The sequence below is a fragment of the Phaenicophaeus curvirostris genome, chromosome 3, assembly GCF_032191515.1.
Source record: "Phaenicophaeus curvirostris isolate KB17595 chromosome 3, BPBGC_Pcur_1.0, whole genome shotgun sequence".
NCBI lineage: Eukaryota > Metazoa > Chordata > Aves > Cuculiformes > Cuculidae > Phaenicophaeus > Phaenicophaeus curvirostris.
This window is the reverse complement of record NC_091394.1, coordinates 57,020,544-57,164,722: the sequence shown is the minus strand read 5'-3', so window position 1 is coordinate 57,164,722 and position 144,179 is coordinate 57,020,544. Positions and strand designations below refer to the sequence as shown.

The 144,179-nt window shown below is 39.1% G+C and overlaps 1 protein-coding gene and 1 long non-coding RNA gene across 2 annotated transcripts; both read left to right on the top strand.

The window, feature by feature from the left end:
* Positions 1-31,815: 31,815 nt before the first annotated feature.
* On the top strand, positions 31,816-32,721 carry LOC138719118 (uncharacterized). The gene is made up of 2 exons (XR_011337179.1): positions 31,816-31,872; positions 32,396-32,721. It is a non-coding gene; the product is annotated as an uncharacterized lncRNA (long non-coding RNA).
* A 971-nt stretch (positions 32,722-33,692) lies between these two features.
* On the top strand, positions 33,693-78,344 carry PCMTD1 (protein-L-isoaspartate (D-aspartate) O-methyltransferase domain containing 1). Its single transcript, XM_069854085.1, has 6 exons — positions 33,693-33,789; positions 49,349-49,775; positions 53,654-53,756; positions 68,512-68,683; positions 70,238-70,361; positions 75,668-78,344. Exons 2-6 carry the CDS (start codon positions 49,469-49,471, stop codon positions 76,036-76,038), a joined length of 1,077 nt encoding a protein of 358 aa, XP_069710186.1. The 5' UTR covers positions 33,693-33,789; positions 49,349-49,468; the 3' UTR covers positions 76,039-78,344.
* The last annotated feature ends 65,835 nt before the right edge of the window (positions 78,345-144,179 follow it).

The following is a 144,179-nucleotide window of genomic DNA, read 5'->3' as shown; positions in this document are numbered from 1 at the left end:
GTGCCTTTCAGAAAACTTAGCTCTGCCGTTGATGGCGCTGGGATTTCTCGCGGGTCACTGTTTAAGAGAAGTAATCAGACACAAAACCAGCAGCTGTGGATCAGTCACAGCATGAGAAGCCACCACGCAGCTCTTCTTGCTTTCAGGGTCTCCAGCTGTTCAAAAGAAAGCACGATTTGGGAAGCTTAAGATCTTGTTCGGTATCAGATCTATTCAAACTCTTACCGCAATAAACCCTGCTTTTTTCTTGTTGATTCCTTCACATTCATTCATAAAAAGGAGTGCAGTTCCAAAGCTACGGATGAAAGAATAAGTAAGTTTTCCTTTCTCTTAGCTGGTTTGGAAACAGCTACCTTTCCATCCTCCACCTCCCCTGACATCAGCTACTCTCTCTAATGCTAACCTATTCTTACCTTAAGTGAGAATCCCCTTCTCGGCTCCTTTAAAGATGAAAGGCACAATTGAAAGGGAACCCAGAAAAAATAAATGCTGAGGTGGTAACAACATCTCTATTATTCATATAGTTTTTTATTGACAAATTTGGTTCCTCTTACTGTGTTACCTAGCAGGATCCTTTGCTCTGTTTTTTTTCTGAATTGAGCACTCTTCGCCCTTCATTACTTTTCATTCATTTCATTTCTACTGCCCCTCCTCCCCGCACTCTGCAACTGTAGGCTGTGCTCACTTGCAATATTTTCTGCTATTATCAGACTGGTTGACTTTTTTTTTTTGCATCAAATAACAGCTCCATAATTGGAGACCTAAGAGTCACTTAATATAAAGATCACTGAGAATAATAAACCACTTTATTCCTGACCTTTTCTACCAAAACAGTCACTTCTGAGTCAGCCTGCTTTGAAGCTACGGAAGCACTACATATTGTCTTGTTGATTTCTGACTTCAAGCAATTCTTTTCTTCCATTTCCTCCTATTTTTAGCATCTGAAGGCTGAAATTTTACAATATGCTATTGCTCTTCTATTTTTTTTTTTTTTACAGGAACAAATGTCAGACATCAAAAGCTCACTACTTTTAGTGCATGTGTGACTTGAGATCACTGGAAAAAAATACTTTGTAAGCCTCCTTATTGAATCATAAACCGTGGGCGCTACTAAGAATAATTTTCACAGAAGTTCTGGGATCAGTCATTTGAGCATCGTTTTGGTGAAAATCCATAAAAACACTTAACACTGAAGAGGAGGAGTAAAAATGAACATTAACCCAGAGGGTAATGCAATCCCAAAGGGTATGCAATAAAAACATTGAACTTGCATGTAGATTATAAGTGATTGGTTATGTTGATTATGCTTTTTTCCATACGAGTTATACAGTATTTGAAATGAAAATAACTGTACACACTCATATATACTTGAGTTGCTTACCTCCTCGCTCTAGGTTTAGTCTTAAATCTTCCAGATCTGAAATGCTTTCTGCAGCAATCCAGTCCTCTCAGACAACCATACAATAGTTGTTTGTAAGGAAAACAACTTTTAATTTCTAGAAAATGGTTCATACCACCTTTCTGATCTTTGGTCTGAAGGGAGAGGGGAATGTGGAGTCACTGCGGACACGTTTGGCAGATACAAAGGGCACAGCAGCTCCTCTGCTGCCTTCACTGTGCTGCCACATACATTTACCTTCAGTATATGCAGACAGCTACCTCATGGTCATGTAGCTGTGGATAGGCTCAGTCTCCTCAAAGGATATACAGTTAATACACATATACAGGCTGCAACACTAAGTGTACATTAAAGAGTTAGAAGGATGGACTCTGTACTGCCATCTGGCCAGGTGCGTTCACTGAGGTGTTCTGAGGCACTGACTGAATTTAATGAACACCTAGGAGGGGTGCAGTAAGCAGTAAGACTGCTTACTGCCAACACATTTAGCAGGAACAGCCGGTATAGATTTTCCAGAACTTCCTTCAGCTTGCCATTCGTCAAGTTTGTGTCTAATGCAACAAAGAAATTGAATATAATAAGCATTTAGAGCAGGACTGCTAAATTGCCACCTAGTGGTCTTGTAATGAAATTAATGTCTCCAGCATGCTGATCTGGGTCAAAATATACCAGTGTGCTTTTTGTGTTCTTGTTAGGGCCTAGGTATCAGTGCTCACGGGCCCCTTGCCCAGTAACATGGTCAGAATGGAGGGGCAGAAGAGCACAGTCTCCAAACCAACAAAAGGCAAGGCTGTTGGGACTTCTGCAATGCCAGGTGCAGGTTGCACAGGACTTAGACACCAAAAGGGAATTTCAAGGCCAGTCAGGCAGCTTGTGGACAGGGTGAAAAATGCTGCCAGGTAGGAACCTTATTGTCTCTCCTCCTTGTGCATTTTTGCTTTTCAGTAACAACAACAAAAAAGTAAGCATTTTTATTTAAAAGGAGGTTTTCTGACTGTTAGTAAATGTGTAAAAAGTTAGGATTTTTGTTCTTCCAAGGCTCAGCCAGGTCCAGTGTACTTTGCTGGCTGGGTTATTCTCCCATCTTCCAGTCTCACCCCTCCTAAGCCATGTGTTTGTCACTTGTGCTGTTTACAAAGAGACAAACAGATGGGAAGCAACAAAGGCGTACAAGTGGAACACTAAGTTTTGTGGGTTTGCTTTTGTGAGTAGTCACACAGGTCTGCCTAGAAGCTACTACAAGAGACTAAAAAACATTTTCTATATGATGCTCACAGGAGGTGGTGACTGTAGAGTCTCTGTTTTGGGAAGCAGTCCTGGAATGAGGGCTGCAGGCTACATCTCTGGGAGGATGTATCACTTGTTTCAGACATAAATCACAGATAAGTCTGTCCATGGCAGCAGAATCCAAATGATTCATCTGCTTCCTCCATCCTGTCACCTCCTGGGACCTAGTGCAGTTAATGGCTGAAGAAGAAACAAGAGCCCTGGGAGACAGACTGAGAACCTGTATTGCACCTTTGTTGAGGTTCTGGGTTTTGAGCTATCACAAGAGTATGGCATTGTTTTAAGGATGCTGCATAATGCAAAAGCTTAACCTTGGCCAAAACACATCTGCTTGCATATCACCGGGTCCTTGATTAAAGTATTGGCATTTCTTGTGTCTTATCTCTGGTGAATTCAAAGCCATGTAAGCAAAGGCCTTCACTTCCCACAGAATATGAAGTGAGACAGGACAGAAAAACTAGATGAGAAAGGGAAAACAGGGCTGTTGCAAGAGATAGGACTTCAATAGCAATAAAAATATTAGATTGGTGACAGGAACATTGTCATCTTCCACTCCAGGTTTTGTGACATAAGTATAGCTCACTATATATAACACCATACATGGCTCTGGGTTCTCCTATCACTTTAGGTCTGGTTGGCCTTAATCTGGTTTAAGACAGAGTCTGATTTTTATTTGTGAATGTTTTTCCCCACCTTTTTTTCGTCTTACATGTCACCTGTAATTCCCGTAATTTGTTTCACAGCACATTTTTTTCTTGTTCAGGATTGATTCAGTTAAATTTGCACCTTGTTTCTTTTTGTTTTACATGCATGATTAGCACACTGTTTTGTTTTAAACAAATATTTATTGTTTCACAAGTGTCTGACCTCATTCCTCAATTATATTTTATTTCAATGAAGTTGTTTGTGGAGTGAATAGCTGTCTGTAAACCGATTTTTTTTTAATTTATTTTTTAAGACCACAGTTTCCCTTTACTTTGATACTATGGAAGTACAGGAATAGAGGAAGCTGTAAACATACTCTGCAAACTGGCATACCATTAATCCAAAGACCTAGTATAATAAAAAGGCATGCAATTTAAAGCCAGTTTACTCTTTAATGTACTCCAGGTGATTTGATTTTTAAGGAGTATACAATAAAAGGTGAAAGGTAATCAATATAATACTGTCCGAGAAACTGCAGGTTTAACTGCATATCTGTTGTCAATAAAATTATGCAGGGACAGAATGCCCTATAAATGCAAACAGCTTTTTCAGAAAAAATAAATTACCTGTTCCAAACCTCAGAAGATGGTAAGCCACAAAATAGAATCTTAAAGGCAATTACTCATTTGAACTGTAGTGTGTAGCATGAGTTTCCGTTTCCCCCTAGACTTTCCTAAGCTGCCTTCTATTAGGATCAGCTTCGACCAAGGGTTTTACCAGAGTCACCCTGTCACTGTTCTGCTATCCCAGTACTTCCTGATTTTTCAGATCCTGTTCAGATTGCCACGCAAATGGCACCCATGTAACTCTGGAAAGCATGCCTTCAATTTCTGGGGCCTCATACCTGCTGCAGATAATACTGAATGCCGTCAAATATATTTCTTGACAACTTCTGCTGCTGTTTCTCCATAGGAAGTTCTAGATCTTCCTATCTTCATTCCCACACATAGCCTGAGTTAATGGCTTGAGAACATGTCAGACAAATAATTCATTAATTTTTTTACTTCTATTTATACATATATTTCAAAAAAGACCAAATGCTTCCAGTAGGAAAAAAGCATAGTCCAATTTTACTTGGCTAGCTTTAAATAAGAGTAATAACTATTCAATTACCACATGTAGAGAATATGTGGCAGCTTGAAGGTGGTGAGAACTTACTTGAATTGGCTCTGAAATGGTATACTGTCTCGGTCTTGTCTTCATCTTATGTGGCTATGCAGTTTTTATTTAGTTCAGAGCAGTCAGAATGAACCTGGGCTCCCCTCAAAAAAAAACCTGCTTGTCCTACCTGAAGATGTGTTGTGTGGGGCAAGCTATCTACACTAACTGTTCTGTCAGAGAGATACCTTAAGTCTTCTAAAAACTGAAGTACAATCAGACACTTTGAAATGGACCATAGCTTTCTCAGCCAATTTGCACATCTCAGATTAACTGCCAAAACAGGGCTTTCACAGGAATTTCTTTGAGAAATCTTAATGACAGGAGCAGGATACTCATAGTAACAGGACAGTCCTGATCCAAAATAAGATTGTTTTTTGAATGCATAGAATGTTTATCAGTCAAAGGGATATAAATTTTAAGTAATTGGCAAGTGTGTGTGGGTAATAATTTTCAAAAAAAATTGGGGGGGAGGAGTGTGAAACAAGTTTTACCATTTATAAGCAAGTGTTTCTTTTATTTATTCATTTTTTTAATATCACTTTGTGTGTGTGTGTCTCTGACCTGCAGGAATAAAAACAGCTGGGAATACTGAAGCAAATTCCCTTCTGCCTGCCTTTATACGGAGTTGGTATTTATAACAAGCCTCCAGTCAGCTCTGTCATGTTAAAATGAACTTTTTGAATTATTGTTGTTCACCTGATTTCACAGTCAGCCCTTTGCAACCCACAATACTGTCACTAATAATCTAACCAAAGGCAAAAATTTCTTTAATGTCTAGATTGGTTTATGTTGCATAATCTCAACACCTTTCAGTAGCAGTAGTATTTAAATAGAGCTGGAGTGAAACAGAATCACAGAATCACAGAACAACCAGAAACAAAACAGAACATCTGAATTTTCAAAAATCCTCATGTATCCAGTCTTCTTTCTTTCCTGATGGAATTCTGTAAGTTACAAATGTTGTGACCTGTTTTCCTTTTCTTTCTATGTCTTTTTTTGTGTCTTGTTTTGGGTATAAAGATTAGCAATTTTTAAGATTGGTGGCTTTTGACATAGGGAAATGACTTTGCTGTTAGAAAGCCAGTAGATTTATAAAGCTGTATGTAAAGATTATGTTTAAAAATTTGGGTCAAGAAAAGTTATCAATTTATCAGTCAGGTATATCACTGTTGTCCTTTTCGTGGATAGAGCATACAAACTTTTTTTGGAACATCACAGGAATAAAATAATAACAGACAGTACATTTACATGCAGCTTGAAGACTAGTTCCACTTACCACTTTATATGTATTTTGCTTTATTTTCCATGACCACCTCTACTTTTTCAAAGAAAGACAGTGTCAGGTAAATGGGATTGCAGGGAGGAGTAGAGGTTTCCTATGCCCACTTTCCATTCATCTTCTTTTCAATCATCTTTTCATCTCCTCTCCTACAAAAATTAAAAACTTCACAAACCACTAGCTAGGTAACTCTTCTTCCCATGTGAATATCTATTGGATTAACATAAAATAATTCCACTGTCTGGTTCTGATAATTATTCTAAAAAAAGAATCACAGCAGTTCTTTTTAAGAAAAATGTATTAGGTATACAAATCATTGATAATGTTTAAAAAATAATTTACAAAAAAAATCTTATGTCTGGCTGCAACAGCACTGTTCAGCTGCTAGGGTCCAAGTTGAGATGAGCTTTGAAAAAATGCTAGAGAGCAGCTACTGATACACATTACCAGGATAAAGACTTCCTCACTACTAACTCAACCACTTCCCAAAAGAGTTAACAAAACTGTACATAGCTAGAATAGTTCTGTCAGAGGGGAAGAAAGGATGCACTCCCAACTGTGCATTTCCATTTTTTCCAGTATTTTAACTTGACATAAAATATGTGCACCAGCAGAGGGCATTCCATGCCTCAATAACATGCAAACTGATAACCTGAAAGGAAAGAGAAATTCTCTTAGTCTTCTTAAGACATTGAACACTTTATATAATTAATCAAAACCTTAATACAAACTGAAATATCCCAAGCATAGGGTCTACCAGACATTTCTCAAGTGCTCATTCATTCCAGTAGCTCCTTCACTTGGAAAAATAGTAAATTTATTAGTTCTCACTTGTAAACAAAGGGTGAAACTAAACAATTATAATGAAAAACATGATTTTCCTTCCAAACAGATGAACCTAAGGAAAAATTAACAAGTTTATGTTTATTTTTAACCTATTCATTGCATAGCGGGGATTTCATGTCTCCTACTGCTGAGCTAACACACTCCATGCAGCCTTTTTCTACTTTGTAAGCCATGTGTTTGTGTGGATTTTGCTTTATTACCATCAAGTAATACTCAATTCCATCAGCTGAGAAGTCAGCCTTTTGGATATCATTAGTTATAGAAGTGTGGCACAGATGGGAGTATATTAGTTACTTAAAAAAATTTAGAAAAATAAACCTTTTTTGCTTTCATTTTACAAGTCTACAAGCCATCTAGGAGGTTCCTGGAGTGTGTGGAAGACAACTTCCTCACACAACTGGTGAAAGAGCCAATAAGGGAAGGCACCCTCCTGGACCAGCTGTTTGTGAACCAAGAAGGCCTTGTGGGGGATGTGATGGTTGGAGGATGACAGGGGCAAAGCAATCATGAGATGGTAGAATTCTCAGTTCTAGGTGAGGTGATGAGAGAGGTTAGCAGAATGGCCACCTTAAACTTCCAGAGGGCAGACTTTGCACTATTCAGAAGGCTGGTTAATGAAGTCCCATGGGAGAGAGTCCTTAAGGGCAAGGGAGCCCAAGAGGGCTGGGTACCCTTCAAGAAGGAAACCCTGGCAGCGCAGGAGCAAGCTGTCCCCATGTGCCAGAAAATGAGCCGATGGGGAAAAAAACCCAGCTTGGTTGAGCAGGGTATGGGTGGACATCTAAAAGAAGATAAATGTCTATGAACTTTGGAAGATGGCACAGGTGTCTTGGGTGGACTACAGGGAGGAAATGAGATCATGCAGAGGAAAAATCAGGAGGTCTAAAGCCCAACTAGAGCTGGCCAATTTGGTGAAAGATGATAAAAAAAATCTTTCTATAAATACATTAACAAGAAAAGGAGGAACAGGGAGAATATTCAGTCCTTATTGGATACAAAGGGAACAATTCTGACAAAGGATGAGGACAAGGCTGAGGTACTTAATGCCTTCGTTTCTTCTGTCTTTAATAATAAAGAAAGTTGTTCCCTGTGTGTACATACCCAGGAGCTAGAGGAGCAGAATAAACCCCCATAATTCAAGAGGAAGTGGTTAGAGATTTACTTGGCCAATTAGACACCCACAAGTCTATGGGGCCAGATGGGATCCACTCGAGGGTATTGAGGGAGCTGGAAGACGTGCTTGCCAAACCCCTTTCCCTCATCTTCCAGCAGTCCTGGCTGACTGGGGAAGTTCCACTTGACTGGAGACTGGCTGATGTTGTGCCCATCTACAAGAAGGGTCAGAAGGAGGATCCAGGGAACTACAGGCCTGTCAGTCTGACCTCAGCACCAGGAAAAGTCATGGAACAGGTGATCTTGAGGGCTATCATACAGCACATGCAAGTAAACCAGGTGATCAGGCCCAGTCAACACAGATTCATGAAAGGCAGGTCTTGCCTTTGACACAGTTTCTCACAGCATTCTGCTTAGGAAACTGTCAGCCTCTGGCCTGGACAGGCAAACACTCTCCTGGGTGGAAAACCTGTTGGGTGGCCAGGCCCAGAGAATGGTGGTAAATGGAGTTAACTCCAGCTGGAGGCCAGTTACAAGTGGTGTCCCCCAGGGCTCAGTGCTGGGTCCAGTCCTGTTCAATGTCTTTATCAATGACCTGGATGAAGGCATTGAGTGCACCCTTAGAAATTTGCAGACAACACTAAGCTGGGTGGAAGTGTCAATCTTCTGGAGGGTAGGAAGGCTCTGCAAAGGGATCTAAGCAGGCTAGACAGATGGGCTGAGACCAATGGCATGAGATTTAACAAGGCCAAATGCCAGGTCCTGCACTTGGGGCACAACAACCCTATGCAGTGCTACAGACTGGGGGAAGACTGGCTAGAAAGATGCCTAGAGGAAAAGGACCTAGGGGTGTTGGTTGACAGCCGACTGAACATGAGCTAGCAGTGTGCCCAGGTGGCCAAGAAGGCCAATGGCATCTTGGCTTGTATCAGAAATGGTGTGACCAGCAGGCCCAGGGTGGTTATTCTGCCCCTGTACTCAGCACTGGTGAGACCATACCTCAAATCCTGTGTTCAGTTCTGGGCCCCTGGCTAAAAGAAGGATGTTGAGGCTCTGGAGTGTGTCCAGAGAAGAGCAATGAAGCTGGTGAAGGGGATGGAGAACAAGTTTTATGAAGATCAGTTGAGGGAACTGGGGTTGTTTAGCCTTGAGAAGAGGAGGCTGATGGGAGACCTTATTGCTCTCTACAACTACCTGAAAGGAAGTTGTAGAGAAGAGGGAGCTGGCCTCTTCTCCCAAGTGACAGGGGACAAGGGGGAATGGCCTCAAGCTCCACCAGCGGAGGTTTAGGCTGGACATTAGAAGAAAATTTTTCATCGAAAGGGTCATCGGACACTGGAACAGGCTGCCCAGTGAGGTGGTTGTGTCATCATCCCTGGAGGTGTTTAAAAGACGGGTAGATGAGGTGCTCAGGGACATGGTTTAGTGGCAGATGGAAATGGTTGGACTCGATGATTCAAGAGGTCTTTTCCAGCCTGGTGATTCTATGATTCTATGAAAGGCTATTTGGTCTTTAAAGCAGCTGTTCTGATAAGTAGAATATATATTCAGAGGAAACGATGGGGCAATGTTAATCCAAACTCTGAGGTTAATAAGAACAGTATTGGAGATGTAAAAGTCTCTAACAGAAAGATAGAAGTGATTTGAGTTTAAGCAGATTCATGCTTTGTGACTTCTATCCACAAAATTTGAAAGTCAGTGACTGAGAACTCAGCTCAAAGTCAATTTCTGGATATGGATGCCATGGTCCTATTCTATGCCCTTTTAAAAGTTTATGCAGGTGTTCTGAAATTTGAGCTGTCAAAGTCAAGAAGACTGCTCTCAGGTTTTAAAAAACATAACTATCTTGTGCTTCATATTGGAAGGGAGAGGTAGTAGAAAGCCTTAAAAATGCCTTTCATTTTCTACTGGGTTTTTGAGACTTTTTAACATGTCAACTTCATATCACAAACACTGTGTAACTCATTTGGCACGCAAAATGGTCATTTTGCCTCATGACAGGCAATGCTTCTTAAGTAAAAACCTCTGCAGAAATTATAAAGAAGAACTGTATGTGGTATATTTTCATACATATCTTAACCAGTTATAAACCTGCTGAAAAGTTATGTTCTCTAGGCAAAATCTTGGCTTTCAACGAATGTGTTGGATACTTAGTCTTGATACATCATTATCAGATATATGATTTATGAATGTCTTTAGTTGTTTTTTTTTAACTTTTTTTTTAAAGACAATAGATAAAAGGGAGTGGCAAAGAGTCATCCCTGATTATAGCAAGGCTTGGGCAAGAGAGAAATCTAGCCTAACATACATCGGAAAAAATATGCTGCCACTACTACTGTTGCCAAGAATAGGAACTGTAGGTCAATGGCAGCTGCTGGAGGGAGTCTAAAAAAGAGGTGAGAGGATAGGAGTCACAAGCATGATCAAGGAAGAGATGCCTCTGCACCAACTTGTAAACAAGCACTTTAATCATGTTTGCTACTTCATTAGCATCTGAACAATTCAGATTTAGATATGAAAGATGGTTTTAGCTCCCTTCAATTTTATGCAGGTCCTGGATGGCTTTAAGCAAAACACTTCTCATTTGAATAATGAGGATAAGAATAATAACATTTCTCTATTTCAAAGGGCTGATTATGAGAATAAATTAGATGCTCAGATATTATAGTAATGCATCACAGTATATGAAAAAGAATTTTCAAATAATCACATTTGCATTATTATTTTTTAGAGACTTACAACTCAAAAATCTGGTTTTGGGAATCATAAGCTGTTTGCATGTAAGTAAAGAATTTATGGATGGTTAACCGCAGGGATGTGAAGAACACTTACTGGGAAATACTTAGCTAGTTGACAGTAGAATAGGTAAAGAGGAGACTATTAAATTATTAAATTACCTGCACTACAACTTCTCATATGCAGTACTGCAGCTGGAGGAGAAGTGACTCCTAGGATGCTTAGTTTGGTGTCTTCAAAATGTCTACAGTAAGGCTTTGGTTTGAAAAGTGATTATGTAAAAATAGCGCTTCCTACTCAGCAGATCTGTTCTTGCGTGCTTTAGTGGGGAGAGAGAAAAAAGAAAAAACTCACTGCATGCCTTCACTGCTGAGCCACAATGTCGCTGGGGGAAGAAACTGCATTATATTCCAGTTTATGCAACTTCGTCGAAACCACCAATTTAAAGCTATAGGGTACCTAAGAAAACCCCATCATTTCAAAATTGTGCCCTTTGAAATCAGACCTGCGTAACCTCATTACCTTCAGCTGAATGGAAATGTATGAAATGAAAGGAAATAAACCCTGCAGACTGAAAAATCATGATTGGATTCCCTCCAGCTTCTTATCACCACCCAAACTAATCAAGCTATTTCTCCCTCTGGTGGAAAATGAAGAGAGAGGTGATGGTGACTTTAAATATTTGGCAGGTAGTCTCAGAGCATGGAGTTTCATTTAAGTTTCATGAGGCTACATGTGGACTACAGAAGGCTAATGGTACAATAACAGCTGTTAGCACAGGGATGTAAGCAATGTAAAAACCAGATTCATGCAGTTTGGCCAGCCTGTTGCCAGGGTTGTCAGACACCTGAGTGATGGAGTGGGATTTGCCACTATCAGCTGCTTCCAAAGGATCAATATATCACAACAAACGTTCCCCTTTCAGCCTTTCAAAAGAAGTCATCTTTGTCAGTGTGATTTTTTTTCCACAAGAAGAGCAGATGAGGAGGCTGTTGTAAAAAGGGGGGTGGGGAGGGGAATACAATTCTTAACACTGGAAAATGCATACTTAGTATCTTTCTAGAGATTTCAAAGGATACTTTGATCATTCTTGCCAATTACATACCTGTTAGTGGCGAGTATATTTACATACTTAATATTCAGCTAATCTCCAAAAACTTCTTTGATCAAATAGATGTGCCATTTATTCTCAAATGCTGTGCCAAAATCTCATCTCTAGATAGCCTAATGTGTGAAGTGATGAATTTGTTTATGAGTCTTCTACAGAATGCCTTCTATTTTTCACTTCAGATTAAAACACCTACCCTTTTAACAAGTGTATTGCCTCTCCTGAACACTGCCTTGAAACCTAAAAGAAATGATACCAGAATGGCTCCCTTAGGGTTTTGCCTTTTGACATTTCTCTACTTAGAAAACTTCTGAGAAGGAAAACTAATGGCATTATGCTTGCAGACATAATCCTTTTCTAAATGAACAAAAATGCCTACATATTTCTCCTTCCCATCTGTGACGTATTTTAGTGTGCCTCATAGACACAGATCCTGACTGACCTTCACCAAGCCCCTGGAGCAGTGGACTTAGAAGCTTGACTAGCCCAGGAACTGCAAGTTCTGAGTTAGGGCTTCTGCACTCATTGAAAAAGGAATGATTACTCCGTAAGTTTGCAGAAAAAAACCCACACGGGTTATGATAGAAGCCAGTCCAGAAACAGAGGTTTTGCAATAGAATCTGGACTCAAGTCTGTTACATTAGTTAGACACGACAAATCTCAATAGAAAGTCTCATATTTTTGTGATTAAATTGTTTTCTTACAGAATATATGCTTTCCAAACAATGCCTATGCTTGGAATTCTTTTTTCTTCTTCTGTACCAAGCTTGATCTTAAATCTTTTCAAAAAACTCTTTCTCAAAATGACAATCTACTCAAGTGTTCAACGAGGAAAGACACGTAATACGGCATCACAAATCCTTTATGTATTTAGAATACAGTATTTGCTTTGAACATCAGATTGGGTCCTGGAGACCTTTCAAGCACGGTCCACACATTTACTGAGGAAGTACTGAGCATATATACATACATATCAGGCATTCTAACACTAGAGGGTTAAGGCCACTAGAGGGTTAAGGCCTTTGGCAAGTAAAGCATACAGTGTGATAACTAAAGCATAATGTATCTGGAGTCACTGTCAGCAAAGCACTCCTTGTTTAGTGTCCTAAAACTGAAGTACCATGAAAGAGTCTCTTCGGGAAAACAAACACTATTAGAGGTGCAGTAAAATTTTATCTTCTAGTCCTATCAGAATTACTCTAGCATTTTTTCACAATACTTCTTAGCACTGCCACTTTGGGGAGCAATCATATGAGGTTTTGTATGCTGGGACCCCCGATCTATTACACCACAGTAGGCTGGGGTCCAACGATCAGTATGCCTCATTAGTGGCATTCAGGACTTGAAGGAATAACTGATTTCATACAATTGTTTTCATGATGTGAGATGTGACTGTATTGACTTACTTAAGTACAGATCACAGGGTTTCCTAACCTATAAGATGCAAAATAGACAATGAAAATATTGGAGAGAAACATTTAATTCACAAAAAATCCTCTTTTGTAGAGTGTACCAAACTTTTCATCCTCATCTACCACAAAACTATTTTGGAGGTTGCAAAACATTTTTTCATACCAATTATTAGATCAGTAATCAGTAGAACTTATTACAAGAATACAAATAATACTTAAAAATTTACAAAGATAAAATTAAACAGACTTCTCTGAGAATGGTTTTTAAGGTTTTCTTTCCAAATATCTATATATATTTTCCCCCCTTTAGTACTAAGTCTCATTTTCTTTGCAAAAATTTTTTTTTTACCTGGAAAAAATTGTAGAAACAGATTTACCAAGAAGAGTCCTGACACTTTCCTGGCAACTTGCAATGATGCCTGGTGAAAGTAGCTAAATTTTGCTGTAGAAAAAAATTGCAAAAACTCATGAAAACAGCTTTTGAACTCATCTAAATGTCATCCCCTTAAAGACAAATCTAAATAGAAATGTCAGGATTGTAAATTTTTACTCATTTCAGGAACCCCATTTGGTATACTGCCCATACAGTTTAATATTAAAGTATGTTTTTTACATAAAGAAAACATTGGTTTTAAGTATTGATTCTGATTTTTCTATTAAAGCTCCCTAAAATGTATGCCTATAGTATCATTTTCCAGGAGACTGTTTTGCTTCTAGTCATTTCATCTTGAAGTCTCTAAAATCTGGTAAGATCTATCAAAGAATGAAAAAAAAATGATGGGTATCCCTGTTTTGCCCAAGTCCCCATAATCAGACACAAGCAAGTAAAAAAGAAAAGCTTAGCAAAGAAAAGCTTAGCAAAGAAAAGCTAAGAAGTCTGTTCCTGCATGTCATGCATTACAGATCACACTCCTTTACCTGTAAAAAATGTAAGGCTTGTCATACAAAAGCTATCAAGGACATAGGCAGTATTTCAGGCTCACCATAGTAGCAGGAAACTTGCTCTGCTAAAAGAAATCCAGCAGTACCACAGGCTGGCAATTTCTCCTATATAATGATATTTTTGGTTTTGTTTTGCTGAGTGCTGTAGTCATGAAAAGAAAAGTCCACAAGAAATTTGCATCCAACAAAGCAGCATAATAGGGACTTTAAATTGTGTATACCTGGCAATGATCATCTTCAATGCAATGCTTTTTATACCTCCTGTCTTGATAGTTCATCTCTTAAATGAACTTTAGAAGCCTCTCATTTAAATTCTTCATGGGTATAACCTGTTAAAAGGTGCTTCAGATGACAACTTAATAAAAGCTGATCTTGTGAAAACAGAACAGAACAAGATGACAGGAACTTGGAATGCTATTCTTGTCTTTCCTTTAGTGTTTTAATTCTGAGAAATTTGTTTAACCTTTCTGTGCTTCATTATACTCTCTATAAAATAAGCATAATGATACATGCCTATTCTACAGAAATCTTGGAAAGTAATTATCTTTACACAGAAAGGCTATGGGAATGAAAAGTATCATTACTCCAGTGTTCTTTAATTGTATTAAAAATTGTCCTTCAACTTCCCTTAAAGTCTTTGGTATTAAATATAACAAGAGTGGGAAGAAGTTATGAATGCCATGGTCCTTATTTTCTCTATGGTGTTTACTTACACGAAGTGATTGGCAGATCCAAGTCCTTTTACAGAAACAGAGCCTGTCCTCTGTTTGAAGAAGGAAGAATCCCTAACAAATTCATATCACAAATTTAGTTTAGGTTCTTCCCAACTATTTTGTAGTGTTTTAGGTCTGGGAGCTTATGGGTTTTGCTAGCATTACAATGCTGCTACAGTAATCACATTTTGAAGAAAAATAATCTAAAAATAAGCTAAAGAAATTAAGCACTGTGGAGTTAGTGTCCTAGATGAGAGAAGAACAACAGTGTGATGCTGACTAAACACAAATTTCCCTTCAGCTCTTTAACAAACTTTCCTCAATACAGTGCTGACATAAATAGGGTGTTTCAAATAATTTTTTGTTAAATGTGAATCTTACTTTATGACAGATCCAAGATTCCACTGAAAACTAGTAACAATTAGTTGTGCAACATAACTCCCTCCTTCCTTTAGGTTAACCAAGGACTGTTTCTGAAAGCAATTCCTGCAAAATCGGAAGAGTTGTCAGCAGCAGGATTACTACATCAATATCATAAATTCAGAAACTATGCAGGTGAGATGCAGCAATAAAACCATATAAGGACATTCCAGGTTCCAAAATAATTTACATGCCATTATTAGGCAGAGGAAACCCAGAAGAGTTGTCAGCAGAAGGATTACTACGTCAATATCATAAATTCAGAAGCTATGCAGGTTAGATAAAGTAATAAAACCATATAAGGACATTCCAGGTTCCAAAATAATTTACACTCTATTATTAGGCAGAGGAAATAACAAAGATATTTTGGGTGTTTGTGATACCACTACCCCCGGGTGTTACTGATCCTTTCTGACCCTTGCAATAATGAAAGAAATGTGTAAGAATAACTCAAAGAATATCTAGGTGGTGCTTAAATAATAACCATCAAGAAGAAAGTTTATCAGAGTTTTTTTAAGTATATGTATATTTATATATATTTGTACTTATATTTATATTTAGTAATTTTTTATGGCTTTAGACAAAATGTAAGTATTGAGTAAGTTGGTTTGAAATTTTGGAAACTGGTTATAGCAGGTCAGATTACATTTTAGCATGCTGGAAGGTTTACAACACGTCTCATAAAAAAAGCAACTGGAATTATTCGAACACTGTCTCTTTACCTTTCTGTGTCTCCATGTCTTTTTCCTTCCAAGAAATGAAGAGTATAGTTTATACTCTAAATATAAATGCCTTCAGACATTACAGTTTCTTACAGCTCTGAATCACAAATCAAGTACTTATTATAGTCTGGAATCTCAGTATTGGATTGTGTTATGATTCCCAAGTTCTGATTATGATGGATTGTGTCACTGTTCTACAACAGTTAAACTAAATTTTAAAAAGCCACACAAACACTACAACCGTATACTTGATTTATTTCTGCTGCAGAAAACTGATTAGCCTGTGATAAAAGAAATTAATTCTACTCTTTGATGGAGGTCAGTGAATTAATTAAATGACAGTTCTTCAAGATTTCTCCTACATTTAATCACCAGAATAAAAAAGAGCTACTGTTGTCTTCAGAAGTGATCCTTCCTAGATGCATGGTAGAAAGTCAGAATAAAGAAAAACAATACATGGACTTCCTTAATGTCAGTGACAGTAAAGATAGTACCAAATAAAAGACCATGAAAAAAGCCTCAGGGTCACTTGAAGATGAACTTGCAACAGCAGCATGCTCACATTACAGAAGGAATTGAAACTACCCTGACAGTCAAGGTCTAAAGGGCCCAAAAGTTCTAGGCAAGAAATTTCACAGAATTTTTTAAGGATCTGGGATGAAGTTTGATTGTACAACATCTAAAGTTGCTTCTGTGTCATAACAAGAAGAATAAACTCTAACCTAGAATCCAATAAAGTGTGTCATTTGTAAAATTATTCAGAACAACTCTTAGATGTCTATGATGCATCATTCACTGTGGCTTTCTAAAATCTGTTTCTGGTGAATTATCCAGCAAATATGACGCTTCTACTTTCTTGTCTTCCCTTTTCACAGCTGAGGTTCAGGAAATTGCCTAGGTTTTCTTCAATGGATTTTTTTCTTTTCATGTAGTTGTATGAAAATTAGGGATTGGTTAAAACAATTAAAAGCACATAATCCCTGTGAAGATTTATAGTTGTTTTACTGCCTAATATTTTAAGGAGATTTTTTTGCAATTTATTTGAGTTAGTAGAAAATTCAGAACTGCCAGGAGTCAAGATGAAACAATCCTCCACATGATTGAAGTGGTGGAGACTTAGGCCCTTCCTCAGATCTCCTGGAGTACAAAATGCTCAGTTCTGTAGTTGCACACAAAACCAAGCAAGCTTTAACAAGACCTTCCTCGACTGTCAGTATGTTGTAAGGGGAAAACATTGGCCTTGGCATTTACTCAAGGCTTAACGCAAGCACTGGGCCATTTACTTGTCCTTGTCTTTAAGATATGTGCATTAGGCCAAATAAAACAAATGAGAAAGATCACAAATCTACTTCTTAACAGTTAGCCACACAATTTCTACGAGACCTAATGACTACTCAAGGTCACCTGAAACAATCAGAACATTTTTAAGTTGGTGTACCTTAAACATCTAAATCAACAATCTAATAAACAAACCAATCACTACAATCTCAATCTGGTTATTATACCCAGCACTCCTGTATTCAGTGCAAAGTTTGGCCTACCAAGTTATGTCATCAAAGAGCTCCATTTGGACTCGATCAGCTGAAAAGCTAAATGTCAGGGCTGCATGCACTGGGAGGCTGTAACAGCCCTGATAAGCCCCATCTGGGACCCCTGCTCACAACCTCTGCCCATGTACTCAGAAGATAAAATTTGCCTCAGGTTGCTCTATGCTATAGGTGAGGTGTAACTACCACCCCCAACCCTGCATTGCTGTTCAGATTTCCTGGATTCCACTTAGTTCTCGCTTGTTGCCTTGCTTTTGTCTTATGATTCCTGGACTGTTCACAAGGTCTGTTGCTGTTACCACCGTGCTCAGCTTATCCAGCTCAGGTGCTATTGTACTGTGCCCTGTCAATGAGAGCACGACTCATCCTGTGCTGTGGCTGCTTTCAGCTCCTGGTTCACCTATAACCTTAAGAGTCCTGCTTTTCCTGCTCCCTGGTACTCATGGCCACCATTCCTGTCAAAGGTGAATCTCTCTTAGAAGTGAGGCACCCAAAAGCACTCAGTATATCGTGCAATCAGATATGTATGGAGGAGCCCAAGTCTACTACTCTCATGACCTGCAGACATCACTTACAAGATTTGCCTTCAGTATGTTTTTTGCTTTCTTTTCCTTCTTCAGCTGGCTTTGCTTTTCAGAAACTTTCCAAATTGTGCTTGTGACACTTCCTCGACATCGCAGAAACTATGGGGTCTAGTTGTGCTTTACTCTATATGGCTTTTTATGAGAATCACAGAATCACAGAATAACTAGGTTGAAAAAGACCCCCGGAATCATCGAGTGCAACCATTCCTATCTGCCAGTAAACCATGTCCCTGAGCACCTCATCCACCTGCCTTTTAGACACCTTCAGGGATGGTTACTCAACCACCTCCCTTGGCAGCTTGTTCCAGTGCACAATGATTACTTCAGTGAAAAATGTTCTTCTGATGTCCAGCTTGAACCTTCTCTGGCAGAGCTTGAAGCCATTCCCCCTTGACTTGTCCACTGTCACTTGGGAGAAGAGGCCAGCTCCCTCTTCCCTCCAAACTCCTTTCAGGTAGTTGTAGAAAGAAATAAGGCCTCCCCTCAGCCTCCTCTTCTCAAAGCTAAAAAACCCCAGTTCCCTCAGCCACTCCTCATGAAACTTGTTCTCCATCCCCTTCACCAGCTTCATTGCTCTTCTCTGGACACACTCCAGATCCTCAACATCCTTCTTTTAGCCAGGGGCCCAGAACTGAACACAGGATTTGAGGAGCGGTCTCACCAGTGCTGAGTACAGAGGGAGAATAACCTCCCTGGACCTGCTGGTCACGCTGTTTCTGATACAAGCCAAGATGCCACTGGACTTCTTGGCCACCTGGGCACACTGCTGGCTCATGTTCAGTCGGCTGTCAACCAACACCCCCCAGGTCCCTCTCCTCCAGGCAGCTTTCTAGACAGACTTCTCCTAGTCTGTAGTACTGAATAGCTGAAGCACTGCATAGGGTTGTTGTGCCCCAAGTGCAGGACCCGGCATTTGGCCTTGTTAAACCTCATGCCATTTGACTCTGCCCAGCGGTCCAGCCTGTTCAGATCCCTCTGCAGAGCCTCCCTACCCTTCAGCAGATCAACACTTCCACACAGCTTAGTGTCGTCTGCAAACTTGCTAAGGGTGCACTCAATGCCTTCATCCAGGTCATTGATAAAGACATTGAACAGGGCTGGACCCAGCACTGAGCCCTGGGGAACCCCACTTGTCACTGGCCTCCAGCTGGATTTCACACCATTTCCCACCACTCTCTGGGCCCGGCCATCCAACCAGGTTTCCACCCAGGAGAGTGTGCGCCTGTCCAGCCCAGAGGCTGACAGTTTCTCAAGCAGAATGCTGTGAGAAACTGTGTCAAAAGCTTTACTGAAGTCCAGGAAGACCACATCCACAGCCTTTCCCTCATCCAGCAGCCGAGTCACTTTGTCATAGAAGGCGATCAGGTTTGTTTGGCAAGACCTGCTTTTTGTGAACCCCTGTTGACTGGGCCTGATCACCCAGTTCTCTTGCATGTGCTCCATGATAGCACTCAAGATCACCTGCTCCATGACTTTCCCTGGCACTGAGGTCAGACTGACAGGCCTGTAGTTCCCTGGGTCCTCCCTGCGACCCTTCTTGTAGATGGGCACAACATCAGCCAGCCTCCAGTCCAGTGGGACTTCCCCAGTCCTCCAGGACTGTTGGAAGATGATGGAAAGGGGTTTGGCCAGCACATCCGCCAGCTCCTTCAATACCCTAGGGTGAATCCCGTCCGGCCCCATAGACTTGTGGGTGTCTAGTCGGGCTAGCAAGGCTCTGACCACCTCCTTTTGGATCATGGGAGCCTCATTTTGCTCCTCTATCTCCTGGGTTTGTACACAGATGGAACAACTTTCTTTACAATTAAAGACTGAGGCAAAGAAGGCATTAAGTACCTCAGCCTTTTCCTCATCCCCTGTCACTGTTGTTCCTTCTGCGTCCAACAGGAACTGTATGGTCTCCCTAGTCCTCCTTTTATTATTTATATATTTATAGAAGGATTTTTTGTTATCTTTCACAGACTTTGCCAATCTGATTTCTAGTTGAGCCTTAGTCCTTCTGATTTTTTCCCTACACAATCTCACTTCCCTCCTGTAGTCCACCCAAGAGGCCTGTCCCCTCTTCCAGAGCCCATAAACATTTCTCTTCTTCTTGATATCACTCAAGATCTCTCTGTTCAACCAAGCTGGTTTTCTCCCCTTCCGGCTTTTTTTTCTGGAACATGGGGATGGCTTTCTCCTGAGCTGCTAGGATTTCCTTTTTGAAGAGCTCCCAGCCCTCCTGGGCTCCCTTGCCCTTGAGTACTGTCTCCCATAAGACTTTGCCAACCAGCCTTCTGAAGAATTCAAAGTCTGCCCTCTGGAAATTTAATGCTACTGTCCTACTAACCACCCTCTTCACTTCACCTAGAACAGAAAACCCTATCATCTCATGATCACTTTGTCCTAGGCGTTCTCCTACTGCCACATCCCCCACAAGGCCTTTTCTGTTCACAAACAGCAGGTCCAGGAGGGCACCCTCCTTTGTTGGTTCATTCACCAGCTGTGCAAGGAAGTTGTCTTTCATGCACTCCAGGAACCTCCTAGACTGCTTCCTTTCTGCTCTATTGTACTTCCAGCAGATATCAGGAAGATTGAAGTCGAGAGGAAGAACGAGAGGCATCGATCTAGAGATTAACCCCATCTGAAGAGCTCATCAGCTGCTTCTCCTTGGCTGGGTAGTCTGTAACAGACTCCCATCACAAAATCTACCTTCCGGTGGGCTCCTCTGACTTTAACCCACAGGCACTCAATCTCCTTATCACCACAATCCATCTCAACGCAGTCCAAGTCCTGGACTGGACTACCCCGCCTCCTCTCCTACCCTTCCTATCCCGCCTGAAGAGTTTGTACCCCACCATAGCTGTACTCCAGTTATACGAGTCGTCCCACCACTTTTCCATGATGGCAACAACATCGTAGGCTCCTTGCCCTACTACAGCTTCCATCTCTTCCTTCTTATTCCCCATGCTGCATGCATTGGTGTAAATGCACTTCAGCTGAGCTGCAGAGCCATCAGCCCTCTTAGAGGGAACAGAGTTCATTCCCAATTGCCTGGTAACTGGAGTAGCTAGCTTCAGAGTGCCCGTATCTCCCTTAGCACCCTCAGGTGTGTTCTCCCCCACTTTTTGTGTGGTGAGGTACTGGTGGTCCTCACCAGCACACCCTCTCCGAATCACCATTGCCCCACGTCCAGGCTCGTTCCTGTCTAGCCTGGGCTCAACCCCCTCCTGCTTCACATCTAGTTTAAAGCTCAATTTATGAGCTTAGCTAGGTTTTTAGCAAGGGCTTTAGCCGCCCTAGGAGACACACGTGTCCCATCCTTAGCAAGAAAGCCTGGGGGTGCGTGAGCCACCCCACTTTGAGATCAAAGAAGCCAAAGCCCCTCTCCTCACACCAGGCTCGGAGCCAGGCATTAATTGAATTCTTCTTCCTGACTTCCTGCTCCTCTCTATTTAGCCTTGGGATGGAGCAGAATACCATTTGTGCCCCAGAGCCCTCCATCATTTTCCCAATGGCTCTGAAGTCATTCTTGACGGTTTTGGTCTTTTTGTTTACTAGATCATTGTTACCAGTTTGGACTGCTATCAGAGGATAGTAGTCTGTCTCGTGGACCAGGGAAGGAAGTTTTCTAGCTACCTCCTTCACTGATACCCCCGGTAAGCAGCAGACCTCTCTGTGGAGCGGGTCTGGTCTGCAAATGGGTCCCTCCGTTCCTTTTAGGAGAGAGTCCCCTACTACAATCACCCTCCTCCTCTTCTTAATGGAGGGTGTTTTTATCTTTTTCTGAGGATGTACGGCCTAGGGAAGGATTCTAGGCTGTGGGAGCCATCATCCTCATCCTCAGGGTTGGATTCCACCTGCAGCACCTGGTACTTGTTCACCAGGGGGATCTGGGGTTTTGGTGTCTGGGTGAGGGGAGCAGGTTTCTTACGTCTGGCAGGAACTTGCTGCCATTCCCCATCTCTTGTAACCCCAACCTTGCAGTTTGCAGGTGGGTGGTGTTTGGACACACCAGCTCCAGCAGGCTGCTGAGTTAGTGAGAGGGCACTACTCCACTGGTCTATCTCCCTCTCACACTCCCTGATGGTCCTCAGCCTCTTTACTTCCTCCCTTAACTCCTCCACCATATGAAGGATTTCCCCCACTCGAGCGCAGCTTTCACAAGTGGAGCCAGTACCAGAGGCACGAGCTGGTGTGGGAGGGGGCACTGCCTGCAGCCCAGGGTCTGGGTAGCTGCATACACCCACTGTGGCTCTGTCTGAGTGGCAGCATCCACCCTGCCTGCTGCAGCACACGGGGCAGCTTTAATCTTCTGCCGGGTGGCCACTATGGTCCTCGGTGTCTTCTGTCTAGTCCCTAGGTCCTCCCTGCACCCTGCCCGCTCAAACTGCCACAGTCCTCCTCGCGGTGCTCCCGGGGGACTGTTTAAATCTCCCGCGGTAGCCGCCGGGACCGCCCCCTCCCGTCAGGCCCCGCGCGGGACCAGCGTGTGGGGCTGTCAGGCTCCCCGCCTGGGATTTTCTGGGATTTTCTGGGATTTTCCCGGCTCCGGGAAGCTCCCACCGCCTCAAAAAGTCCACCCCACCACAGAACTCACCGTCCTGCTGCCGGGTGCTGCTGAAGAAGCTGCCAAAGAATTGTGTAGTCATAAAAAAAAATTTACATTAAATAGTTAAAATCTTGAGCTTTGTTTTGCACTATTCTCATTGGCTGCTTTCTGCAGCCTTCTGTAGCTTCTCAGATCCTGGTTTCTTCTCTCTCATCCTTTGTTTCCTGCCTTGTCCTTTTACTGATCTTCTCCTCCCTACCTTGATGTGCCATAAAGTTGTGAAAGTAACCCAATGCTTGGTCCTGCCATATAGTTCACTCATAGGCATATTGTTCCTTATAGCTGTATTCAATTAATTCATTTCAATGGTGGTATTTTACCTAGCAAGCATTTTATAATTTTTACCTCTCTCAACATTGCCCCAAGAGCTGCGGGAATAAAACAGGGGAGAATATTCAGGCCATTTTATTTTATGTACTATATACCTAAAGATGTGGTGTGCAACCACAGATGACAGATTCTAGGAAAGCAATCTAATTAATTGGTTGAGAACATATCTGTTCCAGAGACCCTTTACATCTCTTCTAGCAATCTAGTTTCATGTAACTTACTTAATAATGTGCACCTGAGGGACAGTTAGAAAGTTTCACTTTTACTGTCCCAGCCATCTGCACAGATATCAAAGACTGACTAATAGTCAACTTCATCATCCAAAAAGTAAAAAACAAGCGAAAAAAAAAAAAGGTGTAAAACCTGTGACAAATTTGGAGAAAAATATCAATTGGTTTCTGGGTAATGCTTTAAGAGTTTGGAAGAGGCTAAAAGAAAAGATTATGTTCTGTTAGAACATCTTTAAAAAGCATTCTGCATCCTGGACATTAAACACAAATATGTTGGTAAGTCTGCTGGATCTACTGTATTCTTTCTCTGTTTCTCATAAAAAATACTTAAAATGCAGAATTTCTATCCTATGAACTTAAAAAATATACCATGTTATTTTTAATGATCTCTATACAAGAAATGACTGTTCCCTTGTCTGTTTGGTAGCCTTTTGGTAGAGTATGGTTTTATACAGCCCAAAGGAAAACTAAATTAATGTCTACAACAAATGAATCCTATTGAGGTATTTAAATTCTCTTAGGAAAAAAACTGCCAGAAAGTTAACCTTCTCACTTTGCCAAAATATTAAATGTGTTAGAAATGAAACTAGAGACATTTGGATTTTTGACATATTTACAACATACAGATAGCTTTCCTTGTCTTTCCTATTTAGAAGTAAAAGCAGCACAGAAGAAATAGTTACCTAATAGACTATCGATCTAAGTTAATGGTTGGACTTAAAAGCCTCTGAAATTATTACACATAGGCCAACTGACTATCAATAGGAGGATTAATGATAGTGTATTATCAGCCCATACATAGAAGAAAGGCTCTATAAATTAAATGTTAATACATATAAATTAAATTACACAATTGTCCACATTTGATTAAGAAGATCAAAATCATGGGCAAATTCATACAATCACAGAATCATTACAGTTGGAAAAGGCCTCTAAGATCACCAAGTCCAACCATCAGGCCAACACCACCATGCCAACTAAATCATGTCCTGAAGTGCCAAGCCTACATATTTTTTGAACACCTGAAGGATGATGAATCCATTCCCCAAATGTATTAATTTCAGAATAAAATTTTTGCAATTATTTAAGATACAAAATACAGTAACTTCCTTTCAATATGACTCATTCAAGGGAAGCTCATAGACTGTTTGGCTCCAAATGATTAATCATGGTAGCATACATTTTTTTCTCAGTTTGAAGGACTGTGCTGCTTCTAAAAAATAGCATTATAAATTTAGCAAAACACCCTATTGATTTAAAATAAAGATGATATAAAGAGCCTGGTTTTGACTCACTATCAGCTACAGCCAGAGACAAATCAACATATTTCCATGGAGAATGTCTCGTGCTTGCAGTTTACAATCAGTGAGTAGGATAGAGGTGATAATAGATGACATTTCTGCCGACACATTCATTTCGTGTCTTAATAGACTTCTGAGACAAGTTACAAATGGTTGAAAGCAGAAACACTGAAGGAAGACATTTCTTTTCCCATCATGGGTCATGGAAAAGAAAAAAATTAATGAAAGTAGGTATCCATAACCTTTGGGGTGTTGATTGACAGCCAGCTGAACATGAGCCAGCAGTGTGCCCAGGTGGCCAAGAAGGCCAATGGCATCTTGGCTTGTATCAGAAACTGCGTGACCAGCAGGTCCAGGAAGGTTATTCTCCCCCTGTGTGTACTCGGCACTGATGAGACCTCTCTTTGAATACTGTGTTCAGCTCTGGGCCCCTCACCACAAGAAGGATGTTGAGGCTCTGGAGAGAGTCCAGAGAAGAGCAACGAAGCTGGTGAAGGAGCTGAAGAACAAGTCTTACAAGGAGCTGCTGAGGGAGCTGGGGTTGTTAAGCCTGGAGGAGGCTGAGAGGAGACCTTATTGTTCTGTACAACTACCTAAAAAGAGCTTGTAAAGACAAGGGAGCTGGCCTCTTCTCCCAAGTGACAGGGGACAGAACAAGTGAGAGTGGCCTCAAGATCTGCCAGAGGAGGTTCAGACTAGATACCAGGAAGAAATTTTTCACAGAGTCATTGGGCACTGGAACAAGCTGCCCAGGGAGGTGATCGTGTCACCATCCCTGAAGGTGTTTAAAAGACAGGTGAATGAGGTGCTCAGGGACATGGTTTAGTGGCAGATAGGAATGGCTGGACTCGATGATTCTGGGGGTCTTTTCCAACCTGGTGATCCTATGATTCTATGAAGGAGAATGGCTTAATATACCCTATTATCTGTAAAGTATCATTACAGATGAATAGAGTACTTCTAGACATGAAAGCTAAAAGACAAGCACTTGTCTTGGTATCAAATTCTAGAAGATTTTTTTAACTTTTGATTGTGTGACTAGATTTTATATTATGTGAAGATGTGATCAGTTTATGATTATGAACAACATTTGGTTAAACGCTTATCAGTGACTACATGCCACTGGAACACTTCCATTGTATCAATGTCAGATTTGTTCTTAACAGACAAAAACATGACGGCACATGCAGTAAATTGGAAAAATAATCTGACAAAGGCCAGACAGCAGATCATGAGAGACACATCCTTAAGATCAATGTCTATGGCCACAATTCTTTTTAATTTCATTTTTCATGTCAGCCATTTTCATCTTTGAGTTTAAATAAATATATTTTTTCCTATCACATACTTTCAATGCTTTAAAATATGAACTGAGCATAACTTATGTTCTGACAGCTAAAATAATACTTCTGGCTCTGCATCATCCTTTGCCTGCAGCCAGCAGCACTCCCAACATGACTGCTCCTAGGGCCCTGAAAGTGCTAACACTGCACTAGCAGAGGATTTCATGGCAAGAGGGAAAAAAAGCCTCCTGCACTTTCCTAACTAGATATATGCAGGCATATAGTTTTTTGTAATTATCACTGCTATTCCTGCTTGGCCAGGGCAACAAAAGATGACATTTCTGCTACGGTTGTATCACATTTCCTCCAATAAAGCAGGTAAGAGTTGTGATCACTTAAAAGGGGCATGAAAGGTGGGATGCACAGATTGATTAAAGGTAACCAAAAAAAAAAAAATGTGACTCAAACCCCAACATGGTTTAGTTGGAACTGTTTCTGTGTGTTTCAGGGCACCATGATCATGATCCACAGCATGCGTAATGCTGTTTAATTGCTTGATGCAATTTATGTCTGAGAAGGGTATATTTCAAAATGTACAACAATGAAAATCTCTATTCCTAAATATTACAAATGCCTTAGCAAGGTTATAGTACTAACTGCCTCTCTGAAGTGGGTGGGAAAGGGACATAGCGTGCAGTTCCAAAAGAAAATTGAAGTGGCAAGTAAGTATTAGAGACCAGCAGAAATACTCTATGAAATAACCTGGCACATAAATATGGCCTGGTGTAAAGAATGATTTCCTCCTTTTAAAGATGCTTTTTGCTCTGGAGCTTTTGAGAGGGGTTATTCTGTTCTAAAGCTGCATCAGCATACGACTACTTTTACCCAAGACAGTTCTGCTGGGTTTGTTTAACTAAACTGCAGATTAACAGGGCCAAAGATGCCAAAGAGACACTAGAGCTTGCATATGTAGATCTTACTGAACTTACAGGAGAAGTTTTTCAAGTCTCACTTGTCAAAGCAACACCATACAACTGTGACTAAGCTGCTTTCAGAGACAGGCCACATCTGAAGCAGCGTAGCTGCTTTCTGGTTTCAGAAGTCCACATCAACAGCCTACAGAGCCTGCTTGTTGTTTTGCCACCCATCAGAATTGGGGTTTACAATGCGATATGTGCCTGTGCAGTCAAACTAGTCCATTACAACCTAACTATGGGTGAGTTGGTGCCATACATGCAACTGAATCGAATCAGCTTGGGTTTGGCTGTGGGGGCTGATCCAATTCCTGCCATGGGAACATGAACACTACTGTACTAAAATACCATTTTTAGGAAGGCCAAAATGCTGGTTTAGTCCAAACAACAATTTCCTTTTAGTAAAAAAGAACCCAAATACACCTAACTATTCAATATGTATAACATCACCATTTATTGAATAGTTCTCATTAAAAATAGCTTCGTACATCTAATTTTCTGCTCAGTACTAAAACACTTAAGTCTCAGTACATAACCTTAATAATACCTAGTACCAAATCTCCAATTTACCAGTACAATGGTAGTCTAAAGTACACACTTTTGTATCAGGCATCTCACTATTATAACCTTTGTCAATAGCACCGAATGAAGACAAACTGGAATGTTCTGCCTAGTTCAGTGTCTTTATTTGCATGATCATGAAAAAAATAACTGGACAAAGTATCAAAAGAATACATAATGCATAAATGCACCCAGAGAGTAGTGGTCAATGACTTGATAGAGATCCACGACAAGTGGTGTCCCTCAGGGCTCCCTACTGAGACCACTGCTGTTTAATACCTTCATCGATGATACAGACAGTGAGATCGAGTGCAGTCTCAGCAAGTTTGCAGATGAAACCAAGCTGAGTGGTTCACTTGTGACGCCAGAAGGACAGGATGTCATCCAGAGGGACCTGGACATGCTGGAAAAGTGGGCCTGTGTGAACGTCCTACACATGAGTCAGGGCAATCTGCAGTTTCCATACAGGATGGAGGATGACAAGATTGAGAGTATCACTGTGGAGAAGAACTTAGAGAAGCATATTGATAAGAAACTTGACATGAGCAAGCAACATGCGTTTGCAGCCCAGAAGGCCAACCATATCCTGGGCTGCATCAAAAGAAACCTGGCTAGCAGGTCAAGGGAGGTGATTCAGCCCCTCTACTCTGCTCTCGTGAGATCCCACCTGGAGTATTATGTCCAGTTCTGGAATCCTCAGCATAAGAAGGATATGGAGCTATTGGAATGGGTCCAGAGCAGGGCTACAAAGATGATCAGAGGGCTGGAGCACCTCTACTATGAGGACAGGCTGAGAGAGTTGGGCCTGTTCAGCCTAGAGAAGAGAAGGCTCTGAGGAGACTTTATAGTGGCCTTCCAGTACCTGAAGGTGGCCTACAAAGTTTCTGGGGAGAAACTTCTTACAAGGGCATGCAGTGATAGCATGAAAGGAAATGGCTTTAAATTGGAAGGGCGAAGATTTAGATTAGACATTAGGAAGAAATTCTTCACTATGAGGCTCTTGAGACATTGGAACAAGTTGCCCAGGGAAATTGTGGATGTCGCCTCCCTGCAACCCCAACCAGGTTGTTTGGGACCTTGAGTAGCCTGATCTAATGCAAGGTGTCCCTGCTTATGGCAGGGGTGTTGGAACTAGATGATCTTTAAGGTCCCTTACAACCTAATCCATTCTATGATTCTATAATCTGCAGAGACATTTAAAACAAACAAACAAACAAACTTTTACATAATAATGAAATTTTGGGGGCATCTTAGCCTACACAATATATTGTTTTATGAGAGTGAAAGGATGTTCACTGTGCTTCAATTAAGAAGTGCTCTACATGGGTTTTTAACTTAGTCAATTTATACCCAGCTTTGATGGGACTGCCATGTTAAGACATGTTTTTTGAGACTATTAACTAATACTCAAAAGATTGCTCAAATTATGCAGATCTAAAATTCAAAATAATGCAATAATAAATATCTTTGTCACCAAGATGCAGAAGTTACATACTGCCACAGAAAACATATACCTTACTTCTGGTTTGACAATGGGTTAGATAACAGATAACAGGTTAGACCAGATTTGGAGAATCGTACATGCTTGAGTCAAATTTTCTGCTAGACCTGAATGCTGAAGCCTCTTCTCAGCTCTGAGAGGAGATGGCAGAATGACCTTCCTAACTGCATGTCCCCTCTATATGGAAAAAAATTGTATCAGTTCAGGCATAAAATGGTAATTTACAGGGGAAAAGCAATCTGAAAAGTTCTCTTGAAATATAAGTAAAATACGGCCATAACTTTTGTCCTGAGTGAATACACATTAAGCATACCATGCCTGACAGACAATGAGTGTGTGTTAGTCATAAACGAGAAGGTCTAGGAAGTGATGGAAGTGATGGAAGTAATGGAAATGTGAATATCATCCATTTTCTGATACTGATCTTGGGTGTTTCCCATTCCTTTCCTTAATGGAGAACTGATTAGCCAAGCTGCTGCAAGTCCTGACACCTATGTACTTTTAATTCTTCAAAACACCAGGAGCAGTATACTTTCCTCACTCTGACTGCCCAAATCCCACATCATTCCTCCAGCCCCCTTTGAAACCAAACACCAGATGATGCCTTACAAACCACACTTGAAAACAAGGCTCAGAATGTCCCCATACTTACTGATCACCTTGGGCTTCACCAGCTGCTACTGGTGCCCCAGGCTGTTTCAGTCTCTCCTTACTCCTGTCCATTTCCTTCCACAGTACTTCCTCTTTTCTCAAATTCCCTGGGAATCCCACTTCCTCTCTGTAGTTTGTCAAACTATCTCATCTTTCAGAGTATCAGCTGCACCAAAGCCTGGAACCCCCTCTTTCAGAAGGGCCAGTGCCACTTTCTGGCTCTCCTTGATACTGAAAATGCCAGTAAATAAAACTCTCTTAGACTTGTTTTAGAGTTTCAGAAAGCAAGCAGCCTTTAATCAGGCCTGGGCAACATGAGGGAGCGATCTCCATCATTCATGTGCAATGGGAAAAAAGCTATTACAGAATATATTTCCCACTTACATGCATATGTATAAATTTTCCCACAAATCTTATGCATATTCTGTTACTTTCTAAGGTCTAATTTTAATGTTGTCATCAACCTCACAAGACTCAAAACTCTTGTTAATAACTTAGGCTCCAGTTCTCTGACAGACCTTGCATTCAAGACAGGGAGGCAGTGCAAACAGAGGTGATTACAGAGGAAGACACATCTGTTCATCACAGATCATAGCTCACACAAGATATTACCATCTTCAAAGAATGAACAGTGTCTGGAAAAAACATTCTGAAAGAAAGCATGCTCTCAGAGGGACATTCTGTCTGACTTTAAAAATTACAATTACTTAGATGAAACTTAACTCTACTTTAGCCTAAAAAAATAACCCACGTTTTTGTAAGAGTAACTGCTTCTTGTATGACCCTTGTGAGAGGCCATAGCACACAGGATGTGAGGAGACCCTGGCCTCCCCACTGCCTCTGCTTGTCCAAAGTGAAAACACCATAAAAGCAGGAGGCATGGTGAAAGCAGAACAATTTTGGGTGGATACCAGGCATTCTTTTAAAAAACAGGATTAAGAAGCCACGTGTCTTCCTTTGTCCTCCTGCAATTCTGCTGCTCCCTCTCACTCCCCCTTTCTTTGAGAACCCTGTCCTGTTTTCCTTCCCCAGTGGTTCACGGGGAGAGACAATTGTCCACCTGCCACGAGAGGCAGGGACATTGCAGATAACACCAAGCTGAGTGGTGTAGTTGCCACACTGGAAGGATGGGATGTCATCCAGAGGGACCTAGACAAGCTGAAGAAGTGGGACTGTGAGAACCTCCTAAGGTTCAACAAGGCTGAGTGCAAGGTCCTACAGCTGGGTTGGGGCAATCCCCGATTTCAATACAGAATGGGGGATGATGTGATTGAGAGCTGCCCTATAGAGAAGGACTTGGGGATGCTGATTGATGAGAAGCTCGACATGAGCCAGCAATATGCGCTCACAGCCCAGAAGGCCAAACGTATCCTGGGCTGCATCAAAAGTGTAGCCAGCAGATCGAGGGAGGTGATTGTGCCCCTCTATTCCTCTCTTGTGAGACCTCATCTGGAGTATTGTGTCCAGTTCTGGAATCCTCAGCATAAGAAGGATATGGAGCTGTTGGAACGGGTCCAGAGGAGAGCTACAAAGATGATCAGAGGGCTGGAGAACCTCTGCTATGAGGACAAGCTGAGAGAGTTGGGCTTGTTCAGCCTGGAGAAGGCTCCCAGGAGATCTTATAGTGACCTTCCAGTACCTGATGGGGCTACCAGAAAGCTGGGGAGGGAGTGTTCACATAGGCTTGCAGTGATAAGACTAGGGGCAATGAGTATGAACTGAAGAGGGGCAGATTTAGGCTAGACATAAGCAGGAATTTCTTCACAATGAGGGTGGTGAAGCACTGGCACAGGTTGCCCAAGGAAGCTGTGGCTGCGCCATCCCTGGAGGTGTTCCAAGGCCAGGCCGGATGAGGACTTGGCCAGCCTGGTCTGGCGGGAAGTGTCCCTGCCCATGGCAGGGGGGTTGGAACTAGATGATCTTTAAGGTCCCTTCCAACCCAAACTATTCTATGAGTCTACATAGCGAGAGAGGCATCGCGGCCCGGTGGGGTCCGGTCCCCGGAGGCAGCTTCCACCCCGCTGCAGGTAGGCAGAGCCCGGGGCCGGGCGGTACCGCGAGGAGGCGGATCCCCCTGCCCAAGCGACTGCTGACGAGCCCGCGAACGCCGGCCTCCCATTGGCTCTCGCGTTGGCAACGAGCGACCAATCAGGGCTCGCCCCGCCCACTCTCGAGCCGCTCCTGTCCCGCCCTCCCCATCCCCCGCGGAGCGGAGGGGGTGGACCCGGCCGCCTGCAGGGCAGGATCACGTGACCTTCTGTTTACATCCTCTCAGCTGTTGGGGGCCCCGCCTCCCCCTCGCACCAACACAAACGGCGGCGGGCGGCGCGCGGGGCTCTCGCGGTGCGGGAGGGGCGCCGGACCCGCTCCCCCGGCCACTGCCCGCGGCACAAGGGGTGAGAGGAGGAGGAGGAGGAGGGACAAGTCGCGCGGGGTGTCGCACCGAGCTGCGCTGCGGGACACGGAGGCCGGGTGGGTGAGTTGCGGGGGGCCGGGGGTGGGGAGCCAGCTCCCTGCCCCACTTCCCGTGCCCGGTCGCTCCCATCCCCATTGTCCGTAGGCCCCGCACGCAGGCGCGGGGCCGGGGGGGGGAGGTTGTTTTCGTGCAGCTGACGGGGGTGGGAAGGGATGGGACGGGGAGAGTGTGCGTACGCCCTCCGCAGTTCTTTCCTCCTCCTCGCCCTTCTCTGCCTGATCGTTCCACCCCCCCCTTCCCCCCCGCGTCCTTTCGCCGCCTGCGTAATAAATAATCTCTGGCCCGAAAAGGGTTGGGAGGAGGGGAGGGGAGTGGTGGAGCCGCCGGGGTCCTGGGGCAGGTGTGAGGGTGTGGGGGCCACAGAGAAGGCTCCAGCCTTGAGGTGTGGGCAGGGGAGGAGGTAGAAGCAAGGTGAGGGCAGCGTTCCCCCTGCCTCCTCTCGTGACGTCTGTTTTACGGCCTGTGAGTAAACAACGAGGATGGGACCTTACGACTTATTCTTTTTTTTTTTTTTTTCCCCGAGTGCTTATAACTTAAAGGTCTTCTGGGGACTGCGTATTCCAGGCCGCGGCACTTCAGAGAAAGCGAAACGTTTTGTTTTGTTCCGAGGAAAACCTATGGGCTGAGGAAGGGCATTCCTTCTGTCAGGAGGAGAGGTGTTGTGGTAGGATCGAGGGGAAAATAACTTCGTTTACATCAATAAAGTGCGCAAAATGCACGGTAATCTTAGAGCACGGTGGGTCGGCAGCCGCAGGAATTGGTGGGGGTTCCTGGGAACGGGCAGGAGGGAAAGTGAAGGCTGCCCCTGCCCCCCAGCTCCGCAATAAACGCACATTTTGTCTCTGTTTACATTGTGGTCTCTGTTTTGGCTGGGAGCAGCATAAGGGGAGGAGCAGGAACTCGCTCCGGGGCAGTCACCTCCTCCTCTCTGTTTTCTTTGTTATCTGCTCGGGGGAGGTGTCCCAGGGTCACGTTTGCCTGTAGCTGAGCTGAAGTCTGGGGTTAATGGGTTTCTTGGCCTAAAACCTCGGGCCGCCCTCTTGTTGTGCATGTGCAGGTCTTGTCTTTCCACTGTTGCCTTCCCACACCCGCCCGCCTTGGCAGCTGTCAGCGGTTCGCAGTGAAGTTGGAGGAAGGGGAAGGGAGGGTGGAGGGGGGAGGAATCTTGGCATTTATTTGATGTGCAGTCAGCAGCCTGGGTCTCCTTTGTACAGCTCTGTCGTCTGTCTTTGACGGCAAAAGGGAAAAAAGAAAAACCTCCTGTTGTGGAAGGAGGGTGCTGTTCATTTTTCTTGGTGGAAGGCTGAGGAAAACATCTTCAGGGTTTGCATGAGAGGAGAGATGGGATTACTAGAACTGCTGCAGTGAGTGGAGAGTGCTGGTGTCTTTGCATTACTTACCAGTGCCTGTTGTAGCTACTGTTCTCCTAGTGGGTATTTTTTTACTCCTGTCAAGTAGAAGTTAAGAAGCATAGTTGAAAAGGAACTAAGGTTTGTTCTGATGATGAGCAGTAAACTTTGAGATGAGTGCAAAAAAGACATAGGTAGTGATAGTCAGCACTTAGTGACTTAATGAAGATACCTAGTTCCTCTTGACTATATGCCTTCTGTATTAGAAAGAATGTTTTAAGATGCTATGCAAAAAAATGCTATGCTTAAAGTTAGTGAAAAATGAGAGTATGTTGTGAGAATGTCTTTCTAACCGTAATTCATTATTCCTGCAAATTAATTGTAATGTGTGAAACATTTCCTTCCCTCCCCCCAGGATCCTGGGCAGACCCTCTCTGAAAGAATCAGGCTTGGATAAATGGAGTTGTCTTCTGAAGAACTCCTTCCTGATTTTTTGGGAAAAGTTTGAAAAATATTTGGGATGTGTAGATGGACAAATGTATGAAAGGTCTATTAGTACTTTGACTTTGTGTAAATAAGTATAATATAATGATAGGAATGTAAGAAGTATGTGAGTGAGGTCAGAGAGCCTCAGTGAGGGCTTTGGAGATGGACACTTAGCCAGATGTTCTTTACAACAGTCAGCATCCTACAGAAATGCAAGGAAAAAACAATTTTATGCTGTTGGGAGGTCTGAAGTAAGGAAAACAACCTGAAATCTTAGAAGCATAAAAAGGGTATGTAATTCTGGGTGGCCAAATGTTATCATGGGGTCTGTGCAGAATTAGGGTCCTTCCCTAATCTTCACTCCACTCTTCTTGTAAAAATCTTTCTGCCCCTCATTGGCTTTCTGTCTGGGTTTTCTTCATCCAGTTGCAGACTTCGTTATGACTTGCTTTAGGTATGTGACCAGCCAGCTCCAATTTTTCAGTACTTTGTTTATAAGTTTATTAAATCTTGACATTTTTATTGTCTTAATCTTGGCAGTTTGGTGATTTTTTTTTTTTATTGCTCAGTCTTCTGTTTTGATGTCAGTGACTGCCCTAAGCTGCAGCAGCTCCTTTTGAAGAGGTTTTTGCCTAAGAATAGAACCAGACTGCCAGACCTTTGCCTATGCTGGACCAGAGCAGAGCAGTCACTTGGTTGTGTTTCTCAAGCTGAAGGTTTCTTAGGCATGATACCAGTGCAGGTGGAAGTCTCTAAAAAACATGTTTCTTATGCCTTTCTTTAGGCCAACTTGAAAGAAGAAACAGTAACACAAAGACCAAATTTGAAGTTCCTGCTGCATGATGTGGTTAGTAATTGAGGTCTTTTTTTTTCCCAAAGATCCTCCCAAAAATCAGTATAGGCAAGAAAATTTTTACGTGCATTGTTCCAGAAAGGTTTATGCCAGGGGGTTTAAGAGTTCCATAATACAAATACATTAAAAGCAATTCTGCAATAGTTATGTAGCATGGGAATGTTCATCTGAGTCTTTAGTGCATGGTGACAAACACCTGAGAACAGTCACTGATGCTGGTTGAGAAATGTCTTCGTGTGTACCTGTTATTTTCATTTCCTGCTTTGTTCCCATTTTCAGCAGGAATGCTGCAGAGATCTACTGTTTTACCCTGATGAACTGAAAATTATTCTCTGTAGCTGATCATGAATTAGCTCTCTGTAAGAAAAATGCCTTGAATTGTGTAGCACTTGGCACTCTTGAATGCAAACATCATTGAATGTTATTTATTTTACTTACTTAATATGTAAATTCCTCAAAGCAAAAGTGGGAAGAAACTATGTGCCGTCTTGCTTTGAAAATTAATAGTCAGGTATGAGACTGGCGTAAGGCACTATAGGAATCTTCCAATAGGGTCATAAGTTGATCTTCGTCTTCTTCAGCTGAGTGTGGATTTTTTAGATATAGAATTCTTTTAACATATCTGCTTTGCAGAAGTGTGATCACACTGTTTGATTTTCTTTTATGGAGTTCTAGGGAGTAAAGTGATGTAGTTTATACTAAGTATTATGCGTATAATTACATTAAGACATCAGGAAAGAACTACTGTGCTCCAATTCCTTTGGGACTAATTCTTGTACACTGGATGTTAATGAGAGCCTTCAGGCCTGCTTAATGCAGCCTCTTAAAGCAGTTGCCACTGCTGTGTTGTTTGAGAAGATTAGGGTGGACTTCTGGGCTTTGGAGAAGGCGTAGAATTTTACTTGTATGTTGTGGTTGTTATTGGTATGTGACTTATTTCTCAATTAATTTTATCAGTCCTTTAAATTTGAGCACAAAAATATAACTTGTCCATTATTGTGAGGAGAAAGCACTGGCTGAGCAGTCGTTGTATAGCAGGTAAAACAAAAAACCAAACAAGCTCTGAACTCCACAGCTCTGAAATAGTCAAGGTGACATCAGGAGTCACCGTGGTAACTCAGGCTACAGATTCTGGTGTGTTCCCACGTTGGAGTTCTAGAGTGGGAAGGTGACACTGGAGCAGGAGTAAACTTCTCTGGTTAAAGGGCAATCTTTTGGCAGAAAGACTTGGGAGTCCTCTGCTTAGAAGAGGCATTTAACGAAGGCTGACTTTGGACTTCTGGCTTAGTTTTGCATAGTGTTTAGTAAAGAAAGGATCATAGAATCATAGAATAGTTTGGGTTTGAAGGGGTACTGAAGATCATCTAGTTTCAACCCCCCTGGCAGGGTCAAGTTACACTAGATTAGGATATAAAGATCTGGTTTGTTTCAGGTGCATAACATTTATTTCTAGGAGTTGCGCAGTGTTGGAAATTAAAGATATTGTGTGTTTTGTTAAGGTGACATAAAATATTAAGGCTTAGAATTTCTATCAAGTATTGCATTTCACTTCAGAGTTTCTTCAAGTAGTATTTGCTCAGCATACAGTTGCAAAACAAATGCTGAATTTGGAGTTGCAGTGTTTCTAGGATGTGCAAGATGACCAGTGGAATTATTGTTTTTAAACATTGTTTGAGGAAACAATCCAGAGCTTGCCAGTAAAACCTTTGAATTAGGTTTAAAAAGTAATTCTAGAACCCAGTAGGCTTAGAGCAAGTGGTTTGATAGTGACGTGGGATGTTTGGAATCCTGCATGAAGGATACAAATGAAAGTGTCATAGCACATCTGAGTTGTAAGCATAGAGCTATTAGATGTGAGATAAGGTTTACTGAAAGCCTGCATTTTTTTGAAGTAAAGAAAAAAAATGCCAGGCAGGTTAAATCTCAAGTAGAAGAAGTAGCTGGAGAAGGGACAGCTTTTGTCTTGGTTGCTAACATCTGTGCTTTACTGGAGGTATGTGTCTGTTTTATCTGGTTGCTTTTTCAGTCCCAAGTAATTGTGTTCCTTTCAAAGGACAGGTCCCTTGGCTTTATATGGTTTATGTTCTGTCTAGGAGTCTTTAATTGCACAACAACAGCTCTTCTCGCTGATTTCTAGGGAAACAAAGGCAGGATGTGGGCAGAAGAGTGTTTTGTTGTGTTACTTAACAGTTGTTGTCATATCATAGGCCAAGTAGCATATAGTTAGCATGAGCATCTAAAATAGCACTCCAATTCTGTAGCACCTGAATCACATAGCGTAGAAGGTTTGTTGTTACTATTACAAGAGCTTTTACTTTCATGATTTCTAAATAGATATTGCTTGTTATAGCTGTCAGTAATCGTGATTATTTCTTCCTTTTTTTTTAAACAATTAGCTTGTTGAAGTCCTAAATGTTAGGTGTGTATTTTTAATGACAATTTAAGCAGTCTTAAAAACTGTTTTCAGGATGTACAGCAGCTTTGTGATACTGGATAATGTTCCACCAGGAGGCATCTGACTGTCATTGGGAAGTTTGGTTTTTTTTTCCAGCTAATGTCTAGAAATGTTTTTATAGGTTGAGTAGTAGAAGTTAAGAGTCAAATCGGAGTTCTTGTACAATAGTAACTTAAGGTGTTATGAAGGGCAGTATGTGGTAATATAGGAAACACAAAATATACACAATCCTGAATGTAACTATTCAGAGTAGGTGTTTTATGTATTCTTTAAGCATAACAAATGTAATTTGCTTTCAGTCCCTGTCATCTTTAGGAGTGGGAGGGAATTAAATTTCAAAGGTAGTATTTCAGAGATGACTTCTTAATTCTTTGTTCATATTTTTTAAAAAAAATGTCAATAAAGCTACTTCTCCAGCATCAATGTATGGCTGCCACAAATGAAGTGACAGTTATTGGAATTGTTTATGGTGATGGTCAGCTATTGAATTGTATCTAGCAATTTGTGTACCTGTGGTATTCCTGTCCTGAATCCAAGGCTTGATTGCTATGAATTGCTTTAACATTGAAAGAGGAATTAGGACCGTGTGTTTGGGAGAAAATGAGAAGTAGTTACTATTCTGAGAATGTTATCTCTGTATAAAATGTTTTCAGTGGATATTCAGGAATTACTGTGTAGTTTTCTTGACAGATATTTGAAAGAAAAAGCCAAGTAGTACTTTTCAACCCAGTCAGGACCACTGTGCTGTAAAATGGTCTGTATATCAAAGTTAAAGAAAAGAGAATTTGAACCGCTATCCTGGTAATCATATTTTCAACACAGTTTGGTTTTGCTTGATAGGTATGGTTAAAACATATGCAAATTCACATTGCTGAAAGAATGAACTCTGAAGTTCACTAAAGGAGTTGTTTAATTTCAGCAAAGCAAAAGGTCTAATGTTCCTGCTGTACTAAGAATTTCAAGTAGTCAGGAATGCTGTATTTTTACCAGGACATCAGTTCGCCATTATAGGATTTGACTTCCATCTGAAAATCTTTGCCTGAGACCCATAAAGTTCTTGTTTACTCTTGCTGTTTGTGTTGGATTCTGGCAGGTGGAGTTTTGCTGGCTGTTGTGGTGCTAGGGCATGTAACCTTGCTGTTTGTAAAACTTTGCCTTCTACCCTTTTGAAAATGAACTGTGTGGGTTTGTTTCCATTTAGCGTAGTCACCTGCTGTCCAGTTTTTAGGCATTGCTGCATTCTTCTTTCAAGAAACTCCAAATCTGACGTCATTGCAGTCAGGAGATCCATGAATCTGAAAGGACACAGAAGAGTTGAGTTGCTGAGTTTCTTTATAAATACTGATGAGCTGACAGTTGCAACATTATAAATCCTATAGGCTTTCTTTAGTCTCTGCGTATTTACTTCAGTTAATTATGCATTCTTTATGACTAAGACTCATTACTGCTGACTTTCTTGAGGTTCTGTGATATTTTCTGGAGTAACTCAGTTGTCAGAAAATAGTCAGTGTAGGATCTGACTTCCCCTTTCTGGGGTGCTGTGGGTAAACTGGAATTGTTTCTGATATACCTAAGGCAGATTATGTGACTGGAGCAGCCTCTTGTGTTATATCTTTAAACTACAGTTCTCTCAGGTGAAAATAATTTGCTTTATATGACTTAAAAACCCTGATAGAATTGGATTGTGGAGACAGAAGGTACTCTGATGCTGTGCAAGTGTATGGCTGCTACATCTAGCAATGATAAAAGATTCTCACTTTCCATTTTTTGGTGAAATATTTGTATTGCTACCTTGTCACAGTCACTGAAGCTTTCCCAATGCTCCAAATCCCCTCCAGACCACATCTGCTGTTGTTTGTACTGTAAGTAAATAATAACTTTGAATCCATGTTTGTGGTAGTACTTGATTTGTACCTGGAGACAAAGAAAAACAGTAGTGCAGATGCATTTTCAAGTTAAATGTGCTGTGTGTTTTGTCTTTGGCTTTTAAAGGCCTGTAAGGGGTTTTGTTCCAGTGTTTCTAGTGCTTAGTTCAGGCATGCGTGGTCCCAGGCGCAGCCAGCAGTGAGGCTGAACACATATTCTCAATAGCATACACATATTCAGCATGTATGTATATAGATACATAGTTGACCAGCACATACACACAGAGAACACAGCACTAATGCAAGCACAAACAGCACCAATGGCCTTAACCAGTTATGCTTTCTGGATGGTCAAATTGAACATCTGCTAGTGGCAAATGCATACACATATGGATCCTTATAATTTCTGGGTTTAGACACCCGTTCTAGCCTACTGGTCCTTAGGTCCATTTACACCCTGTTGCTCATTGTGCACACACTCTTATATCCAGCCTCCCCCCCTGGCCCCCCAAGCACCACAGGCTTTCCAGCAGCTGACTTGGGTCCCTCTTTTCCTCCGCAGCCAGCTTGTTCAGTTGTCTCACTTGGGCAGTCTGCCTGTCCCTGGTTCCCAGGCTACTCTGCCAGTTTGCTGGCTAGTCCATCTTGGTACTCCCTGTGATTGCATCCTGACCTGAAAAATCTCCCCCCTTCCTTTGGTGGCACCACAGATCCAAGGGCCCCTGTGACCTGCGGTCTGACTCCACTTGTCACGTAGACATATGTCACTGAACAGAGCCCCAGGAAAGAGTTACAGAAGAAGATTAATGGGCAAACAGGGCAGACAGTGGTAATTTTGGGGGACAGCACAGCTAGATACACATACTGACCTGCAAGCTGTTCACATGTGACCTGCTGCGCTTGTCACCATAACCCTCTGTTTTCCCGTGCTTGTTTCTCTCCAGGCCGCTTTGATCCCTTCATTTTTCCACCTTCAATCTCTTTCCTAAACATCCTGTAACAGGACTTGTGCAATCCCCAAGTGCTTTTCCCCTGCACCCCATGATAAATCTGGTATTTCTGTAAGAAATCAAACCTCTCAATCTGAAAAGAGGCCTGGAGATGACTGGTGGTAGTAAGTATATGGGGAGAGCTAATGGTTCTCCTTTGGTAGCTGGGAACAGGTGGATTCTCCCACCTGCAAGCATGGCTTTCACTTGTGTGTAGAATAGTTTTTTGTCACATAACCTAGCACTGGTAACCTTATGTGCTGGCAAATTATCTGCTTAATTATTTATAAAGATGGTGGAAAGTTTATTCTAGAAGTTATTGGCTGGCCACAGAAATGGCAATTGCAGTGACACTGTTAAAACAGCAGTACTTTGAAATGTTGCCTCAGTACAGCATGTTTTAATAGCAGCAGGAATAGGGAGAGTGCTAGAATGATGGCATGAAACTTTGCGGAACAGGCTTTGTTAACAATGCTAATGCTGTAGCCTTCTTAATTGTAAAATAAAGAAGTTTTTTTTTTGTGTATGACTTGCATTTATGTAGAAACTTATTTGGTGGATTTTTAAAATATGCTTAATTCGTACTTGATCTGTACGTTGTGACAGTTTTGATCAATCATCACTTTCCTTTGGTAAGAACCATGAAGGGATAGTTAATCTCTGCTTTATATAAAGTAGCTGTAGGATATGTTATGAAATAAGAGATTTATGGACAAGGTCATGTGATAGTAGGGTATGTTATTTATGGATTTACGGTGTGTCTAGAAAATAAGGCACATTGTTAGATGGACCTTAAAGTGTGAGGCACTTAGATGTTTGGGGATTAAAAAGAAGAAAGTTATGTGCAAGTAAATGTCAGTCACTTTCTTTGACAAGATACATTAAAAGTAACTGTCAGTGTGCTTGTGCTTTAGTAAACAAGTTACATTTCAAAAAAACAGTGAATCCAGTATGGTGCTTCTGCAAGACTGTATTGGTGAAAGAATTTTGAGTTCTGATTCCAAGGAAGAGAAATGGGAAACAGAGTAGGCCTTTCTTGTTCCTCTATCTTGAAGATTACAGGCCTAAGTAGTAAAGTAACTTCTCAAACATACTATTATATTGCACTTGACTATTTTAAGAATACTAAACAGGATCAGGACTTGATTTATTTTTTTTAGTGTCTCATAAGAGGGGTACACATAGTAAAAACAAGTTGAGATTCTCAGGCTGCAAAAATCAACATTTCAATCGTACAGTATTAAAGATTGTTTATACTGTGATTATTGCATGCTATTTTTATGCTTTTAGATAGATTTCTAAAGGAGAAAAAACCCAAAGAGTATAAGTGCACTTGGAGCTTGATAAAGTTGATATTTTTGTTTCTTATTTGGGACTTTTCTTTTTTTTGAGACTGCAGTAAATGCATAGCTCTAAGATGAGGTTTCAAGTGTCAGGAATGTAACCATCTTCTATTTTTACACTTGACCTCATTTCTATTTTCTTTTGCTAAAGGCAACAGGCGTATGTTGTTCTGTTGCTGCTGGAAGTGAGTTATTTAAATAACTTGAAATGCTTGTGTGCCATAAGCTTTTGAACTTTAGCACTGGCTGAAATAGTGAATATTCTTTTATGGGCCACAATTAGCCTACTCAAAATTGTATGAACTGTGACTTGATCTACCTAGGACTGTAGCTGCTGAAACTGCATTTGTGGTAAAATATTAGGGAAGTACATTTCAATTCTTGTACTAAACCTGCTTTGTATTCTCCTCTCCCCACTCTCCTACCCCTGACCTAGCTATTGTTTGTTGCTTTCTGAAGGTGATACTGAAAGGAACATCATGTTGTGCTGTGGTTTGTTACCATCTAGTCACCACAAACTAAATTAAGCATATCCTTTCACAATGAATGATTGATTTCTCATCACAATGAGAAATGATTTGTTTTAAAAACATTGAGTACTTGGTTTGTCTGTTATACCAAGGAGTCTTAGTTGGCTTATGATCAGGATAGCAAAATTTGCAGAAATGTTTGTCACTTCTATGCCTTATGCTATTTCAGGCTAAAAAGGATGAGATATTTCAAAAGTGGGGCTTTTTATGTATCTCTCTATAGCTCTTCTTAATATTTGACTGTTATGGCTTACATAAACCTGCTTGAAATGAGTATTCTTCGTTAAATACCCTTGCACAAAGCTGTTTATTGTGACAGTGAATTTTGCAGCCTGGTCACTCTGTAGCTCACTAGTTCCTGAGAAATATGTGTGCAGGCAGCAGTTTCTCTTCTGAAAAACAGGTGCATGATACAGACTCAGTGAATATCAGACATCTGTATGTATTGACCATCACTGATTCATGTCTGTCTTACAAAGTCCTGATATTTTAGTCTTGTCACTGAGCAAGCCACTATTACCTGGTAAATCCTGTTTCTGCCTTGGTTCAAAATGATTGTATGTATGCTAATCTCAAGGATCCCATGTATTTGAGGTGGGAAGTAGGAGGGATATCATTTTGTGTAGATGACCCACAGCTAGTCTTTACTAGCAACTGAATCACTAAGCTAGGGCAGTGAAACGGCTTTTCTGTCTTTCAGCAGGAAACTTTTGTAGGGTACAATTAAAGGTTAGTTAGTGACCCAGAGGACATTCTAAGATAGGAAAACTGAAGCTGGGTCTGTGGTGACCATAGTGAAAACTGTTGGAGAGTCATAAGCATAGCCCTAAACAGTAGAGCACAGCTGAGGACTTGCTCTTTGAGGTTATAGGGCTGCTTTAGTACTTAACAGGTATAGAACTCCACCTTTAAATTTTGTAAACTATCCTGTACTTAAGGTTTCACCCCAGCATGTCAAACTACACTGCTATCTATGAAATAGTAAACTCTTTATCTTTTTGTTTTGAAACAGTAATTCAGAACACTTTTGTGGTGTCACAGGTGGGAGACTTGGAAGAAGAAACTGCTTCTGAAGCCTAGGAGGCTCAACTTTGCAGATGTTTTCTTGGTTGCTTAGATATTAGGCAGTAAGGAAAACTGAGTCAGGATGTGGTGTTAAGCTGCGCATTAAAATTTGCATCCAGGAAATGCATAGGATTCATTGTTTTGTAATAAAAGGTAATGAATTTTTATGTCTTTATCAGCATACCTGAAAAACAGGTCTGGCATATAGAACTGGTATATGGGACACGTTTGTTTCACTGTTCAGTCCTTGCCATTTTGTGAAGAGGGTGGGTAGATTTTTTTTTTTTCTCCCTGGGTGGACAATCAATGAAGTCACATTTTATTTTATTAATTTTTCATTAAGGTCTTGTCAACTATCTCCATTAAAAAAAAAACAAAACCAAACCAAAACAACAGCTAAAGTTCAGTAGACATTAACAAGTTTGGTCCAAAAATTATACCCTTGTGTAACTACCAAGCTTAAGGTCATCTGTTCATGAAATCTGCAGTGATGTGCTTGTCACTGCCTGTATATTTGTCAAATGCTGTAAGATTCAGTGCACCTTCCAAGAGAAATTCAGTACCACGTGTGCATTTTGGTGTGATCAAGTGACTGGAGGCAGAGGAAGAGCAAGCACACACCTGGAATCTTGTATAAACAGCTGTTGAAGGTCCTAAGCACAGGAGATCAGGCCTTAAGCTTACATCAGACTTGACAAACATTTTCTGCCCAAGTAGGTCAATGCAATTCAGGTTAAGTCAGTAGTTGTAGCTGTTTACATTCATTTGGCTTAACTTTAATCCTGTGGGCTGTTCCTTCTTCCATTGCTGTATTACAAAGAACTTTGAAGTATGCTTTGTGGAGTGAATTACGTTTGAGGGCTGACTGTACTTGTTTTTGAAAGCTGCTTGCAATGATCCACTGAACAGTAGGTTAGGAGTGAATGTTTTTGAGATGAGTGTAGACTTAAACATGCAGTGTTTCCAATAGTTTTCCTTAATGCAGCAAGTAGAATGTTAGTATATCCTGAAAGCAAGTTTTCTTTTTTCTAAACTGGACAAAACAGATAGCTGTGGAAGATAAGGCAGTACAAGTAACACCTGCTTTTCCCAAGTGTTTAGACTTTTTATTGCTTTCTGTAGCCATTCAGCAGTGATATGTATAAAATTTAAAAAAAAGTTTGTAAAGACTTTATTCTGAAATACCTCTGCCCCACAGTTCATTCTGATTTTTGTAGTCACTTACTACAATTACCTCTAATGCAGAGTTCATGTTTTGGTTTTCTCCAGCCTTTGGCTGCTGAAGCTAATGTTACGATTTCTCTTTTCCTTTCAGCTAGCAATCTGTCATTCTGTTTATTCAAAAGGTCCTGCTGAAATCTTAGACTCAGCTCTGCAGTTTGGAGTTGAATTTCCTCTTATGTGGCACCATTGCAATACTTGAGATGAAAGGGGAAGCTATGGTGTTCTGTTGTAGGAGTTACTGGATGAGAAGAGGACAGGCAAAACCAGGTCTTTAGTTTATTACAGCTGCAGAATCATAGAATCATCAGGTTGGAAGAGACCCACTGGATCATCGAGTCCAGCCATTCCTATCAAACACTAAACCATGCCCCTCAGTGCCTCGTCCACCTGTGCCTTTAACACCTCCAGGGAAGGTGACTCAACCATCTCCCTGGGCAGCCTGCTCCAGTGCCCAGTGACCCTTTCTGTGAAAGGCACAAATTCAGTCTGAACAGAAGTAGATTTAACACTTGGATGGTGGCCTGGGAAACTGTAAACTACTTCTGATGAGAGTGGTGTTGCTAACTTCTGCTGTGAGTAAACTGAAACCATTAAATGGACTGAAGTGTTTCAGGCCTGTGTGTGCTTTTGTGGGTAATTCCCTCCTATTGCTGGTTTCAGAATATTCCTTCTTGGAGAAATGTAACAGCTGACACCTATGTCTATATTAGTGCTTTAGTGGCTTATTGTTGACTCTCCTCTCTCTCCTCCTTTCATGAGTAAGAGAGAAGGTTCACCAAGTCATTTTGTATGCCATATGTGGTTTAAAGTAACATATCACAGTCTTGATTCAGTGTGTTGTGTGCTCCAAGCTAGCATTTTAGTAGTAGTTTAGAGGAGGGACTGTTGAAATATGGGTGATCTCATTTATTTTTTCTCCTATTTTTCCATCCTTTGAGATAAGATAGTAAGTTTGTAAGATATTTGACATTATATGGATTTAGCAAAGGCAAAGTTTTGTCTCTCAGATTAAGTAGATACCTTGCTACCATCTTACATGCATCTCTTCTGCACGTAAGAGATTGTGCAGTCCTTAGTGACCTAAGAAATTAACTGAAGTGCAGATGTATTTGTAAAAATTCTGAAGTGTGCTATGCTTCTTTGAGAGCTGGCAAAAAAATCTTGGCAAACATTGGTTACTAACGTCTCACAAATTCTGTGTAGCTTATAAAATGGTGGAAGATTAAAATGCTCTGGAATTGTCAGCACTTCTTATATTCATATAGTCAAAGAATTCAATATTAAGAAAGATAAATTATTAGGAATTCCAGTAAAATTTATTACAAGTTAGGTCAGAAACAGGTCACAGTTGTTGGATAGACTTTTACAGAAGTGGATGGACTTTACAGAAGTTGGAAAATGTGTTGACATTTCATTTTTATTGTTTATATGATAAACTTCAAGATGAAGTGTTCCAACTTGTAAAAAGAAATTCATGAATAATATGGAATGGCAGGTTTGTTTTTTTTTATTGTAGTTGGTTTTAATCAGCAAATGAACTCTTTTATTCAAGACTATATCGAATTTTTGACTCCCAAACTACAATTTCCTTTGGCTTCTTTATTCCAAAGATGCCTGAGGCTAAATTGCTGCATGTTGTCAATGTTACACACCCTTCCCCTTTCTCCTGTGATTTCTGTACCTCTTGGTGTAATAGGTTTCAGAATGCTGCCTGTGTTCTCTGTAGGCTGTGTTTCGGTTTAGGTATCAGTGAACTGTACAGGATGCTTTCTGTGAGCTTTTCAGCTATGTAGAAAGTTTTATCATAATATGTTCTGCTGTCTTCATCTTGGTCTGGGTCTGCTGTTGCAAGGGGCCTTGGCTAACTTGCCATTTATTTTCAGTTGTGCTGAAGTAGCTTGTGGGCTGGTTTCTTTTGTGTGTTTAAAATTGTAGAAAATATTTCAGACTTCACACACTTGTTGCCTCTGTTAGAAGCAAGTAATTTTACTTTCATAAAGTAAAAGCTTACAAAGATTAAAAAAAAGTGAGGGAAGGAAAATATGACAAAATATTTTTCTGCAGCACGAGGTCACTTTCATGAAAAAGATCTATTTCTTAGGATTTTTTGATTTTTTTTTTACATAAATGCTTTACACTTGAGTAACATTTTTGCTTATTTATAGCTATAGAGGCAAGTGTAGAGTACCGTAGTTGATTAACAGAAGCAAATCGAAAGGAAGGTATTTATAAAGCAAACACTGTCTCTACCCAATGCCAACTTTTTCAGCTGGGGCAGCGTATCTAGAATAAGTCTTAGCCTTCAGCCACACTTCCAGCTGGCCACTCTGTTCTGCTGCGTAAGCGTATCATTCTTGAGAGACGATCTGTTTTCTCCCCTGCTTTCCACAGTGTCATGCTGCGTACCAGACCTTTTCTGTTCTTGCCTTTGAGATTGTGTGATAGCCATTAATGAAGGTGAAACACGTGGTGAGTGTCAGCAGTTGCAAATCTTGTGATATTACAGTAACTTTAGCTATCTGATAATACCAAGAATATAAAATTTACATATCTCAAGAAATCAAGTGCTTCAGCTTAGTGACTATATAGAAATTAGTAAATGTTACTTGTGGTAAAGAATTTTTATATGAAAATAGTGAAGACATTTTTGATAGAAACTGTAAAGTTTTAGATTTTTAAGAACAGCTTTTTTCCACTTGATCATTTTATGTGTTTGCTCAATAGTCAAATGTAGATAGTTGGTGAAGTTCTCCATCTGCTGGTGCAAGGTAGTGAATGCACTCTGAAGGTAGGGCTGGAGGTGGTATTTCTGTTTCTGAAATGTAGCAGCTGCATTAGTTTTCAAGAAACTTGGTTCGTGTTTATTTTTCAATTAAGATTATTTCCAAACACATCTCAAGACAATCCTGAACCTTTTAGGATGAAGGGATGGCAAAAACTTGTTTTAGTCACTGTTGATTAACTTGTTAACTGTCATTTGATTCAGTAGTTCACGGAACTCTTAGGTGTGGTGCAAGTGCAGAAGAGTGAGCAGAGCTAGAATATTTTAATGAATTTTTTACTTTTAAAAAAATTCTTCCTGAAGTTCCACATTTCCTGTCTAAATTGTCCCTTAGATTTTTGGTAATAGAAAGGGATGTTCCTGTGTGTTACATCAGACAGGAGCATATTTTTTTCTGCCATGGAACACTATGATATTCAAAAGTGCATTTTTTTTCTACTTTCAGCAAAGGTTTTCATTCTGGTTGATTATTGTATCGTAAGTTTATATCTCTTTCCATGCTGGAATGTCAGTGAGAATTGATTTTGCTTCAGACACGAACAGGGGTGAACAGTTAGCATTTCACCCAGGATTTTATCAGGGCTCTAGCAGCCCTCAGCATTCTGTGCCCCCTCTCCTCCTTCCCTTCTTCCCCTGTTTATGTATGTTTGTAGTTAGGGAGAAGCGTTGTGACAGGGTCTGGTAATTTGAGCTTGTGTGCTCAATTGTGAAATTTTAAACCTGGCTGTATATATTATCAGTGATACTACATGGTTATTCATCGTTATTAGTGGGTTGGTTGTCTGTGAAAATTAATGCAAGGCAAGGATAAGAAAACACTTCTTTCAGTCAGAATTGCGAATAGAAGAGATTTTCTTTGCTGGAGGACTGTTTTGTGATGGCCACCTAAGCAGGGGAGGGATGAGCATTGTATGAGGTCTGACGCAGAAAAAGAGACTGTGCCTGTAACTCTTTATTTAACAAATTAGGAAAATCAACTACAATCACCTTCAAAATAGTTCCCTTCTGAGTTGGCAAACAGCTGTGCACAGTGCTGTCAATATGTAAAGCAATTCAGCAGATCGTTTTCTGAAAGGCCAATGAGTTTTTGCTTTCACGTCTTCTACTGGCAAAAAAGTGGGTTCCTTTGAGCACCAACTTGATGTTTGGGAAGAGAGAGCCAGGCTTGGTAAGCAGAGGTGGGTGCTCAAGCACAGTGATGATATTACCTAAAAATGGCTTCACAAAGTGTTGTGTACTGGCACACACTGACAGTTTCTGACTGAGGGTAAGAAAATACGTGTATTTGAACATATATCTGCTTGTACCGAGTGAAGCGATCAAGTTGAGCCTTGTCTCACTGTGACAGGTTAGAACATGTTCCATAACTCTATCACCCCCATCCCACTCCTGGTTCCCAAGCTATAGGATTAGTTTCTGTTCTTGTTTTTTTGTTTTTCTGGTTTGGTTTGGTTTTTTTTTTTTTGTCAGACGCTTTGCAGCTTTGGTGTTGGATGCTATTCTTAGTTTGAAGTATTCAACCATAAAATTTGTGTTGAAGTGATCCTCACTATGTAAATTTAGGAACAGGCCTCATTTTGTTAATTTAAATGACCTTGGGCATCTGGATTGTGTGTTTGAATTCCTGACTCACAAATTTGCACAAAACCAAGAGAGGAATATACAAAACAAGAATTTGCTGCATTGAATTGTCTCAGGCCATGGCATGGGGTTGTAACTAGGTGATCTTTAAGGTCCCTTCTGATGCAAGCATACTGTGATCCTCAGACAAAGGATTGCATTCATAATTTTAAAAAGAATGTTCAGTGAAATATGCTTTTCGAAGATACAGGTGGAATTTTTTGAAACATGCTACTCAGTAATACAATTAAAGAATGAGGGTTAAGTAGTCTTGTTGGGGTTTTTTTTTTCCTGTTAACTAGGTTATCTACAACAGGCACCAAGATGCATGGTCTTCCATCTTTTGGCAATCTGAGCTGACTTTGTGATCAATGTTAAACTCACTGTAAGGTACTCTGTTCATCTAGAAGTGGTGGATTAAACGTCTTTGTTTTCCTTTCTTCCACTGTTCTGTTGCCCTTTTACTAGTAGTTCATGCATCACCACTAACCCACTATGGGGTGATTTCGGAGCATGTAAACCAGATTCCTTTCAAATATAACTGAGTTGATGTGTGCTCCAGCTGATGTTGGAAATTTTGTTCACAGGATGGGACTAGAGCTAGTCCAAAGGTAATTGTGATCTCCCTCAAATATGTATAATATGGGTGATAGATTCCTAGCATGGCTTTTGTTTGTGTAAACTCTTTAATGCTTTCTGATGTAGACAGCCCATGTTGACATATTAAAGCTAAGCTGAAAAACGTTAGATTGAGTTAAAATCTGAAGGGTAGAATTTTGATTAAATACTAGCTGTCTTGGTTCTTAGTAGTTCTCCTTCATAAAGTTATCCAACACTAAGAATATTTCATCACCCTCTAATAGTTGATTTGTTTCTCTTCTGAAACTCAAAGTTATGTAAATATCTGTTTTCCAGGAGACCATTGTGATGTGCTTCTGAAAGAAGAACTGAGAAGTGATTACATACTTACACTTTTGGGAAAACTCTCTTCCTAATGTATTTTGCAAACTAATTGAATTATCATAGAAATTCAGCATGGGAGGAGCTGTGAGTGCTGGAGAAGACAACGATGACTTAATTGATAATTTAAAAGAAGCTCAGTATATTCGCACTGAGAGTGTGGAGCAAGCCTTCAGAGCAATTGATCGTGGTGATTATTATCTGGAAGGTTACAGGGACAATGCTTATAAAGACTTGGCTTGGAAGCATGGAAATATACACTTGTCAGCACCTTGCATTTATTCTGAAGTAATGGAGGCACTGAAGCTTCAGCCTGGATTATCTTTTCTAAATCTGGGTAGTGGAACCGGATACTTGAGTACAATGGTGGGATTAATATTAGGTAACTTGAATGTTTTTATTTTAATATAGTGTTTCTGCATATTTCCAGAAGATTATACCAGCCCTGTAAAACTTTATTTCACTTCAAAAATGACAGTACTAAAGACTGGGTGTTTGAGATGTGTTGTTTAAATACAGTACTTTATCCATAAGCTGTTAACTGACACTGCTGTTCAGTGCTGTTTGATGAATTTTTTTTGAGAGGCAATTGTTCCTGCTTGCCTTACTACAGTCTAGATTTCTTATTTTAAATGAAACAGTCCTTTTACTGCTTAAAAGGAAAATGCACAGAGAAACCATTTTTGAGGACAAAAATTTTAGTTTGCATTTACATCATGATTATGCCCTTATTCTAGGTTACTGGTTTGGTCTTTAGTTTATAGAAAGAAAAGTCTAAATTGTAAAGGCTAATGACTCTGTAAGGAACTTAACTGAAAAATAAATCTATCGGTGGAAAAACAATTTTTTAAAAAATACATTTATTTAAACACTTTACTAGAAGGGCTTGGGATGCAGAATGATGAGGCAGTTTATGCACTTTCAGGTCTGTAGGTTTTAAAGTCTGTTAACAGATTAGCACTGTGTTTTTTCTTCCATTTTCAAATACATTTCCTGTATTGAAAAAGTGAAATATTGCTGTCTACAGTTAAAAACCTACCTCAGAGAAAATGCTTTAATTTTCTCCTCCTTCCCATATAGATAATGTGTACCAAAAATTATTTTTTCTTAAATGCATTTCATTACATTGAATAACCTCGTTTTAGCGTGTAAGTTTCATAATTTTATTGTCTGTTACATGGAATTTTCGTGTTTTCTTGATTGCAGAAGACTTGCTGACAGGTAGTATACAGATTTTGCATCTATTTACTTACACAGCTGAACTGTGAAGAGTCGGTTTGTTAATTTTCAGTTACTTTAGTTACTTTTTGTCATCCATTCACATATATTAAAGAGTAGAATTATCCCTAAAAGTACATAACAAACTTCATTTGTTGGCATCTCTGGCAGTGTCTTTTGTTCTAGCTACTATTCATTGAGTTTATTTGTATTATACTGTGTTGTGGGAACAAATTATGTTCATTCACACATTATAAAAAAAAAGTGTATCTACTGTAATAGTGTTGCTCTGCCTTTTTCAAGAGTGTTTGTTTAGAGAGTAGATTTTTTTTATTAGATTGTAGTATTTTAAATTCAGAGTTTTATTTCACTATTAAATCAATTATTGCTGCAATTTGCTTTCTCTAAAATATGTGCTTAGGTTATATGTGCTTAGTGAATGATGGTATTCATTTATTTCTCTGCCTTCTGGAAAGCTTTATTTCATTATTCTTCCTTAATTGTGATATTTCATAAAGAAATTGTGGGTTGTGGATATTGTAAAGTATCTGTGTATTTATCCAATCTGTTCAGCGTGTCTGTTAATTGGCTGTTGAATGTTTCTGGATTTGACCTCTCCTTATAAGCAGGAACTCCTGTCCTTCAGAATGCTGTATGTGGAATTAAAAAAAAAAACACAAACCAAACAAAAACCCCAAAACAAATGGGAAGAGGCTTGTCTTCCACAGAGGCTGAGGCTGGCTGGCAACCCCCAAGGAGCATGGTTACACTACAGATGTTCCCACAGAGCCTGCTCAGTTGTTGATACTTCCCCACCAGGGCTGAGGAGTGTGGAGCAGCAACAGCTCAGCTACTTACAGAAGCAGTCTTTCCATGTTTCTGTGGTGCTGTACCGTATCTCCAGAGTCTGCTTAGTATTGTAATATGGTTTGAGTGCTAGGCTGAGCAATGGAAAGTAGAAATACAATTTGTGTGCCTTTATTTTCTTACTCTGGTCCCTTTGATAAAATTACTAGTTACATATAATTATTTTTCTTTATTTTAGTGTTTGTTTTAAACCAGGAAATAGTGGCTTTAGAAAAAGTCAACAGATGTAGTTTTCTGACAAATAAACAATATATATTATTTTAAAAGCTCATGTTTAAAAATCATATTTCAAGTTGCACTGCAATTAGCAAGAGAGCCGTATGTTTTTTGACAGTAGTTGGATATCTTTCCATTTGGCGGTATAGTGAGTAGTATTTCTGTCATGTTGGCAGTGTCAAAATTACTAAATTTGAAACTAGCAAATACGTGTAAGTATAGAAACATACTAAAAAACCCCACCACTTCATAGAGATTAAATGTACTCTTTTTGATACTGTTAAAATACAGACGTAGTTCAGATTAGGTGATAGAATTGCCAGTGTATTATGCTGAAAGAGACCTGTTGACTTAGAGTAGCAGAGAAGTTGGTTTTACATTTTGAGGATGGTTGACTCTTTACTTATGTGTAGAGCTGTGACTTTCCTGATGAAAGAAGAGAACATGTTTCTCATGTTTCTGTTCAAATATGAATACTGTGGTGTAGCATGATGTGATGATTCCTACATTCATAAATTCGATTTCAAGTTGTTGGCGCAACTGATGCTTAGAAGTTTTTTTTTGGTCTTCATTTTTCAAAATCAAATGTTGAAAGTATGTGAATTTTGGGACAGTTTTATATTGGTGGTTTTCATTTGCTTTAAATCATGAGGTTGAAGGAATGCCAAATAATTTTCAATTAAAGAAAACATACCTTGGGTGCTGCTGTTTGCTGTAGAACTGTAACTACACTGGGTAGAAACATCATCGTCTATTACTGTGCAAGGGAACATTATGTAGATGTCTAGGAAGGGATTACCTGTGCTAACGGTAAGAACTTCCTTTGGATGATCTGTCCAGCTCTTGCCAGCTATCAAAGAGATCTTGGGAGCACTGCATATGCCAACCTATTGGATTGGTTTTATTTCTCCTAGTAGAAAGTGTTCTATGTTAAGAATTGTTAATCAGCTTAGTGGCATATACTTTTTCCTGCAGTAGAATGAAACCTCCTTCAGTAACCCTAGATCTGTTTCGCTAATCAGTGTCCTAGAAATGACAAATTGTATTTTGTTTCATTGGGGTAATGTCTTTGAGCTAAATATTTAGGAAAGATTGAGAGTGCAGTAGAGGATACAAATATAAGTTTTGTCTTATTGATATTTGCTTTCTGGTCTTGCCCTTCTGTCTGTTTTCCAATTCTGTGCTCCAGTGACTAAAGTCTCTCGGCTATGACTGCATGTTAAATATAGAATCCCCACAGCAAATGTGACTATCTGATTCAGATTCCTTCCTGATACAGCTAATCCTTGTAAAACTGATTTCTTCTTGTTCCTGAAAAATAATGTTAACTTTTGGCACACAAGTTGACTTGGAAATATACTTGGATTTGATTGCAGGGATGCAGTATTTCAACTATGATAGGATTGTGATGATTGAACATAACATGTGATCACTTTCAGTGTTCAAAATGGAAATTAATCATTATATAAGTGAATCAGGAGAAGGCTTCTGATTTTGGAACCTGTGAAATAGAAGAGCAGGTGTGGTGAAAGAATGTAATACCTGATCTCTGAATTCTCAGAAATAGAAGATTTTGCCTTAAGAAAACTTAGGAATTCAAATACCAAAATAAAGAAATTATAGTTGGATGTTGTTGCATTCCAACTATGTACTGTATTGAAAAAAAGTTGATCAGAGTGACTTAAATGTAGTAAGATTTATTTTTTTTCTGCTTGCTTATGAAGGAGATTTTTTCTATAAACTTGTTTTGCCACAGTTCTGTTCCTGTTCTTTCATTGATCCTTTGGCCTTTTACCTTCCTCTTGATAGTGCAGATGCAAAACACTCCTTTGTCTAGCAGTGTGGAGACTTGTGTTTTATGTGATGTTAATGCTTTCACAGGTGAAAGGTTCGACACTGTTCTGTGTCCTTGTGCTGTACTTAAAAATAAACAAACCACCCTCCTGTTTGTGTTTACAGGACCTTTTGGGATAAATCATGGAATAGAGCTTCATTCAGATGTGGTAGAATATGCCAAGGAAAAATTGGAAAGCTTCATAAAATATAGTGATAGCTTTGATAAGTAAGTATCTGATTTCTGTTCACTTTGCAGCAGTGTTTTTGTGTTTAAACTGAATGTGTTATTGCTTACAAGTTTCGGGGCGAACGTTTTGTGCAATGCCGTTAAAATTTGCAGTTTGTGACAGTGGTTCATGAGGTAAGTTAAGGCTTGAGAAAGCGCAGTTTATAAGTGTGCAGTTTATAAGTGTGGTAATATCCCTGATGTGTAATACTTAAGAAAATTGATTTCCCTGTGTTTTGGTGGTATGTATGCATACAAATGTGGGGATATTTGTGCAAGTACGTGCATATATACATATGTACTTAAGAGAATGACGCAATATGCAGATGTCTTTTTGTGTGTAGTAATTTGTATCCATTAAGTCACTTTTTTATATAATTGGACATAATCTTTCCATACAATATTAACTTTTTTCTAATCTGTTGCTGTTGATGTAGACATAAGTAAATCTATCTGATTGTCTTCACGTTTATTAGCTGAAGAGAGAAACTTAAGAGTTCATCTGTGCTTATACACCACTCATTTTTGCTGGTATACTTGTGAATTAGAGTTTTGAACCTATTGATTTTATCTACTCAGCCTTATTGGTTTTATGTTATTGGTTTGAAGTTGGCCATAAGAATCTGGATCTTGAGCACCTCAGCCTTCATGAAAGGAAAAACAACGTTCTAACTAGGTTATTCTGTTCTTTGTAAAGACCTTTTTCTTACAGGCAGTTAGTTTTCCAGCAGTGATTACAAGGTAGCTTCTGGAAACGTAGAAAAGCTTCTAAATTGTAGCAGTAGCCTTAAAAATTGCACATCCTACACCTCTTCACTTTACCATAGTTGTAATGTGCTTTATTAACTTCTGTACTCTTGGTTATGTAGAAAGGAGCTTAATAGACTTTTTTTTCCATGTCCCAGACTTGCAGAGCTCTGGTCTGACCACAAGCCTCCCTCTTCCTCCTAAATAATGAAAGTCTCTTAATTAGAGTATATAAATAAGTTTAAATATCATTCTAGTGTTACCTGTACCTGAATTCAGTTCTGTACTTCTGATAATGGCTAGACAAGTTTAGTACCATATTTCCCCATTGGAATAAATAACATAATGTAAGAGGAAATGTTTCATTACTGCAGTCTTAATTTTAATGCAAGAACTTAACATTAGCTGAGGTTAATACATACAGAAGCAGGAAGAAATAAAAATAGATTTGGTCTAGAACATTACAGTGTACTTTATATGATCTGCCATAAAAAAGGGTGAAACATGGTCACTTTTGATAATTACTAATATTCCATTAGTGACTCTTAATTTAGGTGTACTTACCAGCTACTTTATTCCTGCACAAATCTATATTCCTGCATCCCTGTAGGTGTATGTACTCAGATGTACAAAAAGCTGGTTTTGATTGAAAAGTTTTTCTCATCTGGTGATGTGTTTATGTACAGAAATTAGGAGGAACTGAGTAAAGGCGTAGCAAGGAAGTGTTACTATGATTTAAGCAACTATCTGATTAGGAAATTTATGTAAATTATTATCAGAAAACTGGGGTCTACACTTCAAAACATGCAAGAATTGGAAAAAACCTCAAAGCTGCTAAACTTTGCGTAAGTGAATGACAGCGTTATGTATATAGTGTTTTAAGGAAATAAGTGATCGTGTATAGTAAATGATCTAAATTTTGTTAAAGGAGAAGAGGTGGTTTTTCCTCTGATTCAGTGAAGATCTGGGGACAGTCTTGTAAATGCTGTGTGCTATTTACAATGATAATGAAAGTCTTATTGCAGTGAGGGGAAAAAAGTTGATGAATACGATCTAAACTTTATCACTGCTTCGTATACTGTATCTTGGCAAATGCTATTTAACAATCCACCTTTTCCTTGTAACAGTAAAGTACTAATCAGTGGCTACAGAAACACTTCCCTCACCAACCTAACAACAATTATACTTATGTGAAAGTGCTTTTTGATATGGATCTACTTGCAAATAATTGATCGTATGGTTGGATTTTTGTTTTGGGGAGGGGGGTATTTGTAATTTGTCTGCATAGCTGATTCTGGATAACTGCTTAGTTCGTGAATACTTCGTGTTTCAATGTAGTTAAGATGGTGTGTGAGTTTTTCCCTAGTAGGGTCTGTCTTTATTCTTATTTTAAATATAAGTGAATTCATACGGCATGTCATGAATCAGTAAGTCTGATTTTGATTCTTGTTTCAGCAATTTTTTCCTGCATCTTCATTTATAAGTGAAAGCTATTTACCCCAAATTCTTTGGACTATCATATCTGAACTTAACTATTGATTTGGTCAGCTTAGTATTTGGATGAAAGACCACCCAAGAAAAAGGTGTGCAATGTCTGTCTACTGTTGAACACTGATGTATACCTTGCAGACATCCTCACAGTTTCAAAACAGGTGGTATGTTTGAGACTGGTATGAATGAAGTCAATTGAATAGATGTGTGTGTGATGGGGGAAATACACCTTACACTTTTCATCAGCCTGTAAAGAGACACATGGAGGAGTGAAAGTGCATAGTGACCACAATCTGTTTTCTTGGTAGTAGTGGACTTTCACAGATGGGGAATTCTGTAAAGCTTTGCATTACCACTTCCCTACATTCTTTCTTTGATATGTAATGTTCTTCACTCTGGTCTGGATATTTTAAGTGTTTGCCTTCAGAAACAGAAAACTGAGGTTTAACCTTATGGGTGGGTACTTGGAGAGCTCGAACCTAGATCCTAAATAAGCGCTTTGTGATGCTCCTTGAATTGGAGCAATAGACCTATGTCTTTGCATCTGATTTCTGTGTGGAGCTGGGTCATGATGTCTTAGGTGGGGTTTTTGCCTGTAAAGCAAGATGGAGTATTGCTTTGATGCCATTTTTTTTTGGGAGGGGGGAGATGATTCTGTGTTATGTGGTATAATGTAACTTTCTTCTTGATTCCTGATAAGAATGTTGTTGAAATGTAGTTAAAAATGTACTTTTTTATGGTTGGGATAGATGCTTGACCAAAGACTGGAAGCAATGTAAAAATATCTTGTCCAGAAGGATTTGAGATGTACTTTCTGCCTAAAGGGAGGGTTTTCTACTTCTGGTAGCTGGACTTCTCTCTGTTTTGGCCTCTTGAACTGTTCATCAGAGGAAAAGCTTTTCAGGTACTTGTTTCAGAAAGAGAAATAATTCTAGTAATCACTTGTATCTGTATCCATATCCCACCAATCTATAAAAATAGTTTTCCTCTAAATGGAGGTGGAGTTGTTCATTCTGAGGCAATAGGCTACAGGCTACAGAAATTCTCTGTCCGAGTCTGAATTTTGCTTAAGGCTCTCTGTCATTCTTAAAACCTTCAGGGAATGCATGCCACTTAGGGGGGAAAAAAAAATCATTCCTTAAGAAGGCTCTATCTAAAACACATGTGCAAGTACTAGGCCCCGCTTCACCTGTTTATTGAAGGGGAATGTGTTGTCTTTTCTGCTCCCAGTCACCTTCTAGACCTAGAATATCCAGCTTGGAGAGAGAGCCACAGGGCAAGGCTAGGTTGCCCATCTTCTAGCACCCTATCAAAAACCAAACCTGGGTAAGCTGGTGAAGTTCCCTGCTGTGAAAGAAAATCACCAACCCTTCTCAGGATCAAAAGAAACCACTTCAATGGTAAGTGACAAGAACCCTAGTAATACTTCTGGGATAACTGTTGTGGGTGAAACTTCTTCCTGAACTCCTGTAGTAGGTTGTGTCAGCATTGGAAAATAGTAAGCTTAATCTTCTAACAGAACATCTGTTTGTCTTCATCTAAATTCAAGGCTCCTTGTAGGACTCTGAAGGCTCACTTCTTGTTAAAGCTGATTGGAAATTGGAAGTTTCTGGTATACACACAAAGAAAATAAGGCTCCTCCCTGCCTTTGCAGCTGGTTAATGATTGCAGTAAAAATATAAGCAGGAAAAGCAAACTGTCTCCAAAACTCACAGGTCACTTTTTCAGTTTAAATCTTAGTTTGAAATAATGTAAGTTTCTTCCTTAGTGGTGAATTAATTCTTGTCAAGGTTCAGTCTAACCAGAACAGCACAGGGACTACAAGAATTCCAGTGGCGTTCTTTGGTGCTGATGATTGTTAAAAAAGGAAAGGAAAATAGGCTGTTGCAGTATTCCTTTTTCATTTAGTGTTGTTAAAGAGAAATACTATTTCTAATCCTACACCTTGCAAACCAGAAGACTTCAAAAATGGCAGCTGAATTTACTCATATCAGGGAAGGAACTAAACCTTTTTTATGAAGTATTTGATAGTTGCAGGAATATTCTTCCTCTTGCAGATACTCAAAAAATATTACTTAAAAGTAAATTCTGTAGTGGACACTGCCTCTCTGGAAGTCTCTCATTTCTACATATTTTGATAGTATTTAGAATGTTTGTAGTTTGAAGGAGGTGACGACAATGATCAGTGTATGATGATTCCTATAAAATCTGTTGCCTCACAAAAAGCCACAGTATAAAATATGATAGCTTCAACCTATAAAACCATTTTTCTCCTTAGTAAAACCAGAAAGCAAATACTCTTCTGTTTCTGTACACAGATGAGTTATTTTCTAGGCTTCTATGGATGTATTAGGGCCCTGACAGTTAACTGAAGTGACAGGGTTTTTTTCTCACGTCCCTATTCCTAACCATGTTCCTTAAAATTCACCATGGAATGGATAAAAATTATTCATTCATTATAATTCTTAATTTTATCACCAAAGTTTAGAAGTAGTACTTAATGAAGTTTAAATTTTGTAAGCCAGTGCTGACGGGGAAAGTGGGGTTAGTGGTAAGTATTTTTAAGATCCAGTGTTCTAGTTTTTCTTTAGAAATAATTTGAGTAATGTATCTTGGTCCACTTCAATGCAACCTATGTGGTGAATATCAGAAATTACAAAGATGATGACCGAATTCATGTAATAGAAGAACTAAGACAATTTTAATCAGAAATGGAGTTGACAAATATAAGCAAAGTAGAAATACAGGCTTCTCTAAAGCATTGCCTGGAAACTGAAAAAATAGTCAAAATGAAATTACTGAGTAGAATTTTTACCAGCATCACTTTTGGCAGTTACACTGATGCTGATTTAAATCACTGTAGTTGTAATTGAATACAAGGGACTTAAAAGTCGTCATTGTAGATTTTGTTTTCAAGGAATTAATACTTTTATTGGTTTCTGTTTATTCTAACATTTGTAGTGTACACACACAAAGTCCCACAAATAACAATAATAGGTAAAATGTATGTTACTTTTCAACAGAACATGCTAGCAGTCCGTGAATATGCATTTATACATGAACTAAGGACCAGTTCAAAGAGCTTGAAAGAACACTTAAATAAGATGGAATGAACAGTGGAGAAAAATATACAGAAAATGATGGAAAGAACTTACCACGTTGCTTTACTTTTGTCCTACTTAATAGGAAAAAGTATTGACACTTCTAAAATTGTTTTCTCATATTAACTGATGCTGGATTTAAGTTTCTTAGCTAATGGTTTAGTCTTAAATGAATATCACTGACGTGATGTAACATGGGAATTATTTATTGAGAAGCAAATGAAAAAACCTTTTCCTGCAATATGTAAGAAGTACCTTTAAGTGGCAGTGATACTGGCTTTTAAAGTACTTTTGGGATCAAGTAAAATGGGGGACTAGTGAGGCCTGTTTTGTTGCTCTATTGCAGGATTGTGGTATGTTATATCACACAAAGCTGTGTGTTTACCTTTATGGTTTTCAAAGAATGTAAATTTTATGTCAGTTTAAAACCTGAGAAATTGACCAAAGGATCTGGAAGCTTCAGGGTTTATTTCAGTGAATGTACTAGTGTTTAAACAGTTTCTAGAAGTTCCTAAAATAAGATCAGTGATTTATGAAATCTTGACGGAGGAGGAGCCCTGCAAGTATTGTCTTTGAATGCAAATGGACAAAGGAAACAGAACCTCCTAGACTAAATTATTTGTAGCCGTTCAATCTGTGTCATGAAATAACCACAGGAAATTATTTTTCAGCTTTTGTAGCTGTATTTTAAAAGTTAGGCCAGTTGTGTTGGTGAAAAGAGTAAGAAGCTTCTTAAACCAATCTGCCAGAACTGGTTTGGTTTTTTTCTTCTTATATGTTTTTCCCCCATTCTGAGGGGTCCTTTTGCTGAAAATATGGCCAGCATTATATTTGTGTAAGAGAAAAATAAGTGTTATTTGCTTGTCACAGTTGCAAAAATAGTTTTATGTCTTATTTTCAGAGTCTCCACGTTTTGCAGATTAACTTCAATGTCTGATTACTAATATATTTGATGTAGTTTAAGGGAAGTTTGATAAAAAGCTAATTTCTTGAGTTCTATTTTGTTTTGGAATATGTATTAAAACTGTTTTTCCATGAAGTTACACATAAGATTTGCGATGCTTTTGAATTCTTTACTCCATTGTAGCGTCACTGTAGCTCAAATGGCAAGAGTTAACAACTTGCCCACCTTTTCCTATGCATCATTAAAGCCAAAAAGTAGTCCTTTTTTGTCCCAGATTTCAATAAGTTTAAGTAAAATTCCGATTAGAGCGGGACTACTTGGAGCAACTTGATGGTACTGGGTGAGATTTCAGACCTTTTGAAGGGTTTGATTTGACTGGCTAAAGGAAGTGCATGGATGAGAAAACAGCATACTAAATTCAGACTGAAATGGGTTTTCTTTCAGTAAGGGCTGTGAACAACAAGCTGAGATGTGTGTGTCTCATAAATATAGAGGTAGGCAGAAGCGTACTGTTAGATTAAAAGCTGGTATGTGTGGTAGTTGAGAGGTGTAAAATGTAGCTGGAGTGATTCTGGCTTTAGAAACTGATTAATTTTTCTCTTAGCAAGAGACAGGTTTAAGTGGTTCTTCGGTACATTTTGTAAGCATTTTGTAGATGTTTTGCTCTTTCCTTGAAAGACAAACTTGTGAGTGTTAAGCTGTTTTTTCCTTCAAATTACTTGATCTTTCTTCCTAATTTTATTTAACTTTGTCCTTTTTAAAGAATCAAGGATGTATACCACTTGAAAAGAAATAGGCAATTCATGCTTACTTGCACCTAGTTTCATCTTTGGGAGTTGTCTGGATAACATCTTGCATCCATTAAAGTTGTATAGATTGAGCTTAGCCCAAGAAGCATCCTGCACATGCTCAGAGTTGGAAGTAATTAAAGGATAGATTCTGGGGCTGGGTATTATGGTAGGACCAGCGGATTAATCAACTTGTAAAAAAAACTTTCTGCTGCTAGGGGAGATTATTATATTATGCTCTCTTCTTATTAATATCTTATCACACAAATAATAGATTGGTGGATATGGATACAAGAGCATCAAATTTTAATCTTAGTTCTCTGCTATAAATATTTCTTAAGCAGATGTTCTTTCTATTGCAATAGTTCTACTTCATTGTGTTGATACGTGAAGAATCTTAAAAGAACATGGGCAGTAACAATCTATTGATAATTTTCTTTAGTTGTTGCAGCAAAAACAGAAATGCACTTTATTGTACAGAAAAATTCTAACATTTACCTGGAAGAAAAGTCCTGTGACTGTAAGGAAGAACGTGAAATGTCTATCCTTGAGGGACGGATAATAAAAATGCAAGATAGAAAGGTGAAATAGGAGCAATAGATGTTCTGTGTGCTTTAAACTGATTATCTTGGGACATTGCTAAATATGATCTGTGTGTGCTTGTGGTGCTTTAACCCAGCAGCCAGCACAAAGAACCAGGTGAAGCCCAGTCAGCATCAGCCACGAGGAGCACAGCTGGCAATGTAGCCACTTGCTCGCCCCGTCCCCTTCTTCATTCCATTATAGGGAAGGGAACCAAAAAGAAAGGCAGAACTTGTGGGTTGTGATGAAGGGATCATTCACCAATTACCATCACTGGCTAAACAGAATTGGGGAAGAAAATCAATCTAATATATTAGATCAGAACAAGGTACTGAAAACTAAAACCAAATCCAAAAAAGAACACATTCCCCCTGCTCATCCATTCCGAGTTTGACTAGTACTTCTAATACTCCATACCTCCTCCCAGTGAGCAGAGCAGTGGGACAGGGAATGGGAGTTTCTGCACATGGTCTCTGCTGCTCCTTCCTTCTTAGAGGTGAGGACTCTTCACTTTCTTCCCCTGCTCCAGCACAGGGGCTGGTTCCTTCTGTGGGACACAGTCCTTCACAGACTTGTCCAATCTAAGTCCTTTCTGTGGCCTGCAGTCCTCCACGCCCTGCTGTAGTGCAGGTTTCCATGGGGTCACAACCTGCTTTGGGAACCTCCATTGGTTGCAGCTTGGGGACCTGCGTAGGCTGCAGACGGACATCCACTGGGACTCCTTGGGGGCTGCAAGGGGACATCCTGCTTTGAGCATGCTCTGCTGTGTGGGTTGCAAGGAAATCTTTCCCCGAGTGTCTGGAGCACAACCTCCTGCTTCTTGCCTGACCTTTGTGTTTCTGCAGTGCTATTTTTATTGCATCTGATGTCTGCATAGTTGTTTCCCTCACGCTTGGTATCTGCAAAGCCCTTTCTCCCATATCTCCTTTCTCTTCCTCTGCCACTGCATGGGATTGGTCCCCAGCTAGTCAAACAAGCCCTGGCAGCTTGGCCACAGGCGGGTGGGGAGGCTGATGTTTCCTTTTCTTTGCACTGCTGTGCTCTCACTGTTCATTCCCCCTTCTTAAGTGTAGTATCGCAGAAGCAGTACTGCCATCACTGATTGCCTTGACCTTGGCTGGAGGCGAGGCAAACTGGCCCCAGCTTCTGGCTGCTTCTCACAGAAACTGCCTTTTGTAGATGCTACCCTGCTACCAAAACCTCGCCCTGAAAACCCAACACAGTGCTTTAATTTTTCCTGTGGCAAGTACTCATTTGGAGAAACTTTCTCTTGTGATGTTATCTATAATGGGAATGCTTAATTTCTTTTCTGTTGGCTACTGGTTCTCTTGTAATCAAGGTAATAGATTCAACTGTAGAACCTAACTTTCAGATTGTTCTACAACTTAATTTTTGCCTTTTTTGACATCTGATTTATGAAAGAACATAAGAGGGTTTTTTATACTGTACAGATAATTGTGTAAGGCCAGCCTGGCCATTTGAGTAGGGGTCAAGAAATGGCAAATATTTGGCTTTTCTTAGCTGCATTTCAGCTCAGTTATGGAAAAAACCCTAAAGATTTAAGTGAAGTAATGCATCATCTTGATAGGTAGATTATGTGATTGCTAATACTGCATTTTAAAGCAATAAACCATTTATTTTCAGCATTATCATTAATCTAATAAAAGGTAACATATAAGGAAATGGAATATCTGATCTGGTTTGATATCCCAAAGGCAACAGAAATAAAATCACTTGTTGGATATAGTGATGTTTAGGGCTAAAAGACTTTGGATTTGAATGGGTCAAGTTCCATTCTAAAACAAAGTGTTTAATACCACTTCTCATACAACAAGACTAACAAGCCTGTGATGCTGTTGGTAGGTATTCTTAAAATTGCTTGCTGTCTTGTATTTGCAGAATTTCTGTATTTGTTTTAGGTAGTTTTATGAGCAATTAGTCTTAAACTTCAGTAAAACTGAGCTTAACCTTGCTTATTTTGAAAATTATTTGAGTAAGTTAGAACATATTCTTGAAGTCATACTTTGTGTTGGAAGGTCATTACAAGTTACTAGATTACATAGATATAAGAAAATGGTACATACATCTATTAGTTCTTTGATTTTATATCATCTTTCAGAGGTGCATGTATTTTTCTGTGAAAATGGAATTGACTGAAGATTTAGGGAGCAGGGAAAGAGTTTTGCTGCATTGCTGAGGAGGTTTGCTTTACATGGGAGTGTGGAGGACTAAGATTGCCTGTTGTACAACCTAGGCTTGAAAAGTCCATAATAAGTATGATCTTTGTATACTCTCATTTCTGGTATTTTTGTCGCTGTTCATGCTGTAACACATGAATCATTTACTTCTGTGGGCAGCATGAGTGAAGAGGATTGGCTTTTGAACTTATCGGTTGCCGTGACCAGACAGGTGACAGCCTTTTCCTTGTGTTTCTTCTGCCTACTTTTATTTAGCTTTCTGGGTAACAGGAAGCCTTGTATGGTATTTCTTGAACTGCCTATGTTTTAGTAAGCAGCTAGCATACCAGTACAGGCCAGCTGGCTAATGCTGTTGCATACACAGGTGAATTGAGTAGACCCCCTTGTTTTTCAACTGTCATGGACTAAAGGGATGTTTTCAGAAATTACATGTACTCTAGTCCATACAGTGTTTAGGTTTGCTGTGGGAGATTGAGTCTTTTGGGAAATTCTTGCTGCTGACAGATTGGGTTGAAAGTAGCTGAAACTACATGGGGGAAGGTTTGTTGGGTTTTTTTTGGTTGGTTTTTTTTTTTTTTTTAATAAGTTAATGGACTAACAAATAACTAGCTGGTTTGGTCATAAGACTTGTGTCTTCACAAAACAGCTAATAACATGGAGCACGGTCCAGTCAATTTAAAGTGCCTTTAAACAGAGTTGGTTTCTAGTGCTTAGCCCATCTCATTCTTATGGGTGTAGTTGTTTCTGTTTCTTCATTAGTGCTTTGTACTTTTCTGGTTGCAAGCTGTGGAGCTAAATGAGAAATTCTCTTCAGCTTTTTCTGTATTTGTAAAGACCACTGTGAATTTTCATCCACAGCTCATGTAGAATCTGAGGAATGTCTTCAGGGGTTTTATTGTCTTGTATTTTTGTTTCCTTGGAGAGTTTGGTGTTCATGTTTGTTTAACAGGGTGTGACGAGTGGCTATATGAGATTTAGGGTGGATTCTAGTAGAGGAAGCAGTTCAGGAGTATGTGGTAGTAAACTTGCTAGTTTTTAGAGGAGCGTATATGAGATTAGCAGAAATTGTGAAGATTACTTGGTAAGGCAGGCAGGCTGTCTTCATTTTTATTAAACTAACCAGAGACTGTATTAAGATTTGAAACTGCATTTTGGAAAAGTACTATATTCTCTCTCTCTCTCTGCATACCACACTCCCATCCTTGTACTTTTGAAGCTTACAAGTGAACTTTGCTCAAACTTCCAAATTAAATTCATATGATACTTAACTTGCACTGTAGGCAACATGAAATTAAATCTGCAGCATCAACTGCCTGATTGACCTTCACTGAATGTAGAAAAATACGTGGTAGTCCAAGTGCTTGTGAAGTGAGATCACTTCTTCAGCAAAGTGATCAGTGCTCGGGTTTCATTTTCTTCCCGGCATTTAACCTTACCTAATGTACTCCTGTGTCTTTTTGTGCTAATCTGAAATTATTTCAACCACGTGCCAGGCTGGGCTAGCTGTCCATGTGTGCACCAAGGCAGTTGTTACGCATTCTCCATCCCTTTCCCCTTTTTTCTTCTTAATCATAGCATCGTAGAGTTCCAAGGTTGGAAAAGACCTTTGAGATCATCAAGTCTGACTGTACCTGTCCACTATGAAGCTGTATCCCTAAGCGCTTCATCTACCAGTCTTTTAAATATCTTCAGGGACAGTGACTCAACCACCTTCCTTGGCAGCCTGTTCAGTGCTTGATAACCCTTTCAGTGAAGAAGTTCCCCTCATGTCCAATCTGAACACCTGCTGGTGCTGTTTGAGGTTATTCCCTCTTGTCCTATTGCCTATTAGTTGGGTGAAGAGACCCAACACCCACCACTCTATAAGCTCTTTTCAGGTATTTGTAGACAGTGATAAGGTCTCCCTTCAGCCTACTCTTCTCTACGCTATACAACCCCAATTCCCTTAGAGCTGCTCCTTGCAAGACTTGTTCTCCAGTCCCTTCACCAGCTTTGTTGCCCTTCTCTGTACACCCTCTAGGACCTCAATGTCCTTCTTGTACTGGAGGGCCCAAAACGGAACATAGTACTTGATGTGCAGCCTCAGTAGTGCTGAGTACAGGGGCAGAATGACTTCCCTGGTTCTGCTGGCCGTGCTGTTTCTGATACAAGCCAAGATACTATTGGCCTTCTTGGCCACTTGAGCACACTGCTGGCTCATGTTCAGTTGGGTGTCAGCCAACACCCCTAGGTCCTTCTCTGTAGGCAGCTTTCCAGCCACTCTTTTCCCAGTCCTGTAGTGCTGCATAGGGTAGTTGTGTCCCAAGTGCAGGACTCGGCACTTGGCCCTGTTACACCTTGTCCTGTTAGTCTCAGCCCATCTATCCAGTCTGTTCAGATCCCTTTGTAGAGCCTCCCTACCCTCAAGCAGATGGCTGCTTCCTCCCACCTTAGTGTCATATGTGAACTGACTAAGGGTAGGTTCAATCCCTTCATCTGGGCCATTGGTAATGATATTGAACAGAACTGGACCCAGCACTAAGCCCTGGGGAACACCAGTTCTGATGTGTCTCCAACTGGGTTTAACCCCATTTATCACAACTCTTTGGTCTGGCTGTCCTGCCAGTTTTTTTCCCAGCAGAGGGCGTGCCTGACCAGGCCTGTGGAGGCCAGTTCATCAAGTAGAATACTGTGGGAAACGGTGTCAAAAACTTTACTGAAGTCCAAGGACACTACACTGGGTGTTCTCCAACTGTCGTGTCTCCCACAATGCCTTCTCTGTTCGCAAACAACAGGTCCAGCGGGCCACCTTCCCTAGTTGGCTCACTTTGTGTCAGGAAGTTGTCTTCCACACACTCCAGGACTCCTAGACTGTTTCCTCTCTGCTGTATTATACTTCTAGCAGATGCCTGGTAAATTGAAGTCTCCCACAAGGACAAGGGCTGGGAATCACGAGACTTGTCTCAGTTGCTTGTAGAATAACTCATCAGCCTCTTCTTCCCGGCTGAGTGGTCTGTAGGAGACTCCCACCATGGTATCTGCCTTGTTAGGTGCTCCACTGATTTTTATCCATAAGCATTCAACCCCAATCGTGATTATCATTAAACTCTAGGGTGTCAAAACCTTGTAACATAAAAGGCTGCCACACCGCCTCTTCTTCCTCGCCTATCCCACCTGAAGGGTTTATAGCTAGCTATAGCAATAGCAGTTATGCAAGTCATCCTACCATGTTTCTGTGATGGCAAGTATGTATTGTAGTCTTTTGTTTAGAATTACTTCTAGTTCCTCGTTTGTAGCCTGCACTTTGTGCCTTGGTGTAGGTGCACTTCAACAGGGCTGTTGATCCAGCTACACTCCTAAGGGGAAAAGTCTCAGTTCCTAAGTGACTACTCAGTGAATTTTCTAACCCATCAGGAATCTTTAAATCTGTGCTACCATTTGAAGTGCGACCCATCGCTTCCTCTGAAGTGGCAGACCCAAGAACCTTGCCAGCACCTCAGTCCCCCGACACTGGTGTGTCATTTCTAGGATTTTTTTTCTACCAAGCCTGGTTTTGTTCCCCTCCCCCTTCACATTTACCAGTCTTCGTGTTTTTCCTCTGGATTTGGATGAGGAAGCAGCATTATGGACTGTTGGGCACATACAGCACATGAGACCTATGTAGTAGTTGGTAAAGGACTTTGGGGTCTGTCTCTGACTAGCCAAAGAAGGAAACATTGCATTATTTTAAAAATCAAGCATCCCATCTTGGGGGGGGGGAAAAAGTTTCAAGCAAAGTACAGTTTAATACAATTCTGATTTGTTTATGCCAGTGCTGTACATAAGAAAGTCAGCCAAGCCTTATAGGCAGCTTCCCTAAGCAGTGAAAGCTGCTACGCTTTGCTGTAACTGAAAAAGTACTGGTTTGAATGTTGTCAAGTGGTGTACTGGGATATCCTACTGCTTGCCAAGTAAAAAAATTCTTTTCCAATGACAGCTGTAAAGTTCATAAATTTTTTTTTCCCCAAAGAGAACCATAAATCCTTTCTATGACAACTGTGTAACCTCTCCTTAATTTTTAAGTGCTTGGAGAAAAGGTAAAGTTATTCACTGAAGCACTTTTTGTTTTTTTCTTTTTTCTTTTGTTTTTTTTACGAAAAGATAAATTGTTTGTTATGGTGTTAACAGCTGAAGCATTGAGGTGCTGCAGAGATCTGAAAATTGTCAGCAAGCATAAGTATACTGGACAACAGATGCAGCTTTGGCAGCAAAGCTCTATCCTGTATATCTTTCCTTTGGCATTTTATGTAGTGACAAAAAGTACTTGCAGTCCTTGCAATTTCTGCTATAGACTTAGGTTCATTTAAAAGCAGTTGCATAATTTTAATTTGCTGATTAGAACAGATGATTCTGAGATTTTTTTTTTCTTGCTTTGTGCGTAGCTTGAAAAATTAGACTTTTCTGTTAAATTCAGTTTTTGAAGAAAAGTAGATTGAGCTCAAGATAGGAAATTGAGGTAGAGGAAACAGTCTTTTGTAAGCCTAACTTTTTAAAAAAGAGGAGGAGGTCTATTAGGAAATATTTATTACATTATAGTATTCAATATTTATTTAACAGCCTGCATATTGCACATTGTTGATAAATGAACTATTTTAAAGGCGATTTTACTGGCTTACAAGGTTTCTGTAGATAAATCTATTTGCAGTTAGGAAGTCTGGTCATGTTTTAAGGCCTTTTCTGTTTTGCAAAATACATTGTTAAGTAGTTACCACTATTTTTCTTTGGTCCTTTAGGTGGCAGGAAAAACCCGGATTATATTCAAAGTAGTGTTGCCATAATACAAGTTCTAAAATATGTATTATAATCTTTTTTAATTATATAAGTGCAGATATGAAAACATTTTTCTGTCTTCATCTGGACTGGCTTTTCTTAAAAATACTAATTTGAAATGTATCCCCTCTGTTTGGTTTTTTTTCTTCCCCTTAGATTTGAATTCTGTGAACCTGCCTTTGTGGTTGGTAATTGTTTGGAAATAGCCTCAGACAGTCATCAATACGACCGGATTTACTGTGGAGCTGGAGTCCAGAAAGATCATGAAAACTACATGAAAATTTTATTGAAAGTTGGAGGCATTTTAGTAATGCCCATAGAAGACCAGGTGACTTTAATGATAATCTCCCTTTTTTATCTTTCAGTATGAGAAATACATAATTTAAGGAATGTTTTTAAATGTATATTTAATTAACATTCAACTAGTGATATTGTAACTCAGTGTATTTCTGCAGTTAGGCAGATAGTCTTTTTAATGAAGCCTCAAAAATTTTTCCCTTAAACTTGTAGGAAAGCATCAATATCCTGCTTCCAACAGTTTGATGTAAAACTGTATTCAGTGAAATTAGAACTCCATTCATAGTATTTTCAGTGTATTATACCAGTCCCAGGACTGTTTTGAACTCTCCATGCCACACAGATGTTTTCAGTCAGTACTTCAAAACAAACCACCATATAAACCAAAAGGATTTATTTCAGAGAACTATGAAATAGCTGTGATTAGTGGGACATGTTGTAAGTGGAGGAAATAACTGGAAGAAAAAGTAGAAGTTATTTCCAGCAATTTTCAGTGTTGCTTTTCCATGTGACATTAAACATTTTTCAGACAGGCGTATTATTTTAATAATACTTCATGCTATCACTTTTCATCCTCAGATCTCAAAAGGCTTTACAAAGGTAAGTGTTATTTTCCCTGTTATAGGGAAGCTGAGAAAGACAGATTGTGCTATAAGTTGATATTCTCCTAACTACAGTTAGTTACTAGAACGCTCGTTAACAAACATGCTAGTTACTTTTCCTTCCAAAAAGAATTATCACAGTATGTATCTGCTTTATCAAAATACTGAAGTGATCTAAATGTAATCTTCATGATTCAGTTCTATCTGTATTTCTTTTGGATTAAGATACTGTCAATTGAAATTGATGGAGTCCAATTTAAAAGTAGTCATGAGTGAAAGCAAAATTAAAACTGTGGTTATTACTACCTTACTTTACAAGTGGCCGGGGGTGGATCACATACAGTATAAGGAGCAGCTGAAAGATCTGAGTTAATCTAGCCTGCAGAGAAGGAGCTAAGGGAACATTTAATTCCCAGGTTGTCTTACTAAAGGGGTGGAGAGTTTACCCAGTTGCCAGGAGTCCAGTTCTCCTCTCAGGTGCACAGCAAACAAAGAAGAAAGTGACAAATGGCAACAAAGGGGAATTCTGTCTGCATATAAGGAAAACAGTTTTTACATGAGTGATTGAACTTTACAGCAGGTTGCCTAGACAGGTTAGTTAATCTCAGTCATAGGAGATATTTTTAACTTCATTGGAAAAAGCTGCTAAGCTGCCTGATTTAACTTTGGAGTTGGTTTTGTTCAAGTGGGAGGCAGGACTCGAGGTTGCTTCAATCTGAAGTATTTTGTGATCTTTTTGAAAAAATTGGAAAAAGCAAAACTTAGCCTATGCCTTAATTTTCCAGCTGCCTCTCTTCCCAATGCCAGAGAGCCTTTTCCAGTATTCTAGGGACCAAGTAATATTGCAAGGAATATCAAAGTCCTTTCTGTTCATAAAACAGCCTTTATAAATTAATTTTGAAGCAAATTAAGATAGCAGTGTGAATCTGAACAGTTTTTGAGTATGACAACTGTAACCACTGATTTATTTTGTTTTTATGCAGCTAACACAAATACTGAGAACAGGACAGAACACGTGGGAAAGTAAAAATATCCTTGCTGTTTCCTTTGCTCCATTAGTGCAACCAAACAGAAATGACAATGGCAAACATGACACTGTGGGACTGCGTAAGTATCAGTTGTTTATTCCCTTGACTTGATGGGTTGTTATAATGCCTGCTGATGATGGTTTGGAAGTGGGGAGACCATGGTATACAGACATAATAAGATGGAACAGGAACACACTGTTCAACATAGTGGCTCACTGATAGGTTTTTGTGCTTCTGGCACATGTTCTGCATTGCTAAACAATACCCTGAATTAAAATGATGGTGTTTCCGTTTTGTTTTTTCCAGACTTTCTTTTCCTTTTAGATTCAGCTTCTTTTTCTAGTGAGGTACAGATGAAATAGCAAGCTGATTAGGTCTGTCAGGAGTGCTAACTTTCTGGTGTTCTCCCAGAGAAAAATATTTCTTCTCTTCCCCCGAAATGAAAGGGAGAGGTATAAACTGCAGCTATGGTACTGTAGGTTAATAGCTGAGTGTGTCTGTGCAGCTGACATAGTCATGCCTAGCTGGTTTTTAGTAGTCATTGGAGTTGGTTTTCTAGCTGCATTACTTTGCATTAGGTTAGTAAAGATCTCTGAAAGTACCTCTGTTGCCAGGATTATAAGATGGCATGATAAGGGGAAAGGAAAAAAGTGGCAGAGAATGGGATTTAGGGTTGAAATTTTCTGTCAAGCTGGTCAGGGCTAGGAGTAGTTGTACACAGGGCTTCAGTAACATGGTAACTTAAATGAACTTAACAAAGAACCTAGAAGAGAACAGTCTTTTTCTCTTGTTTTATTAACATAACCAATGGGAACTAATTCCACTGTCCTCTTCACGTGTTGCTTTTCTCCATGCGAATTGTTAACTGGAAGAGATCTTCAAAGGTTATCTAGTCCAACCCCTGCAAAAAGCAGGGGCACCTTCAACTAGATCACATTGCTTGGAGTCCTGTCCAAACTGGCCTTGAATGTTTCCAGGGATGGGGCACCTACCACCTCTTTTGGCAGCCTGTTCCAGTGTTTCAGCACCCTCATTGTGTAAAATTTCTTGCTTATATGTAGTCTAAATCTGTTCTTTTTTTAAAACCATTACTCCTTTTTCTGTCATAACAGGCCCTACTAAAAAGTCTCTCCTCATCTTTCTTATAAACCCCCTTAAAGTATTGAAAGGTTGCAGTAAGGTCTCCCTGGAGCCTTCTCTCCTACAGGCTGAACAACCCCAGTTCTCTCAGCCTTTCCTTGTAGGAGAGATGTGCCAACCAGCCCTTGGATCATGTTTATGGCCTTCCTCTGGACTTGTTCCAACAGTTCCATATTCTTTTGTTGGGTATTTCAGAACTGGACACGGTATTTCAGGTGAGGGTCTCACAAGAGCGGAGTAGAAGGGCAGAATTCCCTCCCTTGACCTGCTGGCCATTCTTCTTTTGATGCATCCCAGGATATGGTTGGCCTTCTGGACTGTGAGTGCACGTTGTTGGCTGATGTCCAGCTTTTCATCTAACAGTACACCCAAGTCCTTCTCTGCAGGGCTGTTCTCATGCTTTTGTCCCCCAGATTATACAGTCTTGATACCAGGGTTTGCTCCAGCCCAGGAGCAGGACCTTGTACTTGGCCTTGAACCTCGTGAAATTCACATAGGCCTTTTTGAGCTTGTCCAGCTCCTTATGGATGGTATCCCAACAAACTCACTGCTCAGCTTGCTGTTGTCTGCAGACTTGCGGAGGGTGTACTTGATCCCACTGTCTGTCATTGATGAAGATATTAAACGCTACTGGTCCCAGTATGGACCCTTGAAGGTCACTACTTGTCATAGAATCTCCACTGGAACATTAAGCTGCTGTGCGCCACTTTCTGGATGTGACCATCTTATGAATTCCCCATCCGCAGAACAGTTCACTCCCACCGAAGAACCCTCTCTCAAGTTTAGACAGAAGGATTTTTGGGAGTGTGTCAAAGACCTGACAGAAGTCCAGACATTATATCCATAGCTCTTCCCTTGTCCAATGATCTACACGCTCCATCATAGAGGGCCCTTAGGTTGGTCAGGCAAGAATTGCCTTCGGTGAAACTGTGCTGGTTGTCTTTAATCAGCTTCCTGTACTGTATGTGCTTCAGTATAGCTTCTACAATTTGTTAATCCAAGATTTTATTTTTCCTCTCTTCTTTGCTTTAGACCTAGTCCATTATAGGTAGACTGTATCATGAGTAGTAGTGAAATACAGATGTGCCTAGTCAGGCTTTTTCAGCTTACTATGACTTTATGCAGTCTAATTCCCTAGAAGATAGTGTAGGGTTTTCAAGTCGTCTTTATCATCATTGCTGAGTTTTCATCATGAGGATAGTATGGACCAGTAGCATTCAGAACTGAATTGTAGCACAATAGAAGTGTTTCCTCTAAGTAGCTTAATTTAATAGTTTCAAAATGACTCTTCAGTGAGATGAGGAAAACAAACGTATGACTAAGTTGGCACTATTTAAAAGAAAAAAAAAAACACATTAGAGGCTTGAAGTTGCATTGTAAAATTAAATCGGCAATATATATTTTCTATGGCTCAGGCTGGTCCAGTTTTATCTTTTAGCTTAAAAAGCGGTGTATGTGTAAAAAGTAGTAATCTGAAGCTCAAGAAGTAAAAATCCTGGCTAATTCATCTTCTATAGTAACATTGTTTCAAATCCACACACCTGTTAATTATCTTAACATTTCAGAATAGTCTAGTAAATGTTATCCTTCTGTAAACTTCATCCAGAAATTGCAGCTGTCACTGCTTAGTGAACATGGAGTCTATACCATGTTTTGGACAACCCTTGGATGCTGTCTGATACATAGAATCATAGAATAACCAGGTTGGAAGAGACCCACCGGATCATCGAGTCCAACCATAATACATATATAATGTTATATATATATATATATATACTGTGTTTACTACTTTAATATGTACATAGGGTTTAGTAAAATATTTGTCAGCTAGTCATTCTTAAAGTAGAATCTTTTAATCTTGGAAAACTACAAAGGTGTTGCTGAAAGGATCATTATTTACTGGTTAGTTCCAGTTATCTAGCAGCATTTAACTGCGTACTAAGTGAGACATCAAACAATTGCGTCATGTTATTCTCATTTAAAAATCACCTTAATATGAAAAGTTTGATTAATACACTTAAGAGAGAGAAAGATACATTGAAGGTAAATCACATGGAAATTCTCATGTAATGTGTAAATGATTTAAGATGTCTTATTCAACACTGGAGTGGTTATGTCTGCATGGTATGTTGCAAGCTAGGAAGAACTCTGTCTTTGGGTAGACTGTCACTGGTGTGATAAAGGTGAAGTGCCACTAGCACTGGTAAACTAAATATTCTGCATCTTAATCAAGCTTTACATTTCAGCAAGGTGTTAGTTTCATAGTTTCATGCTTAACTTAGTGTAAGAAATAAATTTGCTTTGACCCACAGTACATTGTGTATACTGGTCTGATCATGAGCCCAGCATCTCACTGGTAAGTCAGAATGACAGATTTTATTAATCTTAATTTTCATTCTTATTTAATGGTAATGAAGGAGAAAAGATGCAACTTGGATTCAGTTGTATTTTACTACGTTAAGTTTGGTTACCGTCAAATGTAATCTTCAAACATCAAGCAAGTTTGACAAGATCACTAATCAAAACAAAAATGAGTTTTATTTCTTGGTCAATTTGTGTTAAAGTCATGAATATCAGTGAAACTTAAGACTACTTGTTAAGTGAAGCTTTCCCAAGGTGTCTTCCTGAGTACTGTATTGAAACAGATTGTCTGCATAGGAAAACTTGCCAACTGTCTCACTGTAGAACTTCTGAACTCTTTCCTTCCTGTCAAGCATTTCTTTAAAAAAATACAGTAAGTCTGAAACTTTCTAAAAGCTCATTGTCTTTATGCTGTATGTGTGTGTCTGGAATTTCTGATCAGAAGTGCAGGAGCTTTAGGCCTGGACTTTTATGTAGTAAGAATTGTTGGTAGTTATGAATTATAGCTTATGATGTGGAATGTGACTGTAAGGGACCTTACTTTGACTTCAAACTTTTTAGATGTTGCTTTCAAAAACAAGTAGAATATAGTCAGTCATAACTAGCACTAAAATTATGATGGGTTTATGTTGTCTTGCAGGATAAGAAATCTCTGAGTTTACTACCTTTACAACTTTTCCAGGACAGTGTTTTGACGTTTTCTTCTGTCTTCTTTTGAAGGAAATATTTTTTTCTTCTGATTTTATGAAGTCTCTTATGCAGTTCTTTATATGGAGCAAATGCCTGCCATTCTATTAGTTCAACTTACATATATACCTTGTGCTTGCTTATGCTATGATGGGCATACGATCTGCGGTCATGGCTTGTTTACCCTGGTATTATAAATGTGGTGTGGATGGTTATTTAGAATTTTGTCCTTTAATTTTGAGTTAGTTTTATATTATAGAAATGAGGCTTGTAATTGCTTTTGTTTTATTTCTGTTGGCATTAACTGAAATCAGTATTGCCAGTGATAAATGTCCTTCCTGTCTCAAATGTAACTAGCATGCAACTGCAGTCAGTGTATGAAACAAAAGATTTTGTTTGAAATAGTTTTTTTAAGCTGAATGCAACATTGGAAGTGTAATTATCAAAACTATTTCTTCACTACTTTTTTCCTTACTGTAATCCCTATTAATTTTATGCTACTTTATATAGGAAGAAAAATGACAATCCAGAAAGTTGAACTGGCTGCAGTTCTGGTTGATCTACTTTTTTTGCCTTGTTTTCCTTTGAATTAGCCATCCGTTGCTCATCCAGGGCAGGCATCCAGCAGCACAGCAATACTCAGTCATCATCTGCCTGTCTGTAACTGGAAAATGTGGCTCTTGCCTTTTCAATACTTGTTGGACTATTTTTCTTCAGGACTTCAGTAATTTTGACTCATTTTCTGCAGCAAAGATGTGTTGATATGGCCCCTTCTCATCAGTTGGATTCAGTGGGAAGTAGGGAAAAGTGTAGTTAGGAGAAGAGGGAGGCAGAAAAAAAGTGCTTGCCTAAACAAATGTGACAGGTAGAAATTGTTTCACTGCAGCAGGATCTTTAAAGTAGGTTCTAAGACTTAGCAGGTGCTAAAAGGTGACATTATTTTTTCTATGCTTTCTTAAATTTATTTTAATAATCTGTTCATGCCTTCTGCTTCCCTTGCACATCTGTACAAAGGCCTAATTTCTTGAACTGTGCCAAAGGATATTTCAAGGTGGCTTTGTCTAGGCGTTTCGTTTGCATGGTGTCATGTACTAAAATTTCAGATGCTCTTGAACATTTGTCTTCCTGTCTTACCATGATTTTTTTTTTACTAGAGAGAAGTTTCACACAGTGTAACTTACTTTTCTTTCATTTTAGCTCCATGCGCTGTTAGGAATCTACAGGACCTAGCTCGAATATATATCAGACGCACCCTTAGAAACTTCATAAATGAGGAGATGAAAGCCAAGGGTATTGCTCAGAAGGCTCCTCCGAAACGAAAACGCAGGAGATGTCGTAGACGCAGGATTAACACCTATGTGTTTGTTGGGAATCAGCTCATTCCTCAGCCTCTGGATAGTGAAGAAGATGAGAGAATGGAAGATGATAACAAAGAGGAGGAGGATAAAGATCACAGTGAGGCCTTGAAGCCAGAAGAGCCTCCTCGAAATCTGTTGAGAGAGAAAATTATGAGTCTACCATTACCTGAATCTTTAAAAGCATACTTGACCTATTACAGAGAGAAATAACTTGTTCTAAGTAGAAATAATGCCTACTGATAGTTCCTTTATTCTTGATAATGTAGCATTTATTAAGAAGTAGGTGGACAAATTACTATTAGTCTTTCATCAAGACTGAAGTGCAGCGATAAATCGTAACATGTCTCTATCTTGCCTTTGCTACAAGGAAGACTTGCATTCAACAGTAGAATCCCTTTTTAAAAATCTATTTTTCTTTAAATTTTGAAAATGCAGTTTTAACTCTAATAGAAATATATATTCCATTATGCAGCACTAATCAATATTTTGCATGGTAAGTCTTTTTTTGATCCCTAACAGATTTGTATTGATAAATGGATGAGTGAAATTTTATATATGCTAAATAATTGTTAAACATCTGCATCTGACTTGATGAGCAATTTGTCTGTATTTATTGTTATTAGGGGAACATTTTAAAAATGCGGACACTTGTCTTCTAATGTTGGAATCGGACCCTTTTAAAGTTTATTTTATTATGGCTTTGTTGCAATCATTATTCCTATGTTGGTGTAGATGTATTCCAACAACACAAGTGCAATAAATGTATACAGACACTGAATGAGCTGGCTTTAATGAAACATGAAAATACAACTTCTGAAATGTTAGATGACCCTGTTACTTCTGCATTTACAGTTGTTGCCAAAAGATTTTGAGAAAAGTAACAGCTTCTCTCAGAGCCTTAAAGAAACATCATATTAATTAAGACGCAAAGCAATGCTTACTTCAGCTCTGCTTATATTTAACTCCATTCTACACTTTCAGTATTTCTAACAGAGGCACTTCCTCATTTTGTGGGAAATTTAGGGCAGTATGTTTTGTTTATTTCTACAGCTCACAGCATTGAGTTGAAATGTTTGGTAATACAAGATTGTAATTTCGATTTCAGTCATCTATATTTACTGCTTTTAACTAGAGGTAGAATTTCAACAAACTTTAGTTTGTATTGCTTATTGGGATAGCTAGAATAGTAGAAGTTAGAATTTGTTCAGCAAATGCACTTTAGTAAGTTTATTTTATACTTAACGTGCATCTCCAAGAAGATAGGCTTGTGCTAGGCTATATTTTGTTTCTGAGCATGGCTCTAAGCACAAAAATATATATAAAATCATATGCATCTTTCAGAAACTTAAGAGTAGCAGTGCAACTGTGGGGACCCACAATACTGCTGATTTAAATACTTTGATTTTTTTTCTCTTCTAGTTGTGAAGTTACTTGCAGTTCTCATTTTTAACTTCTGTTTGCTTTTGCCATCTTAATTTCCTCATTCTGTTGTAACGTACCCATGAGGGAAAACACTTTAATAAGAACTTGGCATGATATGCATTGCGAGCCACAAGTGTTGGAAACATCTGCTTCTTGGAGCCAGTGAAAAACATTCCTCTTCAAATATCCTACACTATTTGTTTTATATTACTAATAACAATTTTTTTATGTAACAACAAGAAAAATAATGGCATCTTTCTAAAACAGCAAATGTTCGCAGTCCAAGTATTTATAACCAGCCAATAGTCATGTGATCTAACAGTCCAATATTGACTTCAAAATATTATAAGCATTTTGTTTCATTTGAGAAGGAAGGTAATACATAATCCCATGACACTGACTCTTTATGGTGCATTTCATGCTGTAGTTCCTGGTTTTTGAGGTACATTGTAATAACTTTTAAGTGGAACTTCATGAAGGCCTATTGTACCAGCATGTGGAGTTATTTTCCGCAATATATTTACAGTATAAGGAAACAAAACTATTTGAAGTAAGTATTCTGACTCTTATTTTAAAAGCAGGAAAAACTAATCAGAAATAGTTTTCAAAAAAAATGATACTAATAAAATAATTGTAATGTTGCAGCTGTAAGAATTGAACATAATCTTGTTTTAATTTGACTATTTTAGGTGGAGTTTAAATAATCTGAAGTTTGAGATGGTTTTTGTGTCCTTTTCTTGGATTCTACATCCATAAGCTCAAGAGTATGAGGTTGCTGAATATTACTTAAATACTTTAAGGACTTTATACAGGATGCTTTTGGAGAATAAATTTGTGTTCTTTCATGCCTGTATACTTGGAAAAATGGACAGTGGATGACTTGTCATGATTCTTAAGTATGTAAGGGGTTTTTTTGAGTCACTGACAGAGAATGTTTCTTCTGTGTTCTATATGTGGATTTATTTTACACTCGAATTTATATTTACATAAATAAAAAAGTAGAAATACAAAATGAATTAAAACTTAATTTTTGCCATCTCAGTTGATGGGGACATTGTTGCAATAAAATGGTTTTTTGGTGGTTTTTGCTTGAATTTGTGTTTCTGTGCGAGTGGTTTCGGTTATTTGGAAATTCGGATACCTGTTTGTTCATAGTTAGGTCAGTAACTTCTTAATAAAGGTTATTCTTGAACTTCAGAAATGTAATAGCCCTTATTGCTGAATTTTGAGTTTTTGCAAAGGTTGGAAGATAAGATACTAATGACAAGGGAAAGCCGTTTGGTCCCAGTACTACTTTTTAATTACTCATGTAGAGAGTTAGTTTCTTCTGGAGAGTCCAGAAGCTATACTTGTGCTATACTTTCAAGAAGTTTGGGGTTTTTTTGCTAAATACGGAGATAGTTGCTCTGCAGAGGGTGAAAGCAATCTAGATCAAAATAAATACAGAAAACTTTGAGGTAAGACTAACAAGGGTGGTTGGTGATAATGAGTCACACTGCTATTGAAACTCCCTCTTGATGCAGCCCTATTGTTACCTGTTAGAAGAAAAATCCAGGGTGGGTAGCCTATGCTGACTAGCAATACTGTAATGGTGGTCACTGTAAGGAAGGATGCGATGAATTGGGATCTTCAGAGGTTTATTAGCTTTGATCTGGAGGAGATCTTTCAACTAGTGTAGTCTCACAGAAGATCTGGAGTTTTTAATTGAGACTAACTGCACAGCTGCCTCCCAAAAACTTGGAAAATGGTTTTCACTGAAGTGAAGGTCAACAGCTTTGTTCATCCTCTACTGAATTATTTAGGTACTAGTAATTTAGTCGTCTTTTTTTTTTTTTTAAATCTTGTTGTAGTTTTGCTTCTAAACTGCCTTTTAAAATCATCTTTGCCTGCCACCTGGAAAAATAGAGAATGTAAAAACTGCTTTGTTCTGTTTAAAGCTGGTTTAACTCTTCTAATCCATATCTCCTCAAGTGTGTCTCCTTCCGCTGCTGGTGCAATTGAGTAAAATTGAAAGCTACTGCCTTAGTGTAATTTACTAATTCATTATAAAAGGTAAAGTAGTTGCTTGCTATGATGTTCTTAAGGTGGAGTGTTGTATACACTTTTAATGAAATGCTAGTTATTTTGACAACACTTGAATCATGTACGAGATCCTTCCTATAAACTTTTAAGAAGGTCATTTGAGTGTTACTGGAGCAGTAAAGCTTGTAAAGTTGAGTGGTTTTTGATACCCTTTCAGTATAATTACCCTAGTAAAATCTAGATGACTGGCTGAATAGTGCTGTCTCTTCGGCTTCTGTAGCTTCACTGTGTACATGTCAGTCTCTTGTCTCAAGTAACAAGTGACAGGGTGAAAGGAAATGGCCTTAAGTTGTGCCAGAGGAGGTTTGGATTGTATATTGGGAAATATTATTTCACCAAAAAGGTTGTCAAGCATTGGAGTAGGTAGCCCAGGGAAGTGATTGAGTCCCCATCCCTGGAGTTAATTAAAAGATAAGAAGCTGTTGTCTTTAGGGACGTGATTTAGTGGTGGACTTGGCAGTGTTACGTTTACAGTTGGAGTTGATGATCTTAAAGGTCTTTTCCAGCTTAAATCATTCTGTGTTAACTTTGTGAATTACTCTGTTCAAGTAAGCTGGCTTGTTTAGCAACAGGTTTGCAGAGTGCGTATGGCCATTATAGAACCGAGAATCTAAGACAAATCTATCAGCACGATGGTAACGCTTTGTCTAGAGTCTTCTGATTGTCATCCATTGTATTCTGTAATGTTTTTTGGGAGTTTGTTGTTAAAAGACTCATCCTTTGTTGCTCTGAACTAGGAATGTGTAATACCCTGCCAGGATGCTTTCCAAAACACTTCAGTGCTGGAGAGAAGCAAAAGCACTGCAGAAAGCAATGTTACTTTCTCTCCCTCTTTCTTCATGCAGCCTTGAAAAAGTGTATGAATACATGGTAAATACTTTTTTTTCTTTTTATGAGCATTTCCTTGCCGTTTTACTTGTCTCTTCATCCTGGCTGAAAAAAGTTCAGTAGGGGTTACCTGTGCGGGACAATACTGAACCATGCTACTGCTCTGCTGGTTTACTGGACTACCCTACACCAAATGTCTCTAGTAAATCAGGATGATCACCACAAAGTGAAAAATCTTCCTTGTTGGCAGATAAATCTACAGGGGTTGTTTTGTTGGTAGACCTTTGTTAGTTTTTTCTCTTGCATATGCATTTGAGTTCTTGCACCAGCATACTGAGTTTGATCACGTTTCTGTATATGTTTCTGAAAATTGGGCTATAAGGAAGCTTACTAGCTCTAGAGCCATTTTCTGATATAAACCACCGTGACTGAAGTGGTCATTTTTACTGAAGCCTTTGCCTGATTCTTGATCAAGATCTGGAGACTCACTAATCCCTGTTTCATAGAGAAGGATAGGTAGTTTTCCTGTTTTGAATGTGTTACACTCAAAATCATTGCTATTAGGGCTCACTCCAGGCACCAATAGTTGTTTGGATCTTCTCCAACCAGTACAGTTCAAGAAGGTTGCTCATTTAGAATCATAGAATCATAGAATTACCAGGTTGGAAGAGACCCACCGGATCATCGAGTCCAACCATTCCTATCAAACACTAACCCATTCCCCTTAGCACCTCATCCACCCGTGCCTTAAACACCTCCAGGGAAGGTGAATCAACCACCTCCCTGGGCAGCCTGTTCCAGTGCCCAGTGACCCTTTCTGTGAAGAATTTTTTCCTAATGTCCAGCCTAAATCTCCCGTGGCGGAGCTTGAGGCCATTCCCTCTTGTCCTGTCCCCTGTCACTTGGGAGAAGAGGCCAGCACCCTCCTCTCTACAACCTCCTTTCTGGTAGTTGTAGAGAGCAATGAGGTCTCCCCTCAGCCTCCTCCTCCTCCTAAACAACCCCAGTTCTCTCAGCCGCTCCTTGTAAGACCTGTTTTCCAGCTCCCTCACCAGCTTTGTTGCTCTTCTCTGGACTCGCTCCAGAGCCTCAACATCCTTCTTGTGGTGAGGGGCCCAGAAATGAACACAGTATTCGAGGAGTGGTCTCACCAGTGCCGAGTACAGAGGGAGGATAACTTCCCTGGACCTGCTGGTCACACCGTTTCTGATACAAGCCAAGATGCCATTGGCCTTCTTGGCCACCTGGGCACACTGCTGGCTCATGTTCAGTCAGCTGTCAACCAACACCCCCAGGTCCCTCTCCTCCAGGCAGCTTTCTAGACAGACTTCTCCTAGTCTGTAGCACTGCACAGGGTTGTTGTGCCCCAAGTGCAGGACCCGGCATTTGGCCTTGTTAAACCTCATCCCATTGGACTCTGCCCAGTGGTCCAGCCTGTTTAGATCCCATTGCAGAGCCTCCCTACCCTCCAGCAGATCGACACTTCCACCCAGCTTAGTGTTGTCTGCAGACTTGCTAAGGGTGCACTCGATGCCTTCATCCAGGTCATTGATAAAGACATTGAACAGGGCTGGACCCAGCACTGAGCCCTGGGGAACCCCACTTGTCACTGGCCTCCAGCTGGATTTCACACCATTTCCGACCACTCTCTGGGCCCGGCCATTCAACCAGTTTTCCTCCCAGGAGAGTGTGCGCCTGTCCAGGCCAGAGGCTGACAGTTTCTCAAGCAGAATGCTGTGAGAAACTGTGTCAAAGGCTTTACTGAAGTCCAGGAAGACCACATCCACAGCCTTTCCCTCATCCAGCAGCCGAGTCACTTTGTCATAGAAGTCGATCAGGTTAGTTTGGCAAGACCTGCCTTTTGTGAACCCGTGTTGACTGGGTATGTTTGATAGCTGTGTGGCAATTGAGAAGCTGAAAAGCGTCTCAGGGTAAAATCAAATTGAGGGTTTGTTTTGGGTACAGACAAAATAACTACATGCTCAAGTGCACTTCAAGGGCGCAGTTTCCCAAAGGTGCAAAGCCAGGTTTCAATCTGTCATAAGATAAGAAAAAGGGGGAGGAGATGGAAGGAAGAAGTAGAGTTAAATAAAAAGGGGTCACTAATGGACCATGGTGGTTTTTATAAAGTCAGTCGAGTCGGGAGGGGGTCGGCACCTGCTGCTGTATCTCCTCACTGCTCCATAGCAGCCTGTCCAGGACTGAGGTCATCCACTGAGGGGAAGGGGAGCTGCTCTTCCATTGCTCCTCTCTCATTCAATCCAGCATTACAGAAAAGGCAATGCTTGGCAGCTGTCAGTGTTTGATATGGCACAAATAGATGAGTTTGTCCTTACAGGTGTGCACTTTATCTCCCTCCCATTCTCTCTTGCTGTCCCCTCCTCCCTTTCTCGCTTGCTTGCTTTCCCTCTTCTGTCCCAATACCTATACACATACATGTACAGTCATCTTAACAATTTAAAGAGTCATGGTTAGTCTAGATCTAAATATTTTAGAATAATGCAGTTAAGAGTATTTTTATATACTGGGGGAGGGGGGAGGAATTGCAGTGACAATCACAGTGATGCAGTTATAATTGTAGCAAGCACACTTTATTTCTGTTCCCTTGGAGTTATCTCCGTGGTATTAATCCACAACTTGCAACTGCTGAAGTGGGTAACACAAGAGTTCTATGTGTCTGCAGTCATTTGTGGGAGGAATATTTTGTTGATATTGCTAGTTTCTTAGTACTCTTCTGGGATCAGCTCGGGAGTCATCTCTATGTTGTATGATGTGCTTCTGCATCTTCTTTCTTTGTTGTTCAGTAGCTCGAGCTTGTATCCAAGTTTACTATATATGATAGTCTGTGTATGTAAGATACTGCTTTTTGTTGCCCCCAAGACCAGTTTTGTCAAACCTTGGGCCTGCTTTGGGAGCTTCATCTCTGCTATCTGTAAGAAACTATGTTTGTACCACACAAAGATAAACATGAATGAAACAGATTGCCTGTAGACACCAAGTCAACCAAAGAGATTGCTGACAGCTAAACGGAGTAAAACCTGTAAGCAGACTGAGGAGAGCTCAGATACAGCAAAGAGGCCTTGCAAACTCAGTACCATATTACAGGGTTACACAAGGGTTAAAATAAGATTTTATATCTCTCTGCTTGGCTACATGGCTAAAAATTTATTTTTGGTTTGGAACAGGAGCAAGAATAAAGGAGGAATGAGGAGTGGGAAATTTGTATAGGGGGAAGTGATTGATAAAGAAACAGTAGCGACAGATCAGTTTATATCATAAAATGTTTGCAAGAAGTGTTGATTCCTATCTCAAAATCTTTGATTTTTTCTGGTTCCCAAATCTGTCCAAACAAGAATGTTTGCATATTGGCTTGAAAGGAGGTTTTGCTCTGTGTTTTAACCACTTTAACTGGGATTAATCATTCTAACTTACTTTTTTTGGGTTTTTTTCCCGGCCTTCGGGTTTGTTTGTCTACTAAATGGTAAAGCACATATTTGTGCTGTAATCAGTAGGAGCAAACATAATGCACTGGTTTTGTGCTATTTGCTCCACACCTAACATTCTGTAACATTGACTGTCGGTACTCTGTTCAAACAGAGTTGATATTTTAGATCAACGTGCTGCAAAGCTGTCTGTTATTTGTAGTACTTCATTTTAGTTTATGTCGTTGTTTTTTTTTTTAAAAAAAGCCAAAAGCCTCAACTGGTTAGTTTTCTGCAAAAATGAAAGAATACTTCATCCCTAAAAATTCTTTGTAGCTTTGCTGAGGAACAGCATCAGAAGTATTGTACTTAATAAATTGTACCAAAAGAGGGCAGCATTGCCTTACAGGAAGCTTGAAAGTTGTGTGCTGACAGCTGGTAGAAAAGACACTAAAATGATAAAATCGTATCTGCACTGATTTTTGTAATGATATATTTAAGTAACTTGTTTAGGTATATATCTGAAAAACTGTAGAATCCTAAACGGACTCCTTTGGTGACTTTTCTAAATACTTTTCTGAAATTTTGGGGGTATTACATAATAGGTTTCTTCTAGGGCTTGCTTTAATGCAGTGTGAGACCTTTCCAGAGTTAGTGATGTGGATTAAGCCTCCATTCATAAAAATTTAAGGTACCACACTGTAGAAGGGTCTGTTAGGGCTTGACTAGCTGTGTAATTGGGCATTAGAAGTCTTCAGCTGCTAGCAGTGGTTTGGTTTTTTTATACCATTGATAGCTTGAGACCATGTGTGAGGACTGAATGTTTGAATGTGTGAGGAAAGCATGGCTGCGTAGAAAAGTGCCATGCATTATATCATCCAGAGCCGTGCTTATAAAGCCTTATAGTGCAGCAGCTGGCTCTTGATGTGCCTGCTGCAAGTAGCTGCCATACAGTGCTGCTGCTTGTCTACCTCCTTGGAGAGCAGTGTCATTGCAGAGTCATTGGCCAGAAGGGAGGCTATTGTCATGAAACAAGTGTGCATTAAGTGTTATGAAGCATGTGGCACTAAAGCCTGGCCCCAGCAGGACACTGTTTCCCAGGGAAGGTGGTGGAACCGCAAGGGGAGCACCTTGGAGCTCTATATGCTGCTCTGCTGTCAAGGGCCCCAAAAACAGTTTTGTCCACGCCAGATCCTCAGGCTATGCCGCATAAAGATCCCCATCCTACCTTTAGTGTTTACAGTTACAACCAAACTAGCTGTCCAAGCTTCTGGATTATGCAAACTGGCAGTTTTACAGTCCTGAGGGTTTATAGTCCCTGGCAGTCGCTGATTTATTCCTGAAAACTGGGAAAAAGTACAAAATGGTGGGCCAAAATATCATGTCAGATTTAAAGCATGAGACACAGACCTGTCATCATATTTCCATAGTGTGAGTTCAGCTTTGCTAATGATGCCAGTGCAGAGATGAGCATTGGCAACAATCTTACTCAGATGCAGTTTTAACTTCTCTTGAAATACAAAGCACATTTCCAAACTGTTGTGGTAGCAAAGGGAGGACACAAATGATGAATGTTTAAAGGCCACAGTGAGGCTTTACATAGATGCAAAGGATGGCAGGCTTGTTAGCTCAAATAGCACAAGGTACACAAAGTACTGCAAGCAGCTTTTGGGCCAGAGTTTGTACATGATGAGATGTGGGAAAGGGGGAACAAAGTGTAATTGTTTATGAAAACCTCTAGTGCTTCATACCACAGCTACTCTTTCTGCTCTCAGACACTCCCTAAAATATCCATTGTGTGATATGTTGTAGAAAGCTGTTATAGGATCAGAAGTTCTCGGTGACTTCTTCCATACCAAGAACTGGGATTTTAGGTTTTCTTTAACACTTTCTATTAAAAATATTTAAAGACATGCATCTTCATGAGCTTATCTCACTTCAAGAAACCACTTAAATATTAATCAGACTTTTTTCTGCTGAATAAAAAAAGAATATATATTCCATTTTGTTTGTGTGTGGATAAAGGGAGGTAACTGTCATCTTGGGGAGTGATAGTGATGTGATACTAACTTGAGAGTAGTAATCAATCCTGATGTAACTATTTTCCTTTAAATATAATTTCCTTTTCATCACACTAACATCCTTTTCTCAGCAGTGGTGATAGGAATTGTATGCAACAGCTTTAGTTCTGTCATGGTAACCTTGGGGTTTTTTATCCTCTTCTGCTCTTTCGCCTTGTATTTAATCCGTGGACTCCAGTGGTCACTAATTGCAAACCACTGCCTATATAAGATGCTGGGAAGAGAAGGTCATCCCCAGGAGCTAATCACAGATTAAACATTGAATACCAGTGGATATTGGAGTTAAAAGATCCTTTTCAGGCAAAGAAAAACTTTTTAAAAATCAAAGAACTTGCAAATCATGTAAGCAAAGGTCTGCAAATAAAGCACGAGTATCCAGCTGCCACTGGAAGCACCTAAACTAAAAGCTTGTGTCCATAGATTCTGCACTCCTACCTCTAACTCCCACCTGCCTGCTGTGGGATTTAACATATCTCAGTCATTGCCTAAATCCCAACCAAAGTTGTAGAGCACACGTTCCCTGGTTCACCTTGTCCACCTTGTCCTGACAGCTCAAACTGCTCCTGCTAAATTAGGCCCCGGACCTCAGAGAAGGTGAATGATGCTATTGCAGGCATTAAGAGATACTGATGCAAGTTCTCTCTCGGATCCAGGAAGACAGAGGTTTTCAATTCAAGTTTCCCTGTGACAGGTAAGTGTCTGCTTTGGGAGAATTTATAGAAGTGAATTAATGGCCATCTTTCTCTCTTCAGTATTTGTGGCTGATTAAATTCATTCCCATGTCATCATGATGACTGCTGTGAATTCCATACGTTTCCCCAGGAGTTATGTCAGATGTATGTTGTCAAGGAAGCAGGATACCAGGTCTCACTTAATCTATTTAACCCCTATAGAGAAATAAAAAAAAAAAAGCTCCACCACAGCTCCAGCATCCTAGAGCAAAATGTGTATTTGCTTGCATGTGATTTATGTTAAGTTCAATTTTTTTTTTTTTTTTTTTTTGCTGCTAAGTTGCTGGGAGATTTCAGAATCAATATAAAAAAGAGGAGATTGAAAAGGCTATTGGAAGTGCTTGGTCACAAACAAGAAAAGTGAAAACGCCAACTATGCTGCTTTGACAATTTTTAAAGCTTTGTGTCAAAGCAATTTCCTAATTAGTGCTTGGGGATATGGCTAAGAACAGACAAAATCATTAACAAAAATAGCTGAACAATAAGCTTCTTGCTGCATTGCTCTCTGATGTACTCTGACAATAAATATTCTAGACACTTTACCTTTAAAGAGAATGAAATAAACAGAATATAGATTTCTGACTTGGATTTTACCTATAACATCAGTTTGCTACCAGTTGTAAATATAACTCTTAATATAAAGAACAGAATTCTGCTCTGGAGTTACTGAATAAGGTGGAATCCTGATTTCCTTCAAGTCAATAGGGGTTCTGCTGTCAGCTCCAATAGGTGCTGGATTTCACTGTTAAAAAAAATTTCTCTCTGACGAGCTTATAGTATGCGACAAAGATTAAATAAAGTGTGTAAGAAAGGAATATAGTATTCCTAAGTAGTGTCACCAGTTTCATATCACAACAATTATTACATCTTTTTTTTTCTTAAAAGAATTTGTTCAAATTTAAAGCAAGGCCTTTTCTAGTTTGAAGTACATGAAATGGAGCCTTCAGAGGAGCATAAAGGTTTCACTAGGGTATAGGCTGAGTAGATGAAGCAGAAAGTGAGAAGGAGGGAAGCTGCAAGGCAAGAGGGAACTCTGAGTAACAGGTAAAAACGATGGAGCTGGCTTGCTCTGGGATTCTACTAGCAGGAAAGGGAGTGAGTGGGACCAGTGAATAACCATGAAAGAGAACATGCAAAATGGTGTTGATAGCATTGTTCCTTGGAAGAGTAAAGTGCTGCTTCTTATACCTGGAATGGAAAGCTCCTGGAGTTTGGTAAGCCTTCAAAGCCCACATGGCTCTAGTAGGTCGTGGTTGAGCTGCTGTGGTATAACCTTGCTTGACTTTTGACCTAGTCTGACTAAAACAGAAACCAGTTAATTCTTGCCGATTTGTCCACATAACTTGGAGTATGGCAAGAAAGTTTGTGCAGATGCTAATAACGTTTTACTAATACATTTCACTGTGTGTTGTTCACGCTGAAACCTCTGTTTTGCAAATTTTGTTCCTGCAACTCTGATACTTCCAGGGTCCAATCTAAAACATATGCTAGATCTCAAAGAAAAAAATACAATAAATCGCCCACTGAATGTATGTGATACGCACCTTGCACTTCTATGATAGATCAGAGTATTTGAAAATGCTCTTTGTCTTTTAAATGTGCTAACTTTTGAGCTGTAGATTAAATAGAACATGTAAAGAAATGTGATTTTTCTGAGTCTGTTCAACTGAAATTATTTTCATTTTTATGAAATAAGTCAGTAAACATTAGGTCAGAGACAATTAAAAAAAAAAAAAAGTCAGGTCTATCCAAAAAGGGGCAAATGAGAGACAGAAAGAAAAGGGTTTGGATGAAGCATCTCTAAACCCAGTTTTTTCCCTTCAGGAAAAAGGGACACGAAGATGGAAGAGGCAGGAAGGGAAAGTGGTAGGAACTGGGCAGGGATAGAGCCACAAAAATAGAAACAGTTTTGACTGGAAACATAAAAGGTAGCAGATGAAAGGTGGAGACTGAAGCTGGGGGGGGAAAGGTCTTTGGCTGCCTGTGAAAAAGGGAATGGGATGAACTCACTGGCAGCCACAGGATGCCACCTGTGGCACCTGCGTCCCTGCAGGGTTTGGCCAGCCCTTACCCAGCCAGGGCTCACCATGACCACCCCATCTCCCAATAGCATAACACGTTTCCTTCAACACAGCAGGAAAAATATTAGGAAACTTTCTGCAGTTGTTCAGCTACTGAGGAAAGAAAGAGCCAACTTTAGAACACTTTTTCACGAGAAAGATGCCTGTGCTGCTTCTACCGAGACAGTGCTTAGCCCTTTCAGTCTCAATAAAGATAAAATATAGGACTCGATAAACTGGCCCATTCCTAACAAGGTAACTCACCTTCTGGTCCTATCTTTTTTCAGCATTTCCCTTTAGGTGAATATTTTGCCTGGCCTATGCAGTTTCCCTGTTACCTGGCCTCAGCCTCAGTTCTTGGGTGTCACAGGCACAGAGCCCACTGGCATGCAGACACCATCCTCATTCATTACCTCAAATCACAGGGCAATAACCTTGCTCTTCAGGGTTTCTTGAAAGCTCCAGGGAGAGGTCAGACCACAGGCGATTGCTTGGGTTGCAAGAATTCGAGTGGCAAGGAGAGATGAGCCTGGGGGCAATGGGAAGGGGTAAACTGCCCCAGTGCATGAGAAGAACCTCAAACTATTTGAAATTCTGGAAATACTGGAGGTGAAGGTGCAGCATCTCCAAACAGCCTAGTGCTGGTAGGAATTCTAAGCAGAATAAAAGGCGGCAGCAGGACAGAAAATTGCTTAAATGAGAAGTGCTGGTTTCCTGCATTGTGTGTCTACATCACATGGTGCTCAGGTGTTCTGGCTGAATAAAAAAGCTGCTTGATACTGTGGTAATATAAATAGTAGGAAATGTCTTTATATGCATGGATGCTGAAGCAGATTGGATGGCAGGTATATTCAATGAGGCCACACAGGGTGATCACTGGTGGAGGAGGCTGAAGTGCATTTGAAGTTCTGGGCTTTGCTGATTCTCCTTGCTGCTGAGCCATGATACCTTTTTCTGTGCTCATGAGATAAGCCTCCCACACTGTAGGTTTTAAAACAAACTGCACTGCACAGCCAGTAATGGCAGATGTTTTTCAGCTTGATTAGTTCAACTGTCATTTAGTTAAGGTTCCTACATGTAATTTTTGCTCTCCTTACGTTTGTACATCAGAAGAGGATGCTTGGAAATGCTTGTTTTGTGGGAGTGTAAAATGAACAAGGCACACTGACTAATGATTATAGCAGCATGGGGTTATCTAATTACTTACTCCAGAGTATGTGCTTGTAAGTGATAAAGATTTTGAACTTGCCACCTCTTTGTGAATGGTTTAATATCAAAATTAGTTTGATTACAACTGTTTAAAACTGCTGTGGACAACATGCTTTGTTTGCCTGCCCAAGCCTTTATGTGTGTATGGGATGATCTGAATCAAAAGTTGTGCTAGCTTGCTTACAGCAATGCTGACAACTTTTTATTCACTATTTTTGTCTTTATATCCCTGATAGTGCTCTGTTCGGTGCTTTTTTGAGCCTTGGAAGCAAGTGGCAGTTTATTAAATGGGTAAAAAATGGATGGCTGGAAATTACAGGGGAAATGAAATAAATTTGGGTTGGATTTGATCACAATTGAATTCATCTTCTCAAACGCGGTGTATTACCTGCAGCTGCTAAGCTGTAAGTTTTATAGCTTTAACTCTGTGTAAGGTTCCTTAAAATTCTCTTTCTTGAAGCTTAGATCAATGAAAATTTAGCCTCGAAAATAAAAATATAGACTAGACATAAGAAAGAATTTCTTCACCATAAGAGCGATGAGGCACTGGCACAGGTTGTCCAGGGAAGTTGTGGCTGCCCCATTCCTGGAGGTGTTCAAGGCCAGTTTGGATGGGGCCTTGGGCAGCCTGATCTAGTGGGAGGTGTCCCTGCCCATGGCAGGGGTATTGGAATTAGATGATCTTTAAGGTCCTTTCCAACCCAAACTATTCTATGATTCTAAAATTTCACCCATTAATTTCTTGTAAAGAAAAAAAAGAGATATTGACAGTCATGGAACCTTCCCACAGCTGAATGCTGGAGGCCTTAGTTAAGAAGTTGACATCTGTGGATTATATTGGATTTATTTCATGATTTACACCAAGATTTTCAAGGACATTGTTATTGTTTTGACTGTTCAAATCTCAAATGATTCTTGAAAGGCCCACATGACAAGTTCATTGCAGAGTTCATGCATCAGTTTACATTTGAAGGCTGGATGCTATCTATTGCTTCTCCACATGGGACCCTCTTCTGTGGAAGGCAGCAAGGTCCTATGTAAATGCTGCCAGCTGCCTGAGCAACGTAGGATACCCAGCCAGATCCAGGGACCTCATAAAATGCTGCCCACAGCTGCAGGAAACATGGAAATCTGTAGTACATGGAGTGGAATAGCATTGAGAAGACATTACATGTGCAGTACAGAAGAGAGCAGATGTAAAGTCTGTATAGAAAATCACTGAAAAGTCACTTTTCCTCAATGGCTAATTGTGAGGGCTTTTTGTCAAAAGTTGTATCATTTGAGAGGGCACAAGAGGAATCTAACACCTAATGTAATAATCATTGCTGCATACCTTCTACAAGAAGGAGCATGATTTTATATCAAAATAGTTTTTATATTAAAAAAGTTTTTTATATCATTCATGCTGTATAATTAGTTTTTTCCACAACATTAATATGATATCTCAAAAGATAATTAAGACCACGTGCACCACAGAAGGTGGAATATACATAGAAAATTAAAACCTCTGGGAGTAGAGGGATTTATTTTAAAGTGTCTGAATTAATTTAATGGTAACAAAGGCTTGCAATACATTATAAGCAATGTCTTGAACTCCCGCAGTATACCATTTTTCATCCATGTGACCTGAAAAAAAACCATACAAGTGATAAAAGTTCTGCTCTGGAACAGATTTGCTTACTTACCATAAGAAAAAAAAAAAATTACCAAGCACTGCAAACGTACTCAGAAACACGCTAGGGAAAAGTTTGTACGCATTTAATTGACCCTGTTTACTTTATTTATTAATTTAAGCTATAACCTTATTCTGTCAAAATGTACAAAACTAGGGCTGTTTATTCATGAGCCAAATAAACTAAGTGCAGAACTACATCTGCTTGGAAGCTTATCCTTTATCTTCAATATTAACCTGGTGATACATGTACATGACATACCCTTAAAGTCCCTTAAAAAGCATGAATGCCCTCATCAACCTAAAAGATGCCTAAGTCTTCTGCGTTTGGAAATGGATCGGAACACTGAGGGATTTTTAAAATTCTGATAATACCTACAGTTTTTTAGGTGCAAGCTAACTGCTTGAGAAGAGTCTAACATTGTCTCAGCAGTTTCAGCTGCGTGCTCTGCATCATTGCAATATGTCATGCAAGTCTCTGAATTATATGGGTATGTATGTAAAAGATAAACATCAACTAAAGAAAAAGTCAAATAAATACAACATTTGGTTGTCATTTGAATACAGGCAGTGCTTTCTCAGACACAAATTTTAAATTCCTCTTTAAAAGTTGGGGGTTTTCATATATTTCATTTTCACACGTTGTAGGATGCATTTCTCTCACTTGGATTGTGTCAAATCTATATTAGATCTATTTATGGCATTTTTTGTTTGGGGGAGAAATGAAGAGTTTACTTATTCCTGTGAAGAAATGAAACAAACTGTAAAAAGAATCAGGTTGTTCAAAAACATACATTTCCGTCTTGAAGAAATGATTTCTGTTTTATCAAGGACAAAGTGGGATTTTGCATGAGAGCTAACAGTTCTGATTCAAGATGTTAGCCTAAGTCTTTTATTGGACCAAAAGGTGTTCATTTTTCCTTAGCAGGAATAGTGATCATCTGCAGCTTTGTTTTTCACATCTCTGATGATATGCCTAAAGCTCTAATCAAGTGTGTGGGGGAGAAGTTCTTTCTTTTATCATGTGTTGTTACTCTTTCAGCTGGAACCCCTTTCACTATGGATAAAAATTTTTTTTTGCAAGATGCTTATTAAAGGACTCAGCTGTAGGTATGTTGTGAGCTTGGACCCAAGTTGATGACTCGTTTCCTGAACAGAGTCTTCTTCATTTATCCCTCCTCACTTGATCTCTTGTCAAGCTTGCCACTCGCCAACAGCCATTCAAGAATAACAATTTTTTTGTCTATTAATTATGTCTAATTATGAATCTCCCAGTAGCTGGCCCAACTCTTGTCATTAGCTTATATGAATTGACTTTTGAAACAAAGAAAGCATGAACAGTGTCTATCCAGCCTGAAGTTTTTAGCTTTGCAGTTTGTTACAAATGTTCCTCGTGTCTGTCTTCTCCAAATTTGAACGAAGAAGCAAAGAAGACATGAGAATTTTATAGCAGAGATGTCAGCTGTTCAGGTTTGAGGTCCTTCAGAAAGATCAAGTGATGTTAGGATTCCAAGATTCCAGTACTTTTTCAGTGGCTCACACAAACAAAAGTGATATGTTCTTGTTTTTTAAATGTGCATTTTGTTATATGCTATCGTGTGTCTGCACAAATTTGCTTTGATATTGTCAATGTCCTGGATTGTGGGAAAGATTGTCCGATATGTCTCAGGAGAAGCAGGATAGTTTGGTAAATGCATAGAGAAATCAGTCATGTTTATTCTTGAAACTTCTAAATGTACCTGTTTGCCTCTCATTCTGCAGTTCTTAGCAGAGGGGAAGTATTCTCTCCATTCTACCCTGCCTTCATTCTAAGGTAGATACCTACTCTGATTCTAAGAGTTTCTAAAAGTATTTATGATTTCAGGTTTAACCTTGACAAATTAGATTTAGACAATTAATAGAGCATTTTTTAAAACAGTATAAAAATTTATTGTCCAGGTTTTTTTGGGGTTGTTATTTTTTGATAAGGAATATCCAATATCCAAACAAGACCTAAGAGACTCCTACTCCACTCTTTCCCCATCTATGCCTGCAAAATTCATGCCAGACTTTTTTCTACTGGCTCAATTTCCATTCATGAAGATCTAGTCATAACACAAACCATTAGAGGAAACTTTGCTACTGAAAATACAATGAACCTATTGCATGTGTTAATAACCAGATCCCTAGAAAAGCTACCTGAATCAGTTATTACATGTAAAATTTAAAGTGTATATATATGAATATATATTCAAGTATACTTCCTGCAAGCATAAGTGTCTCTGTGTCCTTTCCAGATATGGGGTGCTCCTGAGCCTGTGTTCGATTTTCCTAAAAAACTCCACAAATTATAAAGCAAAGCATCACGGAGGATTTTTCCAGAACAGTTTCCAGTGAACAATTTATCACTCTTCAGTTTGTCCTCTTGAGAAAAGCTTCATGTAAAGTTCTCTGTCTCTTAGAAATCTGTTTTTTGTTCTTCTCTTCCTTGGCTAACAACTTCTGTTCTGGAGGTGAGGGGGGGAGCCCAGGTTTGTGGCTGTAGGAATAATCTTTTCCTCAGTCAGTGAAAGCTGGCTGCTTATATTAGGCTTTGAAGAGCCTTGTAAAAGAGTCTTCTGATTTGCTGCAGTTGTAGCACTAATGAACTGCACACAGCTGATGCCTGGGATGCACAGCCTGTCATTCATGAAGAGCATAGAAAATACTTCCAACACACTCAGCAGTGTCATTTTGAAAAGAATTTAATGACGCATCTCCTTTTGCAATATGCAGCCAGAAATGTCTCTTGTAAAAAATGCAAGGAGAGATGGATAGCAGAGGAATCTCAGAACTATGTGAAAGAATGCTTTCAGTGGAGAAAGGAAAATATTTTTGCAAAACTTTCTGATTTAACTATGCTTGTAGGACAATATACTGCATTTTTATACTCCCTTTCTTATATATATATTTGTGTTCACAAAATTAAACTGAGATCAGATTTTATTGTATATATAGAAGAGTGAGAAATGCAATTTATTTTCTTTTTTATGTAGTTCACTGGAAATTATTTAAAGAATATTGTTTAAGAGCATCATTAAGAAATTGTCAGTTAACATACTAACAGCTAATGATTTATAAAACTATAAACTTCTCAGTTTCTGGGTACCAATATTATGTTGTTATGAATTCACTATTTCATAAAATCCTTTATCTGTACCTTTCTTGATACTGATTTTATTACTGGGTAGAGGTGAATACCGGTTCATGGAATATATAAATTACATAAATGCCCTTGGAATAATTTGTATAGTCTTTTGGAGATGGGCAGGCTGCTTTCTGGTGTAAGAAGGGGGAAAAAACTTTGTGTATCAGGTTGTTATCCAGTCTCCAAATGTTGATAGATGGCTTTTCCCATCTATCTATTATTAGATTTTTTTTTTTTATATAGTACTAGTCCAGTAGTGATTGCACTGTCAGGCTGATCCTACAAGACTGCCCATTTCATGTTTCCCAACTACCTTCTAGCATTAGCTCATGACTGGGTAGTCACTGCCCTCTACAGCAAATGGTGAATGACCATATATGCACACCTCTTCCTTGTCAAAAGTGAGATAAAGTGGTTTAATTTGAAGTTTTTTATTGAAATTAATCATACAGAAAACACCATGGGAAGATGCTGATGCTGTCTTGGTGGCTACAAATACACTGAAGGGTTGGAGGCAGAAGTGCTGCAGAAGGGTTCCTGGGTGGCTGAAGGCACAGCTTCTGGTGGGGACGTTCACCAGGGGAGGTACCAGTGGGTCCGTGGGGCAAACTTTCCTCAGAGGCTCAATCAAAGACTAAGGAAGAAGTTATTTTGAAAATTAACTTGTCATAAAGGGATGAAGTTGGATAGTAGTTGTGAATGGATCATATGCTTCTGGGGGTTTTTAAATGCAATATAAGCATTTAAATTTTTGTATTTAAAGGCAAGGTTTCTGAGCATGTGAAGCAAGTATCAGTAGAGGGGTTTTAACAGCTTACAGGGAGTAGGATTAATAAGTTCTGTGTCAATAATGTAAAAATGAAGGACTATAAAGCTATTAAAAGGGTGTGCTTGGATTTGTAATGGATTCACTAGGTTACCAAGTTTCTGGTAATTTTTTTCTTTTTTTTTTTTTAATAATGGAAAAAAATCTTTCAAATTTTCCTAGGTTTGCATTTTTCACTTAATTAAAGTAGATCAAAACAGATTTAGTGTAAGTACAGATCTCATTAGAGAGTCACAGAATCACTAGGTTGGAAAAGACCCACAGGATCATCGAGTCCAACCATTCCTATCAACCACTAAACCATGTCTCTGAGCACCTCATCCACCCGTCTTTTAAACATCTCCAGGGATGGTGACTCAACAACCTCCCTGGGCAGCCTGTTCCAGTGCCCAATGACCCTTTCTGTGAAAAATTTCTTTCTGATGACCAGCCTGAACGTCCCCTGTCAGAGCTTGAGGCCATTCCTTCTTGTCCTGTCCCCTGCCACTTGGGAGAAGAGGCCAGCTTTCACCTCTCTACAACCTCCTTTCAGGTAGTTGTAGAGAACAATAAGGTCTCCCCTCAGCCTCCTCTTCTCCAGGCTAAACAACCTCAGTTCCTTGTAAGACTTGTTCTCCAACCCCTTCACCAGCTTTGTTGCTCTTCTCTGGACTCGCTCCAGAGCCTCAACATCCTTCTTGTGGTGAGGGGCCCAGAACTGAACACAGTATTCGAGGAGCGGTCTCACCGGTGCCGAATACAGAGGGAGAATAACCTCCCTGGACCTGCTGGTCACACTGTTTCTGATACAAGCCAAGATGCCATTGGCCTTCTTGGCTACCTGGGCACACTGCTGGCTCATGTTCAGTCAGCTGTCAACCAACACCCCCAGGTCTTTCTCCTCCAGGCAGCTTTCTAGCCAGATTTCTCCTAGTTTGTAGCACTGCACGGGATTGTTGTGCCCCAAGTGCAAGAAAACATCTTAACCTTTCATCTTAACCTTTATGGATAAGTAAGCAAGCTTAGAAGGAAATTCCTGGTTAAATAAAGTTGTCACAGGAAAAAGTGGGGCCAGAAGCACATGCAGAGGATATTGCAAGTTCTGTTCCTTTGATTTCTGTAAAGCGGTAAACCCCAAACCTCACTGTATCAGTGCTGGTCTGTGCAAAAATGCCTTGCATTTCAGAGGGTTGTGGGGTTTCTTTGTCCCAAATACAGTGCCATAATTAATTTGAAGTGGGGAATCCTTTCTTCCTGATTTTGGGATGTGTCTGTTGTTTTTCAGCAAGGCCAAATGCAACATGCCTTTGCTGTTGTTCTTTTTATTTACTCTTTGTGACTTTTCTGATGGCCTTTTTGGAGCCTGATGCAGATTTTGGGACAGTAAATACTGTATCAGACTACTAAAATCTGTGTACCAAAGAGCAAATAACTGCTTTGTGTATATACGCAATGCTGAGGGTCACGCATCTCCATTTGCAAGGTGAGTTACTCTATCAATCTTCGCAGGTTCATGTTCTTAAAAAAAGACTAAGCCATCAGTTTTGTTGGGAAGAAGTGTGGAAACAAAATAAAATAGACACTGAAGTTTATTATAGAGAATTTCACTTGATCTCTTGGACCGAAGTCTGTAAGTTCAGTAGCTGTGAATGTGAACAGTAATTTGTGTGTTTAGGCTAACAATGGGAAATATCTGCAATTAGAAGTGCATAAAAAGACAAAATTTCTATGTTCTTGAATATCTCTTCATGGGAGAATTGTGTCTTAATAAATAAGACTAAAAGATTTTATTTTGTTATGACTAGAAACACTAAGTTTCAGAAAGAAATTGTTGGAACTTCAAAAAAAAACAAACAAGAAAGAGGAAAATTTATCAGGCATTTGGACAGAAGAGAAAAACATCAAAGGTTGTGGGTCTGTGTGAAAATAGCACTGTCACAATAATCATCTTAATTGTTAATTGGAGAGAAAGAAAAACACTGTACAGAAGGAATGAATATGGACAAGGAATTAAAAATCAGATTTGCAAGTCTTCAACACAGACTATCTTCTAAGATTATCTAGGAAGACCTTGTACATAAGACATGCCTAGAAACAAATATCTCTTGTACATTTGACATTGTATGTCTCAGATCTGTGTCAGAACTTGGCTTCTATGATACAAGAAATTGTCTTGTTTTAATTTAGTGGAGGGGAAAATATTCCTTTTCCTTTCAACTTCAATTTTTCTCAGGACTCTGATTCAGAAGTGAGTTTGGTAAATCAGTTTTCTTGCATAACTGCATAGGAGGTAGTTTTATAACAGTGTATAAAAATTACTGCTTATTCTCACAAAAAGGAAAAAAAAATTTAGAAGGGATAATAGAAGCCACTTACAGGATGCAGACATGTCCTTCTGAGTCAAATGCAAAATTTTTCAGAGACTAGTAGAAGTCATACAGGACCCCAGATAAAAAAATATAACTTTTATCTATTGTACATAAAATACAGTCTCATTAGTAAAAACAGAATATAACATCTCTAAGCAACTCTTACATCTTCTTCCTTTTATTTAATCTGTTGACAGCAGCCATGGTTTGCATGTCATGTTCTACTATGCCATAAAGTGTGCACCACCACAGCAGTTGCTGTTTCAAGGTATTTGTCCAGCAAAAGTCCAGGTCCCTCCCAGACAACTCTCTGGTGGCTTGAACTGACCAAAGTGGACATCCCTATACCTCAGTCTCACCTATTGATGTCCCAGCAAAACCTCTTTTTGACTGTTTGCCCTAAACAGCAGTCTAGGAATTGTGGTAGCTGAGGTGTAGCTGGTCACCTCTGGCAATAAACTAGATGTCTGCAAGGTATTTGGAGAAGATGGTCTTAAGCTGCTGGGATAAGAGTCATCAGAGGAATCACAGGAGCCTAAATACCTCTGAATAGAAGCTTTATGTCAACAAATAACACTATCCAGAAATGAAATGTTCCACTTGCTGGTTCCTACATGGTATTTGACTCTTAGCTGCTAATACCAGTATTATTCCTACCAAACTACTTCTGTCTGAATCCTCTGGTAATTAGTTGGAGGCAGAATGCTAGCAAATTAAATGGCAGAAAGAATAATTGGATTACTTCAGCAAAACTTCCTTTCTGTGTTGCCAGTGGTATAGAAATAGACTCTGTTACTTTTTATTTTAAATTATCTGGCTGATTTGGAACTGCATTGCATTTTAAATTGCAGAAGAGCAAGGTAAGCTGCATTTATCCAATCTAAATAAAATTTTTCCTTCTCTCCAGAAACACTTTTATATACTTTGTGGCATGCACTTGGTGCAATTTCAATTGCCTTTCCATTTTTTAAGGGATATTTCTGCTCTCTTTACAAAGGCTGCTAATGGTAATTCTTGTTCTTTTTTCTTCATGAAATTCAACATCAAATAGAAGAGCACAGCTTATCCCCTGGCTTACTTAAATTGTCTCATTACATTTGTGGTCTCAAGCAGGATTAGCAGCATTAGTCCATATGGTAGTTCTTTGCAATGTTGCAGAGACCTAAAAATGCATATTATGCAGATTACGCGACTGATAAGAACTTGATTTTTAAAATTATTTTTCTTTTTGTTCCTTACTGTGTTAAAGAGGAAACTTAACTCAGTATCTACACAGAACCCATATTCATAACATTGGCTAATCTTATTCTTTTTCTGTCTCTGCTTAGCTGTCACTGTCAGCGTGAGAAATCTACTCATTTTTCACACAACCCAGAAGTCTTACACTTACGTAACCTGTCAAATGTCTTGATCAATCAAAAGATGGGGAAAGAAAACAGAGAAATTATACCTAACCTCCCCCCCTTCCAAGATCCAACCAACTACACCCTGAGTACAACTGAGTATAGCAGAGCCTTTTCTTGTCTCGTACCCCAGTACCCTCCCCTCTACCTGCTCATTTAAAGTAACATAAATGCACGCTACTATACTGAGATGCAGGAGAGCTCTCATCAGCAGTAACTGTTAACCTATCACAGTTCTAGACAGTGATCAATAGATACTACTTTACTGCACAGCAACCGCACAAAGAAATTGCAGAACCCACTGAGAATTTGTTTTTGACACGCAAATCAGCTGATGGCCTTCAACTGTAACAAATGTCAGAGAGTGGCAGGCACCCTGGGGCACTGTTAAAGTACTGCTGGAACTGGACTGGAGGAAAAAAAGAACGTTATCAAAATACTAAGTGCATTCCAACAAACCACATCAAAGTGGAGAAAAAGCCTGAGCAAAAGAAAATTACTGCTTTCATTTTCTTTCTTATCTTCCACCCTGCCACAGTATGAGTGCTGCTTTATGGAACACTACCAACTACTGTACTAATGAGGAGTTCAGCTGCATGAAATGATGAAGCTTTTACAGTACTGGCCAAGGGGCTGTGTTGCAGGAGAAACTGGAGAGATTAGGAAGAATAGGTACTCATAGGAACACATTAGTGAACATTCTTACTTCTGCATGCATAGTTTCAAAATGTGAATATTTGCTAACATTTTACCTCTAGATGACTATGTGAGTTCAATCTAATCCAATGCAGAGAAGAAAGCTAAATTAAATGAAATAATTTTTTCTCATCCTTCTTGTGTTATATTACATATGTATGATATTTAGCCCAGATGTTTTGCTCACTTGCAATGCCATAATTCCTGGAGATGTTAATTCAGAGTACGGACTAGGCTAGATAGCGTGTTTTTAATTTGTTGATGGCTTTAGCCATCACAGTATGGTCACGATCAGCAGTATCGATGAGGCTAAACATGCAGGTAACTACAAAACTACAAATGCACAGGGTCAGTTTATTCCCAGGGAATACATCAAGTTCAGTTAGTCAAAAAGTTTATTAATACTTAGAAAAATTCTGTTTACCAAAGGAAAATAGCAAGGTAACTGTCTGTATTTTTTCTGGGTCTTGAAATGGGTTATTACCATTTCAGCAAAAGTAAAGAAGAAATATTATAAAAATGTTACTAATATCTTCAAGTTCTCTTATCTTTGAAATACAAAGGCCCTGATGTTCCTTATACTTGTGCACACTCTGCACAGTTCTTGCACATGAAAGGTCTCATTACATTCAATGGAACTAGCTTAGTACTTCAGAGGAATACTGTACTTCTGATGGCAAAATAAAAAATACATCTAGGAAGAGGGTGCAGTCCTCTAAAGTTGTGCCTTACTGTAGCCTAGGGACTGATTTCTTCTCACATGATCCACTTGGAATCCATTGTTTGTATGTTTGCTAACATTTCAATATTGTTCTTTTTAAACATTGCTCTGCAGCTCTGGGTTATATCATATACGGGTTTACCATATATGGTAGTCTTTGTACATATTAGATGTTACTTCTTTGTTCTCTTTGTTACCCCAGGTTGTCTCTCTCTCTCTTTTTTTTTTTTAACCGACCATCTATGCTGGACGTATCTCTTACCATCCCTTGCTAATATTCACCCGCTCCACCTTCTGTGTTCCTGTTTCTCAGGGCCTCTACTCATACCAGGGTTGCTTTTCTCTGCACTACAGAATTGAGCGAGTCATAAACCTCTCATTCTATCAACAATAACTGCTTGTTACGGCTATCTATACAAAACTAGGTTTGTACCATACAATCATATGACAAACATCGGTAAACCACCCGTGGACATCAAGTCAATGGGAGAGAATATCATCACAGCTAAACAGAGTAAAACAAACCTACAGGCAGGTGAAGAAAAGCTCAGATGTAGCAATGCAGAGGCCTTGCAAACTCAGTACAAGAATAGGATCTGTTACTAGTAGTAACAATACCCTCTCACAGAGCTATGCAGTTACAAATGTAAAAGGTGCTTTGGAATATATGTGACCATTTTGAATATGGTGCTTGTGCTTCTCAAAAATTAGCCTTGTCATCAGCTCATCTCAAATCTTTAGGTAGCTTATAAAACCCCTTTGTTCTGGATGCAAAAAACTGCTCTTCCTGAAAGAAAACTTTCTGTTTATAACACACAGCAAGAACACTGCAAACCTATTTAGGTGTCTTAGTTCAAGGAAAGCTGTTCTGTTTGCTTTTTAATACCCTCCCTCCACCCACCCACATGCTCTGATAAACTTTAGCTTTTAAGATTCTCCAGCTGTGCCTCCAGCAGTAATTGGGGTCATTAGTCTTTGCCTCCCCAGGCTAATTACCAGCACAATCTAAATGTCATCCCCTAAAGAAATGGAGCTGGAACTGGTTAAAGGCTGTAGCCGTACGCAGGTAGAAATAAAAAGAAAGAAAAAAGATAAGTCAAGACTGTTTTCTGTGCCTGTTTGTATTTCGTCCTCTATCTTAAACAGCAATTGTACTTTCTTCTACAGGCACTGTTTATTTAATGGGTTCCTAAATCTTAATTTTAAGTGAGACAAACACAACAGAGATGTTTCTGTCTTGATTAGGTTCGTACTTAACTTGTGTGCCTCTTAAGTATAGGTCTTAACTAGAAATCAGGCCCTTTATATTCTAGTCTGAAGGGCGCTGCATTCAAGTTCTAATATCTGTTAACTTTAATTCTGGCATGGTGAAAAAATAAAAGATGTTTTCGAAGTTTAAACAATATACTAAATGTTTAATCATGGGCTTGGAAAAGCCACAAGAAGGCTAATGCACTGTACTATGATTTTTTTTTTAAGTCAAATTTTGAAATCAGTCTATGATAACTTGTATGTAAAAATACATGTGAAGAGAGAGAAATGTAAAATGTATCTTTCTTTTATTCAAATCTAACCTTAAAATATAACATCAACATTTTATAGTTTAATACTTGAAGTCGTCATACTGACATATAGAAAGCATTTGCTTAAAAGCTTTGTTTTGGTAAGTTTCTCTATTTGTGACCAGGGAAAAAGTGTATGTTGAAGTGCATTCCTCTGATGAACAGAGGAAAACTACAGCAGATGCATAATTTAGCTCTGAAGTATTGGTTGTGGTTAGCATACTAGGTACTTAATAACAAGGTAAATCAAGGGTTCTGACAGTTTCTAAAAGTAATTTTGAGGAAGATTTCACCATATCACCTTGTGTTGCATATAACTTATGTTCATGCTGAAAAGTCAAAATTGTTCTGTGAGGAAAAAAATGCAAATTAGTGGGTCTCTAGGGCAGAATTGCAGCTATATTTTCATTCTTTTAATAAGAGCATAAGACAGGAATATACCCTAAGCAATATGTTTTCCCTAGATAAGTATACAGGGCTCTACAGTATACTGAACTTTAGGGTAAACTTTTGGTCACTGAAGAGTGGATTTAGTGAAGCTGCTTTAGAAACGTTGGCTATTTGTTGTGTTTTCAGAGCTACAGCTTTTAGAGTGTGGAAGGTTTTGCATTTCTCTGTAAGGGAAAAGAAATGGAAAATAGATCCTGCTTTTTATGCAAAGTAGCTGAGCTTTTCCTTATGTACCATATGAGCAACAAAAAGAGATCTGAGAATTAGTTTTAAGTGTGCTGTTTAGGCTTACAAGAAAACACTTTGCAAGAATGAGTTCTCAGTAAATGAAAGAGGAGTTATGCTTGCCTAACCACTTTTCCATTGGTGTTTACAGCCCTTTTACAAGCTTTGGATATCATTAATTCACACAGTTTTTAACATCCTTCAGGCTATCTCTGGAGAAGAAGTTCAGACTTAGTGAATAGAATAGCTATGCAGTTATATGGGAGATGTGACAAAGTCTTTATCTGTAAATCCCAGACCTAGGAATGTATGTGGATTTCGAGTCGTTTGTAGCTAGTGTAGGATATTCATAGTCCTCTATTACAGATTTATGATTACAGCTGAAGCAAACGGTTCTCCTTTGTGACAGAAAGTGTGATGTATAAAAGAAAGCATAGACTGTATGGATAGAGGAGACCAATTTAGGTCTGTAAAATTTCTCTTAAAAGTAGCTTCTCAGTAGCGAAAAGGTTTCATTTATAACTTGATCTTTACTTGAAGAAGACGAAAACCTTGGGTATAGAGCAATTACTAAGGGGCAAGAAGGGGATAAGAGATCTGCAGACAGAAGATGTGGTGTGAAATATATCACTTATTGTGAATAAGGTCCTCGTGTATTTCCACTGCTGCAGATCATGGATCTAGGGGTGAAATTTAAGGGAGCAGTTTCAGAGTCCAGGAAGTCCTGAGAAGCCAGGTATGTTTTGCAAAGATGTATTCATGTGTCTGTCCCCTCTGTGTTGGGTGGAAAGATGGCAGCAGGTTGAGGGGACACCATAAGCCTCCCTACCACTTAGGGGAGGAGGTATTTCCCAGATATGAGAACTGAAAAGTATAATGGATTTAAAATTTTCTGCTGGAATGATATGCAGTAATGCATATTTGCAAAAACTGAAACTTTGTTTGAAAATATTGATTCCTTTTGTTTTCCCTAAGAGAGTTGAAGTGGAGATTTTTCCAGCTTTGTACTGCAGCTGTATTGCAGAGGAAGCAGAAATCTTGACTCCATGCCTCTTCTGTGGCTTGGCTGGGGAAATAAGCAGGAAGCATGGGAGTTACTCAAAGGCACTTGGGGCAAAAGGCTTTTCAGTCTCACTTCTCTAGAACATAAAATAGGAATGATAAAGTTCTTTCAAAGTCAGTCAGAAAGTGAGCTTGGAGTGGGATGTTACTTCTGCTACACAGGTGTTTCTGAGAAATCCTGCCTGCAGTATGTTCTGCAGGTTTTATTTTTGTTGCCCTTGACTCTTCTTGAAGAACTCCCACAATTTACCCTTAAAAACAAGTTGAGATTAAAATTTAACATGTTGCTTCATTATTATGTTTCGTTAGTGTTCTAATATCTGACATAATTTATTGCATCTTTTCATAGGCCAATTCGTCTGTCTGGAAAAGAAGCCATCAGAAAACCTTTTTATTTGGTATTGTACTATAGATTCTTAGAGATATTTCTTTTTTCTTGGTAAGAAATTATGAAAGTGCATTTTGAAAGCTCATTGAAATTGTCTGGAAATTATTTTTCTCTGTAAAGAGAGTAGAATGCTTATTTAGTTTTGTTTTCTTCCCCTCTTCAGTTTTATTAAATTTAAGTTTGACATTTGTTTATCTGAATAGATTCTTTTCTATAACTGCAAGCTTGAGAAGTGCCAGCACTGACGCTGCTGTTCTATGAATTCAGATGAAAGTTTCCTGTTCAGGTGTCTCTTGTTCTTAGTGTGGACACATTGTGCCCCAAATGGTTCATTACCTAGAGAGAATTCAGCAGTTTTCAACAAAACAAATAATGTTATTTACAGGCAAGATGAGAGATCGTTCAACAGAAACATTAAAAATCTTTTATCTAACTCACTTGAACAGATTGTAACTGGCTATTGGGCAGGAATTCTGAATGAAGTTGCAAATTGCATGTAAATTATGAACATGAACACCATTATCCATTTTTCCAGTTTGTCTTTCTTGTGTGGTAATTCTGCTTGTTACCCTTTCTGATTTATTATACAGCTCTGTGAAGAGGAAAAATAAATTAGAGATCAACAAATGTATAAGGCGTGTGTGTGAATGCATGTGAGGCTAAATTCTTGTGAAATACTGGACCAGATCACTGGGTTCTTAAAAAGATATTGATGTCTAAATCCTTTGTTGCATCCTCATGTGGCTACACATGACCAAATCAAGAGATTTTCTGAGAAAAAAAGGTTTTTCTATTCCTTTTTTTTTTTTCAGCAGATAAAGCTACCACTTTCAATAATTAATTATATTCTGTTATGGCTTTGCCAACAGATATACAGCTAAATCCAACTCACTGTCTGCTCCAGGATTCCCCTCCAGTGGAGGACAAAAAGGTAGAAAATTCCCAAACCAATTTCTCGATCACTCTTTTTAACTCATTGTAGAAAAATGGTGTGTAAGCAGTGCCTTCTCAAGCTTTGGCAACCTTTGCTTGACATAAGCAATCTTTGCTTGACATAAATAATCTTTGAGATTACTTCTAAATTAAACTGGAGCCTGGCTGCATTTTTGCTGGTAAAGCCACTGTTTTACCACTCTTCCTCTGTGCTGGATATTCAGGTCTTGTTCAAAGTACTGTACGTAATACGTACAGTCTTATGCCATCTTAGTCAGACTTTCTACAGTCTGTATATATGGGCTTCAATGAGTTATACTCCTGTTTCCGAAGACTGAAAGGATAAAACCTAAATTAGTGAAATGTGGTCAGTTTGTCTCAGCTAGCAGCCGAGCACCCACCAGCTTCTCTCTGACTTTCCTCCCTCAGCAGGACAAGGGGAGAGAACGGGAAGAATAGGAACAAGAAAGCTTCTGGGTTGGGGTAAACACAGGGAAGTAGCTTGCCAATTATTGTCACAGGCAAACTAGGCTCAACATAAGGAAAACTAGTTTAATTTACTGTAAATTAAAATAAAAATGCAATTAGTACTTTGGGTAGTGCTAAATAAAAGAACATTGAAGCAAGACCTGTCTTCCCCTCTGTTACAGACTTACTCTTTCACATTAGGCTCTTCTAGCCTCTTCAAACCCCACGTGGCCAAGCAGCAAGGTAGGGAATGAGGATTTGGGCTCAGTCCATAATAGCCCCTCTCTGCTGCTCTTTCTTTACCATGTTTTTCCCCTGCTCCAGTGGAGACTTTTCACGGGCTTCAATCCATCAGGAATAACCATTGGCTCTAGCGTGGATCCTCCAGGAGCTGAAGGGGAATTTCCCACTCTGGCACTTGGAGCGCCTCCTCCCCGCCTTCTTCTATGGCCTTGGTATCTGCAGGGCTGTTTCTCTCATGTTTTTCTCACTCTTCCCTCGCAGATCATGTGAAGCCTAGACTGCATCAGCAGCAGAGGGGCCTGACATGTTCCTGACATCCTGGACAGAGGAGCCACTGAGAATCTTTTAAATGTGGCTCATACCCTGAGGAGGTTATATTGCTTTTTCTTAAAAGCTCACAACTTCTTAAGACCTCTTGGACATATGAAGAGGTTTATGAATAAAAGGAGAAGTTGAAAATTTAACATTGGTAAAAAAAATCAGAAACATTCCCTTCCTCTGTTCTGTTCTGAAATGGATGAGAAACATCACTTTGAGGATTTTTTTTTAATCATCCTTCAAAAGACCAGAAAAACAACAAGCAGCTCTGTACTACTGTTATTTTCTTTCTTCCATTAGTGCTGTGTGAAAAAATTACAAAACCACACGAGACCTTTCCTCTTCAGTTCATTTCATAGTCCTCTTTGGTGTATTAATGGAAATGGCTTAAATGTAATTTTACTCATGTCTTTCATTTCAGAAGTAATTGTTTATAAGTAATCACTAATAAAAGGATATTTCTGGTGAAAGTGATTGCTCATTAAGTAGATCTTCCCAAGATGCCTTTACTGAAAACATGTTATTGATCACTGAAGTTAAAATAGAAAAAGTTATCGAGAATTCTGGAAGCTGTTCTCTCTCTAAGGCACTTAGCTATTATTGACAGAGCTTTATTCTTGTGTAGATATCTTCTTGCTGCTTACGAAATTTCTAAGCAAGACTTGGAATTCCCAGTGTTGTTCTTGTGGGAAAACTATGCTTTTATTCTTTTCCTTACAGAGGTGTGGAGGAGCCTTCTCATTGCACAGAGATATGTATACAGGTATAAATCTTATGAAGAGAACCTATAGACTTATTTTTTTAACCAAATTGGAAAAAAAATGTATTTATGAAAAAGTAAGTTATTTTAGGGTGCCAGATAGTCTTTTCTTTTCGCATAGCTTATATAGCCTGGCTTCAGGAAACACAATTTTTTTGTGGAAGCGGAAACATTTACTACTTCAGAATGAAGATAAAGACCAGTATGGCTTTTAACTTTCTCTGTTCTTTACCTAGCTATGAATGACAAGCTCAAGCTCCAGAAAATTTTAGTATAATTAATTCGCATGACAAATACTAATTTCATAGGAGGGAAAAGGTGTAATCTGCATTTAATATTCTTTCTATTCTTGCATTTTAGGAATCTGTTATTTTAGACTATGCTAAAAGACTTTTTAAGAACAGAAGAGCAAAATGGGATAACGGCCTACATACATCAAATTTGTCTCATTGATTTATGATTGGACACTGTATGACCTTTTCAGGTAAACTTCTCATGCTAGTCTCCTGCAACAGGTGTCAGAATCAAAATCCCTCCTAGCATGCAGTTCTGATCTATTTCTATTTGTCTGCTTTAGCATGAGATTAATCACATCCTTGAAAGCATATATTCTCAATATGGACTCTAGAGAACACCTTGAGTGACTAGCTCAGATTTAAATGTCTGTGCTTTAAGATTAGGGAAGAGAAATCTCATTCCTCTTACCTTATTTCTTCTTGGTACATGATGGGAATATATTAAAAGTAGGTAATTCTGTAGGTAACCATTGAAAATACTACATTTTGAAGAATAAATGCCTTGATTCTATTCTCAGTAATATTTAACAAACTGCAAATGAAGTTTGGTAGCTTACAGAGAATGCGTATGTTCCTGACAAGTCACCTTCAGGGAAATGTTCTAACTTACAACCTTGGAACAAGAAATTGTTTAATGATATACTTCTGCCTGACTGATTTAATATCCTTGCTTTGAAAGAATATCATGCTTATCTTCTTGAGGCTGCTGTTCAGATCCAATTTCACATGCTTACATGACACTTGTAAGTATCTCATCTGCACAAAATCCTGTGAAGAAATAGAAAGAAGTGGAAAGCTATTTTTCCACTTTCTAGAAACAGGAATCTTAAGCATAGACAGACTTTGCTGTTGGCCAAGTCCCACAGCAAATCTATCCCAGATAAGAAGACTTGAACATATCTTTCCCAGGTCGCTGGCTTGAAAGAAAAAAGATTGAATCAATCTTTTTTCATTACAGCAGACATTGATAGGAAAGCTCATCAGTATCAAGTACAAGTATGTGATAGTCATAACCTCCTCCTCCACCCCACCGCCATTTCTCTTGCCACCAATTTGATTGCATTTACCACAGACCTTGCTAATGAAGTTACACTTCCTGATTTGGTCTCAGTTCATCACAGTGCCATGCCTACAGAAACACCCTTTGCCTCAGAAGTATTTCATATATACCTAACATGGCATCAAACTGTGACGTGAGTCCTAAAAGTAACAGCATCATAATCCTTAGTATTTATCTTCTCAAGGAGTATGTATTTATAGAAGTGCTTGATTTCCAGTGATTGTGAAGAAACTTTTCAACATTAATAGTATTCAGAGATGAGTATACCCCCTAAAAAACCCCAAGTCTACCTTCCCTGGAGGCATTTAAACGACAGATGGAAGAGGTGCTGAGGGGTATGGTTTAGTGACTGATGGGAATGGTAGGACTCGATGATCCAGTGGGTCCTTTCCAACCTAGCGATTCTATGAAAACGTAGAATCATAGAACGATAGAATTGTTAAGGTGGAAAATATCTCTAAGATCACCAAAAGTAATCATCAACACAATACCAACCTGCCTACTAAACTCAAAGCACCACATCTACATATTTTTAAACACCTCCTGGGATGGTGACTCCACCACTTCCCTGGTCAGCCTATTCCAAGCTTCATCACTCTTTCAGTGAAGAAATTTTTCTAAACCTCCCCTGGTGCAACTTGAGCAGCTTCCTGCATGAGTGGGTATCTGAAGAAATAAACAAATTTATGTTACTAGATTTGAATGTGCATTTATATGTATGTGAATATATGTATGTGTGTGTATACACATGCATAGGACTGACTTAGTTGGAACTTCATTGTTTTTAACCTAGCTGATTTGGGCACTGGTAGTACGCTAGCTGAGATCAGCGTAGGCTGCCTGACTCACTGTAGAGAAAGCTTTTGAATCTCTGACGTGCTTTCAGTTCTGTGGCTGGACCTGTATAGGTGTTTGAACAAATTAAGCTACGTGTGGCTTGTCAATGCTGAGTAAACATACTTTGGACTGATGCATGATAAAGAGAGATAAATTTGTCTGGTAGCATATGATGATACATTATTAAGCTGAATTTTTTTCTGATTCACAATTACAGTTGTGAATTACAGACAGCATCTCTCTGTGTTGGTTATGCATGAAGCTGTTTTTTTCAGGCAAGTGGGAGGTTAAATCACAACCAGTTAAGTAGTAGACAGTAAAGAAAAAAAGTCTGTTTATGTGATTACAGTCAAAACAAAATATCACCATTATTCCAAGCAAGGACTGAAAACTTGTAAGCAAAAGATAAAGAAGCAGATAGAGTTGGATTTATGAACAAAAAGGTATATCAGGCATTATGAAGAACCAGATGCTGAAGGGTGGTGATCTGACTATAGGTGCCTGCCACAAAGGCAGGAAAAGCATATTACTAGTGCTAATTTGACAGAATGATGAGCAGAACTGTGTTAACATGGAGGAAGTGGGATATTTTCCTCTTCACCATAACTTCAGAATTTTTCTCTGGAGCAAGCAGAACTTCTTGCAATGACAACTGTGAATGTGGTGGTCTTGATATTGCTGAAATGGCACATAACTGTAGTTTTCCCACGGCAGCAGTGTTAGCCCCAAAAGCAGATCTCTCCTGCACTACGTGCTGTGTGAGTGCATGACAAAGCCTGTCCTTTGAGCCCAAGCCTCTGGGTGGAAAATCCCTTTTCAAATCTATGAAAGAAGCAGACACCAGCTGAAATATTTCTCTCCCTGGAAAATGTACCTTGTTAGGGTTTTTTTTTGTTGTGATTTTGTTTTGAATATGGGAGATGGAAGGCAGAGACTCTGCTAAAGATTTTCCCCACTTCTCAGACAAGTTATTTGATTTTTAGACTAGAAACTAGATCAGAGTGGAAGTTGCCCCTCTCAAGCCTTCTTTCCTACAGAACTGCTTTACCATATGTAGAAATATGTATTGTCTTGGTACCTCAGTGTGAGACCCTGATATCTCAGGCAGGCACCCTGACTGCTCCACCTCTTTTTCTCTGGCCCTGTGAATAACTAAGTGTTTTATAAAAAGTGAAACACTTCAGCTGAAACCCTGAGGAGGACATGCCTCAGACACTGAGGTGTTTCTAAGCACAGTCAAGTCCCTGCCTCCTGGTCCTGGCTCTCTTCTAGTCTGACCAGTGAAAAGATAGCTTACTGAAAGTTCAATGTAAAAACTCATATATTTCCTCAAAAGTTGCAATAGCCATGCAACAATTTTTTCCAGTAGAAAAGAAAGAAAGAAAAAAAAATTCCTACTCAGTCCTAATTCTTATGCAGACAAGCAGTTCCATTAACTCCATGGGGCTGACTTGTAAAATCCACTCCCACAATTAAGAGTCTTGCAGAATTGAGTTTTGAATCAATCTTTTTTCTTTTCCAAAAGCCAGACACCCCAAGGACTGAGAAAACAGAGCCTCTGAGGACAAATTGATAGTGTAGATTTCTGCACTAGAAACAAATACTTTAATTTGTGTCTGTAGCAAAAACATTGTGCTGCCTGATGTGAAACAGACTTGTTCATCAATGCTATATTCTATCACTAACTCTCCACCAGATAAAGACTAGGGTTCCTTTTAATTTCACAGTGCTTTCAGGCTATAGCTCTTTTCTCTATTTTTTTCCTTTCCTAATAGCTATTAATACAAGAATCTATTGCCAAAATTAAAACAAAGTTAATGCTATGAACAGTGAGTTTATGCTGTTTTCTTGCCGTGACTTTAATTCAATGTTGCTAATATATCAAAAATAGAACATAACAAATATAGTATGCTTTGTGACATGGATTTCATAATTGTTTTTCAGTGTTTTTTTCTTTCTTTTCATTCTTCTGAGTTTCAGACAGAACCTCAGGAAATACCTGGATGAGTCTAGGTTCTGTTTTCACCTCTGAGCTATATGGATAATATTCCCATATCCCATTTTTCCTATTATTTTTTTTTTCCCCTACAAAACATTTTTGAGACTGTGCATGTTTCCTCATTTTGGGTACAGCAGATATGATCACACGGCCTTTTGCATTCTGAGGTAAAATGTTCTGTGTCTCTTTCAATTCTTGTCCTGAAATCAGGCTGAGGAACTGAAAAGCTTGGGTAGTTCACCAATAAATTTAAATTGAGGAGGAAAACTGTATAGGAGTGGCAAACTACAGTAATTCTAGATGTGTGTCTTGTATGACTTGAACAGATCCCATGAGACAGTATCTCACTGATAATTGCTTGAAATTTTGCACCTGGGAGCCATAACCTGCTAAACTGAAAGTGGAGCCCTGAAATCCTGTATCACCATGGAGTGCTTGAAGTGCTGCTATTGGGAGGATTGTTCTTTTTCTGCTCGAAGTATAAGCAGCTGCTAGGAAGCTGTGTTCAGTATTCGTCCTCCCTAGTGTTTCAGAAATGGAGCTGAGGAGTGATTAACACAAATAATACCTCTTGTGTGTGTGTGTGTGTGTGTGTGTGTGTGCATGCGTACGTGCCCCTATTTCACATCTCAAAGTGAAATTAGCACACTTAACAAAAGTCTGGATCTAAATGACATTGAGGCAAATTGAGTATAAACCTGAATGGTCAAGTGAGGCCTTGGAGCCATGATCTAACAGTGCTCTTTGATGAACAGGGTGTCTGGATCCTCTGCCTGAGATGAAATGTTCCTTAAATGCTTACAGGTGTCCTGGTAGCAAAGGCAACCTTGATCCTTGAAGAAATAGAAAAAGGTAATCACTCTCTACTAGCTCGTACTGGAAAATATTAATCAGGCAAACGTTGCAGCTCAGCAGGAGCCAAGCAGAGATCCTTGAATTAGCTCCTAATAAGTATGGGGATATCTAAGCTTATTAGCTTACATGTATCATCTTAAAAACCTAGTTGTACTGCTTTTGGATGTATGTCTGGCTACCTTCATGGGCCTGAATTGAATGGTATACGTGTATTATAGTCTACTGTAAGCTTGGAGATTTCTGCCCTTTGCCTCTTTATGTGGAATAAAATCCCTAGAGAAATCAACTATCTTCAATTATTCTGCCCATTGCCCAGCTGAGTCACAAAAACAGTTTCAAACAAAAAAATTTGGGATGAGGATAGCTGTGCATATACAAGGGGATTGCAGCAGGCATTAGGAAGATAAATTGGTTTGCTCCCCTATTCCCACAGGAGAACCATTCCTTTTGGCTTGTGACAGAATATACGGAGAGATTAAAGACAAATATGTGTAGGCTGGCTGTAAGACTACTGTCACTGTTTTTTAGAAATATCTTATGCAGCAAGCCTGTTAGTCTTGGCCACCAATCTCAAATTCCCAAAGCTTATAAATGCTTTCAACTAGCAATTGGTAAGGAGGTCCTGGTGAACGCAGGAGGACATCTTGTCGAAGGACTAATGGGATTCTCTGAGAGACAGGATTCTTGCCAAAGGAGAATAACATAGGTTCATAGGTAAGGATTTAAATGGTTAATCTCATCTCTGAAATTTAGGTCAGTGGCTGTTATAGGAACCTATATTCCAAGCAGCTGTTTCTAGGTGCATGGTTAGGACATATAAAGAAGCTGTACTCCATATACACAAGGGGATGTTTTCTAAGGTCCTCTTACAATTTTAATGTAACTAGTTGCTCCTATAAGAACCATCAAATCCTTATGATTGAGCATGTTAAGACAGTGTGTTTGCAATGTTTGTTTACTATTGTACTCTTATTTATGTAGGCAGTTTTGCTCATAAGTGGGAAATGTGCATCTATACTCCACCAAATGGCTCAAAGATCATTGAGGAAATAATCAAGGAGATGAGGCATTACTGTTCTGTCCACTCAGTCAGCACAGAAGCTCGGTGGCACTCGAAACGCCACTTGAAATGTAGATTTAAATTTTGTTTGGAAACTTCTAAAACTGTTCTCATTCTTAGAAATTTGAGTTGTTTAACGCAGCAGGCTTTAAACTCTAGTGCTGATCTAAAATATGAAGTCTTCTGTTCTTAGTTCTAGTACTAGACTTCAGAAGTGACTCCAAAGCAGGCTTTAATAGATTTAATGTTGTGAAACCTACAGAGATTTATTATCATTTGTTGACTTTTTGCCCTGCTTTGCAGTAAATAACATAATATTCAGCTCTTCTAAGTACACTGAAGGAAGGAGCTCAGCTACTCTTTTTTTTATTGCATTTCCTGTCCTCGATTGTCTTCCCATATGTTAAATGAATAGAAACAAGAAAAATGTTAATGGTTATATGATCAGTTCCATTGTGAACCTTCCCATGAACAGTCATTAACATTGTGAAGTCTCCTTTTATATTCACCATTCACAGAGTACCTTGCTCATGAAGCTTTGCAGGGAAGACTTGTACAAATGAAGAAGAGAAACCCATTCTCCTTGTTTGCAAGTGACTTAAAGCTGTATACTTTTGTGGAGGGTTCCTACACTGTAAGGACACATCCACCCAAATATATGTAATATTTCTTTGTTGGAACTGTGGGAAAATTATCAGAGAGGAGTGGATTTGTAGCCCTCTGACCTTGCATGTGTCATTTTTGAGGTGATGTGACTGTTTAAATTCAGGGATTGATCCTGGTGGGCTGTATATCAGAGACCTGCCTTTCTGGCAGGGTCAGCTCTTGTTTCCCTCCCTTGATGAAGATTTTTTCTGTGGTTTGTGGTCCTTGCCATTAGCATAGTGGAAGTTATAGCCACTTTTGAGGTTAGACAAATGAAATTAAGATTTATGTTAGAAAGAATTTGCCGCCACTATAATTCCCTTCAGGTTTTGTTTGTTTGTTTGTTTGTTTTCTTTTGTTTCAGTACAATATAAAACCAATAATTTTTCAGATCAGTTTTCAGTGAGTGAGTTCCAAATTATATTAAAGAAAATAAAAAAATCTTGAGTTCCATGCTTCTGTTCTCTACTAAGAGGTTTTCCCATTGCAGCTGTATCATATCTGCAGGCTAAATAAAGGAGTCTTACTCTCTAGTCTTAAAAAACAAAAGATAAAACGACAGCCCCCAACACCTCAGACTGGCTATTTCATTATTTGCAGGTGCTTATTCAAAGGTCTGAGAATTGCTCTGGGTCTTTCTTTTCCAAGTATTAGGTAACACAAGCTTCTCATAACATGTATGATGACAATCCAAGTCTTAAATCCCATATTCTTGCATCTTCATTGCACATTTTAGAACCACAAAAACTTCTTTGTGAGGCTCTTCTTATCCAAGCTATCACCCTTCCCAGCACATTATACAAACCTTTTAGTCTATACCTGTGACAGATAATTTTGGAGTAACAGATCCTAATGCCAAATCTCAAGAAGTCATGGGTTTTGTAAGAATGATGCTGTCCAACCTGAGACCTGCATTTAAAAATTCCCTTTACCAGGGTGTTCAGGAGTTATCTGAGGTGATGCTAAGCAAGGACTGCTAGGGATTCCTTCAGCCAGGCCTAAGCTGTTTTGTTCACAAGACACCAAATCTAACTGGGGAGCTCACTGTGGCTATATGACCACAGGTTCAAACTCCTTTTCATGCGATGATAGTGTGGGGAGGCAACAGAAGCATTCATAATCACATTTTTCTGTGTTTCTTGCTCTTGTGTGCACTGACCACACAACACATATAACGCACATTTGAAACAACAGAAGAGACTATGCAGGAGACGGAAGTTATAAGAGGGTAAAACAGGGGTTAGAAAAGAGTTGTTACATATAATCTGAGTTCTGCTGTTGAGAAATTCTGTCTAAGCTGTGTTCTCTGGTCCTTGTTGCTCAAGAAGTCAAGAGCGAATAATCTCCTTCCAGTGAACATGTTGGCTACCTTCCTGCTGCTCCTTGCAGACCAAGGTTTGTGTTCTGTTTTTCCATTAGCAAGGAAGAAGTTTCTCTCCCTGCTGATAATCATGCTGCTTTTCTAAGTCACAAGATTGGAAATTTGCCTCTTTTTTGGACAGTGTCAAAAATATTGGGAAAGCTGGTTGGTTTTTCTCTTTAGCTTGCTGTCAAAAGGCATGTGTTTCTGTGTGGGCTGATTTTGAGTTCAAGACTTCAAACCTGTTTGAAACTTATCAGCACTTTCATTTCTGCAACTGTCCTCTTTCAAATGGCACTTGCAGGAATGACCAAGAAGCTGTCGAGGTAGCAAATCTCTTTTTGCTGTCATTCTCTCTCTCTCTGTGTCTAGCAGTACCCATTCTGATTTAGTCAAGGTTCTCAGTTTTGAACATAGTATTTATTTCTGTTTTATCACATCTTCCTATGCTGCCATTCCAATGGGATAAAAAATACTTTTCTGGCTTTCTAGCAGAAAATGCTTGTGAAGGAAGCAGTTGGCACAAAGTATTTATGCGTTGACCAAATGTCTTTTTCTCATTTTCACAGTGAATTGTGTCACCTGTGACATGTCTACTTGCTCTGAAGTCCAGGCTTTATACTCTTTGGCAGAGCATTTGCGATGAAACTCTTGTTTTCATGAGCTAAGGCAACTCTATTAGGTAGTGCCATATGTTCCAGCTGGTAGAGACTAAACTCCTAGGAGTTAAAGAGAGGACAAAATATTGTTCCAAATGCATGGAATTATGCCTAAAATAGTCAGTTGAGATAAATATTCTATCTCCATTTCAGAAGTTTCATAATTTTTTTCTGCTTTTGTGTTCTTTGTGTGAGTCAGTGCTTGCTTATCTGCTACAGAAAGCTAAAAGTAGTTTATGACTTCTTGTGGTCTATTTAAAAATGATTCTGTAGTTAAGTCACTTCTCATTTCCAACTCCACCTTGCTTATGGACTTGCTAACTTTAAGCATCCAAGAATTTATATTAAATTCTAAAATTCAAATTATCTGTCTGTTGTTGACTATGTATTGGATGAATTCACTGGTTTTCTAATTCTTGAGAATGGGATATGTCTATATAATGGTATATCTGATCTATGTTTACACATTTTAATTTATAATAAAAATATTTTAGGTATCCCTAAAGAAATCATACTTTGTTTTTACATTAATGTGATTGCATAATAGGGAATATAAGAAAAATCTATGAGTAACAATAATGATTGGCACTTTAATATTCCTTGGAAAAATGAATGATATAGTAGTTACTATGTGTCTTAGAGCAGGTAGACTCCAAGGTAAGACTTCAATTGTGTGTATTGTATATTTAAATGGAGTCAGTGCAGCTGTTTCTCTTGCATGTCTGGTCCATAGCAGGTGTAATAGCTGCAAAAATGCTTCATATGAAATCAAGTTATATCCACACTTTGCCAAAAGATTACTCAATCTTCTTTGATTTTATCTTTACTTGAACAGAATCCCAACTATGCAAAGGAGTTTAAACATAAGCCTACAGTAAAGTATACATGCCTCATTAAAAAGTACCTAGAATAATATTCATTCTATTAATGGTATATTCCTCTCTCTTTTTTCCTGACATGCCCTTCAATTTCTAGTCACCATTTATGTTTTGACCTTTTTAATTTACTTTCTGTTGCTCTAAGAAAAGGAGTCTTAATCGAAAACTACAATTTGCATATATGTTCTATACTGAACCAAAACTAAAATATTCCAAATTTTTTTGTGAAGATAAAACTCTAGAATGAACCCAAATCAACAGACCCATCAGTATATTAAGATAAACAGTGTGTTTTGGTTGTACTTCGTCAATATTTTTCAGTATGACTGATGAGTCAGAGTGAAGTTTTGGGGCAAAGAATCTTATTTTCTCTTTTTTTTTGTTTGGGTTTTTTTTTTGGTTGATTTGTCGATTTATGTGTTTTATTCAGTGACTATCAAAATGTTCACCGCCTCTGCAGTGTCCTTCTTGACTTATTTGGATTCTGAAAGACTCCTTAGTCTTTTTTAAAAATTAAATTATGAGAACTGGGCATGAAAAAATCTACTGAGACTGACACTTGTTGCTACTGTTTGTGAGCTGTTTTTCTTCAAAATCTGCTTTTCCCTGCTTGTTTCAGTTAATAAATCAGGATATTAAATGAGGTGCTACTTGAAAAAGATGCAACTGAAACTTGGAATATATTTAGACATCCACCATCGCAAGAATACTTGGCAAATTTAGAGCTGATCTTGTATTCCCCTTGTCTTCATGGATAATTCACCAACTTGCCTATTCAGGCAGAGAAAGGAGGAGCCTCTGCTCTAAAGATACACTTATATATACTTGAATAAGTGCTTCTAGGAGCCTAGAAGCACTTGCTTGTCAGCCTTCTGCATTAACACAGCAGTGTTGAGAGGGTCGGAAACAGCGGTGCACTCTATCACAACAACACAGGTGGATGGCCTTTGGTAACAATTAACAGTGGGATGTTAGCTTGTTTTTTTCTTAATCTCTCAGGAATACATTGTTCTTTCAGGATATGAAAGCAAGCTAATGGCATAAGCTTTGAGCTTTGACCGAGCTAATATATTCTGCGTATAGCTAGGGATGTTGCAGCTAAACTGGGGTTTCTTACATTCATCAGGTATTTGTTTTCTTTCCCTACTTAACTCTTCTTCTCAGAGTACTGCTTTACCTGATTTTTATATTTCTACCGCCTCTTTAGTCCTCCGTTGTTTATTTTCATCCCTTCGTTTCTATTTATCTCTGCCTCCAAAGGAAGTGACAAACCAGAAACAGTTGAGTGGTCAAGTGCATCTGAAATAGAGGAAGCTGGTGCATATGGCATGGTTCAGTGGATGAAGCATTTCATTCTGCATCAGAGAAAAGTCCTTTCTCTGCCACTCATCCTTTTTTAAAATGCTGAACAAGCTCTTTCACCTTATTTAGGCAGCAATGGGACTGGAACAACACTATGTGCCTTCTTTTGAGCACTTTGAAATTCAGGTTCGTACCATGCTTTTTGGTACAGTTCTACCTTTTATGAATTGTGAGAGGAAAGCTGAATAGGTCTGTTTTTGTGTAGCTGGCAAAAAATAGAAAGAACAGCTAACAAACAGCTAACAGCTTTTGTTGAAACCTCTTGCCTATGTAATATGTTTTTGTCTTTGATCTGTAATAGTTATTAGGCTTGACCTAGCCCAGCATCTGTTGGGCTGGATCTGAGCTGGGTTTTGCAGAGCTACTTGTGCAGTTCTACTACCTGGCCTTGTAGTACTGTTAAGAGAAATACAGTGAAGCTTTAAAGTAATCTGCAGGCTGACAGGTAGTATCTGGCAGGCCTTGATGACTGCAGTAGTTTTGAGACTGCAATATCTGTACTGGTACAGCACTCCACTCTCCCGCTGGAGCTGGACTAGACCACCCTAACCTGTTTTATTTTGCAAAAAGGGCTGCAGGCAATGAAGCTCCTATGTAAGAGGTTGTCATCTGCATCTGCTTCAAGCTGTCACTACAGAAGCTGCAAAATTGAGGATGCCAAAACACCTGAAATTTGAGGCTTTTTTAGTTTATTTTTTATTGAACAGATGCTTGATCTGGGAAAAAGAAAGCAAGCAACAGATAAGCTTTGCACCAGGACCTGTTCCTCTCCCCTTTCTTTAATGGGGAAAAAAATCATACCTCTCATGAAATCCAAGATAAAATCCGCTAAGGCAAAAAATTTATGTTGACAGAACAGGGTACTTGAAAGAAAAGAGTATTCATTATCTTTGGAACAGATGGAGATGATCAAGAAAGTTTTAATGGACTACAAAATCTGTGAGGATTTTTGAGTTCATGATTATAGTATCTTGTAGAACTCATAATTGCCACAGAGAGTAATAAGTGGGTCTCGAATACATTCACATTGGTAGAAAATTTTGCACTGTATACAATGGACTCTGAGTCAGACACAATTTGGATATGTTGACTTAATGTTATGCAGCAAAAGCTCTCATAAAACACTTCAGAAGAAGGTATAGAAAGTTGAAGTCTGAAAAGACAAGAAAAAGAGAAATAAAGTAAGTCTCTAGTAGTTATTAATTTGTGAGATACCACTTGAAGAAGACTTCCTTGTAGACTCACAATGAAAAGAAAGTGAAAAAACTCAGCTCAAAGTTGTAGCACCGCAGTATAATGCTGGCTATGATTCATATGTATTGTTATGAAGGTGCTGGAATAAAATAAAGGAACTGAATGTTCTCATTGTAATTCCCTTGACAGATGAACAGGCAAACAGTTGTCTGAGTAGAGGATGGTATCAGAAAAGAAATGCAATAAAGCATCAGATCTTTTTCAACTCAGCCACCCTTTTATCCTGACGATAGTTACAAAAAAAGGTGAAGTCATACATTAGAAATGTGTTTTTTCTCCCTTTGGTCTAAAGGAGATATTGGCAGATATAAAATCTAGAAAAGTGTTTGCAATCCTTTTTGTTGTGTGTCATAGTGGCTATTAGGAGGCATTCATCTCATGAAGAATTTTTTTCTTTCTTATATGATACTACCTAGATTGGTACTTCAGTGGTCTGACATAATTCATTTTACAGATTTGCATAAACAAAGAATTTAGTGTTGAGGGGATTGAGACATGGACTTCAATCTGATGGGTCGAAGACCCTTTATTGTGTTAGTTTTCTCTTTACATATCTTTTCGGGTTACACATCCAGTTATGCATAAGCTGTTCACGCGTCTATCTACAGTTTATTGTTGGTTAAAAGTGCTTGTTCACGCACCTATTACTAACATATTATTGGCTAAACAACCGTGCATGCTTTTAAACACCTTACACTAAAGTTAGCTATGTTGACATTCTTCTTTGTTTTTCTCTCAGCTACTTCTTCTTTCCATTGAGCTAGCTCCTTGTTTTAAGGATGCGTTAAGGTTGCTCAACATCGACAAGGTTTATAGCACCAAGTCCTTCTTCTTTATAAAATGTTTCTACAATTTAGGATTTAGAAAGTTCTGCTCTTTTCTGAGCAAATGCAGTGACTGGTGTTTTGTCTTGGTGACAGCTGTGCTCAGAGCAACAATAGTGACGGAAGAAACGGGACAACACGCAACGATCAATGTGATCCAAGTAAAGCCGTTTACTCAGGGTTCGTTCTGCTTTTATAAAATTGATTAACTTTAGCCCGCCTTCAACAGTTAGCTTCCTAATTTGCATAACACAACAGAGTCGTTATAACCTTTTATAACCTTGAGGACCCTGGCTATGGCTTCCCAACTCCTCCCGGCCACAGTGCTTGGGCTGCTCATTGTATGCTGCCACCCAACAATTCCCCCGTTTTCTTTTTGAGCGACCCAAGCACCATTAAAAGCATCAAAACACTTAAAACTACAATAATGGCAATCAAGATAAACAATCCTTGCTTTAAGGCTCTAACAAGCCATTTTCTTGACTTGTGACACAGCTTCAAGAGCCGCAACTCCTGGGGCTAATAAACCGGCGAAAAATTTTTCCTCGAAACTCCAAAAACGTATTGTATACTTGGTGTAAACAACGTTAACTTTCCCAAATAACAAGGTCCACCAACTGGTCTGCTGGGTATTCTGCCCCATGCTCTGTCACCACAGATTAGAAAATATCCGGGTGGAAGAGCCTTTTCAGAACCGTTATTCCAAATTCCCTTTTCTGTCAAAAGACCACCCCAGTTTCTTCTTCTGATGTGAGGTCCTCTTGCTCCGTCGTCTTCCTTTCTTTCCAGGGCTTGATCCACTTTTGTGGCACCCAGCGAGGTCTAGTATCTGTTAGGACACAAGCATAACCTCTTCCTGTCATTTTTAGTTCAACAGGTCCTTTCCATTCACCTGAGTCCCAGTCTTTGTATTGTACCTTGATACCTTGCTGGTCCTGGTTATTCAATCCTGATTCCAGTGTTCGATGATGAATTACGATTGGAGGGCTATTCCTAGTTCCAGTGAGGTGCAAAAAATTTAACACATAAGTCGCTTTTGCAATTCTTTCACTAGGGGGTAATACATCTCCTCCCCCTTTTTGTTTTTGCAAAAGGGACTTCAAGGTTTCATGAGAACGCTCAATGATTGCCTGACCCGTTGGAGAATGTGGGATACCCGTGTTATGACGGATTCCCCATTGAACACAAAAATGTTTAAATTTTTGAGAGACATAAGCTGGCCCATTATCTGTTTTTATCATTTGAGGTATCCCTAATGCCATTATAGCAGCATACATGTGTTTAATTAAGTGTTTTGCAGATTCCCTGGTCTGTGCCGTGGCCCATATGGCCATAGAAAAAGTGCCTACTGAGACATGCACATATTTCAATCGCCCAAACTCTGGAATATGGGTCACATCCATTTGCCATAATTGTAAGGCTTGAAGCCCTCTGGGGTTTATTCCAAATCCTAATCCCATACCTTGTTTTTGACAATCTGGACAAGAATTGATTGTACCTTGTGCATCAGACAGAGGAATATTAAATTGTCGTTTAAGTACTTTAGCACTTTGGTGAAAAAATTCATGTGAGGCTTTGGCTTGTAAAAAGAGATTTGTTTGAGGATCATTCCAAACTGCAGCAACAAGGCGATCGGCACGATTATTCCCGATTGCCAGGCCAAAATTAGGTTGATGGCTTCGTATATGAGTAATAAAATACTTCTTATGCTCTCGTTGTTCCAACAGGTACAGCAATTGTAACAATAAGGCATACAAAACTGCATTCTTAACTTCTTTTATCATAGCCCGTTCTATTCTACAAACAGTACCTACAACATATAATGAATCAGAAACTATATTAATAGGCTGTGATGTATATTGTTGAAATACCCAAACCACTGCTTATAGCTCCATAGTTTGTAATGAATCACCTGGCTGTGTAAATATTAACTTCTGGTTCCATTGTCCTCGCTTTTGCCAGGTAATAGCAGCCCTACCAGATTTCTTTCCTGCATCTGTAAAAAATGTAATGCCTTTCACTGGCGTTTCAGATCGCATCGGTATCTGTTCAAAGGTTTGGTTTTGTATCAAAAGAATCAATTTGCTAATCGGATATGTGTTGCTAATTTCTCCCATAAAATCTGCTAATGCAATCCCAATAGGTTCTGAATGTTCCATAAGCCAATCCAAATATCCTTTATCAATTGGCAGGTAAATTTGTGAAGGTTCAGTCCCAGACAATTCCAAACATCTTTTCCTGCCTTTCATAATCAATTAACCAAACAGCTCGAGTCTAGTGGTTATAGTATTTTTCGGTTGATACGGTAAAAATATCCATTCAATGATTTGAAATTTCTTAAGTGTCTGTCCCAAAAGGCCAAAGGATGTTTTCGATCTTGACCAGAGTTAACCAATACTAGCTCCAAGGGCTTATCTGCCACATAACGAGTTACATTAACTTTTAAATTTTTTTCTATGATTTTGTCCAGCTGCCCATCAGTGGTCGCTCCCCAAAATTTGATACCAATCGTGTCCCCATTTGAGACAACACGTCTTGTCCTAATAATGCTACCAATCCACCGTGTATTTATTTTGTAGTCCTTTTCATGGGCATCGGTGGCTACCCATGCATATAGATTAAGTGGGGTTTTTTTGGGGTTTTTTTTTTTTGTTTGTTTGTTTTTTAAAGTAAGGGATGTCTCTTTGAATTTGGGAGGCTCCCCTGGACAGGCTGTCCTGGGCAGTATCTTGATTTGCTGAGGGAGAAAGTAGGCAATATATCCCCTTTTTTGTTTTTTGTGAGCAGTGCAAAGTAAGCCCAGTGGCTGCTTTTTGGCTCGGCTAACGATAGCTCCACTGGTTTTCTCAGCCTGGGGGGGCTGGTCCTCTTTCCAACAGGAGCTATAGCAGCGGCTATTAGTCCCTTTGTCAAAGCGCCTGCAGGCATTTTCTTTTCTCGAACGGGGGGGGGGGGGGGGGTGAGCTTTTGTCTGGGGGCTGCCGCTTTTTTTGCCAACCAACGTAGGTCAGATAGGGGCAGGCCAGGCATTAAATATCGGGGAAACCCCTCTCCTATTCCAGGAATAGGGATTTCAATCGCATCATTCTGCTCCAAGATCTATTTCCTCTACCCCAGCAGAATCCTGCTTGACTCACAAAGCCCAGTGCTCCCTCAAGCTCCTGCAATCCAGCCAGCTCCCTTAGGGCACATGCATTTGCTTTCCCTAAAGTAGAGGTTTCAGACTTCTCCCCCTTATCAATAACAATTGGGGGTTGGAGTTTGAAACCAGGATCTGCATCAAGAGCAAGATCAGGTTCTGCCACCCCGTCATTAATAATGATCAGGGGTTGGAGTTCGGGATCAGAATCGGGAATAGGATCCGATTTCATCACCCCCTCCTCCAAAAAACAATAAGCCTAATGCTGTGAACTAGAAAAACCCGTCTGACAACACCCCTCACTGCCGTTTAAAAGCAGCGATGTGATGCCTTCTGTTTCACCAACAGGACCCGCTCTAGCCACCCGCTCGGACTCTGAGGCTGCATCCAACGGACTGTAAGGTCCCTCAAGTTCTTGCTGAGAAACTCTAATCCTGTCCTCTCCCTCATAAGCAACCTCTGTTTCAAACAGGGGTCGGAGCTCAGGGGCACGATGAGGCTGCACCCTCTCATCCCAACAATAGGTGGCTGCTTCCTGATCACACAAATGTTCCCAAGCTTGATAACAGGCAAGGCGCTGAGATGGGGATAATATTAACATAACTAATTGCCGAATATCTGCAGGACAAAGGGTATGACCCGTAAATATAAAATCTAATAAACCCTGTGTAAATGGTGATTGCAAACCATATTGTGTACAAGCAGCCTTGACTTCTTTTAGTAATTTCCAATCGAATGGTTCCTATTCACTCGCCCCAGTCTGTGTATTTAACAATACAGGATACGCTTCCACAGTTACCCCTTCTAAAACAGCGTCCCGAATTACCCCCTGCCAACGCGCTCCCGGTCCCCGCCACCTGGTCCCCCCAGTCCCGGTATCAAACCCCATCGATGGTAGAGCCGCTGCAGTCGGGTCAGGCCGTGGCTGCATTCCTGGGTGATCGGGCGGAGGTGGTTCAGGTGGACGGCTCTCCTTTTCCTGGTGAATTCAAATTTCTTCCAGCTTTGCCAGCAGTTTATCAAATTCTTGTCTGAAATTGGAACACTCAGGAGAGGGCGACACAGGATGTTCAGAGTCCTCACTAAATGAATCCTCTAAGGAATTAATTGAAGGACTTTCTGGAGGAGGAGGCCAAGGAGGACCTTTATGTCCTTCACCTTCGGTAGCGTGAACCTCCTTATGTTCTTCCACTGGGGGAAATGGAGGAGAAGGCCAATCTTTGGAAGGTGGTGGTGGCGGTGCCTGCGTGGGTAAATTACTTTCACGGAAGGATAATGCAGATGCAAATGAACCACCACTGTTCTCTTGATTCCTATGCATAGCAGCATAAGCCGATGCCACAACTTCTCGCTCGACTTTCATATCACACAATGTCTCTTTAACTAATCGCCAAAGAGTAAGATACTGCCAAAGGCTCTTATTTCCTTCTGAGCATTCATCAAACAGTCTTTGTCCCATTCTCTCCCAAGTTTCTTCTTCGAATAGGGCAGTGGTCGTTGTAACAACGCCGCTTTGATAAGCCCATGTTAACATAGACTGCAACGCAGCTTTTTCGTAAGTAAGTACTCTCACTGAGAGCATATGTTGGAGGAGCTTCTGCGCAGATTCTATCCGAGCCTTGTCTTTGGAAGAAAGCGCCTGCCCCATCTCCTCCCCGACCGCTCGCCTGGCCAGTGGCGAGTTTCCTCAATTCTTTAAGCTGCGCAGCCCTTGAAATTTTTTTCCGGAGTGCCGGGGACAGCACTCAGCTACGGTCGGCTTTTCCGTACCCTCTGCCGCGTCTTCAATCGTTCAAGGCAACTTCGGCAGGCAATCTGAGGGTCCCTGTTCGGGCACCATTTGATGGTGCCCCACGTTGGGCGCCATTTCACAGAAGAAACGGGACAACACGCAAGGATCAATGTGATCCAAGTGAAGCCGTTTATTCAGGGTTCGTTCTGCTTTTATGAAATTGTTTAACTTTAGCCCGCCTTCAACAGTTAGCTTCCTAATTTGCATAACACAACAGAGTCGTTATAACCTTTTATAACCTTGAGGACCCTGGCTATGGCTTCCCAACTCCTCCCAGCCACAGTGCTTGGGCTGCTCATTGTATGCTGCCACTCAACACAAGAGGTCTTAGGAAGGATGTATACTTAAAGCTTCTTTAAGTGGTGCAAAATGAGATGTCTCTGTCCACCAGCACACCATTAGGTGATGGGCAAATTTTCTTCTTGGAAAACTGGACCATAAGCTGATGGAAGATACTCTGCTTACTCTGCCAGTGCCTGTTGGCTTCTGCCAGATCTCCCGAGTGCTATTTCTGTGGCTGTGTCTGAAGTTGTTCTTCATGTATATATTTCATTAAATATGTTCAGACCTATCAGTTGTCATTTGTCTATGTAAACTTTTAATTGAATTACGCAAACTTGTTCAGGTACTTTGAAAAACTGAAGTACCTGCAAAATGTTAAGGAAGTATTTAATCCATTTATGCAGAGCAGCTTGTGGAGAGGCTTTGGTATACTGAATCACTTCCTTGGTATGTCACCACTAATAAGGTTAAAAAGCTACATTTATTTTCATAGACTCATCGACAGTGCTTCTTGGGTTACAAAAAAGCACAAAGCTGTTCTTTTTTTGTTCTTTTAAAAAAAAATAATGAATAATCTGCTTTAGAAAATATGTGTAAACATGTTTCAAATTTCTTAAAGAAGCAGATAACTTCAAATCCATAGGATGCTGTGTAAACACACACAAAAACCAGAGTCCTTGAAGAACTGCTCCTAGTATACAGAAAGAGTAGAACAGTATTGCAAATGCTGATCAATAGGAGAAGAAATTCCAAAAAGTTCCTCAAGCAAAAATAAATGTACCTTCTCAAAAAAATCATTTGGCCATAACCTATAAAGATAGCCAGTAAGTTCAATTACAAGGGAAAGCAATTTGGATATGAAAGAGAGGAAGCTGAAACTATTAGAGTAGTACCTCTCACCAGGAATTCTTAATGTTTCACACTGGGCATTACCCTAAAAATCCTCTAAGGAGCCATGGAATGATGTTAACATTACAGTTATCCCGAGTAAATGGAATTTTTTTTTTTTCTAAAAAAGAAAATTCTCCAGCTGTTGGAAGTCCCTGCCCTCCATAAGTATCAACTTTCCATTTACTTTCCATGCTTGTTACTGCCAAGGATCGCAACTTTTCTGGAAGGACTTAGAACTTATATTCCTTCTATCTTAGATTCCACTTTAGCCCCTTTAAGAGTTTAGAGGACCAAGCTATAACAGAAGTGTTAATGTCAACTGCTTTGTAAATGTGTGTATGTGTTGGGATATTCTTAAGTGTTCTGTAATAATTAGGTCAGGTAAATACAAACTGATTTGGGCCATTTCATTTCCTAAAAGAGGAGAAAGAAATTCTGAATTTTTGATATCTTATTTAATGCTGAAAAGATTACTAATAATGTCTTTGGTCTGATATTGTGGATTAGGCACTTTTTGCGGGCAAAAGGCTAATTTTAAGATGGAGCTAGTGGCTTGAAGAAACACCTCTATTTTTCCCATCTGTAGTTTCAGGTGACTTCTCAGTCCAGTGGCTGCCCTTATTCCACCCTCTTGAGAGCCAAGATGTGCAGTGATGTATCTGGTATTTAAGTGCAGCCTACCTTGGGGTTACTTTTGCTTTTCAGATAGCAACATCAAGAATTTTTCCCCTGTGAGACTGAAGAGCTGCTGAACAGGTTGTAGCAAGAATAGAGGTTTGTGGAGCTCACTTGAGACTCTGCATGGCATGTGTATGCCATAAGGTGTATGTGATGAGCAGTGACCCCAAACCATATTTCTTCTTTCTTACCTTCAGGGAAAAAAATAAAAACAAACACCTTGTTAGGTCAATTTTATTTGCTGCATGTGGCCTAAATCGTGAACTAAAGCATCTGGGAAAAAAACACAATTCAATAAACTATGAACAGTCTTTTGAAACCAAAACTTACTAAGTGGGTTAGATATATGTGGAGCAACATAAAATACAGCCTATTGAAGCGAAAAGGATTGTATGTTTTCCACAAGCTTCATTGTGATGTCTTTAAGAATGTATTAATACAAGGCAACAGTAGGCTGCTAGGGTCCCAGGATGCAGCTGTCAAGTAACATCTGCCAAACAGGGACTTGCTTCATTACCTTGAAACCTCTCCATTGCTCATTAGGTCTCACCAGATGGGGATTCAGTATTTTGAAGTCAGTCATCCTGTATGAATTAGTGTTTGCGACACTGATGAGCAATTATCTACATGTACAGTTGGGACTTTTATGCTGTTTATTTCAACTGAGTGTCAGCACAGGGCACAACTTTAGCATTTAATGGTAAGAATAATTGAAATACAAAAGGTCAATTTGGCTAACTTAATGAATGAGACTGAAAGTTTTCTATGAAAATCTGCTATTAATTTCCCTGTAATAGATTTATTACTATAACCCCTAATAAGATTTTTCTACAGTTTTATTTATTTTAGTTTTTCAAGTACTGAAACCTAACAATTATATATTCAAAAATATTTGTCCAACCCATTCAGTGGAAGATAAACTGCTATGCATAATAAGAGTTGTCTTTCTGTTGGCTGATACATGTTTAATGGTTTGTTAGAAAATTAATTGCCAGTTTAATCAGGAAAGTGACAATAATAACTCGCTTAAATATTTGCGTTATCCCCTGCAAAGGCAGCTGTAAACATGATTCGTTCTGAATCCTGCATGTAATATATGGGTACAAATATATAGCAATCTCCTTGAAACAAAATCTTAGTTTATATTGAAAGGTTTCTTTTCTAATTTCTTTTGTTCACAATCCTTGTTATAAACAGAATAAAACAAAACATTGACAGTCTGAGAGAGTTTGGCTTGTTCAGCCTGGAGAAGAGAGGGCTCTGAGGAGATCTTATAGTTACCTCCCAGTACCTGAGAGAAGCCTACAGGAGAGCTGAACAGGGACTATTCGTAAGGGCTTGTGGTGATAGGACAAGGGGGAATGGGTATAAACTGGAGAGGGGCAGATTTAGGCTTGATATAAGAAAGAATTTCTTCACCATGAGAGTGGTGAGGCACTGGCACAGGTTGCCCAGGGAAGCTGTGGCTGCCCCATCCCTGGAGGTGTTCAAGGCCAGTTTGGATGGGGCCTTGGGCAGCCTGATCTAGTGGGAGGTGTCCCTGCCCATGGCAGGGGGTTGGAACTAGATGATCTTTAAGGTCCTTTCCAACCCAAAATATTCTATGACTGCATAAGGAAGAATAGAGCAAGGCTTCCCTTCTTTTACAGTATGATGGGAATTGAGGCCAGTTTATGACAAAGGAAGCTGTCAGCTGCCTCCCTTACTTTCCAACTTGCTTGTAGAACCTAGAGTAGAGATCTTGCTTTGCAGTTCTACTTTGAGCTCATGTTCAATGGAAAGAAACTTTTGGTTTTAAATTACCTTCTCCCCCCTGCTTATATCCTTACTTAACCAGGTCTGATGCTTCTGCTGTTGAAGAATAGATTTTGTGCTATGCAGAGGGAAAACAGAATTTAAGGCTCTGGTATTAAATAGACAAATCACAATAATGTAAAAGCAAGAATCAAGTAAATAATAAATAAATAAATGTTACTTTCCTTAAGGAACTCTAAGATGAACCCAAGTTTTCAATTTAAAATATCTGGAGACAATAGAGAATTTGAGGACCACAACTTTCCGGCAAAATTTCAGCCTTATAAATAGTATGTACCTGTAATATAAGTTAGTGTGCATATATATAGGTGTAAGCATAGAGAAAGGCTTTAAAAGTACTGTTAGAGCCAAGTCTAAATAACTTCACTCTGAATATTTCTCTTCAGAAACATAGTGGAAATTCTTCTCTAGCTCAGACTTTAATTAAACTAGGATTTCCCACACCTTTCTTGAAGTTTCAAGGTCAATATATTTATTAGTATGTAAATTTTAAAAACAAAATGATTATTTGTAATGTACATCGACTGAGATTTATATTTTTTGCAACTTAGGTAAAAAGCAGCATCAGCAGGAAAAAATCAGTAGTGCAGAAAAACCATACTGAATTGGAATGGAAAGAATATGGTGCAAGCTGCCATGTTTCAGGTTTTGTATTACATTGGAGTAAAGAAGAGACCCATGTTTGACAGCTCCTAGTGGAATACAGTAGTTATTTGCTGAAAATTCCCTACCTTCTCTTTTCATATATTATGCAAGAACTGCGTATAATTGCCCTGTACAGTTGCCATATGGGCTAAGGATAAGATGATAAGAATGTATTCATTCTGTTAATGAATTACAAGGAATGCATCTTTCAGTATTCCTTAGCGTACTTATGTCAGCAGATTATACCCTGTAGCATTTGCAAAGTGATGAGTGACAACTCTTCTGCCTTAATGGTAAAGTCTACTGAATCAAGTTTCTGCAGATTAGACATTCTGAATTAAGAGGATAGAAGGATTTAACTTCACTACAAGTTACACTTTATAGATGTGCCACTTTACAGGTGACAGGATAAGCCATAAACTGACTCACACAAACATCAAGATGCAGGATGTGTTTTTCCAGATGAGAGGTTTATGGCAATGTTTTGGCAAAGTCTGTTGTTTTGGTTTCTTCTGCACTACCGTCCCATACGCTGAAGGATGGGATGTTGGTGGACCAGACTGCAAGAACAAGGTCAAGTATAAGAGCTAAATTCAACATTTCTTCAGGTCAGGGAAAGAGTGTGAATTTCATTTAATTCTGGTGGTTTCTGCTGTTAAATAAAGGGTGTGCATTCCATTATCTTTTCTAAAAATGTTTATGCCTGTATTGGTAGTAGAATATTTTTAGTAGGCATGTTTCTTCACTTCAGAAATCATTTAGAATGTATTTAATACATTTGTGTCCATTTGAAAACCGACCCTCATGAACAGCAGAGACATCTTCCTTATACTTGCATAAAGCACAACAACAGTATCCCTGTGCTTAATTTACTTTTGTTGAAAAACCTTATATAAAATTCAGTGCTTGGCACATCTGAGCTGCTGTTTCCCTCAGGTTAGATAACAAGTGGCTGAGGACTGTTAGTTTAAAACACAGTCTTCTCTGGGAAAGGTGAAGCAGAAAACCTTTTCTTATGTCCCATCTGCATGCCAAAAAAAAATTATGACAGTAGTTTTATTTTCAAGTATTTACTTTTTAATAAATTTTTGTTGTGAAATAAAGAATATTTTGATTAAAATGCAAGATGTGAGCTCTGACAGGTTTACGAGCAGCTTGCGACACTCAGGTCTTTTTCCTCCCATGGTTAGACTGGTTCATGTATAATTTACTGTGACTAAACGCTGGCCCTACTTATTGTCTATAAATACCTGCCTGTTAGAAATGTGTCTGAGGTATAGCTTTTTAATGGTTGCATAATATTCCTGGACCTGGAGTTAATGGAATAATAAACAACTTTCTGGTTGCAAAAGCAGTGAAGTGTAAATGTTCCTCCATAAAAATCAGTTTATTGTAGATATATGGATATTTTATGAGAAACAAACAAATACAAATTCTTCTCACCTTAGTCATATGAATATTTTTGACAGTGCTGAGATCATCATATCATGAGCAGCATTTGGCTGTATACACTCACTGCATAAATAAGAGTAAAGGTTGTCACTGTAGTGAGCCTCTTTGTGATACTGTAAGTAGTGCCAGTAGAGACATGAATTAGATAGATTTTGATAAATACACATGGTTTCCTTCTCATACACAGAGTATGGAAAAAAAACCAACCCAAACCTCCATAGCAAGTAAGTAGGAGGTAGTTAAGTATGCAGTACTCAAGAAAAATCCATAGTTCATAAAAAAAACCCAACAGCATTTACAGACTTCGTGTTGAGTCTTAATTATGGAGCTGCAAAGTTAAGAATTGTAAAATGAGCACAGTGAAAAGTCAAGTGTGTGAAGGAGATCACTCCATCTGAGGGAGCAGTTAAAAGGAAAGAAGAGTGAATTTACTTGCCTTTTAAAAATTATTATAACCAAAACAGAGGAAAAAAAAAATCAGAACAACTTCCATTTCTCTCAAGCAGAAATGCCATAAGAAAAATGTTCACAAACTCTCTGTAGTTCTCGGTGAAATACAAGACTTGGACTGCTCAAAAACAGTTAACCAAGGGTATATAATCAGGTCATCAGTCTTGGTGAAATATTAATTTGAATAAGAAATATGTATATCTAATCTGAGTACTGGTTATGTAAATTAGTTCTGAATAATAAATAATGATCTTATTAAAACGACAAAATGTAAAATATATATTTAAGTCTCTGGGTTTGTGCTAAAAGCAACATCTGTTTAGTTTCATTTCTGTATTTAAACACCTGATTATTCCAAATAAATTTAGTATTCTACACTCCAATTGCAGGTCCAAAAGTTGAGTAACAACTTCTCAAAATCATTAAGCCACTTGATACATCTCCTTATGCAATTTTGCTAAAACTGCCATTGGAAATTCTTTTCCTTTCACATCCACTGCACCCTAATTTCACATAGTACTATGTTTTCCTTAATGAGATTTGTACCATTTCAGAAGTTTTTCCTCCTCATATCCCTCAGCCTTGCATTAGAAATGAGCAGCAATGCAGAAAGGAGATGATTACTATCTTCTGAGTTGGCAAAACTGCACAGCTCCTGAATCAGCCTTTAGAAGGGCTGTTATTTACAAGCCTTCTGCTTTGGGGCCATTTGTGAGACTTTGAAAAAGTCCTCCTTTCTCTCTTCAGTGGAATTTCAAGAGCTTGTGATGCATAAATATGTCTAATATTCCAGTGAGATAGTTTAGTGTGCTGAATAAAGCAGAGCCCAAGCAGGACAGGGTTCAAATTATCCAGTAAAGGAAATTATATATTGGCTGCCAAGTTTTAGCAATCTGACTGGCCTTTTCTAAATCTTCAAGAAGCACTTGAAAATATATCTATGTTAGGAAACGTCATGAAATAATTGCTATCAGTGCAATCAACCTCTTTAGCTGACAGCATCATATTCAATGTTAAGTCTTCAGTGCAATTGATAAAAATGAGCTGCAACAGTTGCTTCTGGACTGTACTCATTAATTCTCCTATTTCACTATCTTATTGTTGAAGAAGAGAACCTTTTTGCTTGGTGATAATATCATTTTAAGGGGGAAAAAGTCTTTGTGAGAAAGTGTTTTTTCTTCAGAGAAGATTTTATGTTTTTATTGCAGCTCAGAAGCTAGATGTTGATGTACAATGATATTAGTTGGGCCAGACTGGAGGATAATCAATCCTCTTAGATCTCTCTATTAGAGACTATCACAGAACTGATATTTTGATGAGACAAGATTATATTTTTATAAGTGTTCCAAGTTCTAAAACAATGTAAGATTGTTTTGGACTTAGGAATGCTTTTTTAAAACAACAAAATAATTCTACTTATATGAATTTTGTCATTTTTATTTACTGTGTTTTAGGAGCATTCCTGTCTTTAAAATACCAGTAAAAAAATTAATTGAGATAATCAAATTTAATTTCATAAAAATGAATTTTGAACAGAATCAAGGACTTTTCACATTCAGTTGGAAATACTCAAAAATTTACTTTGAGGAGAAAGGAGCATGGAAGGAGAGTGAAATAGAACTGCACAAAACTTCAAATGCATGAATTATATGGGAAAAGGCACAAATGAGTTAACTATGAAATTGTCAGATTAATCAAGTTGTATCCCTTTCAAGGTATTGTTCAGATTATTTTTTCATTTGCATGAAATGTAAAAATTTTATTTTTTGGCAAAAAAACCCCTCCGTGCTTGGAAATAGAATTAAGAGCGTAAAATGTACACCAAAGTGAATTTTATTTATCATGTGTTTACTTTATTGGTACTACAACAGCAGCAGAGGGAAAAAAACCAAGAATTTTCTTGGCAGTCTAAAAGATTTAACAGGGTAAAATCAGGAGGAGAGGACTCTTTTTTCTGTTTTTTTTTTTCTTCTTTTCTTTTTTGCCCCTCATTGTTGTTCTTTCATCTGTTGTGAAGTATGTTTGACTAGAAAGACTTGCATTCAGACCAAGTACATGGCAGGGATATAGGCAGAAACTTTGTCATTTGGTTGTGAAAGGGGTGCTGTTACTGAAAGCCATCTGTTTACTTATCTACTGATGCTTTCAAATAGATTTATTCCTCATCAAAACATGCTACACAGCATTAAAATACTAATTAAAATATATTAATAAAACAGATTGCTGTAAAAGAAGCTGTTGCGTTGCACTGAGTGAAACATTTCCAAATGTGTTGCTTAAATTTTTATACTATTTTTTCTGATAATATGTAAGTTAAAAAAAGGTATGGGGAATGCAAGTTACATTTACATTACATTGCATTCTAGTTTAGTACATCTATTGCTTTTTTCTCCACTTTTTGAATCATCATGGACACTCCATTTGATGAACTTAATTTTGATGAACTTAATTTAATTAAAAGTTGCCACTTCTAGCAGTATTGCCATTTTAATTTACCACCATTAACGGTTTTATATTAATAAGCAGATTTAATATTTCATTTAGTCAATTTGAAAGCTGTGTCAATAATGCATAATTCCTATTGATGCCAAGGACAACATGGCATTCAAAGTATATCTTTTAATCTCAAGTGGGTCTTTTAGTTTTCATTGTAATGTTAGACATATTTTGACTGATCCTAATGTATTTTAAAAGACCATACAATGCCTTCTGATCTCTGCTGGATCACAAAGCAGACTCTGGAATAGTCTTTTCTAACAGAAAGATTAATCAATGCTAGTTGTCTGAACTGATTCATCAGGGCTGGCAGCTTTCCAAAGCACCAACTTTTCTACAGTTTCAGCTGCAATAACTTTTCGTTTATCATGTGTTTATTGCTTATTGAGATGTTTTAGGAGAAAATTATCTCTGAGGATGAAAATTAAATTGATGCAAATAAAATGTTTATAAACCACATATGAATTCTTAAAAGAGTGGTTATAAATCGCTTGTTGTAAGAAAGTGATTACAGCACAGTATTCTCCAGTTCCTTTTACCTCAGTCTTGCTTTCTATATAGTGCTTTGTTAACTGCATCTTGAGTGAAAATCCTTCCCATTTTGTGTTTTTACTTTGTTGAGGAATATTTAAGTAATGCTTAAGCTTATATTTATTTCCAAAATTGTTAATGAAATTGAATTGTCAGTGAACTTTGTTTTCTAAGTATTCCGAACTGAGGAACTGCCTGGATGAAAAGATGTTAGATGATGCTACTGAAGCTATATAAAAAAGCAACCTTATTGTTTCCTGGAAGGAGAGCTGATGAAAGTACAACCCTTGCAGTCAGTTTGTCAGGCATGAGTTTTACTGGGTCCTTTCCTTCAGGCTGAGATGATTTAGGGTTGAAGCATGCTCTGGTGAGATGAGACTGTGTATGCTAACTACCTGACTGCTCAGAGTAAACTCAGAGTAATTAATTCATGTTCACGGAATCACAGACTCAGAGAATCACCAGGTTGGAAGAGGCCCACCGGCTCATCAAGTCCAACCATTCCTATCAAACACTAAACCATGCCCCTTAGCACCTCGTCCACCCATGCCTTAAACGCCTCCAGGAATGGTGACTCAACCACCCCCCTGGGCAGCCTGTTCCAGTGCCCAATGACCCCTTCCGTGAAAAATTTTTTTCTGATATCCAGTCTGAACCTCCCCTGGTGGAGCTTGAGGCCATTCCCTCTTGTCCTGTTCCCTGTCACTTGGAAGAAGAGGCCAGCACCCTCCTCTCTACAACCTCCTTTCAGGTAGTTGTAGAGAGCAATGAGGTCACCCCTCAGCCTCCTCTTCTCCAGGCTAAACAACCCCAGCTCTCTCAGCCGCTCCTCGTAAGACCTGTTCTCCAGCCCCTTCACCAGCTTTGGTGCTCTTCTCTGGACACGCTCCAGAGCCTCAACATCCTTCTTGTGGTGAGGGGCCCAGAACTGAACACAGGATTCAAGGAGCGGTCTCACCAGTACTGAGTACAGAGGGAGAATAACTTCCCTGGACATGCTGGTCACACTGTTTCTGATACAAGCCAAGATGCCATTGGCCTTCTTGGCCACCTGGGCACACTGCTGGCTCATGTTCAGTCGGCTGTCAACCAACACTCCCCAGGTCCCGCTCCTCCAGGCAGCTTTCTAGACAGACTTCTCCTAGTCTGTAGCACTGCATAGGGTTGTTGTGCCCCAAGTGCAGGACCTGGTATTTGGCCTTGTTAAACCTCATGCCATTGGACTCTGCCCAGCAGTCCAGCCTGTTCAGATCCCTTTGCAGAGCCTCCCAACCCTCCAGCAGATCGACACATCCACCCAGCTTAGTTTCATCTGTAGACTTGCTAAGGGTGCACTCAATGCCTTCAGCCAATGCAATCATGTTGTAATGAACTAACTGATTTACGCTGTGTAGATCTTCCGTAAAGAGAGCCGAATCAGTTTCTAAGGAGACATTTAAGAATCTATTCTTGCATGCTTGAAATCTTTCTAAAAAAATATTAATTAAGCCTTTACTTATAAGCTGTATATATTTTTAAAAAAATCAATTATATTCAGTGTGCAGAAAGTGGGATGCAGCTAATTCTTCCATCATATTAAATAAAACATTTTGTTCTCTTTAAAGCAAAAATTAATCCATATTAGCATTAACGTTCTGTTATATTGCTAGCTTTTTATTAACCTAGTTTTCTTGTTTGCCCTTTTTGGAGTATGTTGAAGTCCAGCTAGCGATAGGACAAGGTGTAATGGCTTTGAACTGAAAAGGGGTTGATCTAGATTCGATACAAGGAAGGAATTATTCACTATGAAGGTGGTGACACACAGGAACAGGTTGCCCAGAGAAGTTTTGGATGCCTCATCCCTGTAAGAATTTAAAGCCAGGTTGGATGGGGCTTTGAGCAACCTTAACTAGTGGAAGGTGTCCCTGCCCATAGCAGGGGTTTTAGAACTAGGTAATCTTTACAGTCCCTTCCAACCCAAACCATTCTATGTTTCTGTGATATCATACCAGTAACAAAAATCAGACTGGTCTTAGGATAAGTACTTCCTTTTGAATTAAAGGTCCCGCTGTAGTTTGTTATTCCTGGTTAAAGTGTATTTCACATGGTATAGCTTAGAATAATTTTATAAGTGTAGTATATAGTTCACTTGTATGCTACGAACATAGCATCTTGCTTTACATGAAAATTATGTTTTGGGTGTTAAGAAAATACTTTTGGAAAAAACAGCAGAAGGAAAACCAAAGTTTGCAAAAACAATGTGGGGATTGACTGAGGAGTATAGCTAAACACAGTGAGCATTTTTAACACCTTCAGAACTGTATCCAGAGTAGCAAAATACATTGAAACAACTTTATTTCTCCCTAGTGATGAGTTCCTTGTTCATGGCCTTAGGAAGGTTATGGCTAGTCTTTATTAGAAATGAAATCTATTGCCAAGTAGCTAATTAATATTTAATTTGTGTTTATTAATTTATAGAAGAGCTGTTTTTTATAAAAAGAAAGAGTATTATTATTGGTTTCTAGAAAGTGAGCAAAGCTGTTTTAACTATCTTTTGCAAAGTACTAATTGGATTGGACCCCTGTAATTGAAAAAAAAAATATTCAGATTTATTATTTATTATACTTGTCTTCATTAATTATTTCTACTCACAGAGTTTAATGTATAGCTTTACTAGCAATCCATTATCAGAGAAGCTGAGAACTGCTTTTCACTGCTCATTGCCTAAGACCTCTCACAGCAAGCAACACTTTTGTTGCCATTGCAAACAGAAAGATTTCAGAAGATGCAACCAGATAAATTACTGGGAAACTGAGGAAGTGATTCATGGGCCATGAGCTTTCCCAAGGGTATCTCACCCGACCACTAAATCCTGCTTAAGAAAGGTGCAGGTCTCCAGTAACTCTTGGTCTGATCTGTTAGTCTGTAGGAATACCTAAGATGCTCACCTACAGCCAGGCATAAGAATTACACTTTGGCTTTGTGGGGAAGAGTAGTGGGTCTAGTAACAACTTTTATAACTGAAGAGGGGTAGTATTCGGACCAAGCATTCTGAGGAATCTCCCAGAGGGTACCCAGGCATTGTTTAATACCTGAGCTTTAAGGTTCTTCCTTCTGGAGAGAACAGTCCTTTGAGTTGTTCTTGGGAGAACAAGTAGCTGTAAAATGCTGATGCCTTTATCTAGAAAATGAATCCAATTAAAAATAAAAGAATTAAAAGGCATCTAAATACCAGAAAATGTTCATTTTCATACAAATATTTTTGCTTTTCAACTTCCCGGAAAAAAAAACCAAACGTAAATGTAGGCTTTTTGCATCATGGCAAACAATACCCCTAATTTTTCCAATGAAAGACATCATTGTGAAGAAAAAAATAAATCATTTCTATGCTATGAGCACTAAATATATTTTTCACTATACCAGGCACGCATTTATTTTTCAGATGTAAACCACTGTATTTCTCTTTTGCATACTTAATAACCACAAAGAGTAAATTTTAATTTTTTTCCCTGCATAGGAATGGTTTCTTCTAATATATCAGTAATTTTCTGTCCTGGGGTTTTATATTTTATTGATCTCTGGCCTCATGATACTTTACCTGCTCTAACTTTGCTGCTGCCTATGAGGTCCTAAATGTGTCAGTCTGAACGACAAAAGCTCATTTTTCTTTCCACTTATGACCCTGTCCAGAATTTAGCTTTAATTTCTACTTATGTTTAAATCGATGCTTTCAGCTACATAGTACACCCATGAAAAGCAGATGACGGTTTCTAAAAATGTGAATGTTTACACATGGCTTAGGTTAGGTGCTTAGAACAAGCTAAAAGAAAACAATCTGAAAAACATCTAGTGCAAGCATAAGTGACTTCTCCAATGCACTTTGCAACCAAAAAATTAATTGATTGCCAAATATTCCTTCAAATTTAGCTTAATAGAAGTGTGTGCATGCAAACACCAAAGTCAGAGCAGAGATCTGGAATTTAAATCCTGTTTTTGTCAAAATCATTGAAAACATAGCCTTTGATTTCAACCAGTCCAGGACTTAGTTTCATTTCTTCTTCTGTCATTCCTTTAATGCTTCCAAGAATCTATTAGCAGGTATCCCATGGCCCAAAACATCAAGATTCAATATATTCTGTTAAGATCAGCATACAGACTGTTTGAGAGTATTACTGAGATTTACTCATTTTGTCTTTGTCTTTCACAGGAAGCTAAAAGTGTGTGTGTGTGTTTGTTAAGGTTAAAGGAGTCTTTACTGTAACTACACAATAGTGGAAGCAGAATGCTTTCCTTCTGTCCTAATGAGACCAGTTGGGAAAAAGTGGTCAAGACACAAAATTTGGGCCAAAATCATGTGACCTGTCTTTTGGTGGCAGCTGATTCCTACTTATTCAGTTTCTGCAAGGTATAAGCACAAGTATCCTATGGCTAGGTCTGGATTCTGAGAATCATCACACTCTGGACTATAACTCAGTTCCATTCTCCAGGTTCAAAGCCTTGTATTGTTTCACTTCCTTGTCACTGTAAAAAGTGACAAGAAAGAATAAAATCTTCCTAGTTGTATTTTGTGCTGCAGCTGCATTATCAGAAATTAAATTGTACCCTCTGAGCCTATCATGTCCTGTTTAGATTAGTATTACTGGCTGGTAAGTTAATGCTCAGTAACATTGTATTGCTCCTGCAACCTGGGCCCAGTGACTGGAGGACTGAGTGATGAAAATTAGTCTTATGCATACACTTGTGTGTGCCTGTCCTTTAGCAGCTAAGTGATACCTGCCCAAGTATGTACAGGTAGGGTTTTGTTCCTATCTTGACTGTTCGGGTTTGAGCGTAAGTAAAATCAGTTTTTTAACTTCAGATAAGTCTTGTCTGAGTAACATCATTTTCTGAAAGTTAACTGCCTGTTTTTCGGGCAGCGTTTTCCTCTAGAAGTGGTAACATGGGGCATTAGTATGCAGAAAGGCCGTTGCTTATGCTTCTTCCTGTAGAGACCTATATACCTCATCCTCAGTATAAAACTGAGGGATCACGAGGGTCAGTCTTTCTTCATTGACAGCCAAAGTCCAATATGGATCTCATCTGTCTTTTTGCCCTGATCCCACATCCTCGCATTCCTGAATCCAGTTCCTGAGTCCAGCTTCCTCCTGCCACTGAGTCCAGCCTGGGACCTTTTCCTTGTGCCTGCTCTGCAGCATCTGTGGTGATGTAGTCACTGCAGGGGGGGAAACACAATTTCATATATTTGTATATATTTTATTATTTTATTATTTTATTATTAATAGTATTTTCCTTGTTATTTTTATTATTATTACTTCATCAAAAAGGTTTTAGTTTTAGTTTCCAACCCACAAGTCTTTTTCTCTCATTTCCCTCTCCCTTTCCCCTGGGGTGGGGTCAAGGAATTGGGACCACAACAACTGCTCACATTTAGCTGCCAGTCAAGCTGGGTTGGGGCTAAACCAAGACTCAGTAGACTAGAAGAAGTAGAACACATTTTTGGATGAGAAATTCCATGAGATTATTTTATGTTACATATCCCTCAGGTATTTTCTTAAAATCTCGTGTCGCTACTTTAATATTTGCAGCCACAGTTCTTCTGTCTCAAAACTAATTATTTTGCATGCTGCTCATAGATTTATATGATCTGAAAAGATGATGAATACTTCTAGCATTATGCTAAAACTATGTATAAGTATAACCCAGGATCCCTATGCTCAAAAACTAAACTAATGAAAAATAAATGTTATCATTAATTACACAAATATATGCCATTAAGTTTTGTTATTACCACACTTTAATGTAAACTGCATTAATTAGGCATGTAGCCTCAGTGTACCAACAACACTAAACATGATCACTTTTTCAAACTAAAAGCATATTGTGTTACAATATCCTATGAAGATATTACTACAATATCCTATGAAGATATTATATACTATGAAGATATCCTATGAAGATTATTACGAGAGAGTTAAGAAGTTTCTCAAAATTTTTACATTTATATCAATCTTTTTAATATTTACCTCCATGTTGAATTATCTCCTCCATTAATATATTGATGATGGATGTATTTTTCTTTCTGATGGGAATTATACTGCAAACTCCCCTTGTCTTTGAAACTGCAAAATATATAACTGAACCACAGAATAATGGAGATTGGAAGGGACCTCTGGAGGTCATCTGGTCAAACCTCCTGCTCATGCAGGATCACCTATAGCCAGTTGCCCCAGACCATGTCTAGATGGCTTTTGAATATCTCCAAGGATGAGACACCCACAATCTCTCTGGGCAACCTGTTCCAATACTCAGTCACCAATACTCAGTACTGAGTTCCAATACTCAGTCACCCTAACAGAGTGTTTCCCGATGGCTGGAGAACAGACCTTATGAGGAACGACTGAGAGAGCTGGGGTTGTTTATCCTCGAGAAGAAGAGGCTGAGGGGAGACCTCATTGCTCTCTACAACTACCTGAAAGGAGGTTGTGGAGAGGAGGGTGCTGGCCTCTTCTTCCAAGTGACAGGGAACAGGACAAGAGGGAATGGCCTCAAGCTCCACCAGGGGAGGTTCAGACTGGACATTAGGAAAAAAAATTTCACAGGAAGGGTCATTGGGCACTGGAACAGGCTGCCCAGGGGGGTGGTTGAGTCACCCTCCCTGGAGGTGTTTAAGGCATGGGTGGACAAGGTGCTGAGGGGCATGTTTAGTGTTTGATAGGAATGGTTGGACTTGATGATCCGATGGTTCTCTTCAAACTTGGTTATTCTATGATTCTATGATTCTATGATTCAGAGGGAATCTCCTGTGTTTCATTTTGTATCCATTGTCTCTGGTGCTATCATTGGGCACCACTAAATAGAGCCTGACTCTATCCTCTTTGCAGCTAAATATCTTCTGGTATTTGTGTACATGGATAAGATTTTGCCTGAGCCTTGTTCTCCCTCGCAGTATCAGTTCTCTCAGCATATATGCAGTTGCTTAACATAGCAACATTGGAGAAGCACTCTTCTTCTTTACTTCAAACACTAAAGTATGAGTGGAGTTGAGCTTAGAAATCACCTGTTTTCCAGAAGTCTTGATATATTACTACTTTATTCAGAGCTGTTTTATGTGATTCTGACTTCACATTTCTTTTAAGATTTACAACTTTCTAGTTTCTCAAAAAATCTTTGGAATGTAAACCTATATTTATCTGAAATTTATCCTAATGGAATAGCATAATATTTTTTTGTTCTTTTTGTCTGTTTAATATGTAACTCCTGACAATCTCTCATCAGTCAATCCATACAAGCCAAATTATTAGTAAGCACTTGTGTTATATTGTACTCCAAATGTAGGGAGTACTGCCATTCACTTATTTTAAACTGTAATATATTTTGTTGTTGTATGGTCTTAAGTACAAGAATACTTGAAAAATACTTTTGAAAAATTATGAATTTTTTTTGGGTAAAATATCCATGACAACTCTAGCCACTGAATAGCCTATATTAAGTTATGGAGTTAAGTTTCTAAATGCCTAAGATGATTTTTGATAGTGAAATAGTTATTCCAAATGAATCTACAAAGCTACTTGCTCTCATATCTGCTGGGGAATGTACTCCAAAGCATAAAAAATTTTTAACCCAAAATGGGTTAATGAGAAATTGAATAATTTTTTTGATGATGACCATTTTGAGTATGGTACCGATATTTTATCATACGCTTGCTTTTTCAGACTAAAAACTACTCTGTGAAGGAAAGAAAAATTTTCTGTGGGACGTATTTTTTGTTTTGTTTTGTTGGGTTTTTATTACTGTTTTCAATATGATGAGGTGGTTCTCCTGAGAAATAAAAGAGAAATTATAGTGGTTATGTAGCTTTTATTGCTCAAGAGGTAGATATAATGTTGCTGTCTATTAGATAATATTTTCAGTGTTCTAATAATCCTTTAATAATAAGAATGCTTATAAAATCAAGTTTATCATTTAACATTCCTTAAACTGTTAAAAGGATGGCAAAAATTCAGTTCTGTGGAAATATTTGTTGTCCTCCTGATCTGCAAACCAAATAAAATTGTGAAATATGCACAGTCCACACATACACAGATATTTTAGTGGCCTGACTCCATTAACGGTGAAATTCGTCCTCTCTCTCAAGGTGCTAAAACATTAACATTAGAATAACCACACTAGGTACCATGCGGGAAAAAAAAATGCTTATAGATAACTTTTGCAAAGTTTAGCTAGGGAATCTTTTCTACCTGATAAATATTTTAGATGAAGATTGTTTACCTCACATTAGTTTAGACCAACTACGTTTCTTGTTTGATGTCAGTACTTTGGTTTAACCGTATAGTGGTGTCATATCTATTGCTTTGAAATTGATGCTCCTTTTTTCATAATTCATAATATCATGCCTGTTGAAATGAGTGAAAAATGCTTAATATATTCATAGCATTACTTCTGTAACATTTTCAAGGTCAGAGATTTAATTGATGCTTGATTCTAATTCTATCAACGTCAGTGTATTCATTTTAAAAAAGGAAAACAATAAAGAAAACACTTTTTGAAATAACTTTAAATATCTGAAGAATATATTGAAAATTTTCTGAAGGCCTTACACCTGATTTATGCTGATTCTTCTGCATGATGAGAACTGTTTATCATAGAATAGACTTTTTATTTTTGAGCAGTGGCATAATTATTGAGAGCTTTCAAGGCTGTGACCAAAGAATCCAAAATCTCTCACAGAACAATACTGTATATATATTTGGGTTTAGGTTTCATAAGTTTTTTTCTTCAGAGGGGATTTTATTTGGCCATATTTATAACTATTACAGCCTTTGGAAGTGGGTTTATGAAGTTTGTGCTCTCTTGGGAGGAGTCAGGCTGCTGGCCAAAGAAAAAATGGTTGCGTAAAGGATGTCCAGGGTAACAGCAGTCTGATCATGCATCCTGGTCCCTCAGTATTCCAAGCTTATGGATCACTGATTCTTGGTTGTCTTCAGCTTCCCTCCAACCCCTTGGTATGCTTGGACAGAATATCCTTAGGCCACCCCACAATTCATGAAGCAGCTGCACAGCCAGAACTGAGATATGTTGACCTTCAAACAGGTGCACTTTATTGATTTTCTGTCTTTTGCTTCAGTGTAACAATGACAGAGCTGGGAAAAGTTGGGAACTCATGTTCACCAAGGGATTAATCTGACTTCCAAGAACAGACATTAAAGAGACAGAAGAACACTCAATTAAATTGATTAATAAGTCCTTCTTAGATGGTTACAGTATTTATTTTTGGGGATTGCTATGCAAAAAGAAGCAGAATGGCTCAGATTCAGCTGATTACCCTAAAGCTACCCTGACAGAGCACTGAAACTGCCAATCTTAGAAAAGTCACTTTGTAGACCAGCTCTGTGGTTAGAAATAACATAAATAACTCTGCAAAATGGACAAGATCAAGCAAGCTCAAGTGTGAAAACTCCCACTGACCCTCTAAAGACTTGCAAAAAAGTGAAGAAGCATGTACAAGAAGCAAGACTGACCTAGCTCAATTAGGGAATGTGGAGAAGATGGAACTAGAAATGGAGAGAGAATTTACAAAAAAATGCAAATAATAAAACGTCTTTGGCATTTTTGTTGTTTCATTTCTTCAGTGAAACTACAAATGTACTTGGAAAAGTTTCCTGATGTATTTTTCTTGTTAGTTTAATCCTCGTTTTAACATATATTTGGTCCCCCTAAGTTTCAAAATACAGCAGTAACTCTTGTTTGGTACTGTAAGAGCGATATATGCTGCCAGTGTTGGACAGATAGTTTGTCTTCTGGGAGGTCTGTGGCCCTAAACAACAAAGGAGAATGCAAAAACTTAAATGTAGTTAACTTTCTTCAAAAAAAAAGGTTACCACATTATTAAAAAAAAAATTACTGCATTATTAAAAAAAAAGTAGTTGCACTGCATTTTTATACTGTTTTAGTATTTTAATACTGTTCATATCTGTTCACGGAATGTGTTCTTGAAATCTGACTGTTCTTATTGTCCCTCTTAGACTTTGTGCTGCTT

Coding starts and splice junctions, on each gene's coding strand:
- PCMTD1 (XM_069854085.1), top strand. CDS start 49,469: ATGGGAGGAGCTGTGAGTGCTGGAGAAGACAACGATGACTTAATTGAT. Junction 53,757..68,511: donor TATAGTGATAGCTTTGATAA/GTAAGTATCTGA, acceptor TCTTCCCCTTAG/ATTTGAATTCTGTGAACCTG. Junction 68,684..70,237: donor TAATGCCCATAGAAGACCAG/GTGACTTTAATG, acceptor GTTTTTATGCAG/CTAACACAAATACTGAGAAC.